Source organism: Lissotriton vulgaris, chromosome 4_1 (assembly GCF_964263255.1).
Source record: "Lissotriton vulgaris chromosome 4_1, aLisVul1.2, whole genome shotgun sequence".
Lineage (NCBI taxonomy): Eukaryota > Metazoa > Chordata > Amphibia > Caudata > Salamandridae > Lissotriton > Lissotriton vulgaris.
Window position 1 is genome coordinate 26,383,040 of NC_141691.1, and position 144,179 is coordinate 26,527,218.

Genomic DNA, 144,179 nt, shown 5'->3' on the forward strand with positions numbered 1-144,179 from the left:
TATAATGTCATTTTAAAAATCCAACTATATAAACCTGATGCAAGTAAGTCTGCTTCATAGTAAGCAGTATCAGTGTCATAGGAAAAGTAGAACATGAGTGAGCAAGAAGGGTAAGATATTAGTAGTCCAGGATTGTGAAAGTAATCTTAAACGTTTTCTTTCTGAAAGTTGCGAAAATAGAAAATGATGGGATTTGCTTACAAGAATTCCAAGAGTTGTAAATCGCTCTAACATGATTTGGCCATGTGGAAACATGTGGTAGAATGTGAGAAGTCTTTTATTGTATGTAACATATTTTTCAAAACGATGGAGGTTTTCTTTCAGAAAGTGGCGGGCTGAAAATATTAACAGCACAACAGAGTGTAAGCTGTTCATAGGACATCCTTCGACGTCATGGAAAGTAAGTTAATTTTAAGGAGTTTTGAATTCTGATTTCTTATGTTGTATGGGTTTTTTAAACACAATCATTTTGATTGTGTTTTTTTTCCCCGCTATTACATGATGAATACCTTCAAGTCACTGATTTTAGTGAAATTTGATACATTCTGAGAACAGCAAAAATAAACCATTTAACATGTATATTTAATTCTCTACTTTTTGTACTTATGATATACACTTGGAAATGTGAGGTAGACATGGAGAAACTGAGGCTTCTGTAAGTGTCAAAGTTAATGCATACAGTGCTGCACTTCTGGGTACTGTTTTGTTTTGCAAACCTGAATAGGCCTCACCTCAAACAAACCTCTGGAAATAACACATCTTATTTGCATCCTGAAACAATCATTTAAAATGTTAGGGACAATTTTATGATGGCTTTACATCTCTTTCGCGCTGCCATTGCATCACTGTTGTGAGACATCAGCAGTGCAAAAGATGCACCATGTTCCAAAATAGGCCTCACTTCATCAGCATCAAGATACTGTTAGTTTAAAATATATATCTTTAGGACTGTGTAGGGGGCCTAGAGAAGCAGAGGCTTCGGTAAATGTCAAAGTTGTTGAAAAACTGTTTGTCCTTCAACCTTTTCCCTTGTCTTTTCTAATTTTTAAATACATGTTTTATTATTTTTCAAATGTTTCTTCTCTCTTTCACAGATTGAAAGTATGAAAAAAATTGAATAAGTTATCGAGAATTTTAAGGTAAATGTTTTCTACTCTTTTCGTTACATTTCTATCACATTCACCTACTATAGGGCTTCAGTCTATAGAGCTTTAAACAAAGTTTAACTAAATGTGGAAATTTGGAGCTGTGCCCGTGGCTTTTAGGTCAATGCGCAAGTGCATTGACCTAAAATGTGTGTGCACATTACCAAATCGCCGTCTGTTCCCTCAGGCGCACTCCTCCCACACCTTAGAAGTGACGATTAGCTTCACTTCAAAGGCCCCGGCTGCTTTACACCCTCATTCTGCTGTCCCCGCTCTGTCCCCTCCCATGTCCGCCGTGTACATTTCTCATCCCCCCTCCCCCCCCTCCCCCACAGTAACGCCACTCACACACGCAAGGCCACTCACACGCGCAACTCCACTCACACACGCAACGCCACTCACACACACAACGCCACTCACACACACAACATCACTCACACACACTACGCCACTCACACATGCAATTCATCCACGCAACGCCACTCATCCACGCAACGCCACTCATCCACGCAACGCCAATCATCCACACAACGCCAATCATCCACGCAATGCCACTCATCCACGCAACGCCACTCATCCATTTGCAAAACCAAAAGGACAAACTCTTCTATTGTGAGACCTATTGCATTTTCAATGCTTGATTCTTTCACTTCCTTATCTATTTTGTTTTCCACAATTATATCCTCTTCCATCTTTTCTTCGGTAAATAAATCTATTAAACAGCATCTCTGGTTTAGTCCCTATAGCTGTCTTTCTTTTAACATTACTCTCTGTTTACTTCCCTTGTACTAACTCCTTTATTTTTTTTAAAAAAAATTTGGGGTTAGCTCCCGGTTCGCGTACCGGCGAGCGAACCGGTAAGTGAACTAAAAAAAAAACAGCTTGCCAGAGTGTTACACTTTCTAGCAATTTTTGTATAAAGGGGAGGTAGTTCTGAAAAGAACTTTTTTTAATATTTTTGTTGTTTTATATATATTTTTTTCTTTTTTGAACATTATTTGTTTTTTTGTATTTTTTGAACAATTTTATGTTTTTTTTGAAAGGGAAAGAACAAAAAACAGGCATTGAAAAGGGCTCAACAGGAGCAAAAAAAAAATTATTGCTTGGGGCGTTTAGAGCATTGGTGCTTTTCAAATGCTAAATTTATTAATTTAACACTCATATTAGCACATGAAATTAAAGTGCCACAATATAAACAAGTAAACTTCATATGAACAAAATTTTTTGGGATATTTTTTGGCACTGTTTCTCGTGCCTCTGCAACCGTCAGAGAAATATCAGCTGATGTCCTGGCCTCAGAAGATGGAGGGTTCTCTTGCAGGTCACGCATCTCTGCCCGGCTATAATTTAGAGGATGCCACCTCTGCATATGACGGTGCATAGTGTGGTTCCCATAACTGTACTTTTTTTCAGTGCCCCTGGATAATTCATCTTGGCATATAAGGCAAGTAACATAGCGTGCATTAACTTTTTTCTTTCCTGCTGGAATAGAAAAAAACTGCCAGATAAAACTATTTTTGTAATGAGATACCCGGGGTAACTCTTTCAAAAATCGTGGTGCCTCTTCTTCCTCTTCCTCTTCTGGATCCTCTTCCTCCTCTGGGTTTCCAAGGAACTGTGGAGGTGGTCCACTCTTATGAGGAGGTGGTGGTGGTGGTGGTGGGGGTCCAGCAGCTGAAGCTACTACTGAAGCCATTTTTTTCACAGAGCAAAATAGGTCTTCCTTTCTCAAAGTTGAAAATCAGAGTGAGAAAAAAGGTGGGGGCTTTCATCATTTGGGAAAAAAAAATAGTTCTAAACCAATGAAAAGTGTTATTTTTAGGTCACATGACCTAGTCTTACATCATTAGGAAACCAAAAGTGAAATGAACCAATGAAAAGTGTTATAACCAAATAACATGATCTGTTCCGCTCACGTTACGCGCTGCGCGCCGCGCCCCGGATCACTTCCGGTTCGCGGTCCGGAGCACTTCCGGGAGCGCTAACGCGGCGTGTCATAAGACGCATTACGCGACAACGTGATATGTCGCGCTTCCGCGACGCGTCACGATGTTGATTTCTAATGCGGCAGTTACGCAAATGGAACGTTTACCGGTTAGCGGACCGGGTCGCGGCATCAAATTGAGCTAACATTAAATTACAAAAATTTTAAATATATTTTTGAATTAGAATAAAAATACATTTTACAGCTACAGATATTAGCTTTTAAAAAACCATTGAAATTCACTGAAAAAACCATAGGTTATAGACCATATATAGTTAGGAATTAGCATTTGCAAAACCTTGAAAATTCACTGAAAAAACCATAGGTTATAGATCATATATAGTTAGGAATTAGCATTTACAAAACCATATTTTACTCACACAAAACCATTGAAATTTCATATATAGTTAGTTGCCCTAACTATATATTGAGCACCCGCAAACCACTGCTAATGATGTCACATATTACATCATTCATGACATGGTCAGTGACATCACTGATGACATCACTGATGACATCTCAAATGACATCACTGATGACATCACTGATGACATCATTCATGTGATAATACGATGAACCTCTTCAGACTCTTATATAACCTTAGATACACTCAGTGTAAACAGACACTCACAGATTGTCACTCATCCATGGAGTTACTCATGCACCTACTCAGTCATGCAAAGAATCAATCACACCTCCATTTCCTCAACTATACAGTTATACACACCTTACTAATTCAAACATATTCTAACATATTTTTACTCTCTTATACAATCACTGATACAAGTTCTCAATGATCCATGCAGCCACTCACACATTCACTGGCTCTTCTGCACAGTTATTTATATATGTCTACTCTCACATGTACTGTGTTTTACATATGTACTTACTTTGACATGTAGCACTGAGATATCCATTCACTCAGCAAAACACTCATGCACACAGTCAACTGCCCATGCAGCTGTTTCCACATGCACTTTTGAACCCATACATATAGTGAATCAACTGCTCACACATCTATGCACAGAGTCATATACCTCCCAGCCACCCACACACACACTCAGTCTCCCATACAAATACTTGGGCAAACAATCAATAACCCATATAGTTACTCATATAGCTACTGATCAACACATGCAGAAGTATACAGAACAACAGATATAATGATGCACAAAATAAGACAGTTTAGTCACTAACCCATGCACTTAGTGATACACATTTAATCACTCTCTCATACAGTCAGTCATGCACCTACTAAATCCTTCATCCAGATACTTAAACATCCACTCATTCTTCAATATGTAAGACATATTTTTACTTTATTGCAACATACAGTCACTGGATGATGTCATCAGTGATGTCATCAGTGATGTCATTTGAGATGTCATCAGTGATGTCATCAGTGATGTCACTGACCATGTCATGAATGATGTAATATGTGACATCATCAGCAGTGGATTGCGGGTGCGCAATATATAGTTAGGGCAACTAACTATATATGAAATTTCAATGGTTTTGTATGAGTAAAATATGGTTTTGTAAATGCTAATTCCTAACTATATATGATCTATAACCTATGGTTTTTTCAGTGAATTTATATATCTGTGACAGCGTCCCGGGTAGCGCTCCAGATCGCGTACTTTTCGTGTCACGGAGCTTTGCGAAGCGATGCTGATTGGCTCTCCGGTGTCTGTCAACATTCTAAACAGTCCGGAGCGGCCGCCATCTTGTCTCTCGGTGGGATCGAGAGACAAGAGGAGGAGAAAAACGAAGGGGGAATTTAATGAAAGGGGGCTAGGCAGACCTCTCTTGACCCCCTAGGAATGATGTTGGGGTTATTAAAGGGTCCCGTGGGGCAAATAATAAAAATTCGAGGTAGAAGCGCTTCTCGGTTCGCAAACTGGTAGCGAAACGTGAATTCGCCATTTTGTGTTTCGATTTCATTAAATTACTAGGTATAAGGGGGTACGGGAGACGTATCCTGACCCCTTTTGTTTTCTGAGGGTGGCTGAGGAGGCTCCTATATGTTGATACATGTCTTCCAGCGGCTGTGCGTGAGCGTTTTTTTTTTGTTGCGTGACGTCTGTTAACGTTCAATTCGATGGAAATCAGGAAGTGTTGACCGCCATTTTGTCACTGCGAGTAAATATTTTGTTTTAAATAATTGTTATAAATGAATCCTTATTGATAAACATTGTCTGCGCCATCTTGTTTTTTTTGCAATGCCACACTTTTGTTGAGCACGGCAGCCATTTTAGATGCCTTGACCAGACCCACTCTCTGCACGCCGCCGATCCTCAGCATGGCTCCTCACCCTCTCAAGCATCTCCCCCACGCACTGGTCACCCCCGCTCTCTCTCTCATGCATGGGCCAGAAACCTCCTCCCATGTGCGCTGCTCTTCCCTGAGAATCACACCCTGTACCCGCCCGACACCACCCTTTCACCCTATTCACTACCGCACCCTCTGACACTCTTCTTCCTCTGTGTCCGATTGTTCAGGCCGGTCCCAGGCTATCACCTAGCCCTGCAGATGTAGTTTATGGCCCCAGCTGTAGAGAATCACCCCTCTTCAAAAGAGTTACAGTAGATCCATCACACCACACGCGTTCCTACTATCTGATAACCATCCTGTATTGTGCTTGGGGAGGGGATTCTCACTGTGAGGGTGTGTGGGACCGAGCCTGAAGCGGAAGATTCCAGGGATGCCTCTTTGTACATCAAAGTTTTTACAATTATGTGTCACATTATAAATATATAGTACTCCAACAAAGTAGGATTATAACACTTTAATAACTTTTAAATATATAGAACGCAACAAAAACAGTAAATACATTTAAACATTTTTTTGAAAAAAGAAGCAACAATGGTCAGTAGCTGTGTTTTGTGCGAATAGTCCCAAGGCAGCACAACGTGCTGAGTTCTGGAGGGCACCCAGGTGATGTTACCTGGGTGCCGCACTGGTTTTGGTATCCTACAATGCAGCTCCCAAAAAAGGCCTGGGGCGTCCTGGGGGGTGCGCGGGGAGGCCTCGTCAGTAGCGGTCTGTTGTGCGAATAGTCCCAAGGCAGCAGAACGCACTGAGATGTGGATGGCATCCAGGTGATGTCCAGTAAGTTGTCGCACTGGTTTTGGCATCCTACAATGCTGCTCCGAAAAACAGCGTGGGGCGCCCCGGGGGGGGGGGGGGGAGGCGGCGTGAACGGGTCTCCCCAGGTGGAGGCTCGTCGGCTGTACTGGGGCGCCCCTTTACCGTTTCAGTTGCCATTCCGCCCGCTTTTGCTACACTGTGCCTCATCCGCCATTCAGCTGTTTCTCGCCCGCTCTTGCGGCTTCAGCGTCTCGCTCACCATGTAGTTGAGTTGCGCCCACTCTTGCGGTGCAGCGATAGGCAGCTGCCACAGGAGTCTTAAAATGGCGGACGGCTCTCCGGATTTGGGCCTGGTCCACTAACATGGCCCTGGGACACCTTGGAACTCGGACGTCCCCTGAGCCTTGAAGATTTCACAAAAGTCTTGGGGGCTCCCGACTCCTGCAGGCTTTCGGTGGGGAGCGGCTGCCATGATTGCTCGCGGAATGACCACGACGGAGCCACGAGATGGTGGTGCTCTCAGGCTGACGCCAGCTTTCGTCTGAAACATCTAGAAACAAGGTGGGGCTTTCATCGTTTGGGAAAAAAAAATGTTTTAATCCAATGAAAAGTGATATTTTTAGGTCATATGATCAAGCCTTCCATCATTAGGAAACCAAAAGTAAAATGAACCAATGAAAAGTTTTATAAAGAAGTCACATGACCTGTTATGCTTACGTTACGCGCTAGTATAAAAAGCATAGAAAATCCGTTGGCACGTGAGGGGGCGTCAGTAGCGGACCGATGTGCGAATAGGCCGAAGGCAGCACAACGCGCCGAGATCCGGATGGCACTGAGGTGGTGTCCAGCAAGTTGCCGCACTGGTGTGGCCATCCTACAATCCTACAATGCTGCGACAAAACCATTGAAATTCCATATATAGTTAGTTGCACTAACTATATATCGCGCAACCGCAATCCACTGCTGATGATGTCACATATTACATCATTCATGACATGGTCAGTGACATCACTGATGACATCACTGATGATATCTCAAATGACATCATTGATGACATCTCAAATGACATCACTGATGACATCACTGATGACATCTCATTTGACATTACTGATCACATCACTGATGATATCATTCATGTGATAATACGATGAACCTCTTCAGACTCTAATATAACCTTAGATACAATCAGTGTAAACAGACACTCACAGACTGTCACTCATCCATGGAGTTACTCACACACCTAGTCAGTCATGCAAAGAATCAATCACACCTCCATTTCCTCTACTATACAGTTATACACACCTTACTTATTCAAACATATACTAACACATATTTACTCTCTTATACAATCCCTGATACAAGTTCACAATGATCCATACAGCCACTCACACATTCACTGGCTCTTATGCACAGTTATTTATATATGTCAACTCTCACATGTACTGTGTTTTACATATGTACTTACTTTGACATGTAGCACTGAGATATCCATTCACTCACCAATACACTCATGCACACAGTCAACCACCCATACAGCTGTTTCCACATGCACTTTTAACCTATACATCTAGTGAATCAACTGCTCACACATCTATGCACAAAGTCATACACCTCCCAGTCACCCACACACACTCAGTCTCCCATACAAATACTTGGGCAACCAATCAATAACCCATATAGTTACTCATATAGCTACTGATCAACACATGCAGCAGTTTACAGAACAACAGACATAATGATGCACAAATTAAGACAGTTTAGTCACTAACCCATTCACTCAGTGAGACACATTTAATCACTCACTCATACAGTCAGTCATGAACCTATTAAATCCTTCATCCAGACACTTATACATCCACTCATTCTTCAATATGTAAGACATATTTTAACTTTACAGAAACATACAGTCACTGGATGTTGTCATCAGTGATGTCATCAGTGATGTCATTTGAGATGTCATCAGTGATGTCATCAGTGATGTCACTGAGCATGTCATGAATGATGTAATATGTGACATCATCAGCAGTGGATTGCGGGTATGACAGACGGGCATCTTTCAAAGACATGTGGTGCAGCGCAGCACAAGGAATCATCTTGCTGTGCTAAGCGGTGTGAATAGGAAAGTGCAGGGTTGACTTGTGTTTAAGACAGTACTGCAGGTCTTTGTGCTTTCCTTTCTGCTAGTACACATTCAGATGGCTAGAACTAACGCAGGTACCCTTCAACCATGGTACAGGGTCGCCGGCTTTGGTGTATGTCTGCAGTATGTGACCTGGTGTATGTAGTTAATACAGGAATGCACTATATCTTATAGAAACAGCACATTGATGCTCTTTCAATTTGAGTTTAGATAGACCAGCTATAATGATTGCAACGCTGCCCTTGGCCAACACATGATCAAAATGACCATGAGACTTCCATTGATGTCATGTCTAAGCATAGATGAGCCAGGTGCCTACCGTTTGACCTGCAGACAGTGGGGCAGAGAGCTGGATCATTGCTGCCTGGACTGCACGCCATTACATAGTTCCCTCCATTGTCCCTTGATTTTACTTACCCTGTTGTAGATGTAGTTGGTCACAGTCAGCATTGTCCTGTCCCACAACTTCAACCACTGAGTCCTCAGAGATAACAGTGGACATCTGCTCCTCTAAGGGTTCCAGCTCCTCCTGGTGCGCTGGACTACCAACTCCGATCTGCAATGCTGCCTGTAGATTGGTTTGTCAGTTTCTCCTTAGCTTTTTGCTTGGCATCATGCCAGTGCATCTTACAATCCTTCACTGTCCTCTAGACTTCTTCTACACCGTTCACCTTGTCCACTATAGACTGCCATATGGTCTTTTTCTTCCCCAATGACACTTTGAAGCTGATTAAGACCTGGTGTTTTTGCTCTGTCACCTCCGTGATCAAACTCTCATCCCCCTTCTGAAGGGATTCTGGTTGGCCATCCTTGCTTGTAGTTGGGTGGGGGGTGGGGGTTGCCCTGCCCTGTAAACATTTCTGGCTATTCCATTTTGCTTTCAGTAAAATAATGTTTCAATCAGGGGTTATCAAATGTGCTACTCACCCTCTAGGGTCTAAAGGCCCTGGGGGGAGTTGCAGATCTGTTTGCCAAAGAGCCAGGTCTTGAGGGCCTTCATGTGTTCAGGGAGAGGGTGAGATTGATGTCTGCTGGGAGCTCATTCCAGGTTTTGGATGTAACGAGAGAGAAGGATCTTCCCCCTGCTCTGGCTTTGCAGTTGCGTGGGGTTTCTACCAGTGCAAGGTTGGAGGATCGGAGGTCTCTTTTGGGTATGTGGAAGTTGAATCTGTCATTGAGATATTTGGGTCCAGTGTTGGCTAGGCGTTTGTAGGTGTGGGTGAGGATTTTGTAGGGAACTCTTTTCTCCATGGGGAGCCAATAGAATCTTCAGGGTTGTAGGCTGATGTGTTTGCACCTGAGGATGCCGAGGACGAGTCGGGCTGTGGCATTCTGTATTATTTGGAGTTTTTGGAGGAGGGACTTGTTTATGCTGGTGTTAAGTGCATTTCCATAGTCCAGTTTGCTGGTGATGAGTGTGTGGGTGACTGTCTTCCTTGTTTCTGGGGTGATCCATTTGAAGGTGTTGTCCAATGCTGAAGGGGTGGTTCTGAGGATGAGGACTTCTCTCGTCTCGGTGTTGAGCTTAAGGCAGCTGTTGGTCATCCAGACTGCGACCTCCTGAATACCTTCCTGGAAGTTGAGTCTGACGGTTGCAAGGTCTTTGGTGAGGGAGAGGAGGAACTGGGTGTCATCCGCATTGTAGACGATGTTGAGTTTGTGTTGTCAGACAATGGCGGTGAGGAGGGCCACGTAGATAATGAAGAAGGTCAGGATTAGTAATGATCCCTGTGGACTCCACAGGTGATTTCAATGGGAACGGAGAGGAAGGGTGGCAGTCTGATTCTTTGACTTCTTCCGTTCAGGAATGATCTGATCCAGTCTAGGGCTAATCCTAGTATTCTGGCATTGTGTACACTGACAATGAGTGTGCAATGGGAGACAGTGTTGAAGGCTGCTGATAGGTTGAGTATGATGAGGGCTGCGGAGTGGCCTTGGTCCAGGAGGGTGCAGATGTCATGTGGGTGACAAGTAGGACAGTCTCTGTGCTCTGTTTTTTTAGAATCCCATTTGGGATTGGAATTTTCTTTGATGAATCGTGTCAGTTCTCTGTTGACTGCTTTTTTCAAATTGGCCACAAAGGGGGGGAGCATGATGAAGCAGAAGTTCTTGAGGTCGGTGGGGTTAGCTGTCGGCTTCTTGAGCATGGGTCTGACTTCTGCTTGTTTCCAGTCATCTGGGAAGCTGCCTGTTTCGAGGGTGGTATTGATGGTGCACTGTAGTTTGGGTGTGATGGTGGTGGTGTCTCCCTGGTAGATGTGTGGGGGCAGGGTTCGGTGGGGGTCCCCAAGTGGATGCCGAATATGGATGAGGTGGTGACTTTGGATGTGATTGGCATCCAGGTGGAGATGGTGGGCAGTGGGCCAGCTGTAGGGTCCAGTGGAAGTTCGACAAAGTTGCCGTAGAGGTTTTTGAGCTTGATGTGGAAGTAGGTTCCAAGCTTGTCGCAGAGGTATTGGGAAGGGGTGATATTTGTGGCCACTCCACAAGGGTTGGTTGATTACTAGATGACAGTGAAAAGTTCTTTGGAGTTGGTGGAGTTGGCGAGGATGTTGGTTTGGATGAAGATCCTCTTGGTGGTTCTGATTTGGTTGTTCTAGTCCATCATGGTAACTTTGTAGGTTGCTTGGTTTTCAGGTCTCTTGGTGTTTCTCCAGTTCTTCTCCAGGCATCTGCAGGTGCTTCTGAATTCTTGGAGATCGACTGTGAAGCAGGCAGCTTTCCTGGGCTGCTGTTCGTCTTGGTTGCGTGGCGAGGCAAGCTCATACACGCATTTGAAGATCCGCCCCAACTTCCTCATCCTAGGCGACCTGAACTTACACTTCAAAGACCCCACGGACCGGATAGCCGCCGACCTCCTTCAAGACCTATTGTCACTCAATATCCGACTGGTTAACAATGAGCCCACCCATGAGAAGGGACACCTACTGGATCCCGTCCTCACTAATGTGGCAACCATCACCACCAGGCCACCCTTGATCCTTCCATGGATGGACCACTTTCTTGTCCCTATCTCCTGGAAAATACCCACCACCAACCCCCAGACCACTAAAATTCAGGTCACTGACAGACGGTGGCACAAACTCGCACCTGAGGAATGGGCCGCCGCCCTTGCAGAGTCTACCCCTGAGCTCTCCACCGATCCTGCCACAGCCGATAAGCAGTTTAATGAATGGATCACCTCTTCTCTAGATGCACTCATCCCCAAAACTTCCTCCTTCAAACATTCTAAAAGAGTAGCCTCGGCTCTATGGTATACTCCAGAGCTTAAAGCCCCGCGCCAAGAGTGCAAGAGAACGGAACGCTCCTGGAGGAAAGACAAATCGGAAACAAACAAAGATGTTTATTCTACCTCTCTCTTAAATTACAAAACTGCCATCCGAAATACTAAAAGCGCTTTCTTCCAGGAAAGAATAGAGAAAGCAGTATGCTCCAGCAAGGAATCCTACGCCATCTTAAAATATCTTCTGAAAACCCCAGTACCTGGACGGAGACACTCCACAGACCCCAAAGCGGACCAGATAAAATGTCAACAATTGGCGGATTTTTTTCATGAAAGAATTCAAAAAATTCTCGATTCAATTCCCCCCGCGATTCCGTGCGAGGAAAACGATCTCCCGCAACCCCCCCCAACACCCAGTTGTCTCTCCTCTTGGGATCAAGTTACGACTAAAGAAGTGGGAAACACGTTAAAATCCATAAAAAGCGGCTCTCCCAGGGATTCCGCCCCGCTTCGAATCCTTAAGGAGGTAGCCCCCACGATTATTCCCCCCGTGACTCATCTGATCAACACCTCACTCCAACAGGGAGTTGTACCCCCGAGCTGGAAGGCGGCAGTCGTGAAAGCTCTGTTAAAGAAACCCTCCCTCGATCCCGAAAACCTGGCTAACTATAGGCCCATTTCCCTACTCCCAGGAATCAGCAAGATTGCTGAAAAACTGGTTAATAAAAAACTCTCCCAGTTCCTGGAGGTCAACAACATACTAAAAAGTTCCCAGACGGGCTTTCGTCCAGGGCAGGGCACGGACATCGCCCTCCTGGCAGCGGTAGAGGAGGCCAGAGCGCTATTGGACGGAGGAGGATCAGTGGCAGTGATCCTCCTCGACCTAAGTGCGGCCTTCGATACCATCAACCACCAACTTCTCATCAAAAGACTCAAGGGAGTTGGTGTAGAGGGCTCTGCTCTAGCCTGGCTTTCATCCTTTCTGGCTCAAAGGACCTATCAGATCAGGGAGAATAACGCCCGCTCCTCCGAAATTCCCCTCCAATGTGGCGTGCCTCAGGGCTCCTCCCTGAGCCCCACACTATTTAATATCTATATGTCCACATTGGAGGAGGTCATCATCCCATTCGGAGTGAGCGTCGTCAGTTACGCCGACGACACACAATTAGTTGTATCACTATCACACCCCAGACAACAACCAGCAGACTTATTTAACTGCCTTGCGCAGGTCCATCGCTGGATGAACACCTCAGCCCTAAAATTAAATGGGTCGAAAACGGAGGTTCTGCTCCTCGGCCCGAAAGGACCCACACTCTCCCCGAACATCTGGCCAGCCTGTCTGGGCCCTCCCCCTGAACCTAAAGAAGAAGTAAAAAGTCTGGGTGTGTGGCTCAACACCGACCTCTCGTTTACCCTGCAGGCAAAGAAAGAAGCCGGGACTTGTTTCGGGCTCCTGAAATCGTTAAGGAAAGTCCTAACCCTCCTGCCCACAAACTCCCAAAAGTTGCTAATTCAAGGCTCTAATACTTTCGAGGCTTGATTATAGCAATGTGATCTACCTGGGCGCCCCCGAAGCAACGCTGAACAAACTTCAGAGAATTCAGAACACCGCGGCCCGGATTCTCACAAAGACCCCTGCCAGAGCGTCCGCCAAACCGGCCCTAAAACTCCTCCACTGGCTTCCCATAAGGGAGCGGGTCAAATTCATGGCCCTGTGTCTAGCTCACAAACTACTACAAAATGAAGGCCCCCCTGTTCTTAAGAAACTCATCACATCCTACAAATCCTCAAGACCCCTCCGCTCGGACACGGAAAACCTCATCGCCACCCCCAGATTCAAGAAAGCCCGGTTAGGAGGAAGACGTTTCTCAGTCCATACTGCACGACTCTGGAACTCACTCCCCCGCGTCCTGCGACTCGAACCACAATATCTTCGCTTCAGGAAACGGCTCAAAACTCACCTCTTTCCTCAGTGAATCATGCTTGTCCTTAACCCTGATCTTCTGTACCCCCCTCCCCTTCCTCTTCTTTCTCCCTCTTTTTCTCCCTTGTCCCACTGAACTTAGGAGATAGGATCTTTTAGTGCTGGGATACCTCAGGGTGACTACGCGCTCTACAAAATAAATAATAATAATAATAACAGGTGTGGAGTTCTCTGGCTGCAATGTTGTCATCGGATGCCAAAGTGTAGTTGTTCTGGGTGAGGGCGGAGTTGAGTTGGTTGTCAGTGACCTTGGTCCAGTTCCTTCATGGTGGGCGCGGGGTCATGTTGTCTTGAAAGATGGTGGAGTTGGGGTCGCTGGGGTTGAGGTGGAAGTGCAGGTTTCCAATGAGTATGTAACTCATTTTGGCAATGGCTTGGGGTACATTGAGGTTGGTGATAGTGGAGACAAAGGGGGCTGGGGGGTCTGTAGACCAGGGTTCCCCGGAGCGTGGAGTTGGGGCTGGTCTGGACCTGGATTTGCTTTCAGGTAAGCGTAGCTTTTTTTCTTCTTAGTGGGGTTCTTGGGTTTTTTTTCACGCAAGGTGCTGCAGCAAGGCAGCGGAGCACCAATTCTTGCAAGTTTACCCTAAAGTGTGAAATATAAAAGGTTATGCACATAGCTAAGGGGAGGGAAAGCAAGGAGAGTGTCCAGGGTAACTACTTCTATGCAATCATGAACAGGTCCTGCTGGCATCCATGAATTAATCTATTGTTGTACAGCATAAGGCGATTGAACTTGTTAATCTGGGCAGTGATGGTATTCAAACTGTGTTGGTGCTTCCTAACAATGGCCAATTGTGAGTGCCTCTTCTTGGAGAACTTTGTGTGGGTTTTTCTACTGTCCAGAATTGTTGTCTGGTGGCTGTTGAGGTTGGGAGATGGCCATGGGGGTATAGAGTAACCGTGGGCGGCCAGCTACGCTCCGTCTGCGGAGTGTGCGTAGTTCCGCCTACTCGGCATTTTGCGGAGCTGGCGGAGCCAGGCGGCACTACGCACGCTCCGCAGACGGAGCGTAGCTGGCCGCCACCCGCCTCCCTCCCGCCCTCCCTGAATACTTTAAAATAAAAGAACGCAATAATTTTAAAAGCACTTACCTTGCCGCCGCTGGCCGCCGCGTTCCCCGGGGCTCCTTCTCTTCCGTCTTCCGTATTTTGCAGTAATGCGCATGCGCGGACGGCTGCGCATGCGCATTTTCACGAGAAAATGCGCATGCGCGGCCGCCCGCGCATGCGCATTACTGCAAAATACGGAAGACGGAAGAGAACGAGCCCCGGGGAATGCGGCGGCCAGCGGCGGAAAGGTAAGTGCTTTTAAAATTATTGCGTTCTTTTATTTTGAAGTATTCAGGGAGGGCGGGAGGGAGGCGGGTTGCGGGGCTGCCGGCCAGTAGTTTTGCGGAGTGGGGCTACGCGGAGTGCGGAGGTGGGCGTAGTTTCTCGCCCACTTCGCGTAGCTCCGCGAAGCCCCACTCCGCGAACTCCGCCCAGGCCTAGTATAGAGACAAAATATCGACTCCAAAATATCGACTGGACATAATATCGAGTTTTTAATATAGACTGGACAAAATATCGACTGGACATAATATCGACTACAAAAATATCGTTTTTCAGGTAAGTGAAGTAATATCGACTGTATAAAATATAGATAGCAAAAATATCGATTTTTTAATAATATATAATATTTTATAGTGTATTTTTATGTAATAATATGTGTGAATAGTGTGTATTAATGTTATAAAATATTTTATTACATGAATTTTGTTTTTATAATAATTGCGTAATGTAAATCTGTAGCGGGTTGTGGGTTTATAGGGGAATAGGGTGGGAAGTAATTTAATAATAATTAATTAATTAATATATGTTTGTTAATATTTTTAATTAATAATTAATTGATAATTAATTAGTTAATTAATTAATAAAATTTTGAACATATTTTGTATTAGTAAATAATTGTTAATTAATTAATTGTAATTAGTTAATTACATTAATTAGAGTACATTTTTAATATATATAATTTTGTGTAATTTTTAAGTAATTAATTTTGAAAAAATAAAATAATTATTAAAATAATTACAGCTAATGTTCTAATATATTTACTTTATTGTTATTGTTAATTAATAATTAATTGCTAATTAAATAATATTGATAAATTTTGGGTAAAGGAGCATTTTTAGAGTTCAGGGTCAGTTTTCAGTTCATGGGTAAAGGGGTATTTTTAGGGTTCAGGGTCAGTTTTCAGTTCATGGGTAAAGGGGTATTTTTAGGGTTCAGGGTCAGTTTTCAGTTCATGGGTAAAGGGGTATTTTTAGGGTTCAGGGTCAGTTTTCAGTTCATGGGTAAAGGGGTATTTTTAGGGTTCAGGGTCAGTTTTCAGTTCATGGGTAAAGGGGTATTTTTAGGGTTCAGGGTCAGTTTTCAGTTCATGGGTAAAGGGGTATTTTTAGGGTTCAGGGTCAGTTTTCAGTTCATGGGTAAAGGGGCATTTTTAGGGTTCAGGGTCAGTTTTCAGTTTTTGGGTAAAGGGGTATTTTTAGGGTTCAGGGTCAGTTTTGGGTTTTTGGGTAAAGGGGTATTTTTAGGGTTCAGGGTCAGTTTTGGGTTTTTGGGTAAAGGGGTATTTTTAGGGTTCAGGGTCAATAAATAAGATTTTTAAAAATTATTTTTATTATTTTCATTTATTATTTAATTATTATAATTTAATTTAAGTCGTTTTAAGTATATTTTAGTAATTAAAAGTTAATATTAATTTAATTTAACACTGTTTTTAATAAAGTCGATATTTTTTACATCTATATTTTTGTTAACGATATTTTGTACTCGATATTTTTGTACTTACCTGTTTGTAGATACAAACTCGATATTTTGACTGTCGATATTTTGTCCACAATATTTTGGCAACTCGATATTTTGTCCGTCGATATTATTTCAGTGATCCGGCCATGGGGTGTGGCTGCTCCAGTTGATGTTGTAGGCAGGTGTGGTGCTGCAAATGATGCCCATCTGCCCTGAGGCCTCTTTTCATTAGAGTTGTTACCATCTTTTTAAAGCCCCTTGCTACCTTCTGCAGTTTCAATATCATATTTTGCAGGAAGCAGACATTTTCCTTTTCTCCACATTCACAGCGGCTACACAAAAGAAAAAAGATACAAGTTTGATATATTGGTTATACTAATCTTTGTTTAAGTATATCAGAAACACTTAAAGATTACATGATGACAATGGCAGTACATGTCTACTTGCAAGTACCAGAGAACCATGTATATAGGTAGGCTATATACATGGAACTTACATGGTCATACCAGTACTGTGAATTATCAAAATATATATCAGTGCATACATATTGGCCATGGGATGGTGTATGCATGTGTGTGTTCTAGAGCCACCCATGTAATAGACCATTTATTAATGAGAGGACAACATTTTCTGCATCCACTGACGTTCTCATGTCGTTGGTGGGCCACACTAACTAAGAGAAAAACACAGTCCAAACACCTCTTGTGGGGCTGTCTCTTGATAAAAATAAAGTAAAGGGGTGCCTAAAAACACATTTTATATTTGGAGAGCAGCAAGTCATATTTCTTGTGTGCATGTTGCCATAGGCAGAGAAAGAATGTATTGTCTAATATTTGTACCATACCAAGACTTTCCATGAACGGGTTCACTGTGCTGAGCCTAGCACCAATGCAGGCACCCCTGCTTTATATTGTTAGGGTGTTTGCGTTATGGGTCTGGATTGCTTTAGTGCATTAATTTATACCTCCATGCATACATTTTACCATTAAAGGCACTCATCACTTCCCACGTGAGCTGCAAAATGCATTACATTTGAGAAGAGGACAAAATGAAGGGCAATAAAGATATTACTCATATATTCCTCAAAGTGATGCTTGAGCATGCCCGAAGTACAAAGTTTTCCACAACGAGGTGGACTACCTTAAAGGATATTGGTCATGAGCCAAACATGTAAGGTGGTTTTGTAGAGTGCTGCTTCTCACTCGTGAGCGTATCCAGGTGCTGCGTAGATAAGTGTAGGTGTGTGTTAAGGCTGGACATGAATACAGGCAGTCATGATAGTCCTGCAAGATTAGCAATTGAATTGCTGGGCCTTCAGCTTCTTGTGGAATTCAAGAAGTGAGGAGGAGGCTCTGATGTGTCTGGGGAGGGTTCCAATACTTTGCAGCTTGGTCGGAGAATGATCGACCTCCTATTCTGCTTCTGCGGATGTGAAGGGTGTGTACGAGTGAGAGTGATGCTGAGCAAAGTTGTCTGGTGGGTTGGTAGAAGTTAAGCAGGTTATTGAGGTATGCAGGTCCCATGTTATGTAGGGATTTGAATGCATGTGTGAGTAGTTTGAGCCCGCAGTCCTTCTGGATTGGGAGTTCTTAGATTCATTTAATCATTTAATATCCCCATGCCCAGTGGATAGAGCCTGGATACCGTTACGGGTTTTAAGCAGCGCTATATAAATCTACAAAACAAATGTACAAAAAAACATGGCGAGGTTAGTGTCTATAAAAAGATGAGGCTAGGTTCCTAGCATGGTCAGTTAAGGTGGGTGTGAGTCCAAGATCGGCATCCCAACAGTTGGAGTCTCAATGTGAGCTCTTATTCCTGGAAATATATTCTTAAATTTTGTTAGTGTTTCACCTTAGGCACTTTTCTTTCATCCAATTGGACACACTCGTCATGCATTGTTTGAAGTTTTCCTTAGTGGCGTCTGTGAGGGAAAACAATAGCTGGATGCCATCAGAATAGGAGATGATGGTGATACCATGGGATCTGATACATTTTTCCAGAGGTGTCATGTATATGTTGGATATGTTGAAAAGTATCCGGCTGAGTCTGTGGTTCCCTGTGGTAAAATGTAAAAAAAAAATGTAAATTGATACTTGTATAGTGCACTACTCACCCGCAAGGGACTCAAGGCGCTGGTACGAATACTGCTGCGGAACCCATCCTGGCTTTCCCTGTGAGGCGTCCACTCCTGGGCAGCCCCAAGGTGGAGGCCAGGCATCCTTAGCGTTGTGGGGGCCGTTGTGGAGATTAAGCAAGCTATTGCCTAGAGTTGCAGAGTGGGACTCCATGATTGGAATAGGCACCGAGGCGAGAATTATCAGGTCCGTGGAATTTTGAGCCCAAGACCCGCTGAGGCGGGGAATTGAACCCTGGTCCCGGGCTAGACCTCTTCATCAGGGTCTGCCGCTCTAATCATTGAGCCACACTTTTTCACTCTTGGGATGAGGTAGTTGGGTTCTGATGTGAATAGCGAGAGCCTGAGTTGTTGTGTTCTTGTGGAGAGGAAGGACTCTATTAATTTTAGTCCTGGTTCTTATAATCCACCTGCGTGTAGTCTGGAGATGAGTGTGTAGTAGGAGACAGTATCAAAAGTAACCCTGGTGGTGAACTCTGCTCCGCTTGTGGAGTTTGTGGAGTATACGCACTCAGCGTTACGTGGAGGTCACGCAGTTCCGAAAATCTTTGCGTATGCCAGTGAGTAAAATCAACCTCCCAGCGAGGTTTGTTCTCATTCGCGACTATCAACATCAAGTTGGTGTGCACGAGCATGGAAAATCAACCTCCTGGCGAGATTTCTCAATGCCGGAGGTCAGGTTTCTCATTGCGAGTAGGTGTGAATGCTCATGACTGCTCGTGCTAAGAAACTGCCCATTTGTGCTAAGAAAGCTGCCTCTTAAGTAAAAATCTACTTGAATGGCAGAAATGGAAAGCAGGTTTTTTTGCACTTCGCAAAGTTCTGCGTCGTGCAACCCTACAAACTCTGCCCAGAGTTAGTCAAAAGCAGAAGAGAGGCTAAGAAGGAAAAAGGCAGAAATATGTCCATGGTTGAGGATGGAGCACATGTCATCTGTGCCAATGATGAGTTCTGTTCCTGTACTGTGGCTGTTTCGAAATCCTGATTGTGATTTGTCCAGGAGGTTTTGGCATTCTAAGTGGTCTGAGTTGTTTGTTGATGGCCCTCTCAATGACTCTCAATGAATTTTGCTGGGAAGAGGAACATATAGAATGGCCAGTCGATGCTGAGTACTTCAGGGCTGGATCAGTGAGTGCGCTCTTTTCATGGCTTTTACCAGGTTGTAGATATCATCTGTATGGGGTCTGTGGGAGCCACTGAGTGGACTGTCTTTATTATTGCTGCACTGTACTCAATTGATTGAAGGTTTCCATGCTGTCAGTTTGAACTATTTGGTTGATGAGGTTAGCAGGCTGGTAAGGTTGATGCAGATCTTTGCAATCTTTTCCTGGAAGAAGTCGGACAGGTCATTAAATATCATGGTTGTATGTTCGGAAAGGGGCATAAATCACACGTCTCTGACTGAAAATCTTATGTAACAGAGTTCATACCGTTATTAAGCCATCCAAGGCCACTGTGCATCAATGAAGCCTATGTGCATATGTATGACCTTCTATGGGGCACGATAAATGCAAATGCTCACTAAACTGGAGGCCTAATCTATTAATGATGAACTAGAGATTGCTTCATGCAAGGGCATCAAAGGTAAGATCAGTTTGTAAGGGACGGTGACTATCCCAAAGATCACCTATATGGGTGGGCGGGTTAAAACAATGGTGTCTGATGTGGAAGAGGCACCTGAGGGACCAGAAAAGGATCAACCTAGAAGTAGAGTGATATTCACCTAGTTATCTGGTCAACACCATGGGGAAGGTTTATTCTAGCAACCTGGAATGTGAACGGACTGAAAAATAATGTCGAGAACACTGACTGGGTTAATTTTATTTCCTGTTACAATATTGTATGTTTTCAGGAAAGCCGGTGTGTAAATCCAGTGCATATTGATGGTTTTACTTCCCATTTCCCCATGCCCAGGTTTTATGGCTAAGCAAGAAGAGAGGGAAAGACCTTATTCTAGTAGACTTTTACAATATTATTTTCGACTTTAAATGTATTAATGTGGTAACAGCCCTTGATTGACAAGTAGAAAACTTTTTAGCACTAATTAGTACAGATTATGTCCTACTCTGGCTAGGAGACCTTAATATACAGGCATGTAATGTCTCAAACCCCATATATGTTGCCCTATTTGTGGTGACAGGGACAACACTGACCACTTTTGCCATAAGGAGGATGGGAATGCCTTGAATTGGGGTCACATACTAGTGTCTACCCCGGATATATTAAGGTGTGGAAACACCATTGCTGTTCCCTTGATTTTGAGAGACCACAATTTACTGGCCTTATCTTTGTTTTTTTAGGGCACTAAGGGTGACGTTTTTTCTATAGCGAACAATATTACCCCAATTAGCAATAACGGAACTAGAATAAAGTGGACGAGCGTTGATCCCAGTACGACACTAAAGCAAAAATTTAACACACAATCAGGGTGAAATAGCATATTGCCTCCAGGACGATATTTCCCCAATCGTACTAATGGAAAGGGGCGACCATTCGGTCCCCCCGAACGTATGGTGGAGTACCACGATCCCCCCGGGAAGCCATCTTGGGCGGGAGGCGAGTCTCGGCTGGTATGCCCGAAGCGGCGTAGCCGGGGCGCGCCTTTTTCCCGCCTTAGAATGGGCTTGCCTAGACACCGACGCGGCCGGCCACGCCCTCGGAGGCAGGCGGGGGCGGGTTTACGCCCGCCCTGAAGACGGATAAAAGGAGCGGAAGCCAAGAAAGCATCCTCTTGTTCCTGTGCTCTGAAGCTGCACCTCCCCCCTCACGTGAGCTCGAGACGGAACGAAGAGCCAATTTTGACCCACCCACCAGCCCCTGAGGACAGCGAGTCATTGTGAATACAGTTTTGATATAGTATCTCTTTTGTTTTCTCTGTTTTCTTACAGGTTGTGATGATTGTCGTGAAATTTTTTAAGATGCAATAAAGAATGGTTATTTTCAGTATGTTTTGCAAATAAAGTAATTTGGAACGAGGATTGATCAGTATTTACACGCGGTAATAAGTGATGTTTGCTTTGTAATCTTAGTAACTTAGGTAGAATTGTCGTATTTATTTTGGTCGGGCGGTAAGGTCATGATCGGTGAGCAGTAATTCGAAGATCCCTATGAGGGGGCGTCACCCATTACGGATGGGAGCGCTCGGGGGAGGTGGCCAATTGGCCCCTCAACGGGGAGGCGGTCCTGTCTAAGGAGAGGCCGCCGGAAGGAAAGGAAAGGTGGTCAAGGCCCCTTCCTGGATAGGAGGGGCTACGGCCCCTCCTGGGGAATTTCCCGGGGCCAGGACATCTGCGACGGCAGATTGGTAAGTTGTGTGGGGTGCGGGAGGGGGTTTATGCTACCTTTTAGACACCTCACACGAGTCCTCGAACGACCGTTAAATGGCGTCGAGTTTATTGGGGCCCCCGTCAAGTACAAAGGGAAATTGGTAGATGCACTTGAGGTACGCCTCTGTGCGGTCGCTCCTCTCACAAGTGAGGGGGGTATTTCTGGTTTAGGGATCTGACACCGGTTACGACCTTGCCGTTGGCCCTTAACGTTAGGATGTACAATTTCAAGTCAAATGTTTTGTAGGATGTTAGTTCGGCTAGGAGAACCTTTGTATTAGAGATCTGTTAAGGTTAGCCAAACATCGTAATGTGGAAATGAAATTGTACATAATATGAAACTGTTATTTTAATGTTTTATTTAGTTTCATATTTTAATAAATACGGCCGGGAAGGGTAACTCCCTTCCCGCCTTCCAAAAGTTCAAGAACTGTTTCCGGTTTCCCAATTCTTGGGGATTGTGTTGAGAGGGGGTGGCGGGTATCTCAGCCATATTAGTAATTTTAACTGCATTACCATTAATATTGAAATACTTTTAACTAGGCAGACCGGTAACAAGGGGTTGTTTGACAATACCTGCACCAAAGCACTCCAGGTGCATAAATATGCACTGTCCAAAACAATGAGAGATACATTGGTGATTACATCCCTGATTACCTCAACAGAAACAAGGAACAACAAACTTTTCTGGGACACTGTAACTGCCACTTTTTAAAAAATGACGATGAAACAGAGTTTTGTTCATTTATCCCGGTAAAAAAATGGGTGACACACTTCTCTGGAGTCTTCGACAACAACAAGGAGATAGTGAGGTGATTAGATATAGAAGTTCATGAAGAGAGGCTCTGCGTCGTAGATATCACATGTGCAGAGATACTCCTGGCAATCAAGGAGAGTGCTGGGGGTCGGGCACCAGGTCCGGGTGAAGTCCCTGTAGACGTCTATAAATCTGAACCAGAACTATGGAGACCTAGTTTAACTAGAGTATTCAATTTAGCCGCAAAGGAAAAACACCACAAACATGGGGCGAGTCTATTACTGTCCCAATATATAACAAACATTTGCAATGCAATAGGTCTCGCATTTGAGAGGGTTTCAGCTATTGGCATTGTAAATGGCAATGCCTTTTATTTATGTGTTAGTTTAGTTTTTTAAAATAGATAAATTAAAGGCATTGTTATTTACAATGCCAATAGCTTAAACTCTCACAAATGCAAGACCTAATAACAACGTGTATCTGAATTTGTGCCACATGAAGCCTGCAGGCTGTGATGTTGTCAGACCATGGAACCAGTGAAAGTTAAAAGAAAATAAAACTATAGTTATGCACTGCTACAATTAAGACGTTAGTAATGAACATATTAATTATAGCAATGCATAATCATGTTTTCCTTAACCTACCCCTTTCTCACAAATGCTGCAAAGGTGCTGAGAGAAAATCCGATAATTGGCGGAGGTAGGGATGCTTGGAGACAGGAATGATTTTTCAACACAACCAGTTGTTGTACAGCATTTAACTTGTGTCCCTGCTGTGCTGTTTAGCAGGTCAGTGAAAATGCATTTGTGCGTGTGCTTCATTTTGCCTTTTCATGTGAATTGGTGGCAAAGAAAGCGGGCGCCCGTGTTAATGTGAAAGTTAAAAATGTCATGTCCTGCTCCCTTGCCCTGACCAAAGTGCCCTTAATGTCTTAGCGAGCCGAGCATCAAGTTAGCTGTCTTGTGGCATTTACACTCTTTTTCTCCCCACATATTTCTGAAATCCTCTTATCTGCATGACCCTCACTCCAACAATTATATTTATCACATATGTAACCATCGCTTGTAATATCGAGACAATGAAATTTTGCCATTTCCTCTTTGGACACAGTACTAAGCTCTGTCTATACTTACACATGAGAGTCAAGAAAAGTTACTGCATATGCTATAGAATGAAACTGGAGTCTTTGAGCATACAAGTCCGTTACAAGCAAAAAACATACAATGCACTGCCCAATCTGTCTTACTTTATTAATCTGATCATATTTTATAACCACATGTTTTCCATCTCTAATTGAAGATGTAAAAAAAATAACTACTTTTCCATTGCTCCATTTACTAATATTATGTATACTCAAATTATGTTGCAAAATTGCTTGACAGTTTTACATACATATAAACCACTTTTCTAATCCAGCAGTTTTAGATTTGGACCCTGATGTACAACCATTTGCTTTTGCAACTCCCAAATTGGGAGTTGCAATTTGTACAACAGTGACACTGTTAACAATTACCAATAGGGTCGCGCAAAGGGAGGCTAAAAAAATATTAATGAGCCGCTCGAAATTTGCAAACCCATTGGGAATGGCTGGCCCTCCTAGGGATGTTGACCTTCTGGGTTCAGCAGACCTCCATAACTGGGACTGCATTAAAATGAAGCACGTTTTTAAAACAAATGCATCCCATTTTACTCAAAGGAAAATGGAATGCATTTAAAAATAAATAACTGAAAAGTTTTCATTTAATATTTGAAGGGCAGGCAGTGGTCCCTGGGTAGGCCTGGGTGATAAATTCCCGAATTTGGGTAATTTTGCATTCCGCGCAGAAGGCGGAATTGCCAAAAAGTCCACGTTTCGCGGCTTGAAGGAATTTTTTGCTAGTTTCCGCTTTCAAAATGCGTGTTAGTGAGATAGTTCCCTCCGAGCATGCAAACAACTTTCATGAACAGGAAAAAAGCATTGCAAATAGGCAGAATAAGCGTCTCCGGAACTCTGCGTGCTTGCAGAGATTTCTTACAATTTTGAGGAGCTTGTCTATTCAAATTCTGCCCACCCATTTCCCTGGGACAACTGGCTGTCCTTAAAAAAATCTTTTCAAATGCATTTTCAAAGGGACCCATTCCCGTTTGTGAATGCTTTACCACCTACTTGAAGTAGCGTCATACATAGGGCTCAGAACCCCTATTAGGAAGGGACGCCCTTGATATGCCCATTCCTAATACCGAGTCACTAATTAGGGTTTGTACCTCACCCATGGGTAATTTTGAATGCGCAAATGTAAATGTAAAATGTACAGGAATTTATATAGCGCAAATCACCAACTGGTCTCCAAGCGCTTGCTTAGGGAACCCGTCCTGGTATTCCCCTTTGAGATAACACCGGCAGGGTATTCACAAGGTGAAAGCCAGGCATTCCGCCGCGAGGGGCCGCTGTGGAGATTAAGCAAGCTATTGCCCAGAGTTGCAGAGTGTGAACCCGTGAATCGAGTCGGCACCGGAGCGAGAGTTGTCGAGTCCATGGACATTTTAGGACTCAAGACCCGACCGAGCAGGGAATTGAACCCTGGTCCCGGGCTGACCTCTGCTTCCAGGTCTGCCCCCTCTAACCAGTGAGCCACACTTCTCCACAAACAGGGTGCAAACCCATTGGCACATGCACAAATACTTCATATATCTGGCCAATGGCGACAAATTCTTGCTCGCTGGTGTGCGATGTTGCTAGTAGCTTTAATTTCCAGAATGTTTTTTTTTTTAAGTCTGAGTAGTTGTTCATTAAATGTAGAGCACTTTTGCTCAGTTTTCTACCATCATATTGTACATTACGTCTGCTGCTGTTTGTTTCAGCTGTACGTACTTTCCTTAGTAGCTGACTTTGTAAAGCTTTTTTTCCATATTTTCGCAACATACCAATTCTTATGTCTTTAACACCATTGCTGCAGTGCAGATTTCCCCCGTGCGCTGAAAATGATTGATTCCCATTGTTCATGACGAGCTCAGCTCGTCATGAGTGTATGAGAGGTGTACCTCATGACGAGCTGAGCTCGTCATGAGCATCGAAGGGGTTAAGAATATTTCCATAATTGTCATCACCTGCTTGGATCATATTCTTAACAAGTTCTTTATATTCAAATTTTAACCAAATATTAACATTCCCAAAACTTCCAAAAGATTTCCTTGTGTCATCATGGAGAAATGTTTAAGAAAAAGATTGTCTGCCAACAGGAGTAAGTTATGTCGGTCTCCAAATACAGGTACATGTTTTCCTCTGAACAGCACAATATAATCTGTTTTCAAAATATGTTTCATTCTCAAATGTACAGAGGTATGCATTACGTTTAACACCATGCTCAACTCATTAGTGATTGAAAGTTGTAGTTTATTCAATGCTTTTGAAACTTCATAATAAGCTTCTCCTTACAGCTTTTGATTTTCCAATGTATTATCATGTTCAAAAGGTAGCTTAAGTAATCTATGTTAAGTAAAATCTTTACTGTTGTGTGCTGCTAATCCAGTTGGTACACAAACACATGATGGATGGAATGAGGAATAAATCAGACATTTACCCACATTCAAGAGATCTGGGTTAAATCCATTGTTCTTTTTCTCACCATGCCACGCCAGTTTAGACCCAGCCACATGCAAATCAGTCTGACCCTGTGCCTCATGGGAACAGTCCAGATCGAACTGCCTAGCCAGATCCTCCCTGGACTGGAAACAAGCATCCTGTGACCGGTTTCTGAGTATTACCCTTCATCAGCCAGTTGGAGCAGTTACAACACAAGATAAATGTGATCCTGTAGTCCTGTGTCAATGACTTGTGAAGTGATTACACTGAGACAGGTAGATAAGTAGACTTCATGTTTAATGACCATTCGCCTCCATAGCTCCCAGGAACTGACAGGCTTCTAACATTCAAACATGCACATTCTATTGTCATGACAATTACATCACAAATGCCAGTGAGGAGATAGAAGAGAATACTACAACTTGTCAGAACTTGAATTATTTATTATATTTCCTGAATCAGCTTGACCACTAATGTACAATAGAATATGTTGAAATGATGAAGATTGGCATTCTTTTTTATGGAGGAACCTCCATGTTGTAATTGTATTTCACTTATAGGTATGTTTCTTTTTTTTCAATGTTCAATTTTTGCTCAAACTTTTCAAACTGAATAATACCCTTTTGTACTTTCAACATTGCAGTTTCTATCACATTCATGGCTGTCGCTGTTTCATTTTAAAAAATTGGTTGTCCAAATGGATCTTCAGTCTTCGTACCAGAACTTTGACAGCATTGTGAACTTTCTCTAGCTATTTCAGCTGCAATTGACCTGCAATTGTTCCTTCTTGTTCAAGAACATCATTTATCATTTTATAAGTAAGTTGGAAAAATTGAACACCAAGTACTATGTTTAGTTGCATTAAAGTAATCCTCATAGCAGTCAAAATCTCCAAGCAATTCAATTTCACTACACCAAGACTTGAACAGTTTCAAAAGTGCTCCATAGAAATCACAACTGAGATTTCTGTTAATAATAAAACTCCCTTTGACATGTTTTAGTAAACATCCATCACATCCAATTACTGCATATTTTTCTTCTTTTATGTTTGCTGCAACATACTTTTTAAACCTGTAATATTGGAGTATTTCATATAACATAGGTTTTCAAGATGTCGACTCCTCTTCGGATATTACGTATGCAACATATTAGTTTCGACAATATCAGTGCTTTCCGGCTCATACTGTGCTAAGTATTGGGTTTCTGGGAATAATTTCAATACTCCATTCCGTGCCGAGGATAGGCCTACACTTATAAAAATGGTTCTTCTTGACTTTGAATCCAAACTGGTTGAGCTCAATCGATCCAAACTTTCATAAGATCCTATCTCTCTATGGCAAAACCTGTACAATTTCTTGCTGAGACTATTTTGGTGGAAATTTCTTCCCACTTTTCTTTCATCTCTGACTTTTCAGATTTTTTAGTATATGATGTGATATAATGAGCAACAGCAATTGAGTTGTCTGCAACAAACTGATTATACATGTTTACATTCCACATTTATCAAACGACTAGATTTCAGTCATTAATACTTGTTGTATGTAATTTTGGAATGTTTTTGAGTTATTGTATTTCTTACTGCTGACAAAAACACTATTTACTCATCCTTTAGAAAGTATTGTTTGTGAGAATTCAAAATGGCATTTTGTGTAATATGTTCCTTTACATTTGTGTTCCTGTCATCAGTATTTTCCACATGTATGACTCAAGTTCATGTTTATTTGTTTGATTAATTAAAATCTTACAAAACAAATACATATAAGACTCTGAAACTGTAGAACGTGTTGTCTTAAGCTATTTTCTCCACATTCTCAAGGAACTAAACATAGAATACTGCTCAATGAAAGACAAATCAGCTTCATCACTATCTGTTCATAGTTGTGGGGCATCCTTTATCCATAACAGCATTTGTATATGAGGAGCACCTCAGGCCTGGGACTTTTTTTACCAAAAGAAATTGGTTACCTCTCCAAGAAGGGCAATGCTTTTATTGCAGCTAAATGACAGCATAGCTTGAAACCCGTGGTTAATATACCTGCAGACATGTGCTAGAAACAGAGTTCTCCTAATGTCTTCAGTTTCACATTTAAATTTACTTCTTGTAGGAATTCAAGTAAATCATCCCATGGATATTCAGCACGACTAAGTGTCAGAAACCAAGTAGGTATACCTAGGTTTCTTAACATGCATTTAAATTCACAATGATGGCAATACCAATATCTGTCTGTGCCTTGTTGGCCCGTCATCAAATTGATTAACTGAGATTCCAAAGTTTGATCTTTTTGTTCAACGTTTTCCAATAACTCTTTTCCAGGAACATGTAGAAGATGAACTCCTGTTTTTAATATATGGTTCACCGCATGTGAAGGTACAGACACATCAATCTCAGCCAGAAGATGAAATAGATATGGATTGCAATACCAAAATCTTGGCTCTTCAGAGTACAGTCTTGTTGATTGTTATTCTGATGCTGGAATATGTACAGCTCAGTCATCAAATCATCCACCTTCTCTATTGGGGAACAGCTCTGGAAAACAGTGAACCTAAACTTTTATCCCATATACTCACTTAAGTTCCGTTTACTTCTTTCATTTGAAATAATTCAATAGAGCTTCCTATGATTTCTTTCAAATGGAGAGGATGTATGGTATAATGTTCCTAAATCTCTTCACTTCTGGATTTATCTACTTTTTCAATTTGGCCAGTTGACATTATTTTATCATCTTCTAGGCATCTCACTTCTTTATCAACATTGACATTCTTATAATAAATAGTATTCTGTACCAGGTATAATGTCACATTTTGAAGTTTATTATTATCTGCAAACATTTGCCAATGTGTTTATCTCTGTGTTGGTACACCAATTACTAGAATATCGACTGGTTCATTTTCCTCTCTGTGGACACCAACCAACAGCATTATTATAATCTTATTTAAATACTCAACTCTTCCTCTTAGTCTTTTTCATATATCTGTTGTTGACAGATTACCTGTCTTAGGCTCCATAGGAGCTATGGCCTGGAATGGGTGTACAGCCTGGATAATATTAGACTCATAAATATTCAAATCTGACAGGAATAGGTACCAACTCTAACTTGTCATATACTGCTCTATCCGGCATTTAGCTATCCACTAATTTGTATTAATGGCACCTATATAGAAGTGGACAACTCAAAACGCTCCTCTACAAACAAATTGCTGCCTCTTATTATTGGTTTCTTTTTTACCTTTAAATATGAATCAACATTCCTAGTTTGACTTCTTTAGTGAGTACATCAACAACACATATGCACATAGGTGCTGATTACGATGGCTGAGGGACCATCACTAACAGGCTGTCGGTGGAGGTCCCTCAGCCATCGTAACAGGGATCTCCTTTTGCCATATTACAAATGTCTTCTGGAAAGGTGTCAGTCAAAAAAACAAACTGCCACAGTCCGACAGGCAGGCTTTATCCGACTACCTCTCAGATATCCCTGTAGTCCCAGAATGGTGGTGGTGCCTCTAGGGCACTGGGTTGTATGACATTACAATGCAGGCTTATACAACGCGTGCCATTACAACGCGAGTCGTTACTCGGACCTTGTTAGAAGGTCAAAGGTTTGACTAGGATGTTTTTTTAGTTTTGTTCTTAACTTAAAAATTGTTGGTGCTGCTTCAACATAGCACACATGTGTTTGGAGCCTGCTAGCATCTTGTAATACTCCTACCAGGGGTTTATTGGAGATGCTCTAAGAACATTGATTTATATAACCAAATTGTTGTTTTTTTAGTTGGTGTGAGCACCCCCTTCCAATTAGTAACTCAATATTTTAAAGAAATATTCACAATGTGATGATTTCCTACACTGGAACATTGAACAGATTTTTAATGAAATTGATGGGACACATGGCTATGCTTTAAGTTTTTAGTATTTGTGTAAAAAAAGACTAAAAACAAAAGAGCCCAAAACCAAGCTTGTTCAAAGAATGAATACCAAGTGCATATTATGAAGGATTCATTATAGTGGCAGAAATAGCATTGCTGTATCTGTTTACATTAAGATGATGGGACATGAGGCACAACTCACAACATTATACTTTGCAAACAGGGTGCTAAATAATTCTAAGCATCACTCGGCTGACATTAAAGAAGAATAGAATTTGCATGAGGTTTGGAGCACATTCAAATCAAACTGAATTCTGTTCATCGATCATTTGTAATTTAGATGACTTAATATAAAAATAGGTGTACGCACAGAAGGAGTCGAGTTTGAAACTTTGAATAATTGAAAATGGCATCATTTTCTGAGCTGAAGGAGCTCCATGAACAATACTTGGATGCACCTATGGCGCTGGAAACATTTACTGCAAAGGATTCTGCCTTCTTTGATGATGCGGTAATTCAGATTTTACCTTCTTTCAGCTCAATATTCACCTCAGGTATGTTTCTTATAACTCCTGTTATCCGAGCTGAAGATGTGGAGAAATTTTACTGTCGTACAAATATATGTTCTATGTTTATTCATAGAATTCTGAAAAATACTGTGAGTGCTTCTTTGCTTTTGGTGCATTAACTGTTTCACCAGTTCTAGTTATTTAAAGACAAAAATGAATAATAAATGTATTTCAAATTTGTGTTGCTAGTGAAATCAAAAGTAGGAATAGATAGTTGACAGAATGATAAAATGTAAAATCTTGTGCTCTCGTCAAAAGCACATTGATGATGAAAAGTACATTGTAATGTACATTTTTTATTTACAATCAATCCCTAACGTCATGTACAATGTGCATTGAAAAGCAAGATGAATGTCAATAATGGTTTTTATTTTCACTGATGCTGCACCAATAATGTACATTTCAAAACTGGAAAAGTGGAATAAAACACAGGAGGCTGTTTCTGCAACTCAGTATATAGAAGGCACTAGTGACTGAGATGGGAGAAATTATGTTACAGATCTGGTCCCAATAAAATCCTCTGATGGTAAAAGCATGCTGCTTCATGAATGGAATATACAAATATATTGCCCTAGTTCTTTTTATGAATCTTTTATATCTCACTGCTCCATGATAATACAGCTGCAGATATTCTACCATAGATAATGTAAACTAAAATCAACCTCACATTAGACGCAAAACGTAGCCCCTAAACCCATTAGCTTGTCCCAAATATGAATAGCTGGGAGGGAATCAAGGCCCGGAACTTTCTTTTGGAGCAGACTTTCTATGGCAGGTTCCACCTCCTTCCAAGGCACAAAGAATCGTCACATTCCAAACTTGCATAAAGTGCTCCAAAATGTGCCTCCCATACTGAGGGCACAATATTCAGGGAAATGGCCTGTCCTCCCCCTTTTACACCTGAGCTAACAATGGACCAAAATGACTTGGCGTCCTTAGAGAGTAGCGCAGATCTCAAGTCCTCCCACCTTGTTTCTTCCCACACCCTCTTGCCCCTAATAATTGCCTTTTTATAAAGGAGTCTAGATAGCCTAATTTCTACACTATCTTTGGATTTAATTGCCGTGAGGAGATCCCTTTTTGCTTTCTTACAAGTGTCGTCAAACCAAGGGTGCGCCTTAGTTCCACGCCGTTTGTTTCCACTTATTGTGCAAAACACAACCCCTAGTGCCACAGTCAAATGCCTATGAATTTCAACGGCTTGCACGTTAAGAGCCAGATCACCCATCTCGATAATCCGAGGAACGACGATCTGGTATATTTTGCGTGTAATTTGAAAGACAAACTAGTGCATATGAGGGTGAAGCCATCTACTGACCTAAAAACTAGTACACTGCCTAAAGGCCACCATCCATGCGGAAACTGTTCCGTATGTCCAATAACGGCAAAAACTTCGACCATAACACTGAAATCCGGAAGAACATGGACAGTGAGGCAGTTCAGCAATTGTAATACCACAAATGTGGTTTGGAATATATCGGACTAACAACACGCAAAATAAAACTAAGAATACAAGAACATCTTAGTACTATTAGAGCAGGAAGACTTACAACCAAGTTAGTCCAACACTGCCACAGGAATAACCATACCTTCACCTGGGTGATATTGGAAAAAGTAATTGGAGAGGCACAAACAGGGGAGAGACTGCTTACGACAAAAGAAGCCAGATGGATCTATAAGGAAGGAAGTGAGCAAAGTGGACTGAACGAGCTCCTTGAATGGAACAAACTGCGTTAGATCTGTTCTGCGATGTTCCTTTTTATCTGTGAGGGTGTCTCACAATAGAAGTTTAATAAATCCAAACTGTAGTTGAAATATGCATAAGACCATGAAAACAGTAGTAATGTTCATTAAATGTAACTGGACTCCTAATACATTATCTGTGTAAATATACAACTCTACACTGACTTCTAGTACATGTATGGTGTTGTAGTATACATCATCCATCATATAACATCATACAACTCCTTTCTAAAAACATTTTTTTAAATTCACCGGTGAAACTTTACAATATAACTTTAAGATATAATCCTAACCCGATACTATTCACTTCAGTTACTATATCTATGATATTCCAATACACGTTGAGAGAAAAAAGATTTAGATTGTCTAGACATCGCGTAATCTTGCGAGAGAAGGACGCTACGGTAGAGTCATAATTCTATCTAACGAAGCATTGCCCAACGCAAGATGGCCGCCAAACAACGCGAGAGTAGGACATTTCTCCTACGATCTCGCGATAAGACGACGCTGTAGTATAGCCTTATTAGCACACTATGAGGTGGACCCCAATACAACATGGCCACTAAATAGCGCGAGAATAGCGCATCCAATCCGATTGGTTCATCACAGAGTGCAAGAACGTAAATACAGAATAATCGGAGTCAGAAAGTGCTCGAGGGATGATAGAAAGCCGACTGCGCTCCTATTACCGGTAAAATAGAATAAGGGGGCTATTCTGGCTGGGTCTAAACACGATATCTATCTGTATCAAGAAAGAGGGTAAGTGAGGATTGCTCACAGTTGTGTGATGTTGTCTTTGCAGCTAAGGATAACGGAAGGAGTGGCTAGGTTACTCACAAATGGAGATAACCAAAAAACCTTGTGTATAAGACCTCTCGGCTGGTATGAGAAACTTTGGCCGATAGAGGGTAAATATGACATTTTTTGCGTGGCTTTCACAGTGGCTTATTTAAACATACATGTAGTGCATTTAAGTTAAACTCGTGTTTATGTGCTTTTATTCCCATGACAGTACTTTGAAACCTTGGTGTCCAATGCAGTGGCATAAAAGGTTTTTGCCCTGAAGAAATTGCCTGAATATTACCATGGCAATGAAACATGTTGGCAAGGAGAACATGGCTCTATAGGAAGTAGCCATTTTCACTTTTTTAATATACGCAAACAGCATAGAAGAACAAGAATAAAGTTAGCTGTTCGTGCTGTATGCGTGGTTTTGTGTATATATGTTTTATGTTGTGTGACATCACTGTTTTTTGTATGTTTTTCCACTGCACTTATTACTGGTAACACAGTTGGTTTTCATTTGGACACTTTTCTTTAAGCCCGATAGCACCGATGATGATAACAGGGCCGTCCCCAGGGGTCCCATTAGTGGTGCGCCCGTGAGGTGTTATCGCGCTACCACATATTTTTTTCATCACATTTTGGTGTGGTTTCGCTTCTGTCTGGATAGGGAGCGGGCTTTTTTTTAAGATGGGCTACTGACTGGTGTATTCCCTACCCCTTACTGATGAGAAGTGGGAGGTGTGTCTGTGGAGAGACAAAATTGCGATAAGCAACACACCAGCTCTTTCAAAATTGAATGCCCTAAACTGACCTAGGTCATTAGTGTATTGTTTATTTGTACCCGTCTGGAAAGGTGTATACCAGCTTTTAGTTTCACCTGTATCCATGTGTCCATGTGAACAAGTATCAGCATGCTTAGTAGAGCATGGGCAATATTCCAGTGGGCCAGCTTCCCCCACAGTCTTGCCCTATCTGCATGGTCAAAGGATGTGCTATAGTCGATGAAGCTAAGGTATAATAGCAGATTGGAGGCCTTTGCCATGTCTGTGGGTAGGGAAATGGTCAAGATGTTTCTTGTCTTGCCTGAAGTTTTACAGAAACCTGTCTGGTGGAGTGGAATTATTTCGCTCTCCTCTGCCCAAGATGTGAGATATGCTAGCACTCTTCCTGCAAACAATTTTACCTCATTGTCATTCAGGGCATCTAAGCAGTACCAAACAGTTGTCACTTGTATGGATTGCTGGGATTGTTGAGCCTTTCCATGAAGCTGGGATTATACCAAGGGATCTGACTACAAGAAAAAGAGGGTCCAACTTTCCTGCACAGTCTTCCACCCTTTAAGAGTGTGAGGGGAATGCCATTATTCCCTGGGGCCACTTCTTTTCTTAATTTTGCAATGTGCCCCCATATCAGGAGTATGGTTGAGGCCCTGGATTTGTCGTAATGTGTGTAAACTGATTCCGGCAGTGGTGTGACATTTTTTGTCTCTTTTGTGAGGCTCCTGTGATGGGGTACTCTGGTATTTCCCTGGCTGACTGACCTATCACAACTTGCCTGGTTTGGTGGTTCAAGTGGTCCCTTAGAAAGTTTACCCAGTGCTCCTCCAAAATGTGAGATGCAATTCCCCTGTGGTGTGGGTACATTATCACCTGTGGAACAGTAATTATAAATCCTATTAAAAGGTAAGTTATCATTACAATTTCAAAAATACCATTTTTAGAAAGATGGCATTTTTCTGCTTAGCCCAGTGTGCCTGCAACCTTTATCCAATACACGTCTGGGGTTTGGATATGATTTGATGGGCCATCCAAATCCTGATGGGCCCTCATTAGCAGGGTGGGAGGAAAGAACTGCTCACAGCCTTAGAATTAAACCTGAATAATATAATCTGCTTAACCCACTGTATTGAGTCTGGAGCCAGGGGGATAAGGGACTTCTTCTGAGTACTTCAAAGCCCCTCTTTGAAGTATCCCTCACATCACAGGCACCAGTGTGAATAAGGACTGGACTTTTTACCCGAAAAACTCAGTACACTTCTGGATCTGTGGATACTCTGCCAGGTAGAAGGACTGATGTGCTGCTGAAGGAATGCCACTCTGCTGTGCTGACCTGTTGCCTGATGTCCTCCTTGTGATGGTGAGAAGGATTGGTCCCACATCATTTGCATCCAGAAACAAAGTGGCTCCTAGAGCTTGCTGGCTTGCCTCCTGGCTCAGGAACATCAAAGTCTTTTGGTGAGTATTCCCTGCTAAGTGGTGCCAACCCAGTCCTGAACCCTTGGAAGTGGGTCTGAAGTGCTGCTCCAGCAGAATTAATGCATCACTGTCAACTCTGCAGATCATAACTAGTGTATCTCTTCAACAGCAGAAGTATCACCACCATTGAGAAGATTAATGGTGATGTATCACTGACTACTCTGCACAGATACTCCATTTCGGATGCATCTTCAACTTTGCGTGGCTCAAAGCTGTTGGATCACCTTCATCCTGTGGGTCGATGACAACACATCGCCCCTTTGCTTCTCGCATCTTGGCTACATTGATGACACAGTTAAGGTACTTTACAGAAGGACAAGCCTAGGCCTAATATCGGGCCCAAACTCCATAGTGGTTGGCCTGAACCTTTGGATGTCCCTGGCCAAGCATGACCAGATAGCCCCAGTTGGCGCGTTATGCTTATAAGTACTACATTTCAGGTTATGGTTTGAAAATTCATAACTCAAATTTTACGTATTATATTCTGTAGTTGTGGTCTTGTTTTGTTAATTAAATTAAGCTCTAGTTTTCTAACCAGGTGTGGTATCTTTTTGAATGGTGTTTTCCCTGTTTCACTGTTAGAAGTGTTGCCCCTTAAGTTAAGCCTCGTTGCTCTGTGCCAAACTACCAAGGGGTTACCAGAGGTTAATTTAATTTATTTCATTCAAAATATGTAATCATTAATCCATTTCTGTACCTTTTTCTTACCAGGTGGTGTGAAAGGGGAGCTGCTGATCAATCTCTCTAGTGGTCCTTACATCCAATGGGTTTTTCCAGCCTGTGACTATTTTTCAGACATTGTTCTTGGTGGCTCCACTGATCAGGTTATTGCAGTGATGCAGAAGTGGTGGAAAAATGAACCTGGAGCTGTGGACTGGAGTCATGTAGCAAAGGCGGTTTGTGATTTTCAGAGCAACAGGTATGTATTCTGCACCTGATGATGTATTGCAAATGCCTACCTTTGTTTACCTTGCCAGCATGAGTTGTGCCGAGAGCAGCAGGTTTCCTAGCATAAAAGCAATCAATCAATCAATAAGAGTACTTGTAAAGCGCGCTACTTACCCGAGAGGGTCCCAAGGCACGGAGGGGAGGGGGGAGGGGTGCTGCTACTGCTCGAAGAGCCAGGTCTGGAGGCGTCTTCTGAAGGCAATGGCAAAGTTTCCAGAGGTGAGCAGCTGCTTCATGGCAATTATTTTGTTGTTTATACTAGAGATTTGTGGGGTGTTTGTCAATTTTTTTTCCATCTTTGAACCCGTATGTGAGCAAACATGAAAACACTGCCTCTGACCATTTCTCGATGCACAAAATAATTATCTTTTCATAAGAATGGTGGTTTGCCATGTACTAAATACACTTTATGATTTGGTAGAGACTTTTTGTATTGCAAAAGAGTTTACTAACTCATTCTGAATCGCAAATTATAATTAGCATTTATATGTATCACTGGCTTGTGACTGCAATTGTGGTAATGCCATTTTTAAACATTACTCAATCCTGGAAGGAGGTGATAAAACATTGAGACGAGGAATGTTGTTACTTTGGACAGTTTCCCTTTTAGGAATTGTGTTGGGGTGTCTGCTCCTGTAAATGATTTTCTCAAATAGGATTTTGTTTGTAGCAGTAGAGCAGATTCCTGTTAGGAACATGGACTGCTTTGAAAAATAAAATACATTTTGGAATTCAAATACATGGACTGTGGTATGCTGTTCCCTGTAAACCTTTATCCTAATTTTTAGAGTCAGTAATTGGGAGTAACAAAAAGTGCCCTACCTATTTATAATACATTAGGCCAGCTTTGTTGACACCTGATGTAACTTCACATTTTGCAATGCAGTTTTATGATACATACAGTGTATTACATATATTTTAAAAGAACTTGGCACACAACACCCAACCACTATTTTTGGCTGATCTGTTTTTATACCATGCCTTTAGTTTATTAGGACATAAACAACATGAAAGGTCAACATTTTGGCATTTAAAATAGTAAGAGAACATTAAAAAATAGAACAACTTAGGACATGTTTTGCTTATTTTATCATTGTACAGTAGCAGCCATATCAAAATAAAGGCTAAGATGGGTAAGGGGGCCTCAGGGGGTTTTAGATTTTCTTCTAAACTAGGCAGTCGCCGTACACATGATATGTTAAATGTTTACCAACATAGATGTGCTTCAGTGGCACTCTACGGTTCGGGTGTCTAGGGGCACTGCCAACATGGGGATTTGCAAGTTGCCGAAAATGACTTTTTAAAGAGGCTTCTTTGTCTCCCAACGTCGGCTTCAAATGAGTTGGTTCATAAAGAGGTGGGGTTGGAATATTTGACTGATTTAACAGGATTGAGGCCCCTAAGGGCTTGGAGGTTCATCTGGGCCAAGGATGAAACAGGCTTCACTAGGAGAATAATTAACGACTGCATCCGCCTGGATAAATTTAGCCTGATCCCATGGCTTAAATATGTTTTGACTTCATATAGAGACGTGTTTGATCTGGACGTTTTTGAGGACCCAGTAAGTGCCATTAACATCTCAAAACAGGAGCTCAAACATGTCTATCTGGGGGTTAAAGCAAAACTGCGTAGAGAAGCCAGTAGCCAGTTTACATCACATTTATTTTACAACTCTAACAACCTGGCAGGCTATGGCTTTTCAAAGTACCTAAAAGTGGTCACCAAGCAATGTCACCAGTAGGTCCTCACTAGATTTGATTTGGCATTGTTCATAATCTGGTGGCCTTCCCCCTGATGAAAAAACACACGTCATCCCCCTGTCCATGGGACGGAACCTCCAAACAGAGTACTGTGCACTTTTAGCTAATCTGCCCCTTGTACTTGCATCTCCGTATTGCTTATCTTAAACCCCTTCTTAAGAAATATTCTGTGTCCACTGTTAAAACTGCTATGAGATTTGTATTTGCACTTGATGTTCCAGATGTCTGTTTTTACACTGCGACTTTTATCCTAAAATCAGTGTCCGCTCGGAAAAGTATGGAATTCATAACCTAACTGTGAATATACCCTTTCCTGTATATATTGCTGCTATGCTGATTGTTATTCTTCCCCTTGTGTAATCGTACTGAATCTTGCATTTTTTCTGAATGTTTTAATATTTTTTTACCGGACATGTATGTAATATTTTGTGTGCTTTTATGATTGTTTACTGAATGATCGAATAAAGCTTTTGAACCGAACCCGGTGATTGAGTAGGCAGGGATTTCCTCACGTACTGAACTACAGCAGATCTTCAGGAGAGCAGCACTTTCGTTGACTCTAGGCTCGACCTAAAAAGCATACTATCATTTTAGAAACTCACATTTCTTCTACAAGCAATAAGCTGGACAAAAGAATACAAGGAGGACCTCAGTTTCTTCAGTTGTTTCATAATAGGGTTAGAATTTTGTTATAATCCTTTCATAGCTCTATTTTCGAGTGAATTAAGCCAGCAACAGTATTCTATTCTACATATTAAATATAGAAATTTGGCTTACTTGGGCTTCATATTGCTTTAATATATCATGTGACATAGTATCAAGTTATGTATTTTTTCGATTGTACTACCATATTGAAAAAGAAGAGAACAATACCAAACAAGTCTGTGGCAGATAAGGGACAGTAAAAAATAAATAATGTTACCATCCACATGGGAAAAGACTCCCAAGGCAAGGAAGGGCATTACCTTTTTCTTCTTTAATTCACACAGTAGGGTTTGTTTATTAAATGAAGAAGAGAACTCTTTGGTGCCAGAGCCCAGCACCAAATATCAAAATACATTGACAGAAACTGCTGTGACTTTGGCTCCTGACAAATCTTTATATGTCAGCACCTGCTTTGTAGGCATTAATGAATCTGGAGGGCGGTTCCTCCACCAGGGCGAAGGAGTAGCTCCCTGGCAGGAAAATTGGCTGTCCATTGGAATCTAAGTCAGAGCAAAGTTTTAATCACTTCCCTGAAGATGGCAAAATGACTTTCTGCACTGAGGTTCAATAGAGAGAATTCCATTTTTTCATTAGAAATAGAACAAGATCTGCCTCTAAAATTATCTGTTTCATGCTCAAGGCAAGTAAGCAAAAACTGGTTGGCTGAGCACAAGTACCTTTTAAGAGTATAGGGTACCGACTTGGATGTCAGGAACTGCATTGATGTGAAATGTGGCAGACACATGTACGGACTTTAAAATATACTCTGAAGCAGACAGGCAGCCAATAAAGAAATCAAATTGACGATGAAAATATATTGTTTATTAAAATGCCTGAAACAAATTGATGACAGAGATTAGCCAAGTTAACGTCACTTGCATAATTCAGCCTAAACTGAAATGAAAGATTTACCAAGGGTTATGCCGGCTTCTATCAATGTACGGGAGATGTTGCCTAAGGTCCTGAGTTGAATACATCATAATTGCTGCCCCGTGCTTCTTGTAAGTTGTTGAGAGATTTGCATAAAGGTACATGCCCAGGTTTTGTGTAACCCTTACATGGGAGGACAAGGGGTATACAGACTCAGGCCAGCAATAAGGAGTGAGTAAAATCCCCCCTATGAGAAAAAGAGTGGGTTTCCACCAGGGTTGGAGAACGAGACAGAGTGCTTCCTGCTCTAAGTAGACACATCCTTTAGGTCAATACAGGTGGAATATGAATGTGGGGCCATATTTTAAATGTGTTCACATAGCACAATGCAGCTAACCACCATTCTGCTCTGCATCACGGGGCAGGAATGTACTAAATGTAATATTATATGGGACAGTCCTGTCCTTTCTAGCACTGGCACATTTTTGGCTGTCTAATGCCACTGCAGGCACTCTTCCATCATGTGAAAGAGTGCCTGCGTTGTAGGCAGGATTTTTTTTTGTGCCAGAAGGGATACCTTCGGAGGATCTCTGATGAGGTTTGTAGCGATCTTTCTTTATGAAGAATGCCAGCGAGGGGGCTGTAAGAAGCTTGAGGGGAAGGTGGTTCCAGGTCTTGGCAGCGATATAGGAGAGACAGGGGCCACTGTTGTGGCTGGGATGCGTGTGTGCAAGTGAAGTGGAATGCAGGTGTCTAGTTGGTTGGTGGGCGTTCAGTCGATAGTTGAGATAGGCAGGTCCAAGGTTGTGGAAGGCTTTGTAGGCATGCATGAAGAACTTGAACTGGCATCATTTCTGGATGGGGAGCTAGTGGAGATGTCGCAGGTGGGGATCAATGTGGGTTCTTTTGGGGATGTCGAGGATGATTCTTCTGAGGAGGTGGTTGGAGATGCCGGTGTAGAGGGTGTTGCCATAGTCGAGGTGGCTGGTGAAGACGGCCTGAGTGACAGTCTATCTGGTGTTGTTTGGAATCCATCTGTGGTGCATGCAGAGTGCGTGGAAGCAGGAGGTGGTGACTGCATTCACTTTGTTATTTCATGGTCAGTTGGCTACGAGGCTGATGCTGAGGTTGTGTGCATGGTTGGTCCATGTTGTTGTGGGTCCGAATTCTGCAGGCCACAAGTTGTGGTCCCAGGTGGAGATGGTTTTTCCTAATATCTGTCCTAATATCAGTTTTGTCTGAGTTGAGCTAAAGGCAGCTGTCTCTCATCTATTTGGCTATGTTGGTCATGGCGTTGCAGAATTTTGTTGTGGCGTTGGAAGAGTCCTCAGTGAGTGAGAGTATCAGATGTGAAGTCCAGGTGATCTAGTGATGTCTGTGAGAGGGGTCATGTACAGGTTGAACAGGGTGGGGCTGAGGAATGATACTTGTTGTACAACGTATATGATGACTTTGGGTACAGAGGTGAAGGGCGGCAGTAAGCTATTCTGTGTGCATTCTGCAAGGAAGGAGGTAACCTACTTGAGGGCATCTTGCTGCATGCCTATGTTGTGGAGTCTGTTGATGAGGGTGTTGTGGGAGACTGTGTCAAATGCCCCAAAGAGATCAAAGAGGATCAGGGCCATAGTGTCCCCACGGTCGAGGAGTGTTCTGATATTATCTTTGAGCCAATCAGACTGGTCTCAGTGCGGTGTTTGGCCCAGAAAATTGATTGAGAGGCGTTCAGTAGATGGTTTTGTTTCAGGAATTTGTTGAGCTGCTTGTTGATGTTTTTTACTAGAACTATGGCTGGGTAGGTGAATTTTTTGCACTTTTTTGGGGTCAGCGAGACTTTCTTTAGGAGGGGTTTGACTTTTGCATGTTTCACCTGTCCGGGAAGTTTGCTGTAGAGATGGAGGTGTTTATGATGGTGATGAGTTGCCTGCTGAATGGGTTTGTTGCAAGGTTGTAGAAGTGGTGGGACAGGGGTTGGTGCGATCCCCAGAGTCGATGGAAGACATGATGGCTGAGATGGTCAAGGTGGTGAGTGGTGATGGTTTGGCTGGAGTTTGCTGGCTATTTAAGGTTGTCGGAATCAAGGGTGTTGAGTTGTATGTTGAAGTTGTTATAGATGTTGGTGATCTTTTTTTTTTTTTTGTCCTCATATTGCGATTATATGTGTAAGGAGTTTGTCGGGAGCCCGTTCCTTTTAACTATTGCACCTTCACTGCCCCTTGTTAGCCGTCCTGAGGTGGGGAGTTTCCCTTTAGCGGATGTTATTAGTTCGGGGTCTCCTGTGTCCTTTATCATAATCAATAATTCCGTTTTTTGTGGGGTGAGCTAGCCATCCTGGCTACTCGACGGGACTCTTTCCAGTCTGAATTATTGTCACCGCTTTAATCATTGGACTTTGTTTCCCGGGGCCGTATTAGTGCAGTTAGGTGTCTGATTCATAGTCATTTTCCCAGATTTCCCAAAATGTAAACTTTTTACTGGGTTTCCCTTTTCTATCGCTTCTGTTTATTTTTATTATAGAGTTTAGCCATTCCCCATGTAAAGGAGGTGTTGGCTTGACCCAGTTTATGCATATCTCTCTCCTTGCTAGTAATACCAATACAAACAGCAGGTTTTCTTGTTTTTTTGTTAACTTACCCCGACCAATATTGGAGCCGATCCCAAAGATAATAAAAGTTATACTTACTTCCAACTGTTTTCCCAATACTAGACTCATCGTCTTTCCGACTTCCTGCCAGAAGGAGTCAAGGAGGGGGCACTCTTTGAACATATGGAGATCATTCGCCCTTTCCAAACCACATTTAGGGCAGGTCTTTATGCTGGCCCCCTTGAATTTTGATAGTCTTTTCGGTGTCCAATAGGCCCTGTGTATGGTAAATAGGTGGTTTCTCTTCAAGTTGGCCGTTTTTATGGTCGTCCAACATTTTTCCAGTGATATTTGCCAGATATTTTGTAAGTCTAGTTCTGGTATGTCTTCCCTCCAGACTGTTTCTGGGATTAGATAATCTTCTTCTCCTGCTGTAATTAGGGCCCAATACCATCTGGATATTTCCTTTTTTATTGGGATGATTTTCACCATTTCTTTCTCCATGTCCTCATTACCCTTTTTTTTCTCCGTGAGTGATCTAGCCCAGCTATTGAGTTGATAATATTTGAATTTAGACACAGATGAGCTTGAAATTGTATCTATTTGGTCCCAGGAGATTAAGGAGTTTTCTGTCATCAGCTGGCCCCACTTTTTGATTCCTGACGCTTTAAGGGGCAAGGCCATGGAGTCTTTCAAGCAGTCCGGTGTACCTGGAGATTCCCAAATGGGGGCCAACGAACTATAGTAAGGTATGTTCAAAGTACTTCTGACTTGATACCATAATTTTGCTGCATTGACTAGTATCTTTAATTTTATCTTTTTGAAGAATTTTGGGTGTCCAAATTTGTATAGGAAGTGATCTATTCTACCTGTCATATTTTGTAAGTGATCGGGGTAAAACTGGTAGTTCTTAAGAAGAGGTCTCATATTTTTAAATTGGAAAGCCCTGTAATATTCAAAGAGGTCGGGGCTGGCAATTCCCCCTTGATCTTTTCTTCGCCTTAGTTTTTTCCATGCGATCCTTGTTCCTTTGGATGACCAAATGAAGCTTGCAATTTCTCCCTGTATTTTCTTCAAATTATCTCTCTTGAATTCCAACGGTATTGTATTGAAGAGGTAGGTGAATTTGGGGACAATGGTCATTTTTATTGTGTTTATTGTGTTTGATCTTCCCAAGAAACTAAGAGGTAGCCCGTCCCATACCTTGAGCAGTTTCCTGGTTTCTCCGACGATTCTGTCAAGGTTTATTTGGGGCACTTTTCCTTAATCCTTGACCAATGTGATGCCTAAATATTTTATTTTCTCTTTAGAGTGTGGGGTGCTGTGGTGTGTGGTTCAGCTCATGGCCTCGGTTTTTGCCTGATTTGTCAGATACCCTGACACTTTGCCAAAGTTAGCTATTGTGTCCTCTATTGCTGCAGAGGAACTCTGATAGTTATTCGTAAAGATCATCAGATCATCTGCATACAGGGCCACCTTTTTGGACCATTCCCGATGTTCAAAAGGCATTATTGAGATGTGGTTTCTGAGAGAGCATGCCAGTGGCTCAATGTATAGATTGAAGAGTAGGGGTGATAACGGACATCCTTGCCTTGTTCCTCTTTGTATTACAATATTGCTGGTGAGGCCCCCATTGACTAGTATCTTTGCTCTTGGTCTTTTATAAATTTCTGTCACCATAAGGCTAAAACTCTCGCCTAGGTTGTATTTGCTAATAACTTTATTCAGGAATACCCAGTTGACCCTGTCAAAAGCTTTAGCAGCATCGAAGGTGATTATGGTCAAGGGTATTTTTTCGCAGGTGGCTATGTCTATCGCAGCGAAGAGCTCATGGGTTATATCTTGTAACTGTCTTCCTTTTACAAAACTCTTTTGATCAGGGTTGATCAACTTTGTCATTACCAGGGCTAGTCTCTTTGCCATGACCTGCATAAAGATTTTATAGTCACAGTTCAGTAGTGAAATGGGTATGTACGATTCACAGATTGCTGGATTTTTCCCTGATTTTAGAATTATACTGATGGTCGCATCATTCCAAGAGTCGGGAATTATATCTTGTTCTTCATAAATTTGATTTAATAGCTCTGTTATTGGTGGGGCCAACGTATCTCTCAAGTTTATGTAGAGCTCGTTGGGTAGTGCATCTGGGCCGGCTGCTTTCCCTTTTTTCAGACCTTTCATAACGGTTCTTACTTCTTCGATCGTGATTTCAGCGTTCAATTCCTCTTTTTCCGTTTCTGTTAGTGCGGGGAGTGGTAAGAGATCTAGGTAACTCCCAATCTGCTGCTCTGTAGGATTTGTGTCTTCCTTATATAAGTTGGAAAAGAAATTCATGAACTCCTGCCTTATAACAGAGTCCTCTGAGCTTGGTTCATTTAGGTTGTTTTGTTGAATGCTGACTATTTTATTCCTTGTTTGATCTTTCTTTGTTTTCCATGCCAACACTTTACCGCATCCCTCTCCATATTCATGGTTTGATAGTTTGCTGGCTTCCCACCTTTTCCTTACTTTATTCTCAAGGATGTCCACTAGTTTCTCCTTAAGTTGTAGCCTTTCCTTCTCTAGTGTAGCTTTGATCTCTGGAGCTTTCTCTGCCACGATTTGTAAATCCAGATTTTTTATATCTTCTTCCATGCCACCAACTTCTTGCTTTGTAAGTCTGCATCTATATGCTCCCATGCTTAATAACTTTCCCCTGATGACAGCTTTATATGTATCCCAAGTATTTTGTTTAGATGTACCAGTTTGATTATCCTCGAAGAAATTTGTTGTAGCGATCTCTAATTCTTCTAATGCCTGGGGGTCTAATAAAATAGTGCGGTCAACCGTCCACCTAGTTTGTGTATTGCTCTTTGATATTTGTAAGGTTAGTTGGACTGCCGAGTGATCCGAAAGATGTGCTGGTAGATGTTCTATACTCCTGACGTTGTCACGTAAGCTCGTATGAATCAAGAAAAAATCTATTCTAGATCTGTGTCTCAATTTTTTGTTATGGAAGGTATAGGAGTATTTGTTGTCTCCCTTTTCTTTCCACATATCTATCAGTCCCAAGTCGCTTTTATAATTGCCTAGCCACTCCCTCATCTTAGGTAAATTTGCTTGTCTTCCTGGGGGGGATCTATCCTTGTTGGGGTCAAGTAAAATGTTGTAGTCACCCCCTAGGATTATTGGTGCTGTTGTTGATAATAGTTCTGTGTAAAGCCTTTGAAGGGGGGCTGGGTCGTCTAAGTTTGGCCCATAATAGCCTGCTACTTTGAATGTATTGTCGTATATTCTTACTTTGATTATAGCCCATCTTCCTTTGTTGTCCACTACTTTGTGTTCAATTTTGGCTTTGAGTGATTTTTTTAGTATTATTGCAATACCCTTAACGTTACAATCCTGATTAGTGCAAACATAGTCATCGACCCAGCTAAGATTTTTCATTATTTGGTCCCATTCTGTACTTAATAGATGCGTTTCCTGTAGTACGATTATCTCGCTGTCTACCTCCTTCAGATTATCAAGAATCCTTCTTCTTCTACTCCCTGTTCTCAGCCCATTCACATTCCAAGAGAGAACTCTGAATTGTTTAGAAATTGCCGTCATTTCTTTTGTTGTGTTGGGTGATAACTATACTTTTTTCATGTTCATGGGCCCTTTTACTCCTTCTACTATAATTTCTGAGGACATTTTTTTCATTTTTTTCCCCTACTTTGCTCCCCACCCGTGCTTCTTTTTTGTGTAGTATTTGTGATTTTTTGTGAGGTTCATTGTTTCCCACCCTGAGGAAGCCTCCCTTCTTCTTTTGGGGCGGTATTCTCCGCCCGCTTTGAGCTCCTTGCTTTGCATTCTTTTACCATTTTCACCTTGCTTGGCTTTCTGCTTCGGACCGCATCTGATCTTTTATTTGCCCTATAAAAATTTCTACCTCTCTGGGATCCTTGATGTTGTGCATTTTATTTCCCCACATGATCCTCAGAGCTGCAGGGAATTTCATCTGGACAGTGGCGCAGAGGGATTTTAGTTCTTGCATGAATTGCCCTAGCTCCCACTGTCTATCCTGGGTAGCTTTGGACATATCTGGTCGGATCCTGAAGGACCAATTGTCCTTGTTTAAAGTGCCATATTTTAATCCTTCGCTTAGAATTCTTTCTTTCAGACTGTAAGATTTAAAATTTATGAGGATTTTCCTTGGTTTTGTCCTCTCTTTTTTTTTCTGAAGGGGTCTCGGTGTACCCTCTGTATGTCTTCTATAAGGCTAGCTTCTTTTGCCCAAGGAAAGTATTCTTCCAGGAGTGAGATGATGTCCGTTCCTTCAAGGTTCTCCGGAACATTCAAGATCCTAAGATTATTCCTTCCCGCCACTCTTTTCTTTCATGCTTTTATCGTTGTCTCTGAGCTTCCTTATTTCCTTCTGGTTGGTGTCAACTTTCTTACTAAGAACTTCTACAGCAGACTCGACAGCAGTTACTCTGTCTCCAAGTGCATTTAGTTTTTGGTCCAAAGTCTCACATACCTCCTGTATCTTATTCTGGTTGACTTCTGAGATTGAGAATTTTTCTCTCATTTCCCCTAGTATTTTGTCCATACATTTTTCCATGAGCTTCCCTGTTAGTTCTATCACAGAGTGGGGATCCTCCGGGTCCATTGCCAGCAACTCAGCCGTGCTTCTCATGTTAGAGCTTCCTGAAGCCTCCATTTGTGGCCCTGTAAGAGTAGCTGTATCTTTGCTCATTGTCCGGGATTCTATACTCCGTTCCTCTCTAATGCCAGGGTTTGTTGTTAGGGCGAAGATTGTGTTTAAACCTGAGCTTTCACCTGAAGAACTGGGAATGTCTTGAGGATTGAGAGGGTTGACCCTTGTTTGAACCAGTTGCTGTACTTTAAAAAATGATCTGAGGGAGGGGGTTACTTTGATTTTCTGTTCCGTTTGTGCTTTTCCCTTTGCTGTTCTGCCCTTTTTTTGCAGTGGATCGGGGTTAGTGGTCCCTTTTTGCTTCTTTTTTGTGTTCCTGGGTATCACAGATTGTTTAATTGGGGGGAGGAGGCTTTGCTTGGAAAACTGCCTATTCCTAAGGCAGTAGCTGGATCTTGTCCTGTTCCCTCCCCCGTCTTCTGCACCTACTCGTACTGGGGTTTGCTCTCTACCCCTTACCTCTTTGCATGCTTGTGAAGTTACCGCTTCTAGAGTTGAAGTTATGTCCCTTGTGATAGCTGTTATTTCTTCTTCTTCTCCCACTTCCCCTTCTCCTTCACTCCTCTCCCTACTCACTTTCTTGTCTCCCCTAGCCCCAGTGGTCTGGACTGCCTTTTTAGCACTTTTTCCACCACCCCCCCCTTGTACCTTGCTCATGGAGTCCAGTCGTCTTGCTTGCTGTGTGGAGAGCTCCTCCACCTTGTTTTCCGCCACTTCTGGTTCTGCTGGTGTGCAGTCTCCTCCACGTCTCACTGCGGCTGCCTCTGCCTCAATCCGTCTCGGTTTGGCAATGCTTCCACTTTTTACCCGGAAGAACACCGGCTCAGCTGTCTGTGTTGCAGCTAAAGTGCTCACGCTGCCGCTTATGCCCCGGAAAAAGAAGGAGATCCTCCCGATCGCACTCCGGCAGCCTCTACATGCTCCGGACGCCGCCGCCCACAGCCCGGAATAAGCAGCGAAAACGCCGCCAGTCAAAGCACCTGTTCGGGGAAAGTGGTCTCGCATCCCCGGATCACCTCGCCAGCCGAAAACCAAGAAACCAGCAATCCATGCACATCTCCAAAATACCCCCGCAGAAGCGTCGCCAAGGTGGGTGAATCTGTCTAGATCAGGTCATGTTTGAATGCGGTAAGCGCGGAGCTCCCGACCGGACCACTTAGCTGGCCGCCATCTTCCTCGATCTCCGATGTTGGGGATCTTGCAGTGGAAGTAGTCTCAAAGGGTGTCACAGAGCTCTTGAGTGGGGTGTATGGTGTTCTCTACAGCTATCAGGTCGGAGAATTCTTTGAACGGTCATAGTGTTCAGGGTGCTGGTTAATCCTGATGAATTCTATGGTGTGCCTGAATTTGATTCTGTCACTGGAGGTTAAGATGGGTTCAAGGGTGTGTTTGGATTTGTGCATGGATATTGCTCAGGTTCTCCAGCAAGGAAATTGAGTTGGCGTCATTGATGTGGAGGTATCCAAGTAGGAGACAGTGGTGAGAGTTGATTGCTAGTGGTTCAATGAGGTAGGTTCTGGTACCCCCGATTTCTGTGGTGTATTTTCAGAGTGAGCGGTCCTTGAGCAGGATACAACTGAATGGTTGTGGGGTATTCTTGGCTTTGTGGGCAGGGATAATGTGGTGTCTTTTGTAAGTTGTGTTGCAGGAGAAGTGGCTGTGTTAACAGGTGGAGGGTCCTTTGGTGGATCTTGGGGAAGACGAGACACAGCTGTTCTTTTGGCATCTGGGGTCCAGGAGTTCCTTGGTGGTATATCATTGGGTGGTAGGAGGTCCATGGTTCTAGGTGTGAGTTGCTTTATGGGTGGGTGAGTGTTTGTGTGTGTGAGTAGCTATATTGGCGACTGAGTAGCTGTGTGATTAGCTATACGGTTGGGTGAGTTTGTGTGTGAGTGGCTGTAAAGGTTACTGAGTGTCCGTGTGAATGTCTCTAGAGGTAAGTGACTGGCTGTGTAAGTGGATGTATAGGTATATATCTGTTTTAGTTAGTGTATGGGTATATGAGTGGGTGTTTGAGTGACTATTTTTGCACAGAAATTTTCTGTGTGAGTAGCTGTGTAGGCTAGTGAGTGAGAGCATGATTATTGATATCATTATGGGTCATCGATTTTGAGGTTCTTTTACGCCATGACAGTGACCATAACGCCCCAGCCCTTAACTTAAGACTTCCTGAGACAGATATCACTCTAGGGGAAAAAACTAGAAAGGACAATGTCTTGATTCTCTCCAATGATAGAAGAAGGCTCAAATGGCCTATGGTAAAACAATCCCCAGATAAAATGTGTGCTTTATATTCAACTGTCCAAAATTACCTAGTGGAAATAACGGGTTCATTGAACTTGGCCAGGAAATGATCATAGATTTAATGCACAAACTACAGGCGTGACTGGTGGCTGACCTAGCACATCAACTCAATCCAATAGTGACCAAATACAGGTGTAAACAGAAGACCCAATCATGGTTTGACTGCAATTGTAGGAAGGCAAAGTCCTTATTAATTGAGGCAATTAAAGCACATGACAGGACCCAAATTAAAACTAGGAGGCAAGAGTTTAATCTGGCCATTGTAGAGGCTAAACAAGAATGGGAAAACTATAAATCGGACAGTATTAAAACTGCTCTGTGGAAAAGAAATATGCAGGAATTTGGACATTAGTGAGAACTCGAAGTGGACCTGGCCAAGCAGCAGACGAGCCGAATGTTTCCCCTGAGAAATGGATTGAACACATTCGGCTGCTGTATTTGACTGAAACGGCAACTTCCACGATGCCGACTGCATCTTACGTATAACACACCGCTTTCTCCTATAGCCTTGCACATGCCCCCATATTGCCCAGAACGGAAACTGTTGTACGTACAATGATAACCCTCTTGGAGGTGGAAGGTGCGATCAAGAGACTCCCGGTGGGCAAGGCACCGGGCCTTGATAAAATCCCCCGGGATGTCTATAGAGACCAACCAGGAGTATGGATTCCATACTTTTGCCTGATGTTTAATGCTATACTCCTGGGTTCCCCACACTGGAAACCTGGCTTGGGTTAGTCCCCGCAAACTACCGTCTGATCAGTTTGATCGACGTTGGCCAAACACCTAGGTTTTCGGTCAATAGAGGAGTCAGGCAGGGGTGTGTCCTGGCCCCCACCCTTTTCTGTCTTTTTATAAATGCCTTAATTGTCCATCTTAGGGTGGGTCAAAGACATCGATGCCCCAAAAATAGGAAATGAACAAGTAGTGGCATTGATGTTTGCCAACCACTCCCTTCTATTGTTGAAATCCCTGATGGGAAAACAGCGTGCTCTAGACAGTTTGGCAGTTTTTGTAAGAAAAGGGTGCACGAAATTGACACACTAAAGACAAAATATATGGTCTGCAATCCACCCAAGACCACCCATCCCAACCCCTTTTTATTTTATATTTTAAATATTTTTAGTCAAGATTTGTACATCCATTACATTACCCCACAGTCCCCTCCACCCCCCTAGGCAGACATAAGAATACAGTTTTAATGCACAGTGTAACTAGACACAGCAAGAACAGACTCAACAACGCAAATCGACGATAGAGGGAAAACAATAAAAGTTAGTGGGCTATGGCTAGAGACGTTGTAATCACAGATTAGAAGGTGTGGGTACTATACAAAACACCTAGCCAAGGTAGACTTTCCTTTCCATAGAAACCTTACTCTATACCATCCATCGCCTGCCGCCAAGCTATCAGGGGATTCCAGATTTTTAGGACTTTCTTTCGCCGTTGCCTACCTTTACCTTTATATATAGCAATTTCAGTATTAGCTACCGCTAAGAATCTAGCAAGCCATTGATGGAACGATGGAGCACACCAGTCCTGCCCGGCAGATGCAATACAAAGCCTGAAGACAGCCATTGCGATAAAGATAAGCTCCTTGCCTATGTCCATGTATTCTGGATCTACAATCCCCAATAAGATGCTTCCATTGGTCAATACAACAGTTTTATCAAGCAATGTGGATAGGAATTTCTCTATTTATTGCTTCACCATTGCTAGACCCTCACAAGATGCAAAGATATCAATACAATCAGCACTATAGAGGTTACACCCAAGGCAATGTGTACTTATACCAGATCTCCAATTGCCAATTCTATCAGGTGTATAATATAAGAAAAAACATGTTTTAAAAATGGTGTTTGCAGTTTAGTTGACATCAGGGTTGTTTGTGACATTTCAAAGGCATGGTTAAACTGATTATCTGTCATGTCTACTTTTGTTTGCCGTTTCTCAGAATTTTTTTCCATATCATCTGGATATAATGCCATAAGTGTATATATATGTATTCAATCTTGTTCCCAGTGCCTGAAATTATTGTATCTAATAGGTCACTCTTAGCCATACCTCTCCTCCCGCCTGTCTTACGGGAAAGAAAATCTCTTACTTGAAAATATTTAAAGAAATCGCGCCAATCCAGCTTATATTCATATTTTAGTTCATCGAAGGATAAAATCCCCTCAATGGAGTACAGGCAACCCAGCTAATTAATACCTGCATCATACCTGCATCATATCAATTCCTCATCTAGTTATCTTTAAAAATGGTGGGCAGGTCAGCTTTATGCTTTGTAGGTGTGTAAAATGACAGTCTCCCAACACCTACTAATTTCCTGACTGCCTTCCATACTTTAAACCCACTAAGTAGAGAGATTTAAATATACATTTTTTGTAATAACTATTATGTAGATGCATACACCAATACCCAAAGCTCTCTCTACCTAGTAGTAATTGAAATGTGGATTGTTTAGGAACCTCTCTTATTTCATTCACATAATTATTCTTGAGTAATTCCCTGCTATAGAGTAGGACGGTTGCCCAATAGTATGCTTGCAGATTCGGCAGGCCCAGCCCACCCCGATCTTTCTGGAGGGTGAGAAGCTTCTGGGCACGTCGGGGTTGCGAATATACCCAAATGAAGCTGGAAAACATATGGTCAATTGATCTAAGCCAGGTAGTAGAAAATTCTAAACAGATTTCTCTAAAAAGGTATAAAATCTTGGGGAAGAAGACCATTTTGATCGCATTTACTCTGCCTGTAGGAGAAATGTGTAGGTTATCAAGACGCTTGAGATCTTTCTGGATACCCCTAGGTATTGGTTTTAGGTTGATGTTAACAGGATTTTCCAAGTCAGATGTAATTGAAATGCCTAGATACGTTGCACATTCCGTCACCCTATTATCATTCATTGAGCATTCTTTACCTAGCACAATCTTGATTCAGTGCATATCCTGACAGATTCCCAAATTGTTTTGCCCTTTCCTCTATTGCCGGCATAGTAGTACATAGATCTGCTGTTACAATAGCGATATCATCCGCATTGGTCAATATCTTGGTTGGAAAGGACTTTAAAATTACTGGCTTGATTACTCCATCTTGCTCTAGGTGTCTGATAAATGAGTCTATGTAGATCGCGAAGAGTAGAGGTGAACATGGACAGCCATGTCGTGTCCCGCGTGAAATTCTGCATTCATCTGTCAAATTGCCATTAACCATTACTACGGCCTTAGGTTCTATATATAATTTTTGAACGGCATGGATGTATCTCTCTTTAATCCCTATTTTAGCCATTGCTTCCCAGAGGAAGTGCCAGGAGACCCTATCAAACGCTTTTTCTGAGTCAAGCAAGATCAGCGCAATAGGGTCCCCTGTCACTTCCATCCCATCAAACAGGATAATTACCCAGTGGATATGGTTAATAGTTGATCTTCCTGGAATAAAGCCATGCTAGCTCGGTGAAACGACTTTGTGCATTAAGGGGGCAATTCTATTTGCTAAAAATTTTCCATACATTTTTGAATCAGAGTTAATCAAGGGATATGAGCCAAGCTGCTCGGGGGTTTATTTTTTGGGGGAAAGATAAATAATTTAGCTCTGGACCAAGACTCAAGTGGCAAATCCCCTTTAAATATATGTATGATTAGATCCACTAAGATTTTTTTAATTTAATTTAGGATAACCATCAAAAATTCCAGTGGGATTCAGTCCAGCCCGGTGGCTTTCCCTCTAGGTAGATTTTTAATTACCCCTATAATTTCATCCTCTGAGGGTAATTCTTCTAGGCTAATTGCATCTTCTATATCTAAACTGATAGGTCAGGAATTGTCAAGGTAGTCCTTAATTTCTGACTGGTTAGCATCTTCCGTTCCCAAGTATAACTTTTGATAAAACTGCCCAAATGTTTCCCTTATAAGTTTAGGATCTTCTATTAGGGATCCGAAGGGTTCCTCAATTTCACGAATTACGTTTGATGTAGCCTGTTGTCTCATCCGAACTGCTAGCGGATGACCTATTTGTTCATTGACTTCGTAAATTCTTTCTTTTTGAAATAAAGCTTTTTTGACAGCTTTATCAGTAGAAACATTCCAGACTTCCGTTTTTCAATCGCAACCAGATTTTGTAATTTAGCGACCTCTTCTCGATTAATTTGAGGGCTACTCGTTATGCCCTCTATTAGTTCTTCCTTTGCTTTCTTCACATTATCTACCAATCTCTGCATAGTTACCCTGTTCAGTTTGTTAATTATAAGTGAATACTGAATAGTCTCTCCCCGTACCCCTGCTTTTAACACATCCCAAATAACTCCAATTGAAGCACTGCCTTCAATATCCCTTATAAAATTAGGAATCCATTCTTTCATATGCTTACAATAGTTTTCGTCTGTCAGCAAGGTTTTCTCGAAGGTCCATGCATTAGGTACATTAGGCCCAGAGTCTAGCTCTAATGCACAGATGAGGGGATTATGGTCTGATAAAATCCTAGGGAGTTTTATTGTCCGGCATTTGGTTATAATGGAGTTAGACACAAAGAAATAATCTAACCTAGCATGAGTGAGATGTGGATTGGAAAAATATGTGAATCCCGGGTACCAAGGGTTTGCTGCTAGCCAGCCGTCCATAAGGCCATGAGACAAGCACAGGTGTTTTAAAGCTCTGAATATCTGGAGTTTGCGCCCTATGTAGAGCCAATTCCTCCTTCACAGTCCAATTGTGGGGTACATTTATGTTTAGATCCCTACAAATCACCAGGGGCAAAGGCCAGTGTGCTAACGCATTTAAGATCTCCTCAATATTAGAGGCCTCAGCAGTGTTACTGCTTTAAATAGTACAGAGGGTCAATTTCTGTCTTCCATTAAATAAACATTCTGTTATTGCCCAGCGGCCAAGTTTGTCAGTTTTTGAGTGATTAAACGCCAACCCCTTACCCTTTGCTAAAATGACAACCCTTTCACCCTGTGAAGTAGCACAGATTAGCCGATACCCTAACGAGTTCAGAAGATGCTTCTGTGACCCCTCTACATAGGTTTCCTGTAAGCATACACTATTTAGGCCCCAATTTTGTAGTTCAACCGTGACCATTTGTCTTTGTTTTAAATCATTCCGACCACAAATATTCATTGATAAAATTCTCAATAAACCCATCACATTACTTTAGGAAATTGTGTAACTTTTAGCTCGATCCACATTACATTTTTTTATTTTTCCTTCTCCTTATATCGATACCAGATTACAGCATAAGAAAAAAAATGTTTGCGTCTGGTTTTTCCCCCTTTTATATCCTGTCTTCCTAGATACCCTTGTCAACCTCTCCCCCCCACTCCCACCACCTCTGGAGGTTACCTGGCCAAGCCAGGGGTGTGACATCCGACGTGCAGAGCCCCGTGCGCCCGCTGGGCCCCCCTCTGTCTCACATGTTTCACCCTAGGCCACAAAAAACATTTTGTCAAGGCAATCAATAAAACAAAATAGAATAAGTCCCAAAACAAAAAAAAGAAAAACCCCAACCTAGCCCCTGTGCCTCCATCTATATTTATTCTATTTTATGATAAGGTTTTAATTCACCTTTGCCTAAGCTAATGAATCAGCTAACCTCGGGGGCCATGGCCCATTCTCACCCGGTTTTCCGCTCTAGTACCAGCCTCCAACAACCACAATTATGTTTTTTTACCCCCTGAAAGTTCCTCCAAGTATCTCTGAGCCTGTATTTGAGAGACAAAACTGCGGACAGCCCCCTGAATAACAATGTTTAATCTTGCCGTATTCTGCTAATACACTATGGCCCCAATTTTTCGGAAGGGTTAAAAAAGCTGGCGGAGGCTCCACCTACGTTCCACGGTGGCATGCGCAAAATCAGGTCTTGTAAAGAACGTGACTCCCTCAAATGTCTGTGGTTTTGTTGGCCTGGATAGGTCAAACAGGGCTTGTCTAAGGAGGAAGTTGCTAAAAAATAACAGCATGGCACGGGGATGTTGTCAGGCTGACACATGTTTACCAGGAACCAGGGGAAACTGATGAGCACTTCTTTCTCTAGATCCCAAGATTGTAGTTCTGGGCAGGATCCTTTTAGTAGGTTGATCATAATTTGTCTTGGATCATCTTTTTCCTCCCCCTCCGGTATCCCTAAGAAGCCAAGATTGTTTCGCCTCTGGCAGTTTTCTTGTTCCTCCATCTTCCACATTCGGTCTTTTACCATCCCATTGTGCTCCTTGTGTTGTGCTTGCAGGGTATTTACCTCCTTCTCCAGTTGTTCCGTCCTTCCCACTACCATGGTCATTCTATCCGCAATATCGGCACAGGTCCTCCCGACATTTCTAACTGCTCCTTGTCATTTTGTAGTGTAGTTCCTAGTTTCCCACTAGGCCCTGCGCATTGGAATAACATAGACAGTAGTATCGACGTAGAAGTGCGGATCTTCCAGGCCTCCACTGACTATGCTAAACTTAATTGGGTGTGTTACCAACTAGCTCAGAGGTCACTGGAAACTTTCTTCTCTGCATAGGAAGTGATCAGCTTCCCTGGCACAGACAAGAAGGGATTCAGCTTTCCAACAACCGTGCAACATGACAACTTTGCTCCTCAGATCAAGAGTCAATCTCTAGGGTCGTGTGAAACAATAGACATGTATTTCACTCAGTCAGATTAGTGCAGTTTACTTTCACGATATGTAGAGAATAGAGAGACGGGCGTTTGTCAATAAAGGGTTAACATTTATTGAACAGTCTTTCTTCTCGTACAAGAGAAATGTATTGCCACAATTGCAAGACTTGTTATGATAAAAAGTACGTACAGTAAGATAAGTATTGCGAAATAATACTGTAAAAGCATTGATATGGTTTCTTAGCCATACAATGGTTTAAAAGTAATAAAACATATATACAGTCATATATACATTAGGCTAAAATACTCAACTGGTGCTTCTAACTAAGCCTACCCCGGTGTGCCTGACCTAAGCCTAACACGTGGAAGGGGAGTAAGTAAGTAGCTTTAAGTTAAGTTGGTTTTGCCAAGGTTTGCTTCAAGAATTCTCATCTAAGGGTTTAGTCAACACCATACCTCTGAATAGAATGATGGAGGTCTGGTATCTCCTTCAGCAGGAACTCGGTATCCCAGTCACCCGCGAGGGCAGACTAGAAGCGCTGGAGCTGGATTTCTCTGTTCAGCGCGTCGAGGAGGAGGAGGGGGGACAGCGTCCGTGGGCAGCTTGGCATCTGCTGGGCTCTTCGCAGAGGGACGGCTGTTCAGCTCCTAAGCTCACCACACCATCGTTCGCGCTTTAGCAGCGATAATGGTATCAGTAGCTTCACCAACAGCAGCGGGGCAGCAGGGTGCAGCAACAGGGTGCATACAGCATACAACAGCTAGCAACAGGCAACTGCTTAAGGCAACGTTGGTAATATTTATACCTGACAGGTGCCTGGTTTGACGCAAGTTTGCTGGACATAAGACGTCAATTAAAGATGTCACTAGGAAGTGATAGCTATCAGTTACTCATTAGAGTTCCATTACTAATCAAAACACAGCAAGAGGGGATTTCCAGGTTTGCTGAGTTTTTATCTTGTTGAAGAACTCGGAGTGTTAATCTAGGAATATCAGATAGTGACTTCTGCTCTGTCATTGCACTAATTGGTTGCAAAGGAAGTGGCAGAGAACTATTCTGGAATGTGGCTCTGTTCGTGTGAGGCCAGAGATGACTTTCTGAATATCGCACTTGAACGGTTATGCCAATATAGGGAATAAATGGATTTATAGCCGAATAGGGGCATAAGGTCACAGTATCGATCAGGAACCTAGATAAACACGCAACACCCACTCCACGTTTTCATGTCCATCAAATTACTAAAACTAGAGCAATTAGATGCATGTGTAACATTGCCCACCCCAAAATACATATATGCATTCGAAATAGGCGTATATTGTAATACGTGAAATTTAGGTACTGTACGTTTTTGAAGCATAAAATCATTCAAAAATTATTGCATATGAAATCAATGAACGATTATGCATAAAGAATTACACATGAAGTATCTCTGAAACAGAAGAAGGGCGAGATAAATCATCACATATAAATGCATTGCAATAAATGTGCTAGAGGCTGATGTAAGTTTGTTATGTCTCTAGATGTGTTTAGAAATAGAACTGTGAAGCTTCTGTTCTCTAAGAATAGTATTTACCTTAAGCAAAGAATTGTTCGTGCCAAAAAAGGTCAATATTAAAAAATGTCCAATTCAAAAGAATTAATGCTTGAACAGGGAAATAGAGTTCCAACGCTTTTAGCAGTTTTTGTTGATCAAAACTGAAGGCCGAATTCAGAGTTCATGGGAACGCTGTGTGTCGGAAAGCTTCTCCAAAGTTATTGTTTCTGTACGGGTGAGAACATCGTATCAGACAGGCTCTCACAGAATTGGTCTACAAAATCAGGTGACAGTTCAACCAAATTCGATAGTGCTGTAACTTGGCAGGTGTGAGAATGATTGCTGTCATCATAGTCGGGAGCAGCAATGCTCACAGAAGGTCGTACCTGGGTGATGTTGCTTTTGTCACTCGCTCCACTGTTACCACCTAGTCGTAGTACAGGAGTCTCAACGAATGCCGTCATCAGGATTGGTAGCCGCTGGGGACAACACAATGCGTGAGCCGTTATTGGACTGAGCAAAGTATCGACGTCCATTGGTACTGCTGATGGAAGTGAAAGACAGATGTCCAACACGCACTCATCTCCGCATAGCATACATCGAAGTACCAGTAAGATACAGTTCTGCCATATAGGTCTGAATGAAAGGAACCAGATCATGTTTAGATCTCTCAGCCTGGCCAATCCGAGGACGTTAGTTATCCAGTCCCGGTAGCGCATTGCTAGGATTGTCTCTTCCATTCCCATGGGAGCTATGTCTGAGCTTTGGCTTGCCATAACGAAGCAGGACGGTCAAAAATAAAATCCCTGCTACAAGTCCCAAAAATAATGGTATGCCGCCAAAATCAGAGTGTACAAAATTAGGAACAATTCCCAAAATTGCCTGAAAAGGTGTTAGCAGTCCCGTAAAAATCGTCTTAAATATGCCTGGGATGCTTGTGGCACTAGACATGTTAAGGAGTTGGCTGAGCATTTCTACGAAATGCACGGGGCAATTTGTTGATAAAAGTTCATGAACTTCAGTAGCTGTCCTTGCAACTAGAAGATCATACGTCTCTTTTGATGACGTTATAGGCACTGTTGTCTGCAAAGGCACAGACTTCATTTTGCTTAAAGTATCAATTCGTATAGAATAGAGATTCAGACGAGGCCAGATGGGAGTCACTGTGTCTGCAGGCCCACTCGGGAACAATGCCTGCATACAGCATTTGACCATGATGTTACGCTTACTAGAAAACTTTTCCCTGGCACAAGGCCATAACATCTGTGATCCGTTCTAAGAATGTAACTCCCGTTTGCAAGTTGCATAAAGAAGGGCTCTATCTGAGTTGCAGGTGTGACTAGCTGGTGGCATGAAAGGTTGTTAGAATTTCCATCACATGTTCTGTGTAAATGAATACCCTGACACAAAAGTATACCGCTTAGTGAATGTTTACAGTTGTCACCACTAAGAAATACATTTTTGTCGCTGTCACTATAGCAAGAATGTGTGTATGGTAATTTCCATTCTGATTTTACATAACCTTTACCCAATCGTTCATACTGGCCAGTAGGTATGTATTCAAGGCACTTTTTAAATCGGAAAGTTGTTATCGGAATAGTGATAATTCCGTGTATTATCCATTCAATGACAGGACTCTCTGACATTGTCAATGGTAATCTCTTAAGTTTTTCGATGCTCAGGATTGTATAGTCTGCTCCTTTCTGTGCCAAACTGATCTGTTTATCAGTAAGGTTAAAAATGGACAATAATGACGTTGTGTTGATTAAACGCCAAGGCACATAGCCTGAACGAAGATTTTGCAGCGTCCAGCCTAATTGTATAATAGAACGTAATTGAGATTGGCCATGTTGTAACATTAGCAAGTCTCTATCTATCACATCAAAGGCAGAGGATACAATATTGTCCAACGAATATATTCTGGAAGACAGAGTCATTAACCCATTGTCTACTACAGAAAGTGATTTTTCCAAATTAATACGATCAATTTCTCGTATTTTTTCAGCTGTTTCAATTTGTTTGACTTTCCAAGCCTCGTTGTAAGCAGCATAGATACTGGTCGCTATGAAACGCTTTTGACGTTGTTTGCGTGGTCCAAGAATGAAATCGCGCAAATCAGCACCATCTTTTAGTAAAGACAAGTGTTGCTTAATTTCAGCCAGTGTGGATGATGTTAGCCATTCAAGGCAGAGTTTCCCTACACTGTATGTTGTTATTATCCCTGGATGTTGTCTCTGGGAATATCTAGGGTCTAGTCTGGTCATTTTTAACCCCTGTGTTTTATTCAGGAATCTATCTTGACAGCTGTTTGTGTCAGTAGGCCAGATTAACCACTTTTTCCAATCAGGATGTGTTCTGTTAAAATGTAAAATTTGTGATACGTCTAACTCAATATCTGTAGTTATATTTTCAGGCATTGGCTTTGGTATAGACGGTGTTTTAAGGTCTTTGATCTTAGCTAGGCCAAGACAGGATGTTTGGTGTATTGTGTCATTTAAAAACAACATTTGTTCTGGTATCATGCAGGTTCTGAATAGTGCTTCAAGGCCCTGTACCTGCCAATCTTTTGTACCCCAAATTGTTTTCGTTTCAATATTATTTTTTCAATAATCAAAACCAAATGTCATCATTTTTTCATAAAATGCTTCTGAATATATCAATTTAGAATTTGTCAGCATTGTTTTCATTCCTGTTTTATCTAATAGTTTGTAATAAAACGTTTCTGCATTACTGGTGTTAAACCCTGAGAAGTATTTGAATTTCTCAAAAAATGCTTTAGAACTGCTTTTAGGTGGTTTAGCACAATGTTCCCATTGATTATACATAAAAACATTTCTAGGCTGTGCAGATTTATGCAAGTAATGATCACCATAGTGTGTGTAACAGAATAACTGCTCATAACTAGATGAACCTTGTAAATAATCATGATCTGTGAATCTAGCTGACATTACCAAATCAGACATCATATCATTAATACTGTTAAAGTCCCAATCATCAGAGAATGTACTAGGTTTTACAAAGTCACTTAAGGAAACCTTCAGTTGGTGAGGATACTTCAGGATTTCGACCGGACCATAGATCTCATAGTCAGTTTTCTCCCATACTACCCCATCAGGTATTGGAATGGCTGTGATATTTACTGTTGACAGTTCTCTTTTCTTCACATGGGATGATCTGTGTGGTTTGAGGACTAGGTTGATGTTCTGACTTGCTGTGTCCATTGTACTATATTTTCCCTCAATGAATTTTCCCAAACAAAGTACCATGATGAGCCAAAGCAGGAGGAAAAATACACCTAGACCGAACCAGAACTCTAACCATGGGGAAACAAGGTAGATTTCCTTCAGTTGATGAAAGAGTTCCGTTGCTTTTTCTTTAAAAGTCTTTTTTTATTTCTGGCATCACTTCGGGGTCGTTTTGATCTTCAGAGAAGTTGTCGAAGTCGATGAAATAACCAGAGGCAGTTCTGTCAATTGATGGGATTGTTCTTTCAATCTGTCTTTCGGTAGCATTTTCTGATGCCACATTAGTGTAGACTGGTGTTGTTTCTTGACGAACTGTTTCAATCTGTGTTTCAAGAGGCACGAGTTCCATGGCATTATTGCATAGTCCTTCATTGTGCACTGCAGGCTGATCGAATGTGATTAGTCTTTCAGTTTGAACCTCTTGGATTGTTGCAAGTTTGGGTATTCTGTTTTTTCTTGGGAGTCCACTGGGCCTACTGTTGATTATAGGCCACATGCTTGTGGTTTTACCAGGTTGATGGACACAACTCTGTTCTCCTTTTTACCAGCAAGGGGCGGTAGTACAACTGATCTTGTTCCGGTGACTGCCAAGACAGGTACTGCTTTTCTGTAAGAAGGCCCAAATTCCTTCTTCACCGCGATCTTTTCTCTGACTAGATCCTCAATCTTTGGAATCCAGACAGGCCTTGCTGGGGCTGTTGCTTGTGGTGCCTCGTCAGTGGTATCTGGCTGTTGCTTTAACTTTATGTTGCTTAAGGATTTTCTTGTTTCATTCAGTTCCTGTAAAACAGCCAAACGATCTTTGATGTCAAAGTCTGTTCTTTTTTCTTGTACCACTGACATCTGACTATCGAGTTCCTGAATGTTCATTCTAATTCCGAACAATAGTTCGTATGGGCTGAAACCTTTTAGAGAATTTCTTGGCAAGTTATTAAGACTAGTCTGGACATTTATTAAATGTTTGACCCACCCAGCGCCTGAACCTAATACCTTCGCTGTTATAGATCGCTTTATGTCCCGGTTTTTTCTTTCAACCACACTATTCCCTTCGGGGTGCGACGGACAAGAATACCGCAACCCAATTCCCATGCTGGCCATGGCCTCCTTATAAGCTCGAGAGCTAAAAGCAGGACCCTGGTCAGAATGGAACGTCGTAATTGCGTATATGCCGATATGGACTAGCAGATCTCTCTTATAACAGTTCTAGCGTCAGCCGAGCGCAGGAGGCTACATTATTTAAGTGTGTTTAGCCTTAACTGTGTACAATGGGACGCGCTTCTCTTCTTTGATTGCGCAGATAGACCGCCTTATGCTGTCTAGCAGGGATCCTGAAACTACACTGGCCTGTTCATTACTGCGATCTCTGTTGCAGTTTTCACAATTTTGAGCAAAACATTGAATATCTATACTCATTCCTGGCCACCAGTACTCTGATTGTAATTCTTTCAGAGAAACCTTAATTGTTTGGTGTCTCAGACCCAACCCCATGTGTGCTTCCAGTAAGAGGAAGCCCCTCCTGCTCCTGTTTGGAATTACTCTGTCCCCCACTCCAGGGATTCGTGCAAAAGGAACGGAGTTTGCATCTATTACGTATGCATAATTGAGTGGATAGACCTATGAAAGCAATCATAAAGGTGTACAATAGTAAATCCCTGCCCGTGGCCCTATATGGTGCACCCCTATGGGGCTATGCACGCTTGGATAAAATCCAACTAGTGGAGAATAGGTTCTTATGTTCTCTTTTGTCCCTCCCCCAATCTTCAGCGACTTTCTCTATTCATATGGAACTTGGCCTGGATTATGTTCAGGATAAATTGAGACTGGCACCTTTGACATATTGGCTTAAGACTTGGTTAAACCCAGAACTAACGTTAAACCATATGATCATGAGGGATGTGATGAGTCTGGAGAATTGTTTTAAGTGCCCATGGTTGGTCTATGTAAAAAAATCTTTTAACGATCTGGGTCGCCCAGATTTATTCACTGTTCCCTCTGGTATCACAAAGCAGGATGTGGACATAATTAAAAAACAGTTTATGACAACTGAACATTTGCTCCGAGAAGAATCAGAACTGCAAAAGTCTACAGTACGACTGCACTATGTGTCACTTTATTCACCTGCAATTGAGCCCTATTTATGTTTTGTCACAAACCCCTTTCATAGATTTTTGTTAACCAAATTTAGGTTTAATCTTATACATTTTTATTTGGGTACATTTAATTTCTGGATGAAACCAGAGTTAGCACCTCCCTGCACATGTGACAACTTTTCAGTTCAGGACACGATGCACTTTGTTATGTTTTGTGAGTTCTTCTCTGTACAAAGGAAAAAACACCTGTTACCTGTCTTAAGGGAAGCTGGTTTCCTACAGGTGAGACCAGCCATGCTTTATTTAAAAACCCTGGGAAACATACGCATTACATTTGTCATGGCAAATTTCCTAGTGGCAGCATCCAGAACAAGAAAACATATGAAATTGTTAAACCAGCACGCATAACCTTTTTAATTGCTTTTTATAACCATCATGTCAAATTAACTCGATTGCAAAGAAACTGTTTAATAGCTTTTTAATTGTAAATAACTTTGTTTTTCTTCCGAAATTCAGAAATCCTAGTATGGATTGTAAATTTTTCAGCATTTTTGGAGCTTGGAGTACAGCGCACTTCTCTAAGAAGTTGTCCGCTAGGCTTTTCCCTTCACTTGATAATTCGTACCCTGAAAACAGTACTGTCAGATGGGCAATTCGGGACTTTTTAAAGTTGAATTTGTAACCCTCTGCTGCGAACCCAAGTATAATGGTGTTCACTCTTTTCAAGTGAGTATCCAAGTCGTCGTCTGTGAGATAGATATCATCTACGTAAGAAAATGCCTCATCATCATATATTTGTAGTAACTCTGGGGCATATTATCAAGCCTGTGTGCTAAAATTATCGCCGCTTTATCGGCCGAAAACGGCCGATAAAGCGGCGATAATGGGCTTGATAATATGCTCTGTGGAATTCCAATCGAAGCCCATGTTAGATGTCTTCACATCTAACATGTGCTTCGATTGGAATTCCATAGAGCATATTATCAAGCCCATTATCGCCACTTTATCGGCCGTTTTCGGCCGATAAAGCGGCGATAAATTTAGCGCACAGGCTTGATAATATGCCCCTCTGTTACCCTAGCTGAGAATAGTCCTGGGCTGTTCTTGAACCCCTGTGGGAGTCGACAGAATTTTTTCTGCGACCCAAATGCCGAGAAAGCGGTCAAATATCTGCTTTCCGGTGCAATATTTTGACAAAAGAAACCATTAGATATGTCTAATGTCGTTTTAAATTTTTTTCTAACTATGTTATTCATTAGGGCTGCACTATGCAAGTTTTGTACTGCAAAAGTTTTGCAATATGTATTAAGGTGTCTGTAGTCCTAAACTAGACAATATGAATTGTCTGGCTTGGAGACAGGAAACAAAGGATTGTTCATTTGAGAGGTGCATGTTTCAATCACCCCCTGGTATTCAAGTTGATCTAAGATCTCCCTGACTTGTTTTTTAGCTTCTTGCTTAATGGGATACTGCCGTTGGGCAGTTGGTTCACTTTTTAACTGGAGTTTGTGGGGAGGAGAGTCCTCATCCCCTCCTACATGATTTTTATATAATGCAGGAGCCTGGACCACTGCCCATTTCCTTGCATATGTATATTTTTTGTGAATCGGAATGTGATTCGAGAAGGCAGGCATAATCACTTCTTCGCCACGAGGGCACTCCCTGACAAACTCCGGGGGCCAATCTTTTTCAGCTAACAGAATATCATAGCCTTTTGAGAGCTTATCCCAAAATAGACCTCTTATTTTCCTAGTCTTATCACCCTCTATACGCAATGTAATTTCGTATATCTTATGGGGCTCGCTAAGTCTGGTGTCGGCAGTTTCAACCTGAATGTATTCATTCGTGTCCACTGTCTCCAGATGACTCATCAAGATCTTGCGTGCTATACTGATTTCTGCTGCACTGTCCAACATTGTCAATGCCCACTCCCCGTTTTTCAACTGTGTCCTCAGTATTCTCGGCATGGTTGATTACTCTAATACTGGCTACCTTCTTTTTCTGAAATTGAGATTTTTTACTCTGAGCAGGTTCCTTGTCTTTGGACTTGGTGTGCTCTCCTGGGTTTGACCGTCCTCTTCTTTCCGAATTCTGTGGAAAAGATCGAGAGGGACGTGTATCAATACTTTGATATCTATCAGGTTTTTTCAGATTATCCCTATTTCTAAGGTTATATCTTTTCTCAGAGGGCTCCCTCTGGGGAGACTGGTGTTCTCGAGTCGGAGTTCTTTCCCTCCGTCGAGGAGACCTTCCTCTGGACTGGAAAACTTTTTCCTTGGGAGTGGATTGTTTATTTCCATCCCAGCTCTTTTTAGGAGTGTTTAAATTATTTTTAATAAATAATTTTTCAGGATTTTCGAGCAGTTGGGGCTTTACCGGTTTCCCACCCAAGCTGTCTCTACCTAATTCTTCATAGCATTTTTCTATGATTTTGGCAAGCTCAACAGGATCTTCTATAACTGTTTCCTTCAACTTCTGGCGGATCGCCACAGATGCTGCTTCTCCTTTAATGTTGGCTAATAATATAGCCGAGACCTGCTTGAAGTCTTTCAGTAATTTCATACCAATAGTTAAAGCGGACTCTGGACCGTATTCATTTTGAATCTGTTTTAGCACTTCTGGTATTACCGCCATAGACGGAACACCGTGTGTTTTTGTGTAAATGGATGCAAAGACTGTACCCCAAGTGTCGCAGTCCTCCACGTGTGGTGCGATTCCCATAGGAACGCAGATTGTCAAGATTCTGTGTTTCTCTATAGGGGTAGTATCAGGAAATACTGCCTCTATTTGAGTGATTTTCTGTGCTAACCAGAAAGGAATTTGTTCCCGTTTTACGGGTGTTTTACCAAGACATGACTGTATGTTCTGTGGTGTAATTTGATTAGTGTTCCCCTGATGAGGGGTCAGCTGTGGTACATTAACAGCTGGCTGGACTGTTGCAGTCCGCATTACATATTGGACTAATTGCCTATGTATTTTTATTAGTGTTTTTAGCTGTACTAACAGCTCTTCCTTTGACATTTTTACAATGTCCGGATGCGGTGTGTAGCGGCTAGAACCGGCCACTTTGCTCCTGGTCTACCTAGTGGACCGAGCCTGGTAATGTGATCATTATGTTTTAGGGCGCCATTAAACCAGAGCAGGTGCTCTTGGAATTTAAGTGGAAATTCAATCTCCTCGAAAGGAGCGTACTCTTCCGGAGGTTCCTCTATTCTGTAATAGTGAAACTCTTTTGTTGTAGCGTTTGCCGCTGGAAAGTTTATCCATGAATAGAATACCTCTGTCTGCCGATATTCGTGAGCCTCTATCACGAAAATTACTGTACCACCTTGAGGTGTCAGTCCGTTTTCTATAAGTTTTAAAGTTATAGATTTTCTTAAGTGGACCGGGATGATAATAGCACCTGGGTCTGTTTTTTCGGGACCTTGCTGAGTCGCATCTGCTGCGGCCCCAGTGGTTCCGTTTTCTCCTGGCATTGTTAAAATGCAAGGTTTGCAGAGTAGATCTCCAAGGAGACAAAGATTAGGTGCACAATATTTTGGAACACTGTATCCTTCAACGTTGAATAAACCAGAGCTTTACATAGGAATCTCTTCCTACTGAGTTCGGGCGGATTTTAACCTTTCACCCACTCCAGACTTCTATTGGAGTATTTACGGGAGAAAGGGGTCTGTGTGAAATATGCACAACTGAGTTACTCTAATGTCTTGCGTTAGTTTATCGCCTTACCAAACGTTTGGGCGCCATGTAGTGTAGTTCCTAGTTTCCCACTAGGCCCTGCGCATTGGAATAACATAAACAGTAGTATCGACGTAGAAGTGCGGATCTTCCAGGCCTCCACTGACTATGCTAAACTTAATTGGGTGTGTTACCAACTAGCTCAGAGGTCACTGGAAACTTTCTTCTCTGCATAGGAAGTGATCAGCTTCCCTGGCACAGACAAGAAGGGATTCAGCTTTCCAACAACCGTGCAACATGACAACTTTGCTCCTCAGATCAAGAGTCAATCTCTAGGGTCGTGTGAAACAATAGACATGTATTTCACTCAGTCAGATTAGTGCAGTTTACTTTCACGATATGTAGAGAATAGAGAGCCAGGCGTTTGCCAATAAAGGGTTAACATTTATTGAACAGTCTTTCTTCTCGTACAAGAGAAATGTATTGCCACAAGTGCAAGACTTGTTATGATAAAAAGTACGTACAGTAAGATAAGTATTGCGAAATAATACTGTAAAAGCATTGATATGGTTTCTTAGCCATACAATGGTTTAAAAGTAATAAAACATATATACAGTCATATATACATTAGGCTAAAATACTTAACTGGTGCTTCTAACTAAGCCTACCCCGGTGTGCCTGACCTAAGCCTAACACGTGGAAGGGGAGTAAGTAAGTAGCTTTAAGTTAAGTTGGTTTTGCCAAGGTTTGCTTCAAGAATTCTCATCTAAGGGTTTAGTCAACACCATACCTCTGAAAAGAATGATGGAGGTCTGGTATCTCCTTCAGGAGGAACTCGGGATCCCAGTCACCCGCGAGGGCAGACTAGAAGCGTTGGAGCTGGATTTCTCTGTTCAGCGCGTCGAGGAGGAGGAGGGGGGACAGCGTCCGCGGGCAGCTTGGCATCTGCTGGGCTCTTCGCAGAGGGACGGCTGTTCAGCTCCTAAGCTCGACACACCATCGTTCGCGCTTTAGCAGCGATAATGGTATCAGTAGCTTCACCAACAGCAGCGGGCAGCAGGCTGCAGCAACAGGGTGCATACAGCATACAACAGCTAGCAACAGGCAACTGCTTAAGGCAACGTTGGTAATATTTATACCTGACAGGTGCCTGGTTTGAAGCAAGTTTGCTGGACATAAGACGTCAATTAAAGATGTCACTAGGAAGTGATAGCTATCAGTTGCTCATTAGAGTTCCATTACAAATCAAAACACAGCAAGCGGGGATTTCCAGGTTTGCTGAGTTTTTATCTTGTTGAAGAACTCGGAGTGTTAATCTAGGAATATCAGATAGTGACTTCTGCTCTGTCATTGCACTAATTGGTTGCAAAGGAAGGTTTGCTGAGTTTTTATCTTGTTGAAGAACTCGGAGTGTTAATCTAGGAATATCAGATAGTGACTTCTGCTCTGTCATTGCACTAATTGGTTGCAAAGGAAGTGGCAGAGAACTATTCTGGAATGTGGCTCTGTTCGTGTGAGGCCAGAGATGACTTTCTGAATATCGCACTTGAACGGTTATGCCAATATAGGGAATAAATGGATTTATAGCCGAATAGGGGCATAAGGTCACAGTATCGATCAGGAACCTAGATAAACACGCAACAATTTTTTAGCAGCTATACGCGCTCCTCGACTATCCGCCTTGACTTTGTCTTGAAAGCTTTTAATGGACTGCAGAACCACTGCAGAGGAGGAGTCCATTTTTGTTGCCATCCGTGTTTGTACTTTTTGTCCGTGAGTTTCCTCTCTAAGATTCAAGGGGGTTAGGCAAGAGAGTAAGAGAAGTATCGTTATAGCTATTTAATTTATCTTGCACTCTCATTTTCAGACAAGGTATTGCCTCTTAGCACCTGTGTTCTATTCTTTTTTTGCAGAGCTTTTTGGCACCTGCTCTAGAGCTCTAGGAGTCAGAGTTAGGGCAACTGTACCATTGTTTGTTGGCTTCTTCCCTACTTGAGACTGAAATACTGATGTCTAATATTTTAGAATCTTCCGTCAGTGAGTGGAACTGGTCTTGATTGTCTGTTTTTTTTTGGTTCCAAACTAAAGGTAAATCAGTAGCCTGAGGCATTGGTGGGGGGAGAGTAAAGTTGCTGGTAGTATCAGTAGTGGGTGTTGTGGAGTTCGCCGGGGAGGGGCTGGAGGGTTGACTAACCCTACTGTACATGCTGTCCTTAGCACGATCCAGCACTACTTCGGACGCGGCTTGTGAGGCTTCATCTGCAGTAGAGCCCTCCAATGTACTGAGCTCTGGTCCAACCGCATCTATCGCTGGCTTGTGAACGGCAGCAGTAGTCGCAAAACTGGAAGAGATTAGTGGCTGTAAGCTGTTACTCTCTTTAGGAATTCAAGTGCAGCTCCTTTTGCCTAGAGGGTCATTAAATGAGTCCTGTTCCTGGGAGTTTTTACCTCGACTGTCCCCTTTTTCACCTCCCTTCTCACACCTAGTCTTATATTTCAGAGTTAGATTAGTGTAATTTGTGCTGTCCACTTTTTTACTTACTTGAGGAGGCAACTGGTTCGTGCTGATCTGCGGTGTACTGGATTGGCAGGGTTTACCCTTTCCTCCTCTTCCCCTTTTGCCTGTCATCCTTCCTTGTGAGCACAGATGAAGAATACAGCACTGTATTCCTTTTTCGATTCCTCTCCTCGTTATGGTGATGTTACCGCTGCGCCCACAGGGTTGCCTCCCTTCTGCATGCTGACTTTGAGCAGAGCCTCTCAGCCCCTACTCCTCCTTGTCCTCGATCGGTGATGGGAGGAAGATGGCGGCCGAATGTCATTGACGCGAATAGGCTCTGCTGAGCCTTCCCCTTCATGAACACATTGATGCCACAATCATCGCGTCACAAAAGAGCCTAAACTGGCATATTTACAATGACGGGGAGATCTCCATCGTAAGCCCAACAGTTGAAAAACTGCTACTATGAGGCAATTGAATAATCAGTATACTTCTTGCCGTGCTCTCCTGCACGGTACTGAAATAGCTGTCAAAACTCCTGTTTGGCGAACACAATGCAAATTGCCCTGTGTGGCTGGTGGTGCCTGTGGCAGGGCTCACTCCTGTCTGGAAACCTATGGAGCAGCGGTGAGTGGAACACGATCCCAACCCCTCTTTAAATGGCACTACTTTGGAAAGGGTAACGGTATTTGAATATCTGGGTGTCACCCTCAAAGACAATATGGAGTGGGGCCCCCAGATTGCCAAGGTTAGGCTGGCGCAGATATCGGGGTTGTCCTAAAATTGCACAGGTAATCCACCTCTAAACCAGTTGCCTCCATTCTTGAAATGTATAAAGCCCAAGCAAGAGGAGCTATAATCCATGGGGCTGAACTGTGGGGGCGCGCTTCACCAGAATACATTCTCAAGGCAGAAAACTGTTTTTTAAGATCCCTATTGGCTCTTCCAGCCAGTACTCCCCTTGTTCCTTTGAAATCGGCCTACGCCCATTAACATCCTGGCATAGACTGTGGATCACCCCAGAACTGAAGCACTTTAGATCCGAAGTCAAAGAACTTGTGGGCCTGCCTGGGACAGAAAAACGCCAGTGGTTCGCTTACATAAAAAATGAGATCAAGAGGCTGGGTAATTTAGAGTTTTGAAGCAATCCTGAAGTAGCCTGCGCAGGGATGTCACGCGCTGACCTAGTGAGACTTTATCGTAACTACCAGATGATGGATATTCTTAGCAACTCTACGCGGGGGCCTTTAACAATAGACTTTCTTAGTATTAAAGAAGAGTATAGGCTGGAGCCCTTTTTGGATATGATTTTGCTCAGTCTAGCAAGGAAACTCTATGTACAATTTAGGCATGGCACATTACCACTTAGGGTATTTTCCCACAAATGGTCCTGAACTAGGCCACTCAATTGTCTAGAATGTGGCGAACAGGAGGAAGCTAAGCCCCATGTCTTTTTTTTGTGCCCATATTACAAGCCTATCAGACAGCATTGGCTTGTCCAACTATGTAGAAATCTGGGGTTTAAAAATTACCATCAGAGGGGCGTGGCCAAGATGGCGGGGTGAGCGGACGCTTCCTCCCGTAGCTCCTCCGGCCCAGCTCAGCTCGAGCCCCGATTCCTGCGCTTCTCTCCCCCCGCGGCTGCACTGCAGCCGAGAGAACTGTGCCGGAGCTCTGGGGACACATTTTGATACCGCTTTGTCTTCTGTTGCCCCGGGGGAAGTCCCCGGAAAGTTTGTTCAACGATCGATCCGAAGAGTGGAGCCTGGATCGCCCCGAGGAGAAGGGCCTGGAGGCGGAGCGTATTGCGGCGCTGTCCGCGCGCCTCGGCTGGGCCGAGTGCTGAAAGCTGGGGATCCCGAGGGAGCGGACACGACGGACTCCGTGGAGTGCGGAGGCTTCCTGGCCGGTGCCCTTGTGGCCAGAGTCATCGCTGGACAACAGACCCCAGACCTGCGTCAGCGATCTACGCCCCTGCCATGGGAGCCGGTGTGTGACGCCTTGCGGACCGCGAGCCAGGAAGCGAGGGACATTGGAGTTTGAGCGGTGACCGGGCCGGGCGTACTAACCGGTGAAACTGGGGGACACTGGTTTCGCATTTTCCCGACCCATTGCTGTTTGAGGGTCGCCCACAGACTTGCTGGCCTGAGCTGCCCTCCTGGGTTTCGCCCTCCCGCCATCTTGTCATTGAGGAGATGGTACTGGTGACCCTCGCCCGCGCCCTTCTCATACGGGCGCCTCGGTTCATCCTGGTGCCTATGCATCTGTCGTCCTCCCTGGAAGCACGCGGCTGAAAGCCTCCGTCCTGAACCTTGATTATTGCCCTGACTGGCTCGATGGTCGTCTCGCCCTGGCCCGTGCCGCCATTTTGTCACCTCTGACGCACTACCCTTGTCCTCGGCGAGGTCTTCACATCTGGTGCCCACGAGCGGCTGGGCGCATCTACAGCGGCCAGCTCTAGGCTTCGCCCACTGCGGAGGCCAAGATGGCTGGGAGACGAGGCGCGGCACGGGGAGATCGCACTCTGCCGGACATGCTCGGCAGGGCCCAGCAGCTGCGAGACAGGGCGCAGCCGTCCCCGGGGTCCTCCCGGGCCTCAACGGACGCCACCGGAGGCGAACCACCAGTCACGAGGTCCTTCATGGAGGACTTATTCAGCTCCCTCAAGGAGGAATTCCAGACTCTCAAGATCGAGGTGGCCGGAGAGGTCCGCGAAGTGCGTAGAGAAATCGAGGGCCTGGGTGAGCGGGTCGACACTGTGGAAACGGCGGCCCAGCGTCGTGACGAAGAGATAGTTCATCTACAGCAGGACGTTCTCCGCCTACGGGAGCAGTGTGTCGAGCTCCAGGCCCACTCCGAAGACCTCGAGAACAGGTCCAGGCGGAATAACATCCGGGTGCGAGGCGTTCCGTCCGCGGATGAGGGTACGGACCTAGTGGCCTATCTGCAGGACCTGTTCCGCGACATTCTGGAGGAAGAAGCGGACTTCCCGATCCGCATCGACAGGGCACACAGGGTGGGCCGCCAGCGCCAGTCATCGGCACCCCCACCTGATATCCTGACATTCCTGCCGGATTTCCCCCTAAAGGAGCGCATTATCACAGAGGCCCGCAGGAAGCAGCCGCTGTCCTTCCGAGAACGACCCGTGGCGCTCTATCAAGACCTGTCCGCCATCACACTGCAGAAGCGCAGGTCTTTCCGCATCGCTACGGACTTTCTCCGAGAGCATGAAACGGCCTACTCTTGGGGTCACCCTTTCGTCTTATCTTCCGATGGAATGGGGTGCTACATCAGCTGCGCTCCTCACAAGATGTCTGTGGGGTGCTGGGACTCACAGCTACAGAGGAAGAAGGGGCGATGCCCGCATGGAGGCGCCCCCAGCGGCGGGGCCTGCGGAGATCGAGGAGGCGCCAATCGTCGGCGACGGCGAGTCGCCCTGACTCCCCTACCATCAGGGCGGACATGGCGGAGGCCCTGAGGACTGCGGCCAGGAACTTGCCTGACTCTAATGGCGTGGCCCAGATGGCCTAACTTTACTCCGGGGGGAGAGACTCTTAGCTTCTACGATGCTGGGTTGGGGCTGGGGGTTGGGGGGGAGAGGTTGGAGGTGTGTGGCTGGACGTCCACTTGACTGGTTTCTACAGACTTGCCCACTTGGGCTAGACTGAGACAATGGGGTGTTTCTTCTTGTTTTTGGTTTTGGCTGGTTGCCATGGGTTGGTTTTGGGGGGGTTCAAGAGCTGGTTTGGTGTTGGGGGGGTCCCGTCCGATATTGTCCGAACACATGCAAAGCCGACTCTGGCCTTCCCTGCGCCCCTGCCCCGCGCGCCCCTTCCTCTGTTCCCCCGCTTGCTGCATAGCGCTTTGCTTCCCTGGGAGCGATGCCGTCCCTGAAAGTAGTGACCCTTAACGTTAAGGGTCTGAATAATCCTGTGAAGCGTAGGGCGATCCTTTCCCTGCTAGAAGGGTCGCAGGCGGACATCTGCCTCCTGCAGGAAACACATTTACTCTCTAAAGATTGCCATAGGCTGCGCTCTGCCAAGTTCCCCACGCAACTCTTTTCCTCGGCTGCGACTAAGACTGCGGGGGTAGCCATTCTTCTAGCCAGCTCCTTCAGGGGCGAGGTGTTGTATAAACATGCCGAGCAGAAGGGGAGGCTTCTAGTGTATCGCATGCGTCTGGGGGGGGTTGCCTTCACGGTTGGCTCCGTGTACAGCCCAAATGACCACCAGGATTGCTTCCTGGAATCTGTGTTGGTAGACGTTACTGCCTCGCCCGATCGCCACGTCATTTTAGGGGGAGACCTGAATATGGTCTTCGACTCCACCTTGGATAGGTCTGCCCAGCGCTTTCCGCAGACGGGGGAGCTTTCTAGAGCGGTACAGGACCAGATTGCAGAGATGGATCTGCATGACCTCTGGCGCACCATGCACCCCGCCGATAGGGACTACTCATATTTCTCCCACGCACACCGCACTTATTCGCGGTTGGACTACCTCTTGGTGAGCGGACCGCTTCGCTCGGCCGCCACGGCGGCAGACATCGGGGTCCTGTCCCTGTCCGACCATGCGCCGGTTTCCGGAACATTTGCTTGGCCGGCGGCCCCCCCCTCTAGAGGGATGTGGCGGCTTCGGGACACGCTTCTCCATAAGAAATCGGTGGTGAAGCGAGTGGAGGAGGTCATTCAGGAGTACCTGACCCACAATAACAACTCCGACACGTCCCTAGCAACGCAGTGGGCGGCTTTGAAAGCGGTCGTCAGAGGGGAGTTTATCTCCATTTCCTCGGCGGAGAACAGGGAGCGGCAACGTAAGAGGGAGGAATTAACGGCGCAGGTCAGGGAACTTGAACAGGTTCACCGTCGGACGGGGGCTCCTCGAGTTTGGAGGCAGCTGAAGGCGGCGCGGAGACTCCTCTCTGCGTTGGACCTGGACCGGGCGGAGTATGCGGCGTTGCGCTTGAAACATGCCTTTTACACCGGCGGGGACAGATGCGGTAAGCTCCTGGCCCACCGACTCAGGGCGGCGCAGCAGCGCAACGTAGTAAAGGAGCTAGTGGGAGCGGATGGGGTCCCGGTTTCCGGTGACGCGGAGGTGGCGGATTCTTTCCGTACCTTCTACGAGGCGCTGTACGCTGCAGAGCCCTCCCCACCGGGAGAGGCTGAGGCCTATCTGGAATCAGTAACCCTCCCAGCCCTGGACCCCGCCCAGGCGGACCACCTAGAGAGGGACATTCATGTGGAGGAAGTTATCTCCGCTATTGCACGGTTAAAGCACGGCAAGGCCCCGGATGGCTATACGGCCTTGTTTTACAAGACCTTCTGTCCCACTGTCGCGCCTCTCCTGGCTCGCTTGTTCAATTCCTTCTCTGAACCGGGAGCCATCCCACCGGACCTTCTCTCGGCGACTGTGTCGGTTATTCCGAAACCGGGGAAGGACCGGACTCTGTGTGGCTCGTATCGGCCCATCTCGCTTCTGAATGTGGACCTCAAGCTTTACACGGGGATATTGGCGGCCAGATTGGGTCTGCACCTACCAGGTCTGGTGGAGGCGGACCAGGCCGGTTTTGTACCCGGTAGGCAGACGGTCGACAACACCAAGAGGGTGACGCACGTGCTAGAAAAGGCCTCACGCGTCCCGGGGGAGCGGATGCTGCTGTCAGTCGACGCGGAGAAGGCCTTTGATAGGGTTCATTGGCCGTACCTCGAGCTGGTTCTCGGGAAACTGGGGATCGGCGAGAAGTTCCGCACTATGGTCTTTAATTGTTATAGGAGGCCGTCAGCATCGGTGCGTGTCAACGGACACAGCTCCAGCAGCTTTGCCATTGAGCGCGGCACGAGACATGGCTGCCCCCTTTCACCGCTCCTATTTGCCCTCTATATGGAGCCGTTTGCCCAGAGGATTCGCGATAACCCGGACGCTATCGGGGTGAAGATGGGGCAATACACCCATACTGTCAGCTTATATGCGGACGATGTCTTGCTGACCCTGGATGACCCCAAGCGGTCGCTCCCTGCCTGCGTCCAGGAACTGAACTCCTTTGCCCGCGTGGCGGGCTTTCAAAATGAATATGTCTAAATCGGCTGCCCTGGATGTGTCGCTCTCTGTCGACACCAGGCGGGACCTCCAGCGTCTTTTTCCTCTGCAATGGTCCTCCTCTACGGTGCCTTACCTGGGGATTTTACTTGCACCCTCCCTACCTGCGATGGTCACAGCCAACTATTCCTCCCTGGGCAAAAAGATCAAGGAGGAACTCGGCCGATGGAACAAAGGCCTGCTCTCGTGGCTGGGCCGTATCGCAGCGGTGAAGATGACGATACTGCCTCAGATCCTGTATCTTTTTCGCGCTCTACCTCTCCAGCCCCCTGTAGGTTGGATACGGCAGGCGCAGGCTGACATCTCCCGCTTTGTGTGGCAAGGCCGTAGGCCTCGGATGAAACGGGTCCTCTCCGTGCTTGCCCCGGAGGCGGGGGGTCTCGGTGTCCCAGACCTCCGGAAGTACTTTCAGGCGGCGCAACTCCGATATTTGGTGGAGTGGAGCCGGTGGGAATCGGACAAGCACTGGCTCTTTCAGGACCAGGCAGTTGCGGGCCGTACCCTCCAGGAGGTCCCGTTCCTGCGGCGCACTCACTGCCCGCCTAATCTCTACGCCTCCTTTATCACCCGGGTTCTGCTGCGAGTGTGGGACGCGGTGTGTGAGCTTCGTGAGCTCACCACTTTTCCATCACCGTTCACTCCTATTGCTGGCAATCCAGACTTCACTCCGGGTCTGGAACCGGGAGCCTTTTCCCACTGGGTGAGCGCGGGTTGTAGGGCGCTTTTCCAGATCTACGGGCTGGAGGGTGTGCTCCCCTTCCAGCAGCTCCGACAGGAGTTTGGCCTGACGGAGGGGGACAGACTGCGTTATATGCAAGTCCGCCACTGGGCTCTTCAACCCCAAGTGCGCGACGTCGCTGCCCGTTCGATTACGCCCTATGAGCGGTGGCTGGTAACCCGGACCTCGGATGCCAAGCTTATCACAGACTTGTATAAGTTTCTCCAACCCCCGCCGTTTCATTACCATAACCCTGGGAGGGAGCGCTGGCACAGGGAACTGGGCAGGACCTTGAGCCACAAGGAATGGGACGGGATCGCGTATCGGGAGAGGCACTCTGCGTACCACACTGGGCTGACGGAGACCTTTACTAAGGTCTCCACCTATTGGTATTACACCCCGGAGAGGCTCTACGAGATGCACAAAATCAGCGATAAAGGTTGCTGGCGCGGCTGCGGACAGGAGGGTACCCTCACGCACATTTTCTGGGAGTGCCCGGTACTGTCGGCCTATTGGAAGGAGGTCTTAGATGAGGTGGATAGGCATTTTGGGATCGAACTCCCGCGCTTCACTGCGTATGTCTTGCTAGGCCTCCCCAATGACCTGATGTACCCGCTGAAGTCCCGCAGGAGTAGACAGATTGCGATTGCGCTAGGCTCAGCGGTTCAAAACATCCTTGTACTCTGGCGTACCCCCACTGCCCCCTCTATCACTGGCTGGCTACACAGGCTCTGGCAGGTACTGGGTATGGAGAAGATGTCGCTAACAGTGGCTGGGAATGTAGACCAGTTTGAAGAGCTCTGGCACCCCTTTTTAGCACTGCTGTCCACGGAATTTCGCGAGCTCACATGTCCACGGTACCTGCGACTCCTTAGGCTGACGCCGCCGGCGGCTCCAGCGGAGTGAATGCGGCGGGGTCGGGGGTTTGGGGCTGGGGGGTGGGGGGCGGGGTTACACGCTTCTAATGCTGACTTTCGGACGGGGATGTTGGGGTATTGTTTTTCTTCCTTTTTCTCCTTTGCTTTTCTTTCTTCTATTTTTCCGGGGACGGGGGTTGGGGGGATGGTGTGTTTTTCACTGTGTTGTGGGACGCTACTCCAGCTCGGCCTTGCTCGGGGAATGGGGGTCTGCTGGAGGGTCATTCGCACCGCCTTATTGCCTTATGACTTATGCCCTGGTACCCTCCGGGGCTTCCTGCCTCCCTACTTTCCTTCTGATTCGCTGCAACGTTTCGCGTCTTGTACTGTATGTTCGCTTGACCTCCTATTCCCTTCCCCATGTTTTTTGTACCTTAATAAAATACTTTAAACCTAAAAATTACCATCAGGCATTCAGAATTCTGAAATGTGAGACTTCTCCTCCTGTGGTATTCTCAGTTTCCCGCTTCTTGCTCGCCATGTGGCGTAGGCGCTGGTCATTCATTAATAACATCTCCCAATGAAACATTTATCCCCAGCCCATATTAGGTGTCCTGTATGTGTCTTGTTTGCTTAGGATCTGTCCTTGTTGTTCCTCTTTTTATATTTTTAACTTTTGTACTTCGTTTTTACCTACCTTTTCAGCTTTTATGATCTCCATCTGAGTATGTATTTTTAATGCTGATGTACATTGTCTTAAATGATGTTTTTTATCGATCATATGCTTGCATCTTTTATGGTCTATGACCTAAATAATGATTATTTGAACTTGAACTTGATATCATTGTGTGAATTAGTATATTTGTGATTTTGTGGATCAGTGACTGTATTTGTAAGTGGCTGTTTAGGTTAGTGAGTATCTCTGTTAGTAGATACCAATGTGTAATTTGTATATATAGTAAGTATAGTATATAGTAAGTATAGTATATAGTATAGTATATAATACGTGGTTTGTGTATGAGTGACTGGATGTGAAAGTGCTGTTTGGATGAGTGAGTAACTCTGTTAGGAGCTGTATAAGTGAGTGACTCACTGTGTGAGTGGCTGTGAGTGAGTGGGCATGTTAGTGGATATATGGGTGTGTGAGTGGCAGTGTGGACATATGAGTGGGTAAGATAGTGTTTTTTATGAGTATGTGTAAATGGTTTCGTGAGTGTGTAAGTGGCTGTATGGGTCTGTGAGTAGCTGTGTGAATGGCTGTATGGGTGAATGGGTGCTTATGTGAGTCGGTGAATAAGTGAGTGTGTTTGTAGTTGTATGTGTTTCTGAATGTGTTTGTTAATGGTTGTGTGGGTATGTGTGTGTTTGACAGATTGTCTGGAAGTGTTAGTGGATGTGTGAGTGGTTCTGTGGATAATGTCATCAGTGATGTCCTCGGTGATGTCATCAGTGATGTTACTGACCATGCTATGAGTGGCATAATATTTGAGGTCATAAAGAGTCTTTTGTAGGGCATAAGTCATAGTTAACACAGGTCGTTATAACTATTGAAATGCAATGGTTTTGTACATTGCATGTAACCTTTGCTTTTTTCAGTCAATTTTTTTTCTGTGAATGCATAGGTTTTTTAACTGATATTTCCAAACTACAATGCCCCTGTATCCTCTGTTTTGTTGAAAATTTTTATTTTCAAACTGTAACCTGTAGCTTTGAGAGTATGTATGTGAGTGTCTTAGTAGGTCTGTGAGTGGTCACATGAGTCCTTCAGTGGGTCCATGAGTGGGGCTCTGATTTTCTGTGTGGGTCTGTGAGTGTGTAAGTGGGTCTATGAGTAGGTGCATCAGTGCCTGTATGAGTTGGAGAGTGGGTGCATGAGTGTCGGAGTGGGTCTGTGACCTAGTAAAGGAGTCTCTCTTTGGGCCTGTGAGTGGGTGTGAGAGTGCCTGTGTGTGTTTGTCAATGGGCATGAGAGTGGTGCTATGTATTTTGGGCATTTAACAGGGAGACCTATGGACACTGCATTCAACAAGAGAAGTTAAGAAAGAAATCACTTGTCACAGTCACTATAGAGGTGATTGCGCTTCTATAGATCAATGTTACAGTCACCTCCATTAAGGATTTTATATCGTTTTTTTATGTGGAATACAAGAGTAAACACACTTCTGTTGCCTCTGTAAAAGCCTGTGAAGTTAGGATTGTTTCTACTTTACTGAAGCAGAGTCTGCATTGGGACATCTGCTATGTTTACATTTGAAACTTGTTCCCATTGAAGTTATTTTTTTATGAAATGAGCATCAGGACCAGAAAGGAACATCATCTGACCATTTACCCAACATGAGTCCATAGATTTGCACAACATTTTAGCCAGCTGGACTAGGTTACACAGGTTAATTTGTATGTGGTACCTCATTTAGTAAATGCTATGTGCGTATTCTACACTATAACTGCATAATGGATCACAGGCAATGACTCCAGTGAGCTTTTTGCATTTTCACAATGTGTCTGTTCCTTATGTCTCTTCATCCAGACATTTGTGATAACTTGACTACTCCTACAGAGAGCACAATGACACTACACATCGGCAAACAGGCACAGTTTCTCCTAACTATATGAAGCAAGGGCTTCCTTGTTTGGTGGTGATGTCCTCATTTTATTGGGCATCAAGAACACCACAAAAATTGTTTTCTGCATCATGAAACAGATGTGCCCAGAAGCATTTGTATGTTTTATGTTACATTCACACATTTTTCCAAAAATGTGTAATACGTATATTCCACTACTGTGGTTATCCGCCAAATCAGTGTGATTTTTTAGATGTCTGATAAAAATATATACACAGATTGTAAATAATGTTTGTGATCAGTAGTTTACTCATATGAAATATAAATTGAGAGTTTCATAAGTAATGTTATGGTCAACACTGTTTTATCCAATTTCAAGTAATGACAAATACATTGGTGTTCAAGGATATGTTGGCATTCACGAATATCACATGACTACAGAATAAAAATACATTTCATTATTCTAGAAAGGAAGTCCCCACACAGTTTTCTTTTCTTCACACTTCCAGTGTTGGTATTGGAGGTTCTTTTTCAGCACCTGCTCTTTTCTTCCTAAAATTCATTTTACAGCCATCCCCTCTGGGAGAATGACATGTGAATTGTTCTTTGTGTGATAAGACCCTCTCCATGGGAATTTCAACTCCAGCCGCTTGGCAAAAGCCCTGAGGGAGTGCAGTGTAGCAGATGCATCAATGTCAGATGTGACACTGAAGGAAGTGTCCCGAAAGGGTAACCCGGGTCACTCATGACCACCTCTCAATCTTCCTTACCAAATAAAGAGTCGTGGAGACAGTGGAGAATATACATACCAATATCTGTTTATTCATATAGGCTCAGAGCGGGGTCACATCTGTCCAGTCTCGAAAGAGTGCTACAGAGGGAACTGAACAATCACAAGCATGAATACGTTATACATTAAATGGTTAGTCAAAGACATGCCCACCGTGGAATGTTCCAGGCTAGTGCAGCTAAACAGTGAAAGACACATATAAAAATGTTTTTGCTCCTGTATCATGCACAACCCGGCCCAGTCCAAGGCTGTTTCACCCTGTGCTATGATCAGAGTACTGGATAGGTGGGAGAGAGCCTCTATCTTGTGGGATAGCTAAGTGCTGGTACTAACTGTTCATTTCACAGACTATACAAAGGATTAGTTTTGATCAGCACTCTAAATGGAAGGCAAAAGCAAATGGCATAGCAAATGCTAACTTACACATGGCATTAAACTTACGAAACCGGCGAAACCACACTACCCAGGCCCACTAGGGGGAAATTCCCCAGAGCAGCGAAAGGTAGGGCACAATACGGCAAAAAGAGAACAGGTTTATTCAGTCTTACAGAATTCAAGGGGGAACAGACCACCAACAACAAGCAGCAATGTGGGACAGTCCAAGGAAAAAGCAGACCACGGGTTTCTAGATTGCAGGTATGCTGAACAAAATTAAACCTCACTGGCCTCTACAGAAATACACAACAAACAACACCCAAGACACTCTACACCTCATCTCATGGAACATAGCTGGAGCAAAGAAATGCCTAGAAGCTGGCCGGTCCTTCCAAAGCTGGGAGTCATGTGACATCATCGCTCTTCAGGAGACCGGGGCATTAGAGGAGTTGCCGCTCGTCGGATTTACAATTTTTAGCACTCCAGCAGAAAAAGTAGGAAGAATGAGCGCCCAAAGGGAGTAGTCTACGTTTCAACTTAAATTTATCTCAAATCAGAGCAAATAGACCCTTATGAACCAAACATGCAACTAATAAAACTCTCTCTACCACACAAAGAGGCACCTATATTACTAATCAACACCTACATACATCCATCGGCAAAAGAGAAGAAAGCCCACATCCATCTGTTAACAACTATAATCGATGACATATGAAACAATCATCTTAACAGCTGACTTCAACTTAATTGACACTCCAGAAGATGATGAAATACTAGCAGCAGATAATGACTTCTTGGAGGTGCAACCTCAATACCAGCGCAAGTAGGATTTCCCCGACCTAGTAGGACAACAATTGGTGACATTTCTGGAATACCTGGGGTTGAGAATAATAAATGGTAGAACATCAGAAGGCTGTCCGCCAAAATATACTCACCTAGGAGGTAAATCGCAATCAAGGCTTGACTACACAGCAATTTCATTACTATTATTGCCCCTTCTCACCCGGTTTTCATTTGAATTCACGACTAAAAGTGACCATTCATACCAACATATTCACTTTAACTTGAAGCTCCCAAAGGATAAAAATAGTGCGATAATGGCAGAAAGCAAATTCACAACCAACTTAAAACGACTGAAATGGTCAACAGAGAACTTAGACAAACTACAGGTAAAGGTTCAGAGAATTGAAACAGAAAGTGAAAGTAGCGACTGCAATAAAATACAAGAGTGAATACGTTTTACTGACAAACTGGCAACAATTATGGCTGTTAATTTCAAACAAGCCTAGGAGCCCAAAAATACCATTTTAACATCAACGGAGCTTGCTAAAGTTAAGCGAGAAAAAAAGAAAAATGTAAGGGGCCAAAAAAAGTCCTGAGATGTCCTGCCAGGACTGGGAATTAATACGGAAGCTGAAGAAAGAATATAAAAAGGAGACGTGGGAACAAAAAAGATGACAGGAGTATAACTTCTGGGCGAAATTACTATACACCACAAAGAACATCAACTCAAGCGCATTCTGGGGAATAATAAATGGTCTAAGGCGGCCCGAGAATCAAACTGTCTGAAGTGAAAAAGAAAAAGATTTGGTCTCGTTATTGGTAAAGAGATTCACAGACATTAACCTAACCACCAAACAAGGAGATACAAGGGGCAAGTAATTACCAAAGAACAAGAGAAACAAATTGACTATGCTAGGATTAGCCCACAAAACATAAATACCAGACCAACTAGCTATCTACCAGAATTGCAAAAAATAGGTGCAGCAAAATGTAAAGAAGCTCGTGGTTTTTGGTCCACACTTAGAAACCAAGGCTTTACCGTTGAAGATGTTAAAAAATAAATTGTGAAGAGCCATGGAAATGGGGCCCCAGGTCCGAACGATATTCCCCCAATAATCTTCAAGTCAGCCCTGACTTCTGGAGTGGAAGACTAAAAACCCTATTTGAGAAGGTGGAGATAGAAAAACAAATCCCCTTAAGCTGGCAAGGCACAGTAATTACACCATCTTCAAAGGAGTAAACAGAACGTCCGCGTCTAACTATAGTTTATTAGCACTTCTGGACATGGACGGAAAGTATTATGCCTCAATACTACTGGAATAACTGACGATCTGGTCTGATACTTTAAAACTGATACCCCTCAATTAAACAGGGTTCAGAAAAGGGTGTGGGACAATCACAAATATCCTGTCGCTTTCGCTGATCGCGGATACATATATTCAGAGAAAACACTAGCTTTATCTCTGTTTTGTCGACTTAAAGGTGGCATTTGTCAGTGTGGACCATCACATCTTATGGTGAAAACTGCGCAAGTGGAATATCCCGGAAAAAATACTCAGAGTACTACTGCTTCTATATTCTAACACATGGATGAGTGTAAAGCTAGGAGACGGCTCAAGGCTATCAAAAAGGTCACAACCACCAAAGAGCTGAAACAAGGATGTGTTCTGGCCCCGCATTCTTTAACCTTTTCATGGCAGGCCTGCACAAAAACTTAACACGATTATATCTCATCGACCAAAATTAGGCTCCTTATCATTATCGCACTTATCATATGTGGACGACGTCGTTCTGAGGAGCCTAACTCATATTTGGCTAAGATGGATGGTCAGCTTCCTCTCTAACCTGTCCCAGACCACCAATCTTGGCCCTTTCCGCTCCAAAGCACAAGAATTGACCAAGGGGGTGCCACAAGGATCTTGCCTAAACCCCACTAATATCTACATAGCCCCCTTGGCAGATCTTTTAAGGATGCATGGGGTTGATGGGGGTGTCGTAATATCCTATGCGGATGACACCCAACTTACTTTCTCATTCAACAAAACCTCACAGACCGCCCAATCCACCTTCTCCTCCTGCTTGCTAGCAATATCCCAATGGATGGAAAATAACTTCCTCCAGCTAAATGCCGGGAAGACAGAGGTTTTGGTCTTCTTCTTAGTGGTCACCCCACTGGTGACCCCCGGAACTTGAAAAGGCTCCTTCCCCAGGAACCACCGTTAAAAACCTAGGAGTGTGTTTTGAACAGACCCTCACTATGAAGAATCATGTCACTCACACTGTGGGCTCATGCTTCCACACATTAGGCCTCCTAAGGAGAGCTTTCCCCTATCCAACGGATTCCACCAGAAAGACCTTGACTCAAACTCTAGTACTGAGTAAGTTGGATTACTGCAGTGCCCTACTGATGGCAGCCAGCGAGTCCTCCTTAAACCGACTCCAAATGATACAAAACACTGCTGCCCGCCTGATACTAAATACCCCTCATAGATCTGCTTCCCTCCCTCTCCTTCATCAATTGCACTGGCTACCCATTAGACAACAAGTGAAATTTAAGTTATGCTGCCTCACCCATAAAGCTATATGGGGGTACGACCCCACCTACCTGGCGGAGAGACTACACCCACACACCCCACTTTGGACTCTACGCTCAAGCTCAAAGCCCTTTTCAATACACCCCGAATGAAACAGTCAAGGACTGGAGGCAAGTCCTTCTCTGACCAAGCCCCTCTCATATGGAACCAACTCCCTCTTGCCTTAAGACAATGCCCTGACCACTTGAAATTGAGAAAAGCTCCAAAAACCGCTCTGTTCTCAGCCTAGCCTGTGCCACCGCTTTCATTTGCACCTCCTGAGCGCTTAAATACCCCCGGGGGTGATTTTAAGCGCTATACAAATAATACATTAAATCAAATCTAAATCAAATCATATGGCAGCCCTGCACTACAAGGGAAAGACGACGACCTGCTAAACAAATCTCAAGTTTTAATTTATAGAAGAGTCCTTCAAATCCATCAGACAACATCTCCAGACAAGTAAGGCTAGAATTGAGAGTAACTAATGAATCACTGGGGAGAAAGGTATGCAACCATTAAACAATGGTATAGCCTGCAGCAAAACGCAGCAGATTCGGAATTAAATAAGGCATTGTGGGACGAGTTAGCGAACAATGTAAAGTCCACATACAACAGTTACCTAAAAAAAGCCTTATCTGATACTGGTACATGTGAGCTCTGGGAAACCAATGTGTCCTATTCAGCCTTCAAGCAAGCTATAAATAAGTCAGCAACATTTAAACAAATTGCTAGTCGACAAAAACATCCTTAGTAAGAGAAAACATGCCTGGATGGTAATAACTATTAGAAGACACTTACCCCAGAGCTGTACAGCCTACCAGAAGTTGCAACTAATAACCCTGCGCCTAGGCAAACTGTCATTCATTGCAAATCAGCCAACATGGGCATACAGAGGGCCGAAAGATTGCAGACTATGCAGGAGCAATAAATAGGCCTATGTTCACCTAGTCTGCATTTGTCCAAAACTATCACAAGCACGAACCACCTTTCTAAAACATGTCATGAACGCCAGAGGCGTAAGGACATGCAGATCCGCTATTAAAGCAGGCTTGGACCTAAGAGATACCGCACAGAACAGTCAACTAATAAAGTACCTCTCTGTGCAGGCAAAGATATTAATAAATACATAAATAAATAAATACATAATTACAATAAATAAACCATGATGATCCCTGAGCATGGTACCTTAACATCAAATAAGACTGACTGGTCCTGACCCAGAACTTGTATTATTTTTGTAGAGTTGGCCAAGAACGTTTGAAGAAACATTCCCCCTTGTGCAGCTGATTAGGCAGTAATTACGCTTTGGATTAATCACCTGCTAACTACGAACATTTGAAAACCTTAGCATATTATTAAGAGATTGATTAACTGATTGTTGCCATTTTATACAGACTCAAGAGAAGATAACAATTTTATGATTTGTATAATACCAATTTCTACTACAGTTCACTAATTTATTAGAACATGTATTGTTGCGGTTTTAATTAACATAAACAATAAAAATATTCTTCTTCTATATACATGACATTATACGCGAAGCAGTGGACCTAGTCTAACAACACCCTAGACACCACTGAGGTCCAGCAACATCCCCCTAAGAAGTCCCAGGAGCTCCAAAGAATCAGGATATTTTGTTTGGACTGCAAAAATGTCTGCACTTTGATTGCTGCAGTTATGGAGGCCACACAAGTTCATGAGTGTTAATGTGTTTTGCTGAGTAACACTTATATCCTCAGTTCTGAGTATTTAAATTAAACTTTTCCCAGTTTGTTTTAAAAAAAAATCAAAATTCTAGAAACCTAAAAGAAAGTTCATAAAAATCACAAAAACACAAAGGAAATCATCGGAACCTTCTTTCTTGGTTGTATTAATGTGTATGTATAGGAAAGTATAAGAAAGAACATTAGTGAATACGTTTCTTTATTAGGGAGTGAGTGAATGTGTAAGTAGATGTGTAAGTATTTGAGTGAGTGTGTTGGTGAATGAGTGGGTGTGACAGTGACTTTATGCGGTCATGAATGTGTGAATGTTTGTTTCAGTGAGTGGGTACATGAGTGGCTCTATTGGTAAATTAGTGAGTGTGAGTGTCTGTATGGGTATGTTAATTGCTGTGTGAGTGGCTGTATGGGTGTATGAGTAGATGTATGACTGGCTGTATGAGTGATTGAGTGGGTGTGCGAGTAGATGTATTTGTGTGAATGGATATGTGATACGCGTTAAGGAATTGTGAATGAGTATGTGAGTGTTTGTTATAGGTAAGTGAGTGGGTTTATAAGTGGCTGCAAATTGTTTATGAGATTCAGCATGGGTGGGTGTATGGGTCAGTGAATGGGTTTGTTAGTGTCTGCATAGGTGAGTGATTGGGTGTGCCAGTGGTTACATGGAGACTGACTGGGTGTGTTAATGAGTGTATGGGTGACTAAGTAGGTGTATGGGTGGCTATATGGTTGAATGAGTGTGCGTGAGTGTCTGTATGGGTGGGTCAGTGTGTATGAGTACCTATGCAAATTGCTGAGTGTCTATTTCAATGACAGTATGGGAGACTCAGTGTGTGTTTTAGTAGCTGTATAGATGATTGCCTGGCTGTGTTAGTAGCTATATAGGTGACTGAGTAGGCATATCAGTGACTGGGTGAGTGAGTGGATGTGGTTGTGACTGTGTGGGTGAGTGATTAGGTGTTTCAGTGGTTATATGGCAGATTGTCTGGGTTTCTTAGTAATTCTATGGGTGGGAAAGTGGTTGTGTGAGTGCTGTATGGATGAGCAGTTATCTCTGTCAGTGTTACCATCGGTGAGGGGTTGTTTTGAGTGTAAGTAAGTGGGTGCAACACTGGGTGTCTTAGTGGCTGTATGGGTTGGTGAGTGAGTGGGCGAGGGAATCAGTGAATATATGAGAGATTGAGTGTGTATGTCAATAGCTCTATGGGTGATGACTGGCTGTTTTAGTAGCTATGCAGATGAATGCCTGGCTGTGTCAGTAAATGTATGGGTACATGACTGAGTTAGTGAGACGTTGTTTGGGTGATTTAGTGGATGTGTGAGTAGGTGAATAAGTGAGTGAATGGGTGGGTGAATGGCAGTATGTATGAGTGAAGGGGTGCATGAGTAGCTGTATGGGTGAGGGAGTGACTATGTGAGTGCCATATGGACGAGTGACTATCTCTGTCAGTGGTAGCATTGATACATGAGTGGGTGTGCTAGTTCCTGTATGAGTAGGTGTATGAGAAACTCTATGGACGAGTAACTGGGTATGTGAGTGGGTACATGGGTGTATCAATGGGTGTGACAATGGTTTAAGGGTGAGTAAGCTGATTTGTCAGTTGTTGTAAATGATTAAAAGGAGGCTGTATAATTAGGCATATGGGTGAGTCAGTGAAATGAATAATACAAAGATGTCTCAACCCTGGTTTGATGACTCGCTTAAAGGCATAAAACAGGAATTATGAAGAATAGAGCGCACATGGCGCTCAGGTTATAAGAGAGAGGAGCGGGATACATATAAATCCTGTCTAGGTAACTATAAAACACTACTTTTTGCAGTCAAATCTAAATATTATACATCACAAAATTTATTCAGCTACCAATGCTCCTAAAACTCTTTTCCAAACTATTAAAAAATGATTCATGTCAATGGGTTCTGATCTAACAATCATTAATCAAGAATTCTGTGTCCTACTAGCTTGTTCCTTTCAGGAAAAAGTTTTGCATATTTTTAAAAAGTTCATCAGCAATGGCTCCACAAATACATCTATAGGATCAAGCTGCTAGTCAGTTAGCTTTGGACAATTTACGACTCCCTCAGTGGCACATATTGCTGAACATATCCAAAAGATTAAAGCAGGTTCTCCTCATGACCCATGTCCTCCTAAGATTCTTCATCTTTTCCCAGAAATCATAGCATGCCATTTATCTACTATCTTATCCACACAGGGATTTTTCCTACCTCCTGGAAAGCAGCCTCGGAAACATAATCGTGACTGTGAGAAGTTGGCCTGGGATATGCTGTCCACTAATTAAAGTGGGCACCGTGCACCAGTCGAAACAAAACCTATGGTGATTAGATTAAAGATAACCTTTAGAAAGCGTTCCCAGTGGTAGCTGTGAAGAGCAGCCTTCAGGCTTAGTCTTGAAGGAATGGTAAGCAGCTTCTTTAACCATAATGCAATCTTAGAGTATTGGTAAATGTATGGGAAACCACACAGTAGTTACAAAAATATATATTTATTAATATAATACTGTCTAGTCAGTGACATCCCTGATAACATCACTGATGACATCTCATCGTGTCTGTGAGCGGATTGGAATTTAGTGCCCAGGCCTACTGGCGCAGGTATCCAACTTTTGCAGACTTTTTATCCAGCACCCCAACATCTAAAGAACCCCAAAATGAATACTTTAAATGTCTTTGGGACAAATGTTCTAAGATTAAAACAGGTACCCAGAGAGGATGAGGATTCATTAATAAATAAAGTGACACATTGGATAAGAAGTAAACGCCAATGCCTTTCCATAGCATGATCTGACATTATAAAAGCCGAACGTCTCCAGCAAGAATCTGGAAACATGGACGGCCTAATGTTAACCTTTCATTCTAAGTTTATTGCACATAATCTAAAAGCCATGAATCTACAAATTCACTCATTTTTTGAATCTAGAATTATTTTTAGACAGAACAAAACTCCTACAGATGAGAGAAATGGTGTTTTGCACGACCAAGAGGGGATGAACAATTTGGACTTTGTAGATTGACTGAATGAGCAGGGCATAGAGAATCTAACTACCAAAAGCACACATAGTCATATAGACCTGGTGTCCCTTCTACTAGGATCTGATCCCCAAGTTACTCATGCTGCTCACCCACATAAGAAACACTTCCATGAAACCCAGGTACTTTATATGATTGCTCTTCTGATACGCTTGTTGATTTAGCTTCAGAATCCCTGAAAATTTAATCTTTGAACATAGCCGGGCTCAATCAATACCTTGTAGAGCCAAATTGGCATGAGTATATTGGTAACTTGAACCTATGTCTCTTCCAGGAGACCTGGGCAATAGGGCTTCTACACAAATTTGGCCATATAACACTTACTATAGAGGCTCTACCATAAAAAAAGGTTGACCTTCGGGCGGCTTGATCATTTCGATAAAACTGTATGTAAACGTTACAGGGTTGTTTCCTGGCAACAACTCTGTTCTTACTATATGTGAATGATCTGGTCCAGTACCTACCCATGATTCACCTAACCTCAGAGGTACCCATACCTGCACCTTAACATTCGCGGATGATATAATCTAATTGTCCCAAACACCAAGGGGGCCATAAAACCTATTCAACAGCCTCAACAATTACTACATATTAAAGAGCCTTGAGATAAACCCTACTAAAACCAAATACATGGCTATCAGACCACATAAAAGCTTCATAAATAAAATAGCTTTGAATGGGGTGCCCTTGGAGTGTGTTTCCAACTTTATATGTCTGGGGGTTACGCTTAACTCAAATCTTTCATGGAAGCCATAAATAAATAAATGTCGGGCAATCCTAATGCAAAACTCGATACCCATTGTAAGGAAACAATACTAAACTGTGTCAAAGGCTATTACCTCCGCTCTGTAAGTATGTACATTTACAGCCCAAGCAGCCGCCCTTTATGAATCAGAGTTAAAGGGAGGTGAAATTTTACAGCCTTGTTTTTTTGGGGAAAATACAATTTCAAGAATGTTTACATCTCTCCCCCAAAATACCCCAGTGATCACCTAACATACATTATTGGTATAAAAACACCAGAACATTTAGCAGCATGGAGATCACTACGTTATTGGTATAGAATCTGGACTACTGTGGAATTAGAAACTTACAGGCAGACCTTGAGCGAGCGATTGGAACTTTATGTTCATGTATCTTTTCCATGGTTGGCCCATATTCAAAATTGGCTCCTTGACTAAGGTGTGAGTAGGTTTTTGGTAATCCTCAACCTCCTGATGCCAGAATCAAAGAGCAAGATAAAGCACATCTATTGGAATTTTACTTTGCACAAAGTCACAAAGAGACTTACTACACATTTTTTGTCTTTTAAAATGACACCGAGCTTGGCGCCATTTTTGGAAGAAATTGAACCTCATCTAGCAAAGATAATTTATCTGAAATTTAGATATGAGATCCTTCATATAGATGCCTTTACAGCTAAATGGGCGATGTCTCAAACTAAGGAAAGGGACTCCAAGGGACCTTATGTCCATAAGGGGCTAACAAAGATATTGCATATGTTTTATATTTTCTGTACAGCATATGTAATTCTAAGACGAAAATGGATTAAGCATCTATGTAAAAGATTGAATATGTGGAGTTACATGGTGAGCCTGGGAATACTAAAATCAGATAGCTCACAAGCTATTGTATTCGGCATTAGTAGATTTGTGTTGGTTGCCAGCTCTACAATGAAAAAGAGAGGGCTGCAATTTGTATATAAATATACTAGATTTGTCTTACTGCTTGTCTTTTTAATATATACTATGAATTATTGTTCTACTTCCGCTCAGACAAAGGCAATTTAGTAAGGATACTTTTAATTGCTTATTAGTTAAGTTTTAATTATTTTTAGCATGATTTTAACTCATTTTAATGTCAGTACTGGCTAACTGAGTAGGTATTTGCACATTATTTTAATCTGGACAACGCTTCATAGTACCGTGCCAAAATGGGAATCTTAATTTGTATAATTTTTTGCACATTATTCCTTAGCGAAAATTGCACCTAATGATTTTACTTGTACTTTACAGGAACAGGCACTGCAAGACATTTTCTAAACGGAAAGCTATCCAATGGAACAGCATTCCATTGCTTTATGCCTTATCAGCTCCTGTAATGTATAACTACCTTTTCAAAATGTTGATACCAGAATTGTGGCTATAAACCAGTAATACTTGATAATGATAAGAAAGGGGGGATGCCCTTTCATGAATGGTCCTATTAGTGATTCAGAAAGAGATTTTACCAAGTTACAAAGTGCAATTAGGACATGGCAAACCGTAACCAGAAGATATCGTACCATAACATAACTAAACATAACTTAACATAACTTAACCCTTTTTCTCACCTGTGGAACTCTTCAAGAAGCATGTTACTTTGCTCACAGATGTATCCCAGAGGGCAGACAGTATTATCATGGCCAACAAAATAGATCAGACATCTGTCACCCACTGAAGAAGAGCAACCAGCAGGGGCCAATAACATCTGTCAGCATCGAAAGCCAGGCCCGTGCCATCCACTCCCAGTGAGGGGTTGGATAGGACTCATGGCTAGGAGATCCCTAATTGTTCCTGATGTTTCCCAGGCATCTGATGATTCTTAGAGTGTGGGCACCCAGATCAGAGTGTTAGGTACCCTATTGCCACTCTCCTTTCCAACATTCCAGGGGTCATTCAGCCGAGGGTCTGTAACCTGAGACAGAATAGGTGCCTGTCAAGCCAGGACGTCTCGTGTGAAACCACCTCCTCCCCAAACGGTTACACATTCTGTTTGTGTCATTCTTGGGACTGCCCTGGTGCAGGTCTATGGCCTCTGTCTCCTTGACATTGCAGGGATCACCTCCCATTTTGGTAACGGATTCATCAGCATTAAGATTGGGGTGCACTGTTCTCAGAACAGGCAACCCCTGAATATCTGGGCCTCCATACTCTCTGTTTGGGAATAGTACTCCCAAAACCCTAAGCTTTCACAGAAACATGGGAAGCCACCCTTTCCAGCTCATCTAACACCAGTGGTAATCAATTTCCAGGTCATCTGGAGACAAATTGTGACCGTTCTATAGGCCACTTTCCCACCCCAGTCCAGGAACACCAGAGCAATAGGGCAATAATACAAAGTCCTGCCCATAGGCCTGAGTTACCCTACACATCTGTTTGTTTTACTGCTCTGTGGGCACCAGTCCTTTCCACCACCATGGCCTGACTGGCACAGATATTTTTTGAGGAGTGACAGTATCACATTACCTATGACCTATTGGAAGTGGTGACTCCCACCCTCAGGGATAACAAGTTAACCCTTTGAATCTATCTCACAGCGGTGGAACACCCAGTCATGTTATTCCCTTTGTTTCTAGGAACTACATCCCCTTAAGGCCACAATGGCCATCTGTGTGTTGCTCCCACCAGTGGATGGTCTCTCAGAGCAGACCATTCCCCCTTACTTGTGCTCCAACCAGGAGCAATAAACGTGTCAGAGTAGAAAATAGAGTGTCCACCCATTCTTAGAATCAATAAAACAGTATTTATAAAATGCTGCTATTTACCCACAATGATATGGGAACAAGATGCTAAGATTGAATAACCAGGTCTCGAGTTTCCCTCTGAATTCCTGAAGAGAAGGTGAGGTTTGGAGGTAGAGGATGAGGTGGAGGTGGTTTGAGGCCTTTGTCATGAAGTAGGAGAAGGAGCCTCCTCAACTGTTGATTCAGTGGGTGCAGGGGGTGTGATACAGGATGTGGGGGTAGAGTGCAGGTGTCTGGAGGGTTGGTGGAATCTCAAGCATTAGTTTATGTGTACTGGTCCTTGATTGTGCAGGGCTTTTTCAAGTATTTGAATTGGCTTATCTTGTGAATGGAGATCCAGTGGAGTGTTTTTAAGTGAGGAATGATGTGGGTCCATTTGCAGAGTTGAGGGTGAGTCTGGCTGCTAAGTTCTCTATAGCCTGAAGTTTCTTAAGGAGGGTGTGGTGATTCCTGCATAGAGTGTTGCCTGGAAAACTAGTGACAAGGGTTTGATTAATGGTGCAACTGGTGGTGACTGAAAATCACTTGAAGATATTCCAGAGAATGCAGAGAATGAGGAAGCAGGCAGAGGAGACTGCATTGATTTGATTTTTATGGTGAATTTGTGGTGCATGATGATGCCAAGGTTACTGGTGTGGTCAGTGGGGATAGGTGAGGGGTCCAGTACTGTAGGCCACCAGGAGTTGTTCCACGGGGAGTTGTTTCTAAAGAGCAGTACTTTTGAATTATCAGTGTTGAGTTTAAGGAAATTGTTTTTCATCCAGTTGGAAGTTGTCCGTCATGTTGGATAGGTCTTCAGATTGAGAGAGGATGACCTGTGTGTTGTCCACGTAGGATACAATGTTAGTTCCATGGGTTCTCACAATGTTGACCGGCGTGTCTTGTAGGTGCTGAACAGAGGAGGGCTGAGTGATAAAACTTGAGGGATGATACAGAAGATGTTATTGGATTTTGAGGTGAAAGGTGGTATGCGGACTCTTGGGTTCTTCTTTTGAGAAAACAAGTAATCCATTTGAGGGTGGTCTCTTGAATTTTGACCTGATGAAGCATCTTGGTGGGACAACGTTTCAAAGGCTGCTAAGAGGTCAAGGTAGACCAGGACACATACAAAAGAGTGCTGCATTGAGGGTCTCCATCTACGAGGAATGTAGGTTGGGTCAGGCATACATCCTTTTGCTCTTGCACGCTGGAAGCTTTTAATGACTGTTTGTTTTCATAGGAGTCTTATTGTCCTTATTAAGGCATGGGTACTTGCATGAGGACCACGTTCTTGACTTTGAATTGGTCGCCACATCTGGTATGTGACTGGCATGCTCCAGAGGCAGATGTGGAAGATAGGAGTGTTTGTTTGTGTCCTCCTCAGTAGAGTGTCTCACAGTGGTGTAGAGTTTAGTAGGGTTGTGTTTTGTTTAGTTGTATAGAGTAGAGTAGAATGTTGTAAAGTGGAGTGGCATAGAATAGTGTCATGTAGAGTGGCTCAGACTAGGGTAAATGGTCATACAGTGGACCAGAGTGGAGCGGCATAGCATAGAGTGAAGTGAAATGTCATAGAGTGGGATGCTGTTTTGTAAAGTAGAGTGCTATGGAGTGCGTAGCACAGAGTGGACTAAAGTTTCATAGAATGCAGTGGTGTGTCATAGAGTGATCTGGCATGGAGTGTTATCGAGTGTCAGAAACTGTCATAGAGTGTCGTAGAGTTGAGTGGCATGGAGGGGGGTTGAGTAGAGTGGTATAGAGTAGAGTAGTAGTGTGCAGTGGATTAGACTGGAGAAGTTTGTCATAGGGTAGAGTGAAGTAAATTAGGTTGGAGTTGCATAGAGGGAGTTGCTCAGAGTTGTGATGAGGGGCGCACAGTGGCAGAGTGTAACAGAGCTTTACATAGTGACATAAACTGTAGAACAGTGTTGCCCAGTGGAGTGGCTTAGAGTGGAGTAGAGTTTGGTAGAATAGAGAGGTTAAAGTGTCATAGAGTGGAGTAATGCATTGTCGAACCCAGTAGACTGCAGTGGCATAGATTTGAGTTGTGTAGAGTTCTGTGACATACATAACGTATTGTATTGTACAGTGTCATGTTGTGGCATACAGTGCTGTGGCATACAGTGGAGTGGCTTAGAGTGGTGTGGTGTAGAGTATTGTGGCTTACAGTTACCTAGCATAGAGTGGAGTAGAGTGGCACAGAGTGTGGTGGTATATAGTGGAATAGTAGTTGATTACATTGGAGTGGAGTAGAGTGGCATAAGGTGGAAAATTGAACTGGAGTGGAGTGCCATATAGTGCAGTGCTGTACAATTCAATAGTGGGGTGGACTGGCATACACTGGAGTGGCATAGAGTGAAATAGTATATAGTAGATTTGCAGAGAGTGGATAGTCATTGAGTGGATAAGAGTGACACACTACATATTGCAGTGTTATAGTTTTGTATAGCATAAAGTAGAATGGCAGAGAGTAGATTGCATAGTGTGTTGTAGAGTTTCTTTGAGGGAGAGGTGTTGAGCAGTGGCCAGGGTGGCTGCCTCCAGAGCATGGGGCTTGTGGTTAAATCCCTAGCACTTGCTCAGATTAGCATCATGTGACTCTGGGTAATAGCTCACTTCACCTCCCCGATGGCCCTGAGCAGCTTGAAACCCTTAATGGCTGAAATGTTTGTGCATTACAAATAGGAATTATTATTAGAGTGAAGTGACTGATGTGTCGAACAGTGGAGTTGGCTGTTGTACAGTGGAATGGGGTGGCATGTCATAGATTTTAGTTTAAAAAGATGTAGTGTGAAAATGGTTGAATGGATGTACATGGAATTTGGCAAAAATGTAGAATATAGTGTGCAGAGTAATGCCAGGTAGTGCCATGCGCTGAATTGTGTTTCTCCAGATTTACCAAGCAACCCAGAGTGACACATGGTGGCCTTGCATTGGTTGGTAAATCTGACTAAGTATTGTGTGATATATTCTGCAGGGTACACCACAGTGACTTTGTGGTAAACTGTGATACATGCCAATGACAAGGCTGTATATGACTAGCGATAGTTGGAATGAAATGGCAGAATTTGGTCGTGCATTTGTAGACTGAGTTCTGGGCAAATTCTTCCACCCGCAGCATGGCAGAATTTTTTCCCCATAAATTTCCAGGATTGAGAATGAGATTTGCCATCCCCTAGTGGCATTTTACAACATGGGCAGTTGCAGTGGTTTCAACCAGAGGGATGCCTTATGAGTAGATTTGCTAGTGCTTGAGAAGATTTTCTACTCTAGCGGCAGCAAAATCAACTGGAATGGCTGGGTACTCTTGTACACCACACAGTGCTATTCACGGAGAATTGTCAGTGCTGTTTATACAACTGGCTCTAAATTGCAGCACAAACAGTGCAACATGCATATTTCCACCCATTTGCCGAACTCAGCCTAACCTTGCAGAGTTCTTATACAACTCAATGGAAATCTGCAGAGTGGAACTCTGCAAGTCCCACCCACCCCTTTATGTGAACGGATATTGACTGCCTTTGCAAAATTACAGGCAGCCATATTATTTTTACTACACTTTAGCTGTGTTCTGGGTTACACCAAAAATATAAGTCATTTTGCTTTTATGTTGTCCCTTCTTATTACCCCTTTATTAAAGTGGTGATTGGCAGGGAAATGTATTTATATTTTTCTATCTACTTATACAAAGGTTTATGGGGTGCCACTCATATTTAATTTTTTAATACATCCTTGGTAGTACTCTGTGATTTAAAGAAATATATATATAGAAAATATATAGAATCATTTCTATAATTTTCCTTACCTGTTAACAATTTAATAAAGTTAAAGGTAAGGAGTATATATAAAACCCCATCTATATCTAGGCCCCTAAATCAGAAAACAACTTAAAAATTAGATGTGGCCACAGATATCACTATGTTCAAATGACTTATAAGTTTAAAAATACTTACCCTACTTACCTCTACTTCTCAAAAGGGTAATCTTCACACCATAATTTATAATCTTGTCAAATTTCATCCAAATCCGTTGAGCTGTTTTTAATCGCTACATGCAATACACATTTCTATCTAAGGGTCAATAGAGCAAAACATGTTTACCCCCAATAACTTGTAAGAAAAGAACATGTTTTTATCAATGATAAATCCAAATTGTTTTTTTTCTTTTTTAGGGATACTTGGCCTGAGAAGGAAAAAGTGGTACAAAGAAAAATCAAGGACATCCTTAAATATGACGCCAGCAAAAGTAACCCCTTGTCTCCCACCACCCTGCCTCAGGCTGACTGCTTGATTTTGCCTTATTGTTTGGAGATCCACATGACAGATAAAGAAGGGTTCTGCAGTGCTTTAAGAAATTTCTCAACACTGTTAAAAAATGGAGGGCATTTAATAATGATAGGGTGCCTTGAAGCAACTTTTTACATGATTGCCGGTTTTAAGTTTCCTCATCTATGTATTGATGAAAGTTTTGTCAGGAAAGCACTAAGCGAGGCTGACTATGTCATTGAGAAGCTGCAGGTGTTTCCTAGGAGGGTTAATCAATTGCATGATGTGCTAGATTACAGTAGTGTAATACTTGTTCATGCTCGAAAATCAACACCAGTTTCATGTACAGATGAACCTTAATTGATAGATATAACGTCTACAAAGAGGAAATTAATAGTTTGTTCCTCACCTGACTCGAGTTTCTTCTTTCTTCTCCTTTGTTGACCCTAATGCTTCTGACACCAGTGGTGCTCTGCTCTCTGCCTCTCCTCACTGCTTTAGCTGGGACCACGTTCCCTTGGCTCTGCCAGGTTCTGTTTCAGTCAATATCCCCTTGTTCTTTACTGCAAAGTAAAATGGATTGTGGTTCAATCAATAACAACTGGAGAGAGTGTTGATTTGATCTTGTATTTGATTCCATTTTGCAGCTGAAAAGATGTATTACATCTTACAATAAAATCTTGTGTGGTTTGTTCCACAATGCTATAGCTCTGAGTGTGTGTGTGTCCATGTTCATTATTTTGTGATACACTATGCAATGGGATGGAAGCATTCACTTCTGCAAACTTATCTTAAGATAAAATAATTTTTAATACATATTTAAAAGACTGTCTATCAACTGAACTACTGCAACAGCAAGGACAGTCCATCCTACTTTATTCCCTTCTCTCACCCTTCCTTTCTTCTGAACAACCACCCTTTTTACCCATCCCCCCACCCTAGACACCCTGCTCCTTTTATTCCCTGCAGACATCTTATGTATTGTTTAGACATTTTACAATGGCCTATTCGTTGGTATCTATGGGCCTGACTTATATTTTGACATGTTGCCCATCCATCCTCTGTGATGGAGGGTTCAATCCACGCGTCTTCAAAGGTACATGTAATTCACACACTTGAGATGATTGGACAAAGTAATCACACCAGCAGACCACACTCTAAGGCACACTTCCTTTCATACCATGAACTTGTACCTTTCTCATTTGTAAGCTGCAAGGAATAGGGTGTATGTGTTGCCTTGTACTACTGCTTTATGGTTTTATTTATTCTCTCCACTAATCTAGATATTTCTAAAATCTTATTTTTATCTGCCCCATGTCCGAAAAAAGCTACCCCAGATTTTCAGATACAGAATTAAATGTTATGCTAGAGGAGCTATTTAGGATAGAGCTATAATTGTTGGTGCCCGTGTACACCTTTTACTGAGAAAAGGCAAATGTGAGAGAGTTGTCACAAGTGTGAATGCTGTTGCTAACAACAGGCACTCCGAGGGGGAATCTGCAAGGGAGAGTTCTCTCACTCCCTGGCTTTGAATCCTCTGCATTGAGGGTTTTGCAGGAATCCCTGGTGGACTTGGGATTGTAAAATGACCGTGTGTCATTGAGCAACTCTGAACTCATGTGTTCATACTCCTATATATATACATATTTGTCATGTTTTTATTTTTGAAGGTGCATTTTTACCTAAAGAAAACAACAATCTAATTGTCATAGTATATCATCTCTTCCTTCTCACTTAGTAATCTCTGCCCCCCACACGCACCACCAGGTGCAAGCTCGCCCTGTCAGGGCCCCCTTACTTGCATGTCCACCACCCTTTTCATGTATCGTTAACTGACATAATCTTTGCACCAAATGATTGAATGAATGAATGTTGGATTTATAGAGCGCGTGGTTACCCAGAAGCGTCCCAGCGCTGTACCACTATGGAACCCGTCCTGGCTTTCCCTGTAAGATGGTCCCTTACTGGGCATCCCTGGCGGTGATGGGGCCGGAGGGGAGATTAAGCAAGCTATTGCCCAGAGTTGCAGCATGGGACCCCATGGTTAGAGTGGCACCGAGGCGAGATTTAATAATAATAATAATAATAATAATAATAATAATAATAATAATAATAATAATAACAATAATAATAATATTAATAATAATAATAATAATAATAATAATAATAATAATAATAGTAATCATAATGATGATATAACATTCTTTACATTATATTTTCAACTTTGATTGAACTCATGTTTATAATTCAAAAACAAGTAGTTATAGCTCATAATTCAATTCAGATTCAAGATTGTGATTGTATTCAATTAGATTTGATCATCACATTGCAATGAATAACGATGCATTCTCAAAATACAATAATTATAACATATGGGAACGCAATGTGGCCTGGAAGGAATTGGATTAATATTTGGTGTGGGCTACTATCCTCTCGAGAAATGATTACAATTAATCACAGTGAACACTAAAATTCTGTACATTATTCTGAGCTCATTCCCCTGGTAGCTATGGCAGGGATCAGATTGGTTTTACTTTATGCAATACAAAAGCAGTAATGTAGTCAGAATAAAAGACTATAAAAATCCCAAAGCAAATTAGGATAATAGAGTACAAATTTAGGAAACAGACTGATAATATAAAAACAGAAATGCAATAAGGGTAGCTGGACATTTGATTTTATACTGTATTAAATAAAAATAGTGCCATAATTACTAGGTGCCAGAGAGGGGGAGCTGGGCGCAGTAGACGGGTACTTAGGGGAAACATGAGGGTGACTGCAATGGAGCACTGGTCAACCAGAGCAAAGATCTGACCTTTTAGCTTTTTGTAGCCTTATAGCTAAATAGAAGGTCACCCAGTAGAGCCTTTGAGGCCACTTTTTTTTTCCAGTATATAGGAGGGGACACGTCCAGCCCTTCATGCTCCTCCCTGGTGATAGACAGCAGTTTCAGTCCTCTTTTTTAATTTGCATTTATAATGACCATAAAAGGAGCGAACAACAGAGGTCCAGCAGCCTGACAAAATTCATTGTTAAGGTATGTAAAATAAAACAAACACAGCAGCTAAATAATTATGCAACTATACATTATATCCCTGAAAAATATGAATTGTGCAAATTGTCCATACAAGACAGAAATTGAAACAACCACGATATGAATCTAAGATATAGTACTTGTAGATACCTAATAGTTCAAGGGCATTTTGGAGGTTTAAAAGAGAGGCTTAGGTTTGGCAAGAGGGTAGATTAAAACATTAGGCTTATGATGTAAGTGACCTACATCTCCATTAGCATAAAAAATAACCAGATTGAATATTTTGCTGTTAGAACTACGCTATCAGGGAGTTGGGATCATCATGGTTTAAGCAATGAGATACCAACCGCGATATCCAAGTCCTCCATTTCTGAGCATTTTGTCCCTTTCACTCATACAGCTTTGTTTGTAAGCTGTTGATAGCCTAAATCTCCACTCATAGAAAGTTGGGGGGTTCAGGGTTGAGCCAGTCTGTAGCAATGCACATCCATGCCACTGTCATAGCAATACATAACAATGCCAACTCATTAAGTCCTGTATAGCACCTGCGTATCATCAGTGTATGACACTGTAGAAAAGCCATAAGAATTTATAATATTGGCTAAAGGGGTCAGATACAAGTTGAACAACAGGGGACTGAGAATTGACCCCTGAGACCCCCCACGGTAAGAGGGATGTTCTTGGATGCAAGGGTTTTCATCTTGAGATAGGTGTAGCGTCCTGTGAGATAATCCCTGAACCAGGCTAGGGTGTTGCCCCTGACACCAATCACCCACAGCCGATGTATCAGGATGGGGCGGGAGATGGTGTCAAAGGCCGCCTATAGGTCCAACAGGACCAAAATGGCAGACTCCACTCTATCCAGGGAGAGTCGGATGTTATCAACTACCTCAATTACTGCGGTCTCCGTTCCATGGGCAGCCCGAAACTCCGACTGTGAAGAATCAAACAGAGCACAGGTGGAGACTCGTTTGTTTACTAGATGTTCAAGTACTTTCCCAAAATAGGGTAAAAGAGATATGGGTCTGTAATTGGATTGGATAGACGGATCACTGTTGGGCTTTTTAAGGATAGGTTTAACCAGGGCCAGCTTCCAGCTACTAGGAATAGAAGCACTCTCAAAAGAATTTTTAAAGATGTTAGTCAGTGTGTCAGCCAATAGCCAAAGTATCACGCTACATCTACGTGGGGACAGTGAATCGGTGGGGGAACCTGATTTAATTTTCTTAAGGACCTCTAACACTTCACCTGTGGTGGTTGGTTCAAATACAGTTAAGGACAGGATGGGCGTAAATTCAGTAGGGGTCACAGTGTCTAAAAATACAGCACCCGATGGGGCCGCATCCTGGCCGGAGGCTGGAAACGAGGAATAAATGACTTTAATTTTAATTTCAAAGTAGGCGGACAATGAGTTCACCCATTCTATGGTAGGGATGAATGAGGAGGGTTCCACCAGAGGGGTGGTGAACTCCTTCACAATTTTGTACAATTCTTTACTGGAATAGGCCGACCTATTTATTCTCTGTGAAAGATAGAGCGTTTTGTCTTTCTTTATATGTTTTAAATAATTAGAATGAATTAGTTTGTAACTGTCGCGGTTTTCCTACGTTCTATATTTCCGCCATTGCCATTCAGCAGATCTGCTACTCGCTTTTTTCAGCTTCAAATCCTCCGTAAACCAAGGTGAGGCAATACTCTTAGTATTGACTGAGATTTCCGGGACAATTTCATCCAGAGTAATTTTAATGGATTGTTCCAGTTGGACTGCCATTAATTCAATATTATCTTGATTATTTTTCGGAGATACAAAATGTGTCAGAAAAGCCTCAGGTGTAAGTTTGTGCCAAGGTCTAATTAAGCAGTTTCTTTAGACCCCAGGGGTTTAGGGGATTTAAAATTGACCAAGAAATGATCAGTCCAGATCGTGGGTGTCGGTGGTTCACAATTTAGGTTAGCCATATTAGTGAAAATTAAGTCAAGAGAGTGACCGACCTGATGGGTGGGGCCGAGTGCCCTTTGTACGAGACCCAGGGTTTCCAAAGCAGCTATTAGATTACAGGAATGATTATCATGTGTTAGCTCCACATGATGATTAAAATCCCCTAATAGGATAAAATTGTCAGTTTCCAACACATGGGATGCTAGTATATCTAGTAGATTGTTGGTAAATTGTTTTTTTCTCCCGGGGACCTATAAACCAGAGCTGCCCTTCCAAAGGAGTTAGCATTGAGTTTCATGTTGATTATTAAGATTTCAAGCCATCCGCTTGAAAGAGACTCCAACTTAGTAATTTCCAGGGGAGCCTTTTCCGCAATTGCAATGCCACCACCTCTCTTCCCTACTCTGTCATGTCTAATAATCTGGTATTCATGAGGGAAGGCTATTGCCATATCAGGAGAAGCCTGCCTGTGAAGCCAGGTTTCGGATAAGAAACAGATATCAGGTTTTTTATTGTCCAATAGGCACCAGAGTTCAAGAGCATGCTTAGGAATGGACCTGGTGTTAAGATAGAGCGCTTTAACAGTGTCACGATCTGCATTAGTGCTGGTGTTACTTGTTATTTGAGGGTTGGCAGGTGCTCTCACATGCGGGCTCCTCGAATTTACATTTGTAGCTACAGTGCAGGATGCAAAGGTTGGATAGATTACCTCGGGACAATCTGAGTGATCAGTTGATAACTTACACAGATTAAATGATAGAAGTTCCTGCCGACTATAGCAAATCATGATTGCAGCACAAAAGATATCAACCCACTGGCAATAACAAATAAAATGATGAATTTACCAGGGATTAGGGCGGGAGGCGGCGTCCAGGCGCGGACGGGCTTGCCTTGCGCGTCTGCGCCAGTGACGGGAATATGTAGGGAAAGAGGGCGGGGCAGCTCTGATGACCCTGCAAGTTGTACTGCTACTTCCTGTCCCTCCGCACTATCGGCACAAGCCGTGGCTGAATGGGGACCAGCAGTGAAATAAACAGTAATGTAAACAGTTGCAGTAGTAGTCACTGCAAACAGAGTTAAAAGACAGATGTAACAAATGAACAAATGATGATTTTTTAAAAATATAACAGAGCGATAAAAACATAAACAGCCCACAGGTTGCCAGCAGATATATATTTCCCCTAAATCACACTCACGCACGGGAGCAGTTCGAACACCACAGTTCAAACACCACAGCAAGGGTGCCAATCTCATGGGAAAAACAACCTTATAACCACATGCATAAGGTGAACAACGGTTAAAGAATGGTGAGTCTGCCACGTTGCTTAAGTAGTAAACATCGTCTAAAGAATCCAAATGTATAACGGCGGAGAGCCATGAAGGTGCAACAGGAGAAAATACTACTTAGCATCCATCCTGTCTATGTAACTAAGTGCTCTGTGAAGATTGATCGCGGTACACCAGTGCACATACGGGTGAATACATGATGTGAACTTAAACGCCAAATAGGGAAGCTAGGATGCTTACGGAATAGTGACTTTGACAAGTAGGTGACCTTGGTGTCTGAGTGAGCCATTAAGTGTGATTGTGGTACCTGCTTTAAAATAGACACTGATTAGAGAAACTCTCACAGAATCGTGGCTTCAAAGTGTGGGTATCAAAGGTGTCCCTGTAAAGGGTAATCACAGATATCCATTGCCTTATGAGCGGGAGGCCCAGGATGTAAAACTGGCAGCGAAGCGTCCGCAAACAATACTTACATACGAGACAGAAGCTTAAAAGTTTAGAAGATTACTGCGGTGACCAGCCCTTCCAACTGGTGTAATATTGGGAGTGAGAACGCTGTGTGAAATGCTGAATAATAAGGTCTCATGTAGTGTTGGTCACATTAAGTGTAGCATACCGGGGAGGGTTGAGAAAGTGCTCTATACCCCTGTATTGTTTGGATGTGGCAGTGTCTGAGATCAGGCCTATTGTTCCCTTGGTTGTAGTTTGTCAGACCCTGTGTTATTTGCTTAGACAAGCTGGGTGTGCTGGTGAGCAAATCTGTGCTCCTTGATGGGGGTTGCATTTGTCATCTATAGTACTCTTTTCCTTCTTGGTGCCCATGTCTCCAACAGATCCAGGATTCTTTGTGTCTGCCCCACTCTGCAGGGATCAGGAACTTCTTATCAGATGACATGCTACTCTCTGTTTTAGAGGGTCATGGTCTGATGAACGGACTTCGGATATTCTAAAGCATTAGGGGAAAGCAGGTGGCAAGATAACTTGCTTACAACAAGAGTAAGGTAGGGGGCTGGGACTGGTCATGCAGCGGATGACAAACTGGGATGTCTGATTAACCTGCTGTATTCTCGTGCTGACTTGGTGCTAAATTGTTGCTTATTTATGCGTGGACTACCAAGTTTTATGGGGCATCTCGGCATCCTGCCTGTGCACAAAACCTGGCTTCTGGAACTCATTTTCAAACTTAAAGAGGGCCGACATTTATGGGAGGCCTAATTGAGGTCTTTACGATCTAGTGATAGGAACCCATCCCAATTGGACTTGGCTGAGGGGACATGGGACCTGTTTTTATGTACTGGTTGGGGGCTGCCAGAATGCCCTCCCCTGGGTGTGGCCAGCCAATCCCACTCAGGGGAACTGCAGTAGAGTGGGACCTAGGCCCCTGCAGGCACCTGGATTTATTGTATTTATTTTATTTTATTCACTTATAAGGCGCACAGCTACCCAAAAAGGGTTTCCCAGCGCCGAGACACAGTACAAGCTAGATTTAGTGAAATGGAGCAAGCAGAATCCATTTCTCAAATAACCAGGTCTCGATGCTTCTCCTGAACCTGGCATAGTTCTCCTCCTTGTGAATGTGTGGAGGGAGTGAATTCCAGAGTGTGGGTCCTAGATGTGAAAAGGACCTCCCTCCCATTCTTGCTAACCTGTACCTAGGTACACATAATTTAGCTGCTGACTGTGAACGCAGGTTTCTTTCTGGAATTTAAGGGCGGGCTAATGCCTGAAGATATTTGGGTGCCGTGCCAGCTTTAATCCTGAACATGTATCTCGAGGCTTTGAACCTAATCCGGTTCTCAACCCTGAGCCAATGCAGGTCCCTCAGGTAATTTGATATGATGGTTGTTTTAGGGATGTTGCATAGTAGTCTGACGGCTGAATTTTGTACTAGTTGCAGTCACCTAACCACGGCCTGATTTGAGCCAAGATACAGGATGTTGCTGTAGTCAAGCCTAGAAGTTATGAGGGCGTTGACTACAGTCGTTTGGGTAGCGGAGGTCAACATCCACAGGATTTTTCTTAGCCACTTCATGATGGTAAAACGGAGGCCAACAACCTTGTTAGCCTGTTGTCTCATGGAGAGAATATTATTGATAAGTACCCCTAGATGACGTACATGAGTAGCTGGTTGTGGAAGTTTTCCCAGGCAAGAGGGCCAATGTGCAGGGTTCCATAGGTCATGGTTTTTCCCCAGAAGGAGGACCTCCATTTTTTCTCCATTTAGTTTCAACTGGTTGTTCGACATCCAGCTGAAAATGTCATGGAGACCTTGTTTAAGAGTAGAGAGAACTGAGGAATTGGATTCAGACAGTGAAAAGATGATCTGAGAGTCATCCGCAAAGGTCATGAGGGTAAGTCCTGATTTATCTGCAACATCTGCCAAAGGAGGAAGGTATAGGTTAAAAAATAGAGGGCTCAAAATGGAGCCTTGAGGTACTCCATGGGGGGCGCTGAAAGTTTCAGAGCAAGCGAGGGAGGAGGTTATCTGAAACGTCCGATTTGTCAGGAAAGACCTGATCCATTCAAGTGCAGTTCCGCAAATGCCATTCCTATTCAGCGTAGCAAGTAGCTTTTCATGCGAGATGGTGTCAAAGGCCGCACTCAAATCAAGAAGAATGAGTGCGACCGTTTGACCCTCGTCCAGGAGTTTTCGGATGTTCTCGGTTACTCCTAGCAGAGCAGTCTCAGTAGAGAAGCCAGCCCTGAAACCTGACTGTGACGGATGAAGAAGGGAATTTTCTTCAGTGAAGTGAGTTAGAGCGGCGTGAATATGTCTTTCTAGAAGTTTCGAGAAAGCTGGTAAGAGTGATATGGGTCGGTAGTTGGCCAGTATCTCGGGATCGGCTGTGGGTTTCTTCAAAAGAGGACTGACCATGGCGTGCTTCCAAAGTGTAGGCACGGTCGAGAGCCTAAGAGGGGAATTTAAAGTGTCAACGATAATATTCAAGGAGGGAACCTCCAGTTTTTTCAAGACACTAATAGGAATAGGGTCGCTGGGGGAGCCAGACTTTATGGTTTTGAGGGTAGACATCAGCGTCTCAGTAGTCATCAAGGCCCACTGTGGCAGCCCAAACTCCTTCCTGGGTGCCAGTAAAGGCTTTAGTTTGTTTTCAACTGTCATCTCACTAGTCTTTGTTGCTGAGGTTGTCGTAATTGGCCCGATTGGGTTAGCGATTAGCTGAACCTACACGTTTCGCTTCTTAACTTGGCTATATACGATAAACGCCATTTTGAATGTTCCAGCGGCCATCTTAGACCATGAGCGGCCTCGTGGCCGACGTGCCCTGAAGTCCTTTGTCCGTTCCACTGACCACTCTCATCTGCCCAGCAACAGGCTATTTTTAGTACTGGTCAAACCACACATGCGCAGTTCTCACTGACTCGTACACCTTCAGGAATGTGCTACTAACTGACCAGCGGGTTTGAAACTCTCCAATGAGCTGGCAGTATTCCAAACCATGACCATATATGGCTCTAAAACTGTGTCTTAACTTGTGCCGCCTAAACTTTTATTGCCCCAAAATTGTATATAAACGGGGTCACACCGGTGTTCGGTGTGATACCTCTTGCATTACCGAAGGGTGCTGTTTGAGTGTACCACCACCCCATGGGGTCCTAATAAACTTGTTCTTTGCATTTTACAGTTTCCGTGCCAACAGTTCTTGTGTAAGTGGGTAATCTCTGGAGCGTGTAGGCCTTGGGAACCCCGAAATACTTCAATTGGCGACCACGAAGGGACTCATCGGCGACTCGGATGCCCGAAGGAGAGGTCGTGACGAAGGCTTGGAAATCCGCCATGGGCGCGCGCTGCCACGAGTGACCCGAGTCTTGGCTGCCACGGTGTTTTTTCCTTTCCTTCCGATCTGACCTTCCAGGTGGCGCCGGTCTCCGACTGAGTTTTCGAAGTGTCCGCATCACTGAGAGAGTGCCGTTTGGCTGATTTGGCTTACAAGATCTTGGCAGTTGGAACCTGGACAGTTGAGTATTTGGTAAGCTTTGTGTTCGGTAAGGTAGTCTTCGGACGCTTACTGAAGTCCTACGAATTGTGTTCGGTAAGGTAGTCTTCGGACGCTTACTGAAGTCCTACGAATTGTGTTCGGTAAGGTAGTCTTCGGACGCTTACTGAAAAATCTGTGCTTTGTGACCGGTGAGGACGCTTGCCGAATTCTATGAACTTTGATTTGAGTTAGCTAACATTGTGAATTTGTGATCTTTGAACTCATATGTGTAGTGCACTTCACATAGGCAGGCATGTAGAGATGTTTCTCTAACCTTGTTTTTTCCCTTGAGCGGCACAATCGTGTAGAGAATTGTTAGTGCCATTTTTTCTGGTGTCATGCTTTTGTGATACTTTTCGAACATGCCTGTTATTAGCACACTCCGAGGAATGTGTTGTTTTGGAGAAGGCGCCTCAATTAGGTTAGCGGAATCACAGCCGGCTCCCCCAGAGGGAACACCAAATAGGGAAATGTATATCAAGTTCGGCCTCCCCCCTATTATGTACAGTAAATTGTGGCATAAGTACACTAAGGCCGATTCTGAATTGCAATGGCCCCTACACGGGTCATACGATTTGAGTAAAATCCAATTTGTGGAGCAATGTATGTTTCAGCGCAGGTCCAGACAAAACATGTTTGATTGTGTGCGAATGTGGGAGAAAGCGGCGCGTGAACGAATGAAGCGTGAGGTTGCCTTGGCGGACAAAGAGCAGCGCAAGGCTGCTCGGGATAAGGCTTTACAGCTTGAGGAAAAGGAGGCTCAGGAGAAGAAAGAAAGGGAGGAACGGGAACGTAATTTGCAAACTGCTGGTCAGTTTCCTATTCGCCGACCACTTTATCCTGTCCTTAATAATGAAGTTGATGATTTTTCTTTGTTAGATCGGTCATCGCCTCCGTATGTTACGCCGACGGCTCCAGCTGTGGATTCTGATGAGGACGGACGGGATAAGTCGGGCAAGAAGGGTGTATCGGCTCTCAGGTTTACTGCGGAGAGGTCCGCTCATTTACATAGTTGGGCTCGCAAAGTGAATAAGCATAGTGTTACTCAGGATCAATTGATCTCAGAGAAAGCAGGGTGGACGGATCTTGAAGTGATGTATTTTTTGTCTTCTTTGGCTGATGAAGTTGTAAGCGCATATCGAGATCTTTCTGATACGTTAGAGCCAAAGGTGTTGTCGGTGTATCGTGAAAATTTAGCTAAAGGTGACTTTGATCTTTCAGATGTTGACGACCTGTTCAAGCACTTGATCAAGCTGCGGGACAAGACAACCCATTTGAGGCAGGAACGGAAACGGAGGCAAAAAGAGTCCGAGCCGGGAAATGACGGGGCGGTTAAGGAGTGTTCTCTCCGTGGTTCAGATAAGAGTTCTGCGTTGCATGTTATGCCTATGCGTGAAGCCGCGCCTTTGTATGTTCCACCAAAAGGGGAAGGTACGGATGATGATAAGTTGTCGAAGGATGCGAAAGGGTATTTTGTGTATAATTGGGTATATACGCCATGGAATAGGGCAGATGTCATGGCACTGAAAAATTCTTTACCTGATCTCCGAAAGAACCCAGCGGCATTTTATGAGGGGGTGGAAGGGGCTATATCGTCTTGTGTGATGACTCTTGTAGATATAGATTTGTTTTTTGGGCTAATTTTACCACCTGATATGTGGAGGCAAATTCGTAAGACTAATGATGAAACGATCTTGGGGGGAACCTGGAAAGAAATAAACGCAGCAGATTTAGATAGGGAACCGGCATGTAAGCCTTGTCCACTAATTTTAGATCTTCCGGCAGCTATTTTGCATAAATTGAAAACGCTTGTTCCCGCCAAAAAGATTGATTGGACCATGTTAACGTCGTGCAAGCAGAAACCCGATGAAACGGTCTCTGATTTCTTTACGCGCTTCGAGGAGGCCTTTCATGATTACAGTGGTCAATCTTTAACAGACGATACGGGTCGGCATCTGTTTGTAGATAAGTATGTAGCTAATCTCCTACCGGAGATTGCTAAGCGATTGAAATCGAGTGAAAGTTCATGGGCCACGGCGACCCCTGCGTCCTTGTTAACTATGGCTCAGTATTATGAGCGGCAGGAGGTGGAAGCTAAAGAAAGTGTAGAGAAAAAGACGAAGGAATTGAAAACGAAGGTGATGTTGGCACAGGTTCGGGGAACACAGGGTAGAGGGAATGATAGAGGTAGACGTGGTGGGGGAAATGCATCGTATGGTCGTACGGACATTGCGGAGGATCAGTGTGCTTATTGTAAGGAGTTTGGGCATTGGGCTGAAGATTGTCCGGTACTTCGCGAACAGCGTAGTCAGCGTGGTCGAGGTAGTGGAAGGTCAAGAGGAGGTTATACTGGAACGAGAGGTGGCGGAGGTGATCGTAGACAGGTTGAGGAGAGGGGCCGTGGCCAGGACGAACGAAATACGTTTGATAGACGGAATCAATATCAGATTTCGGAAGGAGAGAATGTGGAACATCAGGATTATGTGCATGCATAGGATTGCGTGGGATGGGGTAAGGAATCAGTTGAAGTGCCAGTAGATCAGCAAGGTCCATATGTAACAGCGGGTATTTTGGGTTCTACTGATCAGTTTCTAGTCGACACAGGAGCTACTCGTAGCGCTCTGTCGAAAAACTTGGTTCCGAGGGCTCCCCTGTCTGGCGAAATGATTACGTGTGTAGGGTTTGATGGCACACCCTCCCCCAGCCCATTGTCCAAGCCCCTTGCACTATACATTGACAAATACTTTAGCTTTGGCCAATTTTTGTTATCGCCCCATACCCCAGATAATATCTTGGGCATTGATTTGCTTAAATATTTTCGAGCAACAATACGCTGCGCTCCAGAGGGAGTGCGGGTTATTCTGAATGACAACTACCCTGACCCTGATGATTGCCCTGACCCTGACAGATTTTGTGTCATTTTAGATATTCCCGCTCTGGCCTCTCTGCCGCACACGTTGTGGGCGACATCAGATACGGATGTGGGAGAGATGCGCATTCCACCAATACACATTACTGTTAAGGAAGGGGCCCCCCTACCACGAGTGCCACAGTATAAGATCTCGAAGGAAGGTGAAATTGCACTGACGCATATTGTTCAGGATTTGATTTCCGCAGGGGTGGTGGAGGAGGTCCCTTATAATGTTTGTAACAGCCCTATTCTACCGATTCTTAAAAGAGATTCAGATGGCAAGATCTATCGATTTATTATTGATTTGCGTGAAGTAAATAAAATTGTCGTTCCCCAATACCCAGTGGTGTCTGATATCACGACTTTGCTTACTTTGGTTCCCCCGACAGCCACCACTTTTAGCGTTATTGATCTAAAGAATGCGTTCTTTTCTATCCCTGTTCACCCAGATAGCAGATATCTGTTTGGTTTTACGCTCAATAATAAATCGTAAAGATTTTGTCGTGTTCCCCAAGGTTATACTGAAAGCCCTAGCATCTACAGCCAGGCTTTGAAACGCCAACTAGATTCCTTTACATTACAGTCTGGCGTGGCACTCATCCAGTATGTGGATGACCTTCTGCTCGCCGCCGACTCTTATGCACAATGTGAACAGAGTACGCTTGCGTTGCTTTCCTTTTTGGCACAAAACAATCATAAGGTTTCCAAGAAAAAGCTTCAATACTGTAGACCCCAGGTGACCTACCTCGGTCATCTGTTGTCTAAGGAGGGGCGGGCATTAACATCTGATCGAATTCAGGCAATTTTAGACACACCAGTCCCCCGCACGCAGAGAGATGTGCGTGCCTTCATAGGGTTGACATCTTTTTGTAGACAATGGATCATGGGTTTTTCACATATCATAAAACCTTTGCTAGCATTGTTGTCCAAAACTACACCGATGCGTCTTGAGTGGACAGACGAATGTCAGAAAGCCTTTGAGCAGTTGAGACAGGCTCTCTGTTCTGCACCTGTGCTAGGAACACCAGATTACACGAAACTTTTCACATTGTACGTGCACGAGAATGATGGGTGCGCATTGTCAGTGTTAGTGCAGTTACACGGGGATAAGCAGAGACCATGTGCATACTTCTCTGCTATTTTGGATCCTGTAGCACGAGGGTTGCCTGGGTGTTTTCGAGCGGTAGCGGCAACAGCAGTAGCCATACGACAGAGTGAGGGCATAGTGTTATCACACAAATTGTTGGTGTTAGTTCCTCATGCAGTAGATGCCCTGTTAAACCAAACAAAGACCCAATATCTTACGAGCGCACGACTTACAGGATATGAGCTGACGCTTTTAGCGCCTCACATAACATTGAAAAGATGCGCTACTTTGAACCCCGCGACTTTATTGCCCTATCCGGCCGAGGAAAGTCAGGAAGGAAAACATCATGACTGTGTTTTCCTGACTGAGGAACAGACAAAGGGTCGTGTTGACTTACAGGATGTGCCACTTCCTGATGTGGATGGGGAACTGTGGGTTGATGGATCGTGTTTGAGGCTGCCAGATGGTACGACTTCTGCAGCATATGCGATCACGACTCTTAAGACGGTGGTTGAAGCAGCTAGAATACCACAAAAATCGGCTCAGGCAGCAGAGCTGATAGCCTTGACAAGAGCCTGCGAATTGAGTGCTGGCCTATGTGTGAACATATACACGGACAGCCGGTACGCCTTCGGAGTGGCCCATGACTTCGGGCTCCTCTGGAGGGAGCGTGGGTTTCTGACATCACACGGGGAGCACATTATGCACGGAGAGTTAGTGCGTGATCTCCTAAACGCGTTGCTTTGCCCCAAGAAAGTAGCAATAGTGAAGTGCAGTGCCCATAAAAAGATTACGGATAAAGTGGGTCAAGGAAATGCTTTTGCAGACAACATAGCAAGGCAGACGGCTATGTCCCGAACTAGCTCCCCTATGTATGTGGTACAATCACAGGCTGAAAGGTGGAGTGATGCCAGAGCAGAGATACGGGACATTCAAAAATCAGCTACAGAATCTGAACTTGCGGCTTGGGCAGTAGATGGGGTACTAGATGACGAGGGTTGTTGGAGAAGCAAAGACATGGAGAAGTGGAAATTGCCTGCGGCTTACTTGCAGGCGATGGTCCAGATGACACATGGACTGGCCCATGTTGGAGCTCTTGCAATTACTCGGCTTTTACAACGAGTTTGGGAGCATCCCGAGATTGCGAACACTGCAAAGAGAGTAGTGGAGACCTGCCTGGTATGCTTGCAACACAATCCTGGAAAGGGGACCCATACTCCGAAAGGAGGGTTCGTTCCACCCTCTGCACCATTTGAAGTGCTTCAAATGGACTACATCCAACTCGAGCGCTGCAACAACCTGAAGTATGTCCTAGTGGTGGTGTGTGCTTTTAGTAAATGGGTTGAGGCCTACCCCACGAAAGACAATACGGCTTTGACAACAGCTAAGGTGTTGCTTAAGGAATTCTTTCCTCGCTTTGGAGTTTGCAAATTTTTGTGGAGCGATAACGGGCCCCATTTTGTTGGAAAGATTGTGGAATATGTACTGAAGGGGTTGGGGATTCAGCAAAAGTTCCACGCTGTATTCCACCCTCAGTCAGCAGGTTTGGTCGAGCGGTATAATGCAACGTTGAAACTTAAGCTGGCTAAGATTGTGGCGTCTACATCATTGAAGTGGCCTGATGCGTTGCCGTTAGCACTGCTCTCCCTTAGATCAGTACCCCACTCACGAACCGGCCTTACGCCCTATGAGGTGGTGTTTGGCCGGCCTATGAATATCTGGGGGGTGCCCAAGCCGCGATTAATACATGATGTGCCTTGTGTTATGATGAATGATTATTTGGCACGATTAACAAATGATTTGCTCTCTATTCATCAACAGGTTCGAGAAGCGCTCCCTGATAACTCCACTGGAGAAGGCCACGATCTTCGTCCTGGGGATCATGTGATGATCCGCTCGTTTGAGAGAGCAAGCAGTTTGGAGCCCAGGTGGAAAGGCCCCGAGCAGGTCCTCTTGGCGACCCGCACCGCAGTACGAGTGACAAACAGAAAGCGGTGGGTGCATTCGACCCATTGTCGCCGTGTCTCTCCGGACCTGGTGACTCCTGCTGTGCTGACTGATTACAAAGAGATCTTGGAGAAAGAAAAGAGCCCAGCTGTGACGTCGGCCGAAGTGGAGGGAGTCTTCCCGGACCAATCTGCTACTGGAAGAGAGCGCTACAATCTACGACCGCGATAAAGAAGATTTTTTGTTCCTTTTTAGACTGGTTGGTAACCGCTCCAGGTTTGTGAAACGGAAACCGGGAATTCCAAGGGGGGGGGATCAGTTCTGCCAGAATAGCGACACCCGTCTTGGCCCGGAGAAGAAAACAACGGCTACCTCGGAGTTCAGCACCACATTTTTCTTTTTTTTTAGGGTATACACGTACGTGTATCAAAGACTATTTGTGAAAAACTGTGAACAATTTGTGTCGTTTGAGACTTTGCACAGACTCCTTTGAAACTATGGCATCAACGGCATCGCGTGATAAGAAAATACTGGGTGCCTTTCTTTTTGTTTTTACGATTGTGGTGATAGCTGTTATTGCTTGGGTAGTTGAACTTGTGGTGCCTGTACGAGAACATTTGCTGCCGACTACCCCGGCACCGTCTGAACATTTCCATTTTACATTGCCATTCCATGAAGAACGCCATCGCCAAACGTACTTAAATAACAGCTTCATTCAGATTCTTCACCACACCCATAATATGACCAATACCTCTAACTGCTGGGTGTGTGGAATGTTGCCTGGGCACCAGAAGAGAGGGGGCACCCCACTTATTCCACTCCCGTTTTCGCACAATGGGTCATGCAATGCTTGGTACACCCTCCTCTTTACCTTAAGATGGCCAACAAAAGGGGGGGTGCTTTTCCGTTTGAATAAAGTATGCTCCCATGACAAGGATGGGTTTCCCCGGGCTGAGGGTACACGTTTCGAATGGGAAGAGTACAGGCCTGATAATGTATCTGCTCCACGAATATATAGCAATCAGCGAAATGTGAATGTATCTAGTGCTCATGTCATAAATGTCATTGCTACGAAAGCCGATTTATGCATCAGAAACAAAGGCACGATTGCAGTGGGGAAAAGCGAATGTAATATCACTCTTACGTTTGACAGCCCGAATGGCATTTCATTTGTTGCATCTCGAAACACCTACTTCATTTGTGGAACGAAGGGGTACCATCAGCTTCCAGTAGGGTGGTTGGGCACGTGCTACGTATCGTTTGTGCTACCTCCTGTGTTTATTGCCCCTCCAATGTACCACAACGACTATACTCTGTACCACGATTTTGTTTTGAACAGAGTTAAACGAACTGTTGCCCTAGAGGACATTGATCAAACGGACACTGCATTACAACAGTATGTGGATTTCAATTTGGGACTATTCTCCTTTGTGGGGGCTGCATTGAACAGCAGGAAAATCAGACGGCTGACTCGCGTTGTTGAGGCTGTTGCGAATGACACTGCCATTGCCCTAGGGAATATTACCGAAGAATTACAGATTTCTAGAATTGTCACCCTCCAAAACCGGATGGTGCTGGACGTTGTTTTGGCTGATCGTGGGGGGGGCATGTAGAATCATCGGAAGCAGCTGTTGTGTCTATGTCCCTGATAATTCTCCATCTGTGTATGATGCGATTTCCAAGCTGCATAAAATCGCTGCCGAAATACACCCGGACAATGGAACTTGGACACTTTCTGGATGGTTCTGGTCCATGATTGCAACTTGGGGCTGGAAACTGTTGACGATTCTTTGCATACTTATGGGAGCAATGTTCCTTATATGCTCGTGTATTCAATGTGGCCCTGCCTTATGTTCAATGTGTCTATCAGCTTGTTTACCATCGAGACGAGCTCTTGCTCAGGATAAAATGATGCTACACCAAGAGGTGACAAAAATTATGTTAATAGATATCGAGGACGAACATCCAGACTATGTTCATTATGAGGTAGATTCAGCTAAACGCTAAAAGGGTCGTCTGTCGTAATTGGCCCGATTGGGTTAGCGATTAACTGAACCTACACGTTTCGCTTCTTAACTTGGCTATATACGATAAACGCCATTTTGAATGTTCCAGCGGCCATCTTAGACCATGAGCGGCCTCGTGGCCGACGTGCCCTTTAGTCCTTTGTCCGTTCCACTGACCACTCTCATCTGCCCAGCAACAGGCTATTTTTAGTACTGGTCAAACCACACATGCGCAGTTCTCACTGACTCGTACACCTTCAGGAATGTGCTACTAACTGACCAGCGGGTTTGAAACTCTCCAATGAGCTGGCAGTATTCCAAACCATGACCATATATGTCTCTAAAACTGTGTCTTAACTTGTGCCGCCTAAACTTTTATTGCCCCAAAATTGTATATAAACGGGGTCACACCGGTGTTCGGTGTGATACCTCTTGCATTACCGAAGGGTGCTGTTTGAGTGTACCACCACCCCATGGGGTCCTAATAAACTTGTTCTTTGCATTTTACAGTTTCCGTGCCAACAGTTCTTGTGTAAGTGGGTAATCTCTGGAGTGTGTAGGCCTTGGGAACCCCGAAATACTTCAAGGTAAGGTTTCCGACGTGAGTATGAAGTGGATGTGTGCTATTGGCTGTTATTTTAGGATTACTGCACATTTAAATTGGGTGATTGTGTTAAGGTATTGCCTTCCCAGACACTCACCAGACACTCACCACTCCCTGCGATGACTGTGGCCTCATTCCTTGCCTGGTTGGGTTCTCTCCCAGCTGCTGTTGCCATGTGTTTGGCCAACCACCTGGTCCTGTTGTGGAGTGTGCTTTCTGACTTATTTCCTTGTGGCTGAATGCACCATGCGCTCTGGTTGATCTGGGCCTGGTTGATCTGGCCTTGGTTTTGTAGATGGAGATTCTGTAGATTTGGCTCAGGTTTACTGATCTTTACTCATGACAAGTTTTCAGGCAACATTAGTAGGTCATGTGGACCATTCAATGACAGCAGTAGCACACTCTGCGTCTGGCTGCTGCCAGCCTCCTTGACTTCTTGACACCATACACAGGCACAGACATGCTCTCTCTGATGCCGGCCATTCCATCTGTTCCTTCACTGGGTTACACCAATCTGCTGGTCAAGTGGGTAAAAGGGCCTCATTGATTCCAGCGGAACCCCAGCTCAGTGCTAATATGCCCTGAAGTTCAACTTTCCCATCCATCAAACGCAACCCATTGAACCCCAGTGGCAAAGGGAGCATACGCTCCAACCCATACAGTAGAGCACTCACAGGTGCACGGTTCATAGCAGTTCTCAAAAGTGACTCCGCCATTGGGGGATGGATGGTCGTAGTCTTCCGGGTCTAACATTGAGGGGCGAGCCAAAGGGTACACTCCCCCTAGGGTATGCTCAGGCTGTAGAATAAATGACAGGAAGTAAGCTGGAGGACAAGTTTGTATCAAGGAAAACGGCATACAGCACCAAGATATTTTATTTTATTTATTTATTTTATTTGAAAAGTTTTATATAGTGCTGGCTTGACCCATAGGTATCAGAGCGCTTTACATGAGGATGCAATTTTTTTCAGAGCATACTTACAAGTCACATGAGTTACTGGAGTGAAGTTACATGTGTTAAAAACATAGCGGTAATTAAAATTAAGCTGGCCAGGGGGAGAGATTCAGGCGAGAGAGGATAGGAGCATGGGAGGTCGACCAAGAATGAGCGAGGGAAAAAGGAGGGGGATGGTGACAGAAAACGCACTGGGAGATGTGGAAAAACAGTGTCTGATGTCCTGTGTGCTGTGATCGAAGACTTCTGCTATGCGTGACTTCTGTGTGCACTCTCAGAGGCGACTCTGAAACTCCAGGGCATATATACTGGATCCCTCCCCAACAAGTGGACAAGGAGTGCTTTGGCAAGGGGTGCTATTCCCACACCTCCACTGTGTGTGGGTCCCTTGATTCTGGATCCCTCCCCAACAAGGGGAGAAGGAGTGCTTTGGTAAAGGGCTCACACAATGGTGATAAATGTAGGGATAATGATGTATTGCGTGGTATAACAGTTTTAGAATCCACTCATGGTGCATCGTCATTGTCAGTCGAGGCAGTATGTCTTAGTCGTTGGAGACCTTGGTGGCTACTTTTTGGTGGCGTAAGGGCTGCAACATGAATCTGGTATTCGAATGCTTTATATAAGAAAAGTTACATCAGTTACAAAAAAACTTTGTAACCAAACATACATAAGTTACAGTTTACATCTGTTAATTAGTGTTGCAATAAGATTAGGAGGCAGTTTAGTTGAGAGTTGGAAGAGACAGGCATGGTTTGAGAAAGGAGAGAGAAAGAGCTCTTGCCTGGGAGGTGCAAAGGGAGAACAGAACAGCATACTCTCCCCCCAAGGAGAGTGGAGCTAGGCCCCGGGATCCACCTGGAGTGGAGCCTGAAATAGAACCAGAAGGGAGAACCGAGAACAGGAACACCACCAGATCATCAGCGTAGGAGAGGGGGTGACCAAGATAAAAGAGATCAGGATAGCCTAGTCAAACCACAATTAATACATAGGAGACGCAATCAGAATGGCACCTCTGTGCACACAGGAGGATAGCACTGACAGGGATGTCTGCCGCTCCCCCCAAATATGCTGGTTAAACAAGCTGACTCCTAGAGAGATAGTGTCAGGAGAAGAAGTCAAGGTCTTTGCACCACCATTATGCCACCTGCTAACCTAATTTGTTGAAAGGGAGGGCCAGTGAAACAGACACTGGCTAGAGTAGGGATCCTTTGAACCAGCCAACATGGCCATCGCAGAAGACTGCATCCGGCATGCAGGGTTAGAACCATAATGAAATTTCTCCTACATGCAGGAATACCTGAGAAGATGGGAGTGCTACACTAGAGTAATGCCATCCAAGCCAAAATATTTCAGCTGTTACAAAACTGCACATCAGGGACCATCTATGTCCACCGGCTCAGAGAGAAAAAGAAGAGCGGGAAAATGAATCTCAATAGGAAATATTAGGAGTCTGCTCAGCAGCCTCATCTTGAACCAACTAACACAGTGTTTTTATCCGGCCACATCCCAGCAGCCATGTTGACCAACACCCAACATGACTGACCATCATTCAATTCATTCAGACATCACATATGAATGTCCATGAGGGAAATATTCCCTGACCACCCAGATGTAGGGGGGATTAATGGCAGAGACAAGAAGCATGGGGAAACCATGACACACTCTCTAGACAGAATGAGGGAATTATGTAGGTAGGACACCAGTCAGCCATTGTCCGATATGGGCCCCTAAATCGCATTTGTCTTCAATATCCTCAAAAAGGGACTGCCCATCGAAGAACAGAGTTGTCTAGATAGTGTAGTAAGATTAGACACTAAACCTTGGTGGGAAATACAGGCCCACGGATTACATTAGTCCAGAAAAAGCAGAAAAAGGATAGGGAAAGCCCAAAGAGATACTGTCAAGCTGCTCCAACATTAATTAAAAAAGACCACCCTTGAGTGGGCCACGTTTGCCACAAGTATGCAAATAGCACCAGTATTAAATGGGAGTATTCCTGTGTGTTGCTGTTGGTTCAGGACATTTTAGGTTGCTTATATTTCTGTCTGTTCCTATTACAGCAGAACATGTTAAGTTGCTGATATTCCTGTCTGTTCTTATTCAATCAAGACATCTTGGGTTGCTACTAATTGTGTTTGTTCCAGTTTGATCAGGACATCTTGAGTTGCATACATTTTGTCCCTGGGTGGTGATGTGTGAGTAGATCACCAAAGTGCAAACATGTAAAACCAATATTAACAATATGTTATGTCAACTATTCAAAATTATTGAAAATGTTGCCAATTAACTAGATGGTACCTCCCAGGAAAATTAAATCTTTGGGCATGTCTTACTGGTTAGGTAAAGCATTATGTGTAAAAAACAATTACTCTGCAATGAGCCTAATGTCACATATTTCAGGCAACTTCACATCTCTAATTAGAAATGCACCCTGTGCTCCTGTCCTGATGCCCAGTCCAGTTGTAATTCTAATCATGTTGCTTTAGGTGCTTTATGTCTACAGTACACTCAGTGCAACAGATTGATTGCCCACTGAGGTGGATCAATCAATCAATCATTTGAGGGCTACTGCTTGAACAACCAGGTCTTGAGAAGTCCCCTGAAGGTCAGCGGGTCACAAGTGGATGGGGAGGGTGTTCCATGTCTTGGCGCTGAGGTAGGAGAATGATCTGCTGTTCCAGTGGTTGTTCGGTGGATGTGAGGAACAGTGGGGAGGGCGAGGTCAACGGAGCAAATCTGACGGTTTTGGGTATAAAATGTTAGTTGTTTGTTGAGGCATGTTGGTCGGTGTTGTAGAATGCTTTGTGAGCTTAGGTGAGGAGCTTGAAGGTGAACCTCTTGTTCACCCGGAGCCAGTGCAGGTCTCTCAGGTGGACAATGATGTGGCTGTGGCGGGGTATGTAGAGGATTGGGCGAGCAGAGGCGTTCTGTATACGTTGAAAACTTTTCTGGATTTTGGGCGTGGTTCCCACGTAGAGGGAATTGCCATAGTCTATCTGCTGCTGATGAGGGGCTTGGGTGACCGTACTTCTGGTTCTGCTGGGGATACATCTGTAGATCTTGTGAAGCTTGGCAGGGTGTTCAAGAGGAGGACATAACATTGACTTACTGGGTCATTGATAGTGTTGAGTCCCGGATGAACCCCAGGTTGCGTGCGTGGTTGGTGGGTGTCAGTGCAGCTCCCAGCATGGCCGACCACCAAGAGTTGTCCCAGGCAGGGGGCGGAGCCGAGGATGAGGGCCTTCGTCAGTTTCAGGTGACTATTCTTCATCCATTCTGCGACAGCCTTCGTTCCTTCCTGGAGGTTAGTTTTGGCAGTGGTGGGGTCTTTGGTGAGGGAAATGATCAGCTGGGTGTTGTCGGCGTATGAGATGATGTTGAGGTCGTGCGATCAGACAATGTTGGCGAGCGGTGCCTTGTAGACATTAAAAAGGGTTGGGCTGAGGGATGATCCTTGGGCAACGCCGCTGGTGATCTTGGTGGCTTTGGATCAAAAAAGGGGGAGGCAGACTCTCTGGGTTCTGCCGGTGAGAAAGGAGGGGCTCCAGTCCAGGGCATTGTCACGGATCCCTGCGTCGTGGAGGCGTCTGCGTAGGATGTGGTTGCAGACGGTGTTGAAGATGGGCGAGAGGTCCAGGAGGACGAGGGCCATGGCCGTTGTCCAGCAGGGTCAGGATGTTGTCAGTGGTGGCAATGAGGACGGTTTTGGTGCTGCGGAATCTAGATTGGGATAATTTCCAGGATCTTGTTCTCCTTGAGGAAGTGGGTCAGTTGCCTGTTGACAGTATTCTTGATGACGTATGCCGGCAATGGGAGCAGGGAGATGGGCCGGAAGTTCTTGAGGTCCTTTGGGTCCGCCTTGGGTTTCTTGAGTAGTGCATTGATCAATGCGTGGTTCCAGCTATCTGGGAAGGAGGGGGTCTTGAAAGAGCTGTTGATGATCTTCCAGAGTTGAGGTGCGATGAAGGAGTTCGCTTTGTTGAAGATGTGGTGAGGGCAGGAACTGGATGGTGAGTCAGAGTGGATTTTGATGGTGTCATCATCATTGACATGGTTCCAAGAGAGCAGGAGGCCGGTGTGGTTAGGGGGCAGTTAGACTTAAGTGTCAGCGGCTGTCGGGGGGTCTGGGTGTTGAAATTGTTGTGGATGTCTGCGATCTTGCGGTGGAAGAAGGTGGCTAGAGAGACGCGGAGGTCTTGCAATGGAGGGAGTCGTTGGAGCTGGAGCTGGGGTTGGCGAGTTCTTGCACAATGTTGAAGTGCACTTTGCTGTTGTGCACATTGTTGTTGATGCATTCCTTGAAGGACGTCCTTTTGGTGGGTCGAATGAGTTGGTGGTGTTTGCCGCTGGCGTTCTTGAGGGCTGCATGGCTGTCTGGTGTCTGTTTGTGGTGCTACTTGTTCTTGAAGTCTTCAGCAGATCTGCTTGGATGCCTGGAGGTCAGTGGTGAACCACATGGCCCTCCTGTCAGTGCATCTGTTTGAGGGTTTCCTGATTGGAGTCAGAGTGTTGGTGCAGTTGTCGATACATTGCCTGAGGTTGCGGCGGCTGTGTTGGTGAGGTCGGTAGGTGGGTCTCAGGCGAGGGTGGTGGTTAGCTGGTCTTTGGTGACCTTGTTCCAGCTGCAGTGGGGGATTTGTTGTGGGTGGTTGTGCTTGATGTGTTTCTTGAAAGAGAAGTGGATGCAGTGGTGGTCAGTCCAGTGGAGTTAAGTGGTGTGGCTGAAGGTGACGTGGTTGTTGTTGTAAAAAGTAGGGTTGAGCGTGTTTCTGGCAGAGTGGGTGGGTGTCGTAAAGAGCTGTTTTAGTTTGAGGTTGGCGAGGTTGTTGAGGAAGGTGGTGGAGTTGCTGGCGTTGGCGTTCTTGAGGTGGATGTTCATGTCTCTAAAGAGGATTTAGTCTGTGGAGGCAAGGGCATGCATGCTGACAACATTGGTGATGGAGTCATTGAACTGTTGTCGGGACCTGGGGGGTCTGTAGATGGGGGTCCCTCTGAGGGTGGTGTTGAGATCAATGTGGATTGGGAAGTGCAGGTGTTGGACAGTGCTGAGGGTGTCTTTGGTGTTGGTAGAAAATTATGAGGGTATGCCTGTGGATGATGGCAATTCCTCCTCCCGGTTTTTTGGTCCAGTCCCTGCTTATGATCTTGTAGCCATCCAGCATGGCTATGGGGATGTTGGTCGCTGGAGAGGGGTTCATCCAGGTCTCCGTCAGGAAGGCAATGTCCGAGAAGATGCGTCGAGTAGGTCCCAGAGTTCGATGTCGTGCTTGTGGATGGAGCGGGTGTTGAGTAGTATGCCTCTGAGATAGTTATGATCTTCCTTGGGGGGCAGGACATGCCGATATTCAGTGGCTGGTGAAGCTGCAGCTTCAGCAGGAGAAGGGTCCATGGGTGAGCTTCGGGGCTGCTTGGAAGCAGGTGGATGATCGGCCGGCATTGAGTTAGTGGAGGAGGTTTGCATCGTAGTGGCATCATTTGTCATGCCGCTCACGGGGGCCAGGGTGCTGGAGCTGGGCACAGTCTAGGCTTGGACGGGCGCAAGTGGGCTTGCCTTAGGCGCAACTGCACAGCGGTCACCGTATGAAGGGGAGGGGGCGGGAGCAGAGGCAGGGAGTTGGGAGCGGCTGAGTCAGGGTGGTGGGGCTGTAGGGGCAGCAGCGGCAGGAACAGAAGGAAAAAAGGAAACAATTGGACTGAATAGCGCAGGCAAATCAACACTAAAGCAGTCGGCAATGCGGTCAGCGGAGCTTCTGGAGAGAGTGCTGGCCTTGGCCCAGAGATCAAGGTTTCACATGAGCTCCCTCACAGTGGTCGCCATATGAAGGGGAGGTTGCTGGAGCACTGGCTGGGAGGTGGGAGTAGCATAGTCAGGGCAGGACTGCAGGGGCAGCAGCAGCGGGAACAGCAGGAAAAAAGGGAGCAATAATGGAAAGAATAGCCCTGGCAAAGCAACACTAAAGCAGTCAGCAATGACAAAAATGCAAGAATTACAGAGAGCAAAAGCGGAACACAGTGTAAATAGAATTCAAAACCAAAGGAAGGTATACTTCATAGAAGTCAGGACAAGTAACAAGTCAATACTTCATAATTTCTTCTTTTTATTACCTTATTGAAAAAACACCGGCACACAGCCAACCTGTTTCGTTCCCCAGTGCCACGGAAACTTCGTCAGGGTTGTAACAATTACAAAAAACTGACATAAATATACAGACTAAGTGACAAATATATACATAGTGAGATACTTAAAAAATAAACTGAAAATACAACAAACATATTATTTACACAGATTACCCAAGACATAGAGGCGCGTAAAATGTGTTTGTTAAGACACATCCAACCACAAAATGTTGGCCCAAAACATAGTATACAGAAACCGTGTTTGTTTGTAAATATACATACAATCACAAAAATTACATAGATAAATGCAATAATGAAAATGACAATTGTATGTTAACAATATGCCAATATGTTATGCACTTGGTTCTATTTTAAAAAAGACATCTCAAATAGCTAAAAAAGAGCGTACATTTGTACGTGGTGGGAATGATAAAATAGAAAGAGAGAAAAAGAAAAGAAAAGAAAAGAAAAAGAGAAGAGCTTAAGAACAGGCTCAATATAAAACCAAGGGAACAACCATAACGAGAAGGAGCAGCAAGACAGCATGTCTATTTATAATTAGGGCTTCCGGTTTTCCGTTTAAACTTATTTTTAAATATAAATACAGATGGAAAACATGTTTTCCTTTGTCTGTATTTATATTGAAAAATGGGAAAATACTAGTACATTTTGTGGCGCTGCCGTGGTGCAGCAGAGAGTTGCCTCACCATGCGCTCTTCCAGACTTGCAGAAAACCATGACTGTTCTTTACTCTCCATTCCGTCATTCGTTCCCCTGTGGAATTGATCCAAAAAAAGAGGAAACACTTTAGCTGCAAATGTCTTTTTCTGAAATGCTGCCTCAGGAGGAGAGAAAAAAGGTTTTGAAATACAAACAATAAATACATAACTAAATACAAGACAGAGTATTCGCATAGTGGCCAGATTCGTTTTATTCACACCCAAACAGATTAGCGCCACCTTACAGAGTTTGCCTGTAAGCGCTAATTTACTTTTCATGTCCTTAGCTTTTTAAGTAAAACACTAATTGATTTGTGAATAATGAGCGTAAAAGCTTTAAGTTGTATTCCCTATGAGTGTTTGCTTATTCCATAATGTTATTACTTTTATTCAGGTAGCATATCACTCTTTTCTAGTGCATAATTTGCATTGAGTTGCTTCCAGGTGTTTTTAGCGGGGCACAATTGGGTTGCAGCTGAATGCAGTGTGAGTTTCTCTCAGTGGGGCTGTTTAGTGTTCAGCGTGGAGGAGCACCTGACACTCTGTGCCGATGACAGAAACTGCAAGGCTCTGAGACAAATGACTTGTTATAGCACGTTTAAACATATATGGGAAATCCTGCAAATGGCAAAGTTTTCAGGTGAATGTATTGTGTTGACCAATAACTACTGAGTGCATGTGTGCATTGTCAATTTAAATAAATGTGAAAAAATACTAGCTGCAGCGTTGTCTTTTACTTGTGGCAAAAATAAATGTGGATAAATACAGATAAAATGCCCAAAAAATAAATATGGATAAATACAGATGGAAATGGCAAACAAATAAATACCATAAACCCGGGAGCCCTATTGATAATATATCAGAAAAAGACACCCCTGGCATTTCAATACTATTACAGCAGCCACATACTATAGCTCCCAACTTTAGCTCAAATCACACGAGAAAGGTTCTCATATATTTCTCACCTTTTGATATATAAAGGTTCAGTTCCCTGAAGAATAGAACATTTTGTGATTGCTCATAGGTGAGTAGTTGGAAAGTCACGACCAATTCACGAAGTCTTAAGAATGGAATATTTTGAGATTGCTCATGGTTGAATAGATGGTAAGTTACGATAAATTCAGGTAGTCCTAGGAAGGATAAAATGAAGGAGAATCACATTTAGCAGATCAACATTAGAAACAAAAAATCACACCAGAGGAATATAGTCCGGATAGGCAAGTCTCATAAAAGACAAGTGGACCCATCTTGAATCACAGTATAGTACCACAAATTCCCTGGGTCATTAAAGGTGAAGATCTATCGAATTCATCAACTTTTATTCGATTATCAATTTGAATAATCATAAAAAGTACATTTTGAAAAGTTTTAAGCACAGAAAGTTAAAAGTAGTACGATCACAAAGAAATTAGGTCACAGTAGAAAAAAACATTTTAAAACAGTGGAATAGTTTTTACAGTTTGTAATAATACTGATTTAGCTAGAGATGTTGCGGCGTGTTGTTATAACTGCTTTGAGAAAAGTCGCTATGAGTTTGGCTTCATATGGGGATTTTAGGGATTGCAAGTAAGAGAGTGCTGGGTCGGATTGTCTGAGTCCACTGGATCGGAGAATAGGGATGATCCATGTTTTCCTTGCTGGTTTGTAATATTTGCAAAAAAGGACAACATGAATCGTGGATTGTGAGGAGACTCCGTCACAGGGGCATCTCATCAAGTTATGTGACCAGTTCTGCATTTCCGGGAATGAAACCAAACGGTAGAAAACATCGAAGCGTAATCTTGTAAGTAAAAACTTTTCATGGTTGGATAAAAAATATGTCAGGTAGGGCTGAATAACTTTTCCTGGCTGCAGTAGACTGATTTTTTCGTTTTGTGGTTTGATAATCTCTGCCTGGTTTCGGAGGTCTCTCAGATGACCCATACACATTTGCTTTAGTTGTTTCCTGGAAATGTCTTCGACTGAAGGAGGTTCGTCAAAATAGTGTTCACAGTCCAGATCTTTGAAGAAATTGTGTATATAATTTAGCCACGGGATTTTCCGCCAGTTTGTCAAACCTAAACAGTCAGTAATTAGGCAGCGAGTTAGATGACTTTCAGGATTACACCATATTCGATGCCACAGTAAGATGGGCTGGCATCGGATGGTGTCGATGATGTATTCCGTGCTGAGCTCCCGGTGCGAGGCTAATATCGGGGAACTTTGGGGGAGGGCTAGGATGTATTTTATAAAGGCATTTTCAGTGACCTGAAGCTGGTCAATGCATCCATATCCCCAAATTCCAGCTCCATAAGTGGCCACACTATGGCATTTTGCATAGTATATGGTTAACAGTTCACGTGGGGCTGGTTTTCCCAATTTCCTCGAAAAAGAGGTTAGTGCTGAGGTTGCACGGCGGAAATGAAGGTTTCTAGCTTCGACTGCCTTGTGCCAGTTCATTGCGTCATCCACTAGGATGCCCAGATATGGATACACCGGGGTTTTTTCTAGTCTATTATTATTGACCAATATGGGTTTGGAAATTTTTGTCCTGGGGCCGATATTCATTGTAAACGTTTTCTTGATGTTAATTTTAAGACCAAGTGAGTCCATGAATGTTGCGTATTTATTGAGCTGCAGCTGAAGTTGGTTTAAGGTCCGTGCTAGGATTACTGAATCATCAGCGTACAGGAGAGTAGGTATCGGGCGATGGTTTATCTGGGGCAGATCCTGGCTCCCTTCCAGCATTGCCTGTTCAAGCCCATTTGTATAGAGGTTGAACAGGAAGGGAGCCAGTACGCATCCCTGTCTTACTCCCTTCGTTATTTGGAAAGGTCGTGACAGTTCGCCGCTGGTACCAAATCGTACTCGACCTTCTGCGTTAGTATAAAGTTCTCTTAGGAAGGTTAATATCGGGGGATCCACACCAAGGTCGGCTAATATTTGCCAAAGCTTCGCATGCTGGACGCAGTCGAATGCCGCGCTTAGATTTACGTAAACGAGGAAGATGTTACCTCCTTTGGCGCGAGCATATTTTCCAGCCAGGAGGACAAGGTTGAGGGCCTGTTCCACGTTCCCGAGCCCCTTCTGGAAACCGTATTGCAGGTCAGTTATGATGTTGTTCTCCCGGACCCAAGATTGTAGTCGGTCCAGGAGTAAACGACCTGCAATCTTGCCCGTGGAGTCGAGAAGGGACATTGGTCTATAGCAAGCGGGATCGTTGCGGTCACCTTTTTTAAAGATGGGTAGTAATGTTGAGGTTGACCATGAATGAAAGAGACCAGTTGAAACTACTGCTGACATGACCCGTGTAATTATTTTTGACCAAGAGTCTACGTCATGGAGGAACAGGTCCATTGGAACCCCATCGGGGCCAGGGGCCTTACCAGTTTTTGAAGCCTTGATTGCTTTTATGATTTCGTTAAGGGAGAAACGTAGGTTAATCGGGTAGATGTTGTTTTTCTCCGGTTGGGCTTCTTGTGTTAGGTTGTTTGGTACGGCGTCTAGTGGTGTTCCAAAGATTTTTGAAAAATGGGAGACCCAATCATCCTCAGTTATTGCCACATCAAGATGATCAGGGTCAGTGCTGTTGGCCAAGAAAGGTGATCTTATGGTCTGCCAGAATGCAGTGCTATCTTTCCTTTGGGCACTGTCATGTAGACGTAGCCAAAGATCTCGTTTGATCTGTTTTTTGCGGTCTTGCCGAGCAGAGTTATAGTTGTTACTCAGTTGGGAGATTTCCTGGGGGTCTCTCGTGTGCTTGCATAGAGCTTCTTTGAGGGAAGTGAGTGCCTTCCGGCAGGCAGTGTCAAACCATCTCGTGGTGGGGAGCTTGGGCTTGTTTTTTAGGTTGACAAATAGCTCGTCCCTTATTGTTTCCTGGATACTTTGGAAGCAGGTGACAATTATTTCAGGTGGTGTCTCCAGGGACATGCATTTGGATAGCCAATGGTGTGTTTTTTCGAGGATCCTCTGTGTCATCTCTTCTGGGTCAATCTTTGCCCATTTAATTGTATACCCATTCAGTTTGTTCATGGACACCGAGTGTTGATCAAGGGAACTAAGCTTTACGGGGTGTGCTCCTGCTTGTTTCATGTGGATTGCCACGCTGAGCGGATAGTGGTCGCTTATTGGGTTTGACCCAATTTCGTAGTTAGTTAGTTGCCCTTTGTATGAGTTTGAGGCTATTATATAGTCAATGATTGTAGAGCAGCCTCGCCCGTGAAAGGTGGGTAGATAATCCTGCTGCGGATCAACTAGTTCATTAACAAAGTCCAGATCTAGGGAGAAAAGGATTTCATTAAGTTTGTTGCCGCATGGCGAATGTGCAAAGTGGGGGATAGGATTCCCAAGTTCATTTTGGAGACCACAGTTCCCGTTTTTGTGTTTTGGGCACAATGGGGTATTAAAGTCGCCACCCCAGATAAGATGAGTTGGAGATTTGTTATTGTCATTTTGAAATGGGGTTAAAAATGCGGCTATTTCTTCTAGGTATGACCAGCATTCCAGAGTGCCTGCGTTATTGTAATAGTTTATGAGTATGTGATTATTTAGATAGATACTGTTGGCTGCGTAATTTGTATGATTTGAAAAGTGGGTGACTCCTTTAATAGTTTCACTCTGAGAGGGAGGGTGTTAGCAATATAGGTCGTGAGCCCCCCCCCCTTTGGTCTGCCCATGTTTCCAGGTACTGCTTGGGTAAAAAGAGTTTTGTAACCCGCCAGGTGCAATGGGATTGTACACCAGGTTTCTTGCAAACACAGAATCTGATGTTGCTTTGCTGTATCGAGCCATGAAGTCGATGTTATTTTTAAAGTCAGGCCTGCAATGTTCCAGTAGCCGATGGAGAAGCTCAGGTTTGCTGGGTCCATCAAGGCGTGTGCTGGGGTTATCAGGTTATTAGCAGCCTTGGTTACTGATAATTGTCGTGGTTTGACCCGAGGGGGTTCGACTGAAACTTTGGACGCTACAGTTGGCTGGTGAAACAAGCCAGAGGTAGTCTCGTCTTCTGGTGAAAAGGTGGTATAGGAGCCTTTTTTTGGAATGTTTGAGGAAGCATTTAGCAGTTCCTGGGATGGGTTTTTATGTTTGTCAGGAGGGGACTCTGGGAGTGCTAGATGATGTATGAAGTTAGCTGGTTGTGGTGTAGTAACGGGTTTTGCGTGTCTAGGTTCCTCCCTGAGTGGTCAATCGACCATCTCTAGACAGTCAAAACGGTTTTGCGTTGAGAGGCCCTGCCAGCCTTCGTAGGTTTGACAGGGTCTTTCTTGCCAGTATTGCCTCGGCCGTTCTCTCGGCCCATTTCTGCCTGCATGATCAAATGTGTACTCCATCTGATTTCATGGCACTTGGTTCCATGGTTCTTTGGGGATCTGATGCCAAGACCAGGGCGGGGTATTGCGATGCTGTCTCGCTGGGGGATAGAAGAAAGAAAGATGGCGAGCATCGATCCCCCCCTTTTTTTCAAGTGAGGGCCAGGCGCAGATGTAGTCCACTGCGGAGGGATCCCTGCATGTTACTATAATACAGTCTCCGCGGATTGATTTTGTTGTTTTGCCTACCCAGGCTACCCTGCGGACTGTAGTGATCCCTCCAGAAAGATGGGATTCTAGAGGTCTGTTAATGCTTAACCACTGCATGACCTTATTTTTAAGTGACCATGCACTTTCAGGTGTGTCATCGGTTAATTCTAGTACGCCTGTGAGGACTATCGTGTAGTGGGTGGCTTCCGGGGGCAAGTGGGCAGGGCGTCTGGTTGCTGGTGTTTTTTTAAAGGTATTCTTGGGAGATGGCTGGGAGGCCGCTGGTTTCAATGGGAGAGATGCTGGCTTTTTTACCGGATGAGCTTTGCTGGTGTTATTATTTGTCGCTGGTCCTGGGGTATCTACGATGACTGAATCTGTGTTTTCTGTTTGTTGATTGGGTACAGCAGAGGTTTTCTTCCGCTGTGGTTGGGGCGTTGTGGGTGGTGGGTTTTGATTTGCGGTGTTTTGTTTGTGACTTTTTTGAGCTAGAGTAGTTGGATTTGAATGTTTAGCTACTTTCTGTGGTTGCGCTTGGGATTGCTTTTTGGGTGGCTGCGGTGGATTTCGCTGACCCTATATTTCTATGCGCGTGTTGGTGTCGAGGAGGGTTGCAGAAATTATAGTTAGCTGAGCTTCTATGTTTCTGATAAAAAGTTGAATGGGTTTCAGATATTGAAATAGGAGGTCTTTTGTTGTGGTCAGAACTTGCGAGGTGACTTTGCATGTTCTGCATAGGTTATCGGAAGCCTCATTTGAGATTGCCAGGTGAGGTAGGTTGGTTACAGAGGGGAGTAGTGTGTTTTGTTGCGTTTTGGAGCTTGAATGAGTTGTAATATGATCTGAACACGGAGCCATAATTACTGCATTTTCAGCAGTTAGTGTGTTTTGTTTTGGGATAGCTCCTTCCCTTTCGCCTTGTTGGAGCAGGTTAACGTTTATCTGGGCGTCCTCCTGGGTTTGACAGATCGCCAGGTCAGGGGTTGCTTCTAAGTCGTGGCTGGTTGTATACTCAGCTGTGTTGGTGTGTCATAATGGGGTATTGCTGTCAGGTGTGTTGTGGGAGTTGTCCTGGAATGTGTATGTTTTTGTTTGGCATTTATTGTTTTTTTCATTTGGAAGTGTTTTGTGTATTTAGAGGGCATGGCTACATTTTTTGTGTGCACTGTTTGCCTTTGTTGTGGTGTTTTTGCATCATCCTCCATGTTTTATGAGGATTTTCTGCAGCGGTAGCCATGCTGCAGCTCTCCCGCTGGCTCTCCCATTCACCGCAGTTTGTGACCGCCGCAGTCGGAAACAGCGGTTCGTACCGTGGGACCATCGGGATATACAAATTTCCTGTGCAGTGTCTCCTCTTTGCTTGCGGTCTTGCTGTAGCTTTTCCACTGCGTTTCTGACCTCCGCGGTCGGTTTTTGGACGTCACTGACCGCGTAGGGTGGTTTTTGGTGGCCCCGCTACCACCGAGGTCGGTCTTTTTTAGGCGGTTGATCCAAATCTGACCGCTGGTTTATCCGCGGTCCCGGCAGGCGGTTGTTTCCTGTCTCCATGGCGGTCGGGGTGGTTTTCCGACCGCCATCCTAATGGGGCCCAAAGTATTCTGTGCTATCACTTTTCAGAATTCTAACAATCTTTGTTTAGTGATTAGCTGCCAGAATTCTACAAATTGGGATTAGTCCTTTTTGTTTATTTGTACAAGCGATGAAAGAATAGGAAGTGCACTTCTGATTTGAGGATAGCCTCACTCCCATACTCTTCATGCCCAGATCTAAGCACATTGGTGTGGCCAGTGTGTTTTGGGGAAGCTCCAGCACTGATCTAATGACATTTTTTTCTAATGAAAATATTTTTTGCCAGCAGCTACATTAATGTGTCCCCAAAGCTCCGCACCACTCTTTTTTTAGTTTTTTTATTAAAGGCAATCCCAGGTGCTGCAGCGAGAATTGGCTTTTTACTAATTGTGGTAACCATGATAGTGTACACTCACCCCTAGGTATTCAAACTGTTTACCGCTTCTAGTGTGGTTATGCCAAGTGTTAGTCTATGATTAATAGACTTGTGATGGTCAAAAAAACCGAATTTCGTTTTTTGGGTAATAATTTCTAGCATGTGGTCCTCACAGACCCTCCCAAACTTGTCCACTTGTTTTTGGAGCCCCATCAGGACATAGAAAAAAGCAGGGTATCATCTGTAAAAAGTAGCACAGGCCTGCAAGCTTGGGGGGGGTCAGCCTTGCAATCTGATAACTTTTTGATCAAGCCATTCATATGGATCACTAACAGAATATCGACTGACAAAATAATGAGTTGGCAAAATATCGACGCCAGAATATCAACATCGAGAATATCAACTTCCTATCTACAACATTGTAAGAACACAAATTTTGAAAGACAAATATCATTGTAAAAAACTATTGTTATTTTAAAATGTTTAACATAGTACACAACATATATAATTAGAGTAAACATAGTTAAAAAATATCAAAAAGTATTGAAAAATAATAACTAACACATATACTGTAAAAATAAATAAAACATATATAATTAAAATATAATGAAAAAAGTTAGTCCATAAAAATCAACAGTACGGAAATCGTTGGAAAGCGTAGGGGTAAAATTACTATTCCCACTCCAGTGAGTGCAACAGTAGGTAAAGCCTTGGATAGCATAGGGGTAAACAATACTTTTCCCACTCCAAAGATTGCAACAGTAGGGGAAGCTTTGAATAGCTTAGAGGTTATAATTACTATTCCCACTCCAAAGAGTGCAACAGTCGGGAAAGCGTTGGATAGGGCAGGGGTTAAAATTACTATTCCCACTCCAAAGAGTGCAACAGTAGGGAGAGCGTTGGATAGCGTAGGTTTAAAAATTACTATTCCCACTCCAGAGAGTGCAACAGTAGGGAAAGCATTTGATAGTGTAGGGGTTAAAATCACTATCCCCACTCCAGAGAGTGCAACAGTAAGGAAAGCATTGGATTGTATAACTGTTAAAATTACTATTCCCACTCCAGTGAGTGCAACAGTAGGGAAAGGGTTGGATAGCGTAGGGGTTAAAATTACTATATCTACTCCAGCGAGTTCAACAGTAGGGAAAACGTTGAATAGCATAGGTATTAAAAATAATATATTCATACATTAAAATAGTTTTGAATTAAAATAATAATTGATTAATTTTGTATCAATAAATAATTAAAAATAACAATTAATTTAAAATATAAATTACCTTAACAACATTAAATTACTTCCCACCCTTTTCCTAAATAAAAATACAACTCATTCCACATACATTTTAAATAATTGAAATATTTATCAATTCATAATGTTATAAAAATGAATTACCAATTCATAATTAAGAACACTAAATAAATGAACTACACCAATAACTTATTATTGATAATTACAAATACATAACTTTACACCTTATTCCCTTATAAACCCACATCACTTCCAAAAATATATTAATACAATTGGCATAATTATTAAATAATTAACATTAATAACCAATTATTAATGAATTAATAAACAATTAATTGTCAATACCAATAAACAAAAAATAATAATTACTTAATTACAATTAAATTACTTCCCACCCCATTACCCTATAAACCCACAGCCCACTACAGAACTAAAACACAAAATGAAATAAAAATAATTATTAATTCATAAAAAATATTATTTCATTAACTATAATTAAATTACTTCCCACCCGTTTCCCCTATAAACCCACACCCCGCTCCCAAAATTAATTAATACAATCAGCATATTCATCAATTAATACAAATTAATAATGATTAATAATTAATTAACAATACATTAATTATCAATACCAATGAACAAGTCATTAATTATTACTTAATTACAATTAAATTACTTCCCATCCTATTCCCCTATAGACCCACTACAGAACTAAAACTCCAAATGTAATTAAAAATAATTATTATTATTTAATTAACTATAATTAAATTACTTCCCACCCTATTCCCCTATAAACAAAATGCATAATTTACTTTAAAAAAATACTAATTCTATAAAATGTATACATATGTATTAGAAAAATACAATACTAAACAAAAAACATGTTATACATACATTTAAAATGCCTATTGATATACACTTCGATATTATTAACATCAATATTTTTGTAGCAATATTAATAACTAGGATATAATGTACTTATATATTTTTTACGTTACATGCAATATTCCATTTGATATTCTGTTGACGATATTCTTGACATCGATATTCTGTCCCCTTGATAATAAAAACAAGATATATGTGTATATAGATTAAAAAACCTCTATATTATGTCTGTACACCCATTCATATAGAGCGTTGGCAAGACAACGCACCCTTGCCTCACTCCACGACTCACCCCAATATGTTTTGTTAGTCCCCCTTAGTTCCCTTGTTCAACTGCTGGAACACCTGCTTCACAAATAGAAAAAAAAAACTTGTTTAAACACCAGCTAATCATATCTAAGAGCATTTTGTTATGATTGTACATTTTGTTTTATCTTTTTTCCAAATATTGTTCTACTGCCATTAAGCCAACTCTGTGGTCAATGCTAGTGGATAGGAAGGTTATGTCCAAAGTCATAAGGATGTAATCATCTTACCAGGGTACATCATACAGCTTTAAAAAACAATGCTGGTGTGTTTAATGTAAGAAGGCAACTCCACTACTAAAACCTGAAGAAAATAATCCATATACTGGAAAATCTTTTTCAAAAAAGCCATTCTTTGCAGATATGATTGGTATATCTGGTACTGGGGTATACTCCTTTGTGGATCTTTTGAATGAAATAAATTACAGGCAAAACAGGGAATTTGTTATGCAAAAATTGGTATTCATCTTGGAAATGAGGCCCTCACATTTCCATTTGGTCAGATTTTGTTTTATCTGGACACAAGGTTTTGAGAACCCTAGTCTCCCTCCTTGTTAGCATGCCAATGTATCCACTTAACCTTGACATGGGAAGAAAGAATCACCACCCCTGAATTTGTCGCTGACACAGGAGACACAGATGTTCTTTGTCCAATGTGTTTGCCAAATTTAAGTTAATCAACATGTACAAACCATATTTGAAACACATAACAAACCCAGTTGATAGTGAAATATACATTCAAATTAGGTAAATATATCTGCCTCTTATGTTATTTACTTGAAATGGAATGTACCAGTTCTGATCTTGCAACAGGAGTGATGCACTGGTGTTGATCCACACAATGGTAGTGTTACACCCGTTCAACAGAGGATGCGTGGCTTTGGCAGGGAAGGGCAGACTCATAGATAGAAGAGTTCAGGTGCAGAAGGAGTTTGGCTGGAAGACTTTTATGTCACTCTGTGTTCAAGTGATGCAGGTCTAGTCCTTTTACCAAGGAAGGTGAATAGCAGGCAGCAGGGCAGCATACTAAGACAGGATTCTAGCAAAGCCGAAGCCCGGCAGAGTGCCAGTCCTTCTACATAGCATCAGTCCTTCTTCCTGGCAGAGTCTACATAGGTCCAGAACAGTGATGCAGTGGTGGTATCAGAGGACAAGTACTCATACCCAGTTTGGCATTTGAAGTTGGATTAGACTTGAAATACAGTTCTCTGAAGAGTGCAGAGGTTCTGCCTTCCTACCCTGGCTCTGGCCTCCCTACATGATGGTATGCAGCCCTTTGTGTCGGGACAGGACACAGACTATTTAAGTGTAAATGAGGCTGGGTTCAGCTCTCCCTCTCATCCTCCTAGGATGGCTCCTCAAGTCACACCTAAGCTCCCAGTGTGTGTGTGGCTGACTATGGGGGATATGCAAAGCCTAGCTGTCTCCCTCCCCAGATAAGTGATCGGAGGCAGGCAGTAGGCACCAAAGTGATAACACCTAACACACAAAAATTAGGACTAGAGATTAAGCCTTCCCTTATTCTCCAAGGCTACATTCAAAAGCTCACAACATGGGAAGGACTGTGTGCAAATTAAAATAATGAACAACCGAATTTGGCAATTCAGAAAATGCTCTTCTGGTTAAGTAATATCCTTTTAGGATGGAAACCCCCAAAAGTTGTAAATACTGCCCTCACCTACTAGATAGTGGCTTCCTTTATCATCGGGCGGCTAGATAAACCCTGGTGCAGACACATGCTCAGGGTGGAGGCATACTTTTTATTTTGGAAGAGAGCATTGTTTTCTTGAATCAGAATCCAATATGCTGAGAAAAATAAAAGTATTAAAAATGCTGAACTGGCGATGACCTACCTAATTTTATTTTTGGGAGTATGTAGGAGAAATGTTGTCTCCACATCCCTCACTGGCAGTATCAGCATGTTTCGGCATTTAAGTCTCCCAGATACATTTTTAGGAAGAATACCTAATGTGCCAATATTCCTCTCTCCTGGTGGATATGTGGTGCCTGGTCCTCTCATGGTGTATTCCTGTTAGGAATGTCACCCCTTTGCTAAGTATCATAATCATGAAAATGACATCGCCCATAGTATTGCGGAAATCATAACAATCTCATTTCTTTTTCTGTGTGCTTCTCTTTGAAAAAGTGTGTTGTCAATTTGGCCATGGTCTTTTTGCATCTAAGGTTGATCATGTGTTCTAAAATCCTAGTTTTTATATACCTGTTGGTTATACCCACATATTGATCTCCACATGGGCAAGTAACCAGATAGATGAGGTTCTCTGAGTTGCAGTTTGTAGGATTTTAAGTACCCAGGGATATTGCTATCCTAGATCAATTGTCTTTGTATGCATTGTTGTGGAACAAGCTTTGCAAAAGCCGCAGGCATATTGTCAGTGAATAGTGGGAGCCCCCAGCATGATAGTCCTGTTCTGTTGCCTGATGTTTTGTGTCTGGTTCAGGTGGTATCAAGGGGTACCTAATGCTGGTCCTTTTTCAAAAGAGAATTGCTGGCTTTTAAGACTCAGCCCATTAGTTTTTAGAATCCATCCGTTTTTTTATATGACTTTTTTGATGCAATTCGAAGTGGTACTAAATGTTGCCACACAGATGCTTTTCCTTCCGTATGTTTTACATATGTTTCCAGCAGAGCTTCCCTGTTGTTGTTCATAGCTATTTTTAGAACCCTTCTCTTGTTGACGATAGTTGCACTCCATCAGTTTGTTACTCAATATTTTAGCTTTTTTCCCAAAAACCTCAATTTCTGCGCAGTTCCTCCGAATACACAAGAATTGCCCATACAGCAGGCTTTCACTCAATGACATAAGATGGAAACTGAAATGAATTTAGGTTGTATCTGTCGGTGGGTTTGTAATGTACCTTACTCACCAATTTCCCATTCCTAGGTAATGTAGTGACTCTGTGGTGATGTTGCAGTGAAAAACAAGAAGGGGTTTCTGCTGTTAACCCATGTAAGAAAGTCTCCTGCTTGATTTTTGTCCCCTCGCCTGATTAGCCGCACATCGTCAATATATCCTCTCCATACTCGTTTTGAGAAGGGATTCTGGGGAGAGTATATATGTTCCGCTTCAAAATGGGAGACATGAAGACATGCTAGACTGGGAGTAAATGAGCCGCCCATGGATGTCCCATGAGCATTAATGTATAAGTTGTCACCAGACTGAAAGACATATCTTGTTAGCGCTAATTCTGCAAGGCACGGTGTAAATGATCTTGGGATTTGATCATCCCAATTGTTGGGAAAAAATATATTTTCAATGACTCTCAGGGTCTACCTCTGGGGAATATTTGATAAAGTGACTCAATATTGTTGTGAACGTATATAGGACCCTAATTAAATATTCCTGATGTATGCCCTTATGTGGTTATAACAAATCATATCCTTATAAAGGCATAAGAATCATATCCATATTTAGTAATAGCCAATGCAATCCAAATACGGCATGGCTACTTCCTTAGACTCCTAGAAAGTACAACAAGTTCTTTAAACAAACCAAACCTCCAGCAACCTGGGAATTTCCCATGCTTTTGTTTTGATTTGTCCTAGAACTCCTGCGAGCACTGAAAGAACGGTCAGTTCCTAGTGACATCTTTTATTGACGTCTTATGTCCAACCTTACGTCAAACATGGCACCTTCCAGGTATAAATATACCAGTGTTTGCCTTAAGCAACACACGGTGGTTTGGAGCAGTATGGCTATCTACTTATCCGAAGCCCAGCTGATGCGAGTGCCAAAGGAAGCCGTCCCTCCCATTTTAACGCACTGAGAAAGACGCTGTCTTTTTCTCCTGCTGAGAAAATCCAGCTCCAGTGTTTCCAGTCACCCTCGTGGGTTACTGGGAGATCGAGTCCTGAGAGCGAGATACAAGACCTCCTTTATTCTAAAACCAAGGTACGGAGCTGATTAGATCCTTAGAGAATTCTTGAGTCAGATTCTTGGCAAAACTAACTTAACTTAACAATTCCTTTACTCCTTCCCACGTACTAGGCTTAGGTTAGGTACACTGGGGTAGGCGTATTTAGAAACATCAGTTGAGTACGTTTAGACAACTTTTATCATTGTATGTAATTGTATATATTTTATACATTTTAAGTATCATATGGCTCAGAAACCATATCAATGCTTTTACAGTATTATTTCATAATACTCCTTTTTCTGTACGCACTTTACTTAATGACAAGTATTGCAATTATAGCAATTCACTTCTCTTGCATGAGAAAGAAGACTGCTCAATAAATAACACCTTTTATTGAAAACGCCTGTCTCTCTATTTCTCTGCACTCTGTGGAAACTAAGAATGCACGATTGACTGAGTGAAATAGCTATCTATTGTTTTCACACGACTCTGGAGATATACTCCTTATTCTGGGGGAGCAAAGTTGTCATGTTTATGTGGTTGTCAGAAGCTAATCCCTTCATGTCTAATCAGGGACGTTAACTCCTCCCTGTTCATTCAAAAAAAGTTTCTAGTGACCTCTGAGCTAGCTGGCAAACCTAATTAAGTCTAATATATTCAATAGAGACCTAGTTGACCTCAGTCCTACGTCTAAACTAACTCTTCCAAAGCGCAGAGCCTATTGAAAAATAGGAACTATACTACAATAGCAGGAGTTCCTTCACTGGATCAAAGTGTAGATCTCTGATCAGGTTTAGTACTTCCCTCATGTCCTTCAAATTTGATGGCATTTGTTTAACAATGGGTCTCGGAAAAAAGTCCCAAAATTGTGATAGGGGCCCCAGGACCAAGTCTATTCCAGATGCAATAGTTCTGCCTGGTTTGTTGCTCATTGGTTTATGTACTTTAGAGAGGGTATAGAAGTAAATAACGTCTGGCTTTCTTTTGCATCTCAGTAGAGAGCTTTTTTGGCGTTGTAAGCCTGCCCCTTAGTTGACACATAACGGCGTAGCTAATGTGTAATGGGAGGGCTGTGAGCAGGATGTCACTGTTAAATACCAGCATGTGAGAGAGCAACCCAGAGGACTGCTTCTATTTTCCACCTTTCCACAGTAACGCTTGTATCACAACCTGTTTGCATATTATGCAGGTTGAATAACGGGGATTCATTTGACAACAACTGTTGTTTAAGGCCAAGATGTTCATTGGGATTGGGCAAACAGGCTGTGGGAGAGTGTTATGACAGACGGCTGGAGGGTTGCAAAGTCAAGATTTGAAGTGAACTTCACTAAGGTGTATTCACTTGCATTTCAGAACAAGGACGGTACTATGCTGAGTGATATTTCAATATTTTCGTCTGGAGTAGCAGGAGAGTTTATGGGCTGCACACAACAGTGTGATACAAGTGGAGGTACAGAGGTTACTTTTAAGGCTTTGGTGTGCACAGGAATGCATTGCGGGCACTTACAACAGCAGTAAGATTAGCAATGCTAAGCACGGCTAAGGTGTAATACTCCATTAACACAACCAGTAATTAAGTTTCACTTGAATGGTGGTGTGGTACCTCGTTTTTTGAATCTTGCTTTTCATTTCTTAGTGGTATCACATGGTTGGCTCACATACCATCTGCTATTTCAATCAATACACCTTTTTACCCATTCCTGGAGAAAACAGGCCAATACAACTATAATTTTAATTAAGATGTAAGTGATGATGCATACTCATTATGTATATGTTTTGTTGTAGATTTCCCCTGACGAAGGGTCTCTGATACACCCAAAATGCATCGGAAATGATTTACTTCATGTTTGTCATGAATTTCTGCATTGTTATTGATGTTGCATACAATTTATGAACGTTGCTTCGGAATAAAAAGAAGTGCAGTACAAAAGACGGATAAAATCATTGTTTTTGAAAAAGGCTTTTTTATTATGCTGAGTACTTACATATTGTTTAAATTGTATTAAGTCTGATGTGTAATTTGATAATACACTCACTTCTGAGTGCAACCTGAGTGTCTAGGACTGTTCGGCCCTAGTCAATTTCTTCTTTTTGAACTGGTGGAAGAGTGGAACCACCTCAGAGCGAGCACACAAATCTTGATTAATTTTGTGTCCTAAGTATATTTGGACGAATGTTTAACCCGGAGCGCATCATAGCTGGGGTTTTTTCACAACTTTCAGAAATTGGCATTTTCAGAATCTCAATTTAAAACCAGACTTCATCTTATGTTTTGATTTTAATTGCGATTCCCGGAGACCTCAACCACAATCTCTTTATATTTGTGAATGAGACTTATAAATTGTAATACGTTATCTCCAATGTCACCCTATGGGAAAGATTAACCTTGCAGTATTGGAAAACAAAATATAGGAGTTTTTTGCTACCAAGATATGAAAATCTTAAATGCACATGTCCTGACTTTTAATCACATTGCACCCTGCCCTCTGGGTTGTCTAGGGCATACCTTAGAGGTGACATTTATATAAAAAGGGAAGGTTTAGGTTTAGCGAAGTGGCAATGGCAGGTATGAGTCATGGCTGTTTCAGTGGGGCAGAATGTGAGCTGTTAGCCCATTAGTAGCAGTTAAGTTATAGATCATGGGCACGTATAGTGCACTTTAGTGGGAACGTATAAGCAAATTAAATCTGCCAATTGGGGATGTACCAATATTACTGTGTTTAGGAGAAAGAGCACAAGTACTTTAGTACTGGTTAGCAGTGGTAAAGTGTGCAGAGTTTTATACCTGTTAAAAAAACGTCAGAAAAGTAGAGGAGGTAGGTGAGTTATGAGGATGCCACCTTAAGGCTGTCAGGTCCAAGAAGCTGTTTTTTATCTATTTCTCTATTTCTTCTAAAAAAAATTCAAATGGAAATTTGCATGGGGAAAGTGTGCTGTAGGACCCAAACTTTTACTTGGCGCACAGTTGATAGATCACTGTGAAACATTTATTTATATAGTGTTTGGTTAATAACTTTGAAACTCGTTAATAACTTTGGAAGTCATTGTTTCCAAAAAAGAAAAATCATTAACCTCAGTGATCTCTCAAGTGAAGTCTGAGAAAAAGGGGATGGATGTCCCAAAACACGAGTTCTCTCCCATGCAATTTAAATAGGGAATTTTACAAAGTGTTACAAAAAAAGATCTCAATAGAATAACACCAAATTTGGTAGAAAGCAAAATTTATACTCATTAAATTAGATTTTTGTGATTTGTGGTAAACATTTTCAGGATGCATAGTCCTGTGAGAAACCTGTGGGAGTACCGCAAAACAGGAAAAAGTGACTGACCTGATTGGTCATGCGAGCTCTGTTACTCTTGGCCATTTCAGTACTGCATGACCCAGCAAGCCTGTTGTACCAAGAAATCTGATAAGCTGATTGGTAATGACAGCAGCAACATTTTTCTTTTTTTTCTATTATGACAGAAAACATGGTCTTTGTCTGCTCCTAAAAAATGAATTTGAAGACTATATTGGGGTCAGGAGAGGTGCATACAGACCCAAGGTTTTTTCTGGGTGGTGTGCCTGTCCCCAGGTACTTCTGCAGGAACCTTTCACAGCTGAAGCAGGAGTCTTGTAGGGCTCACCAGGGCCACTCTGTGTGGTCCCATGGGACTGCTGTTGTAACCAGAATAGACTTGTAAGTTCCTGCTGAATTCCATCAGGTTTGAAAAAAACAGTAAAAAGAAAGCAGATGTGCTGAGTTATACTTAGATGGGTATGTATAAATAGTGAGTTTCTGTGTTTTTTATTTCCCGAAACATTTTTTATTATAAGTAGACCTATTTATTACTAAGATTTAACCATGTTTATTCAGTGAATTTCTACATTTTTTTAACAAATCAAAACTAACTTACTTACTATACACTGCACTTTACCCAATGATTTTAAATGCAGTAAGACACCAGATACAGTGCCAAGCTGTTCCTCTCCACGGGGAGAGTCATGAAATAGCACACATTATTATATAAAATACAGCTTAAAATATAAAAACAAACAATATATAGTGAAGTATAAAATAAACATGACTTTGATTATGTAATGAAAGAAATAGCCATTATTAGTGTCTTCAACCAAAATAAAGAATTTGCAATTGGAGTTATTTACTGATTGTGATCAATTACATTTTGGGAAATTTAGTAAAAAAGAAGAAGACCTTTTTACATAAATGCACCGCTAGTTCACAGAGACTGATTGGAGGGCTCGAGGGATGGCGATGCTGTGCACTCCTAGCCGAATTCGAATACTCCATCTATGTTGGCAGGCAGGAGGGTTAGACAGAGTCAATGGTCGATGGTTGGACAGTAGGCTGTGATAAAGGAGGAATAAACCCAAAGGCAGAGATGTAGAACTGATCTCCAGTACACTTTAATTGCAGGATGTGGCCCCTACGACATTGTGGCCATTAGGGATGCTAGTTCTCAGTCTGTATCATGAGAAAATATGGAGTACATGGGTCATTCTTCACCTGTGGCCAGTAGCTATGCACATCCAGTCCTTGATTCACCTGAACTAAGATCTGCAGTGTACAATGTGTATTTAGTGAGCTACTGTGCAGGATAAGGCTCCACCCTCAGTCTGGCCATTGGTGTCACTCTGTTCCAAATCTGTATCATGAGAAGATCCGAAGCACATGGTCTGGCCATCACCTGTGGAAGGTCTCAATGTACCCAGAGTGCTCGGCGGATGGGAGCAGCAATCTATGATTAGACTGAGTTAATTTTAGAGGCAAATGAAAGTATATCATTGATCACTCTTGAAAACTTCCCTCCTTTCCTAAATATTTCTAAGTCTTGTCATCTAAAGTCTTATGCTAAAAAAACCAATTTTAAGATGTGCCACTGACTGAATCAGAATAATCTGACCTCTTAATTTCCAAAATAAATATACAGAAAACATGAATAATTTGTCACCATTCTCTACAAGCCTTAATGTAATTTTATTTTCAGATATAAAGTGGACTGTGCACCAGTCCAGTCAGGCCTCTGGGTTATGGATAAAATTGCTGTACGAGGATCCAGATCCAAGGGGTTTAGAATTAAAAACAAAACACCAGTAATTAGAAATGCTAATATTGATTGTATTTATGCACCAACTACTCAGTGCGAGTTTTACTATTGGTGCTCAACATTGCCCACTTTTATGTTTTACCAACATTTTAGTATAAAATTAAAGAAATTTGTATAATTTTTTAGAAAATATATCGGGGTAAACGGAAAAGTAAGGCCTTTGATGCTTTCATCCGTTTACCTCCTGGTTTTTTACTCACTATCTTTCAATATAGCCACATCCACCACAACTGCTTCTCTGGGAACTCTTGCCTGCTCCACTACAACAAGGCTGCCTATAGAGACTGCTGAAACTGAACAAATCTCATCTTTGGCTCTGGAGAGCAAACCTTAAATACAACAAAAGCATTGAATGTTGCTAAATGGAATACATGCATAGCCAACTACTTATTCCAAATGTATGCCTTATTACCAGCAATGTAAGGTTCTAACCTCTGGTCTACTCAATGTACAACACCCATGTGTTTATTGTAGTCTGAAATGCACACAGGTTTGCACACTTCAGAAACATGACCTCAAATAGTCACAGGTGAAGTAACTTCATCATGGATGGGAGTTAGCCTATGGACATCTCTCTTGTCAGAATTGTTCATTGTCAGATGCTCATAACTACACAAGTCCCTGTCCTTTCAAAATATTTTTTACAAACAATCTCTTTCGGGTAACCTTAATGGTGAGAGTGGATGGTGTCACAAGCAGCGGTGTCCACATGGAACAATTCCTTGAACAATGGCACACCAAAGTATAAGTTGTCTCAGTTTAAATGGTGACATTTGTTAAAATGTTCTCTATCAAATGCTTACACAATTTTCTCTGTAACTCCAAAAGTCAATGGATAACCGGTGAGGTGGGGCAATGTTGGAATCCTAGCGGTGTAGACCCTGAAATTATAGACATATCCAGTACTTCTCTCAGACAGCATATACATCTTAATTCCTTAACTTGCCCTCTTGCTGGAAATGTTCTGCCTAAAAACCAAACTACCCTTTCCCAGGACTAAAGCTTTATGCACAGCCATTTCTTTCCCTGGAGTATAGATCTATCTGCAACGTAATCAAGGACATGGCCAAACCTTAAAAAGATGGTCACAATCAGGGTGATCTTTTGGCAATGCTAAATCATTATCAACAAAACACAACATACGAAGTAGAAGTAAATACCAATTATGACTTTTACTTGTAGGAAATGTAGCTATTGCCATCAAGGGATTAGTTGTCCAATATGAAGTCAGTGATGGAGTCCTGCCCATTCCCTAAGATCCGAGTCTTTGTTCCTTGCCATGGTCCCACGAGTAAAAAGGGCACGCATTGGGGGCCGGTCTTTTAGGTTGTTGGCGCCACGGCTCTGGAACACTCTGCCCGTGGCAATACGGAGCACCTCCAAACTGTTGGCTTTTAGGAAGGGCCTTAAAACTTGGCTTTTTACTCTTTAGATATGTTCTTTTCTTTTGTTTTCTGGTCCTTTTATTTTCCTTGTTATGTTTTCTGCTACAGGTTCACAATAAAGCGCCAGGACACTCCTTGGAGTAGCCGTGCGCTATAAAAGACCAATATAAAATAACATAACATAACATTATCAATCCCATCAAAAAAGTTAAACCCAAGAACAACTTCAGCTCATCCCAATTTGTGGCAGTCCACCGAATAGCTCTAGAGTGGGGCTCAAGTCTGGCACTGTTGTCCCTCAAATACTGTTCTGCACAACAATTTCATCCCAAAAATACATCATTCATAAACAACTACAACAAATTTATAAGCAAAAAAATCCACAATGCACTTTATACCCTGCAACACCTTTAAAGGCAGCCAACACCTACCATGTTTGGGTCAATCCAGAGTCTAGCACTTCCAATGGGAGGCCTGGAAGCTGTAGACTGCAATCCAGATGCCACTTCCAGTAATATTGGCACAATAGTGGCTTTCTCTAAAAGCTTTACTTCATCCGCACTAAGAGTGGTGTTGTAATGTACATGTCTTGTGCATCCACCCTATGGTAACACCTGCTCTACTGCATCGTTTTGACAGTAAGAATCAAGAGATTATTTGCAGATTGGGAGTTTGCTGCCATCTACTGGATTTAAATGAACTTTTATTTGCTGGGAATTAGTCCTTAGTACAAGTGTGCTTAATATATTCGAGAAAGAAAGCTCCGTGATTTTTCGGGGCTGTGGAATTTCACCTGGGTGCGCAGTTTGTTTTGTTTTTGTTTATTGACTTTGCTCTGAAGCATTTTGAGGCAGTTGGTCCTTGTCACCCTCCCACATAGTGTTCCGCAGGAAACTCAAAACCCTCCTGTTCCCCAAATAAGGCACTCCCTCTTCCCCCCTCTGGATTTCGACAGGTTGAATAGCGCGGGGATGCCTACGGGTCACCAGGCGCTTTAGAAATCGCAAAATAAATAAATAAATAAATAAATTGTCTCAGTTTGAATTCAGCGCAAGCTATGTTTTGACTGCTCACGCAATCTATGCACAGATTGCTCAAGTTCACCTACGTTTCTTCATGAGGTGTTTGTGTTTCCATGGTGACCAGATCTGCTCCTGGATGTTCCTGGGCGCGGACACTCTGTGAACCACCCGGGACTG

The 144,179-nt window shown here is 43.3% G+C and overlaps 1 protein-coding gene across 1 annotated transcript; it reads left to right on the forward strand.

The window, feature by feature from the left end:
• The first annotated feature begins 30,387 nt into the window (after positions 1-30,387).
• LOC147718260 (nicotinamide N-methyltransferase-like) lies at positions 30,388-96,822 on the forward strand. Its single transcript, XM_086966665.1, has 3 exons — positions 30,388-30,561; positions 36,072-36,279; positions 96,022-96,822. The coding sequence occupies exons 1-3, from the start codon at positions 30,414-30,416 to the stop codon at positions 96,473-96,475; spliced, it is 810 nt and encodes a 269-aa protein (XP_086822791.1). The 5' UTR covers positions 30,388-30,413; the 3' UTR covers positions 96,476-96,822.
• The last annotated feature ends 47,357 nt before the right edge of the window (positions 96,823-144,179 follow it).

Bases quoted from the DNA above. Each gene is read 5' to 3' on its own strand.
- LOC147718260 (XM_086966665.1), top strand. From the start codon at position 30,414: ATGGCATCATTTTCTGAGCTGAAGGAGCTCCATGAACAATACTTGGAT. The intron at 30,562-36,071 runs GTATGTTTCTTA...TTTTCTTACCAG, and splicing joins CAGCTCAATATTCACCTCAG to GTGGTGTGAAAGGGGAGCTG. The intron at 36,280-96,021 runs GTATGTATTCTG...TTTCTTTTTTAG, and splicing joins TGTGATTTTCAGAGCAACAG to GGATACTTGGCCTGAGAAGG.